Below are 144,179 nucleotides of genomic sequence, written 5' to 3' on the forward strand. Positions count from 1 at the left end.
TAAAAACATTGCCCATACCTGCGTTTTCGCTAGCGAATGTAAATTTATCATCATGTAAGCTGATTAGAAATGTGTGTAATCTTCAGTTTCAGATTTAAGTGACATATGTCTGTAAGTAATTCATTATATATCAATTGCATACAGCCCACAGGATTGAGTATAACTAAATTCATATCGATACATATACCTTGACGCTCAGTCAACTTTATGCTAGTGGCGCCCTATACCATCAAGGAACACGCCTCAAATACTTCTGACGTGCTTTTAATCAAATTGGAACATGAAGAAATTTCAGTTTCGTAAAGCTGATGCCTGTTTGGAATCAAAATATGACCGGCGTTACTAAACTAATAAAACCGTATAAGTTACTTTTCACAAAGAATCTCTTTTCAGCTTATTACCTCATTTGAGAGAGAGCTTAGATTTTTAATTTCAAATTCTATTCTATGACAGCATAATATTATGTAACACATTACAAACCAACCATTGGAATTCAGGCTATATTTCTTCTCATAGAAACTGGCATAATAATAACATTTTCAGAACATATAGTGTGCAGTGAAGAAAGTTTACTTTCCCAAGGCTAACACAAATCAGGTCTGGCCTTGCAACATATCTCCATAGTCTCGAGTGCGATGTCAGTGACTGAGATCGCTAGAGGCCAGTAAACATTATTTGTCTTTGGCTTTGCCTATTTAATCTCCGTTGTCTGTTTACAATGTACTTATGTCTCGTGTAAATATGACATATCATTATCTTCGAGCTAAATATTGGTAGACGATTTGAGCTCGATCATTGAAATTTAAAGAATGCATAGCATTTGCAGTACATAGTAATGGACTTTTAGGTGAACAGAGAATAGGGGATGTGTCGATATTAAATACGTAGAGCGTGATTTAGCTCTATGTATTTTCCAGTCTAACTTGCAAACGGTAACAAAGAATATTTTACTGATTAACTTGTGAACTTGCAGAGGTTATCAATGGGTGAGAATTTATGCTTACATTAACATTGTTAAAGAAAATAAAATCAAAGTGGTGTTGGAAGCGAATTAGAATCATACATTAAATGAAAATGGTCAGAGAAAAGCTGATTACGTATGATCACGGTCACACAGTTCGGATAAAATTGGGTCATTTGAAGATCACGACCAGTCCATGTGTTATCATACTACAGCTCAAAACAGGTGTTTTTCAGCTTATTAAATACTATTTTGTGGCTTATATAAACCAGTGTATATGTTGGAAACCCTAGAAATAAATTATGTTTGTCGAATCGTTTATAGTCTAATATATTGCTGATAGGTAAAACTCTTCATCATCAAATTATTCACTCTCCTTGCACAACATCAAAATTTCAGTTTATTCAGGTAGAATCTAGTTGGTGAAAAGTTAAAACCTATATAGACGATTTCATCGATAATTGAATCCATAGTGATATAGTCGTCACGGAAATAATTGCATTTCTGTGTTTATCATTAAATGATTCTGCAAATGTTTGGAAAATAATCTTATAGTAATGTTTTAACAAATCTAGGTCTTAAAGTATGTCCCAAAAAATCGTTCAAAAAAAGAATCGTAACCAAAATGTTTGGTAAAATCCAAGAAATAACTTGTTTCGCTAAAATACAAAACAAAACTTTAAAAGGCACAATATTGTGCATTAAATCCCAAATGATCGTAAATGTTTATCTTTTGTAGCTCCAGTCCGCTGTGGGTTCTAAACAAAAACGACATTGCAATTTTCCAGATAATATGTACATATTTCTTTCACAATGTGGAAATATGAATATTTTACATTAAAGTCATAAACATGAAGTATGAATGTAATTCATTGCCAGAACCTAATTACATATTCCTACCTGCTTGCTTGGATTAAAATTGTGTGTGTACGTAAGTTCTTTTGTCCGTGTAGACCCGACGAGGTGGATGGACCTACTGCACGATTTAGGGAGTGCAGTATATCCATCCGACAAAACGGGTTCATATTTTCCCATACAAATGCAGTAACTTTTTTTGTTATATGTCCATTTTCTTATTCTTCCTAAGGCTTAACTATATAAAAAAAAATACAATACAGGAAGCAAAGTAACTGCAATTATGTTGTATTCCAAAATAAATACACAAACGCAGATTCATCAGTACACAACAATATTAATAATGTGCACATAACTCAGCCCAGAAAAATTTGAACTTAGTCTCGTGCTAGACATCACTTTTGAAAAAAATGGCGCTTTGGTGTACCTATATTTGAAATTTTGAGCCATATTGTGAATGAATGCGCATTGCAACAACTTTTACATTTGGCTGGAATTAATAAAACATTTCCTCAGTCTTGAGATCCAAAGACGTCTAAGGAAAGATAACTCATGTAGCATGACATACACACGATAGGAAGGCTGTTTATGAATCTCTACTTTTGCGCTCATTATGGTCATTTTCAAATTCGTGCAATTTACGCCAGTAATTGCGTGAAAACGAAACGAAGTCTTACGATTAACTCAAATACAGATATACAAATTTTGCATATTTGTATTAATTATTGTAACAAAAGAGTTCATCCTGAAATAAAAGTGAGCATTCGAATGGAGCAGATCTCCAATCAATTAAATTGATTCTTCATTTTGATTTCTGTTTTATTACAAATCAATACTATATAACAGACTATGTTCTAATCATTGTAATAAACACAAATTGTATTCCTTCTTGTACACCATGGAGCACAATGCTGTTTTTTAAATTGCTGTGCTAAAGTAGGGCTTTCATCGCTTTAGAATAACATCTTTGAACTCTTTGAGTTATCGTTTCCTTTTGGTGATGAATTATATATTGTCTCTTCAGCCTCCTGGCCAACCAAACCCAAGGAACAAGGAATATATCCGATATGATACAGCAATGCAACCTCTAATGGATCCAATAGATATGAATACGAGGCCTCAGAGAAATGCAAATGTATTTACATATACTGTATTTATCACAATCCAGCACCTTAATATTATTAAGTTTTCTTACTTAGAATTTGCAGTAATAGCCCCCATTCATCTGTTTCGAAGTGTGTCTTTTCCGTAGGTTGCAGCACATTAAGGTCATGATTTAGTTAATTGTAATGACATACATTTTCTATATCAGTTTAATATATATGCAAACGAAACTTTGACATAATATCGTTATTATAAATCTAAAATGTGTAATTGTACAGTTTCTTGTTTCCCGTTTCACCTCCTTGAGAAGAAAAGTGCAGTATTGATATACAATTATCAGAACCCTGCACGCTGTGGTATTTAGATAAGCTGAGAGAGCACATCAAATTAAAGCATAGCAGGCTGTAGGCAAAGCTTGTCGAATTTAAGACCATGACCTTGCAAGATGTTATCATCTTACACCTCAAATCAATCCATATGCAACGGTTGTCAGTGTGTCACCAACAGTCTACCTAAAACAACTTTATCATTTTGTTGCTTGCATCTGATTTTATGTTTAAATGGAACGACAAAAAGAAATTACGCTGTGCAGTAAATATGTTTTTCCTTAGGACTATGTACCAGTCACAAAGTTTTTTTATTGTATGTTCCATGGTATGTACTTGTCAGAAATGTGCCTTTTGATGAGCTTTTGAACTATTTTTCTGCTTGTGATTATTTTATATATTATGAATTATGTATTTCTGCATAAATATGGAAACAACAAAAGCAGGAACATGCACAAGAGTAACTTTTAAATTTAATTAAAAGCTACGACAAAGCATGCAGTTTAGGCTGTGGTGCTTTATCAATTTGGTACTAGTTTCATAGTGTGTCATGGGAATATATATTTTAAGACGAGCTGAACGAGCAAAAAGATCATGAAGGCGGATTTAATAATCAGCCACTTAACAGCTCCAATAGTGCTAGGCTGTATCTCAACCTCTTTCCCTGCTACTGCCGGGTTTACTTTAGATTCCGTGCATTAGTTTTGTTTTCACATCAGACTCATTTTGTATTTATAATTTCCACTTTCAATTTTCTGATTTTATTAATTATTTTAATAATTATTACATCTATTTCCACGTTCAAATAGTCTTATATTTTTCCATATTTTTATTTATTTTGATCTTAAGTGCGTCACATACATCTCATGATACTGACGTTCTTTAATTATTTGATCTAATTCGTCATTGTCACCTGGTATCATGCCGATGTTGTTAACAGCATATCGAACAAAATATCCTTTCATTTATGGCTTGAATTGCTGAACCTAAACACGTAACATCCTGAAACATTTGGTGAATGTAACATATGTTATCGTTCTGATATCTTGTACTGAAATCAGTAAGATAGTGTTCCTAAGTTCTTTCATATATATGATTGTAGTTTCATTAGGATTTATTATATTTTTATTTAGCTCTAATTTTTGTATTTTTCGCTTTCAATCATTCGTTTCTTGCAACTCGAACAGGGTATTAGTGCCAACAGTTACCTTGACGCTACAGTCAATATTTTGGGTTTCTATATTTCATTTCCTTTATAATCTCGCAAACAAATGGTTCTAGCACAATAAACTTATATATCCTTATCCGATGGCGTAAAGATTGTACAATGTAATTATTGTCCAGAATTTGAATTTTTTCCATAGTGTTTTCAAAAGAATCTGTAGATTTTTAGTATCTGCTTGATTGGTTGCAAATATTGTTTAATGTCAGTTATCTTACTATCACATTCTCGTATATTGTCCTGGGTTCGATAACAGGTGACATTGTGTTAAATTGTTGATAAACTCGTCCTGAACATCGAAAATATTTATTTCCATTCTCATCATTGTGTTATTTTGTGATGCATCTGAGATTGTTTTAGATCATTCCGTGCCCAGTTGATTAATTATCGAATAATTAATTTTCTAATTTTTCTCTCCTGATATCTATGTTTTGCAAATTATTATCCTCAAACGTTTTGTGCATTAAAGGAAAAAATGAGATTTTACAGGGTTCGGTAAATCTGTTTTAATATTATTGCTGAAATGTAAGCCACGTGTAACGATCTCATATGTTGAAACAGTATTATTTAATGTTTTAGTCTTATTGTACAAAGGTAAAACTAATTATGTCTTCATAAAATATCTCTTTCATTATTTTATCATTCACTCAATAATGACGACATACTTGCCAATAATGCTTCAATTTACATCTTCTATGCTGATATTCAACCTGTTTTTCGTCCAGTCTGTATTTATTGTAATTGCCACTAGCACTGCATGAACTAATGTCTTTACCACCCCTCACCAATAACATGGAATAACCAGAGACTGTGACAGAGTAGAATCTATATGTATAATTATTATGGCTCATAATGATTTGGTCTTGAAAAAATATAAAACTTTAGGATTCGTATATCGGCAAACATTATCAGATTAAGCAGAGGTCCATATAATTAACGGGTTATTTGATCCTAACAATTGTAATTGGTGATATACTCTGTGTAATTGTTTGTTTTGTTTATCTTAACTTTTGAGTTGAGTTTAAAGGAGTTAATATAAATACTTTATTCGTTCTCCCCAGCTGGTTTAATTCTCTCCTTGACTTTATTTATATGCAATTCAAGGATGCAAATTCCATCAGTTTAGTAACACATCGGGTGTAGTTTATGTGATAGCTGATACTGCATTTACTGCTTACCGAAAATAGCATAATACCCAACAATAAAATACAAAATCTGTAATGAAATGAAATTAATTATTGTTATTGCTCTTACCAGTTGGATTGATAACATAGATTCTACTCAAACGAATGTCGTACAGACTTAGTTTGCTTTCACATACGTATTTTATTGTAGCTTTTCATGTATTAAATACCTTTTTCTAATTAATCAAGCTTGGAATTGTAAGTACTAACTTTAAGTTTGTGTTTCCAGCTGTCATGTTACAATAAGATTGTCTCGTATAATATAACCTTCCTTTTTAATTACTTTCCTTCGTGAAAACTGATTTGTTATAATTTATAATTGAACGGAATTGCAGTCGTCGATGTTTAACTCCAGCTCTGCTCTTTATTAATTTATTTATATCAAGTATATGCGATCATGATTTAGAGAACTCTCGAGTGACTGGCTTCATTATCTCTGATAGCCTTGGATGCCAAATAATATGATCAACATTGTTTAACTTGATGGCAAATATTTCACCATGTTTTAATACTTTATCGCAATTAAAAGGTTCCCTAATTGCTTTTGAGATAATGTTTACATATGTTGAATTTCAACCAGCAAATACAAAAGCAGTAACTTTTCTTGTAACTATTCATATTAATTCAACTGGAGAAACATCTACAACCACTGAAACTATTTCTGTCCCTATCTAGCATTTACTTACATTTATACAAAGTATGATTTGAAATCCGTTCCTACCGATGATTCGTCACCACGGTAAGCATGGTACTAACATGCGATTGTAACGTCAAGATGGTTTATGCACATGTCAAGTATATAGTAATCATGTAATTTGCGCCTTGTTTATTATCATTTTATAAACCGACTTCAAACTTCAAATCATTCAAAACAAAAAGTACATTTTAAATCTAGAATACTGATAAACTCACTTCACCTCCGCAAAGGAAGGGTAGGACAATCACGTTGAATATCTTTAAACATTGTGCAAAGGAAATGATACAATAGTAGACTCAAATGATAAGGTTTTGATCAAGTTTCCCTGGTGTCAAAACCTCTTCTCAAAAGCAGTTAAACATACTTTTGCTAGACTTGTCTGAACGAATACTGGCATAATGATTCTTTTGCTTTCGCAAATGATGCTAATCCGCCTTAAAATACTTAAAACATCTATAGAAAGTATATTTATTGGCCAATTACTTTAGTATTTGGCGGATGTTAACCATTCGAGAGATCTTGGTCTCACGTAGGCCTCTTCTCGTACTGAGAATTAAAACTTTTGAAAAGTGAAATAAAATCCAGCGAGAACGTTTTGTTTACCGTGTGTCCAGAATCAGATTGTATGCAGATTAAAAACAAAGTTTCGTTGGCAAGAAAGCAATTCAATAAAACATTGTTGGAAAAGAAGGAATTCACAACGACAAGTGGTATTCTGATGCTATTCTCTTGTATTATATTAATTATTTTCGCTGTCAAAATACGAAATAATGTGATTCAGTGGTTAGAGCTTCATGACTATTGTGAAAAGGACATATTTTAAAGCAGAATCATATCTTTTATTTCCTCAGGAATATGAAGAAACGAAAGTTGTCAACATTAATAAGCACATCCAGAAACATATTACTTGTGCTGAACGGAGAAATGAAATTCAGGATAAATTTAACAAGGTACAGATCACATTCCCTGAGGAAGGAAAGAAGAATAAAGTCATAACCTTAAGAGGACCTAAGAATGATGTTGATCAGTGTACTGCATATCTAGACAATTTGGCTAAAAATCTAGTGAATCATCGTTTTGATGCTGAGGTTAACCTTCTGTGCAATCTGGTTGTAATGCCTCAAAGTAGAAAATAATTTTGTTTGTTTAGAAAACATTTGGATTTGTTGAAAAGAAAGGAACGTTAAAAGATTATTAAATGAAATATATAAATGTGGTATGGAATATTATATTAAGTTCAAACGGAATTCTTCTTTGTATTTTATTTATTTGAGATGTTCTGTTGAACAGTTAAGTAATCATCTTCAAGATTTATCTTTGGCTGAGTCTGTACATAAATTAAACACAACAAAAATGTTTGTAATTTTGTGAAAACGTCCTGTGGTGTAATTTTCATAGATTGTTTCACTTTTCAGGCTGCCAGCAGTTATAGAACCCAAGTGCAATTTTTCAAAGTATTGCAAGAAAACATCATTGGAAAAAATGGCGCAGCAATTAAACGTGTGAGTTATATAATAATGTAATATTTAGTGAAACTGCTCTGCATAGTTTGAAATTCACTCTTAGCCCATTGACAAGAATATGGCATTATCGCATCTCATTTGGCTTGTCTTTCTGCCTCCCCCTGCGCATATGTATGTATCAACTGATGTATATTTATATAGATTTTAAAGGTACACCATCGCAATCCCAATGTAATGTATGTATCCCCAAAAGACACGCAGATACATTATTCAAACCTCAAAGTACAGATTACAAAATCTCCATATAAACTGCATTCTTTAAAAAGACTAAGACCTTATCAGCTATAGCATTATAACGGGAAGCATCCCACTACGCCCCACAATTCATGTGTTCGTAACTACTGCTGTTAATTTGTACGGATTGTTGTAAAGGTCAGCGTGCGCATATCAGTCTGTCATCATGATTTGATACGCCTCCATTTGGCGTTAATAGCATGCATCATACATAAAGATAATTACTGTTTGTACAATTAGTCCATCTTTTTAGATACATTACGCCTGTTCAGATTTATTATCAATTTTAAATGTTTCTCTGCATGTTGATAAATACATAAAATATATCAGACATTATGTACATAAAGTCAACAGTGACATTTAGTTCTAATATTGTTCTCTGATACATATTCTCAGAGTTGGATTGAATGAGTTCCACAGACTTTGACGAATTGCCTTTTAACCTGCCAGATATAATTGGCATAAGTCCAACATACGCATCTGGTTCCATCTACACTCTGTGATGAATGGTTATACCCGTGAATTTGTGTCTGTGTTTGTGTGTGCAATTAGTTACACATCTTGTGAGGAACTGTGATGAAATGTGATGAGACTTGCCAAACAATACGTCTGGCAAATATAACTTGTTATACCATTACGAAGATTTACTAGAATTATGCTTGTTTCTTTGATCTATTTTAAATGTCATTTTGCTTATTGATACATACATGTATACATTATTAAATCATTATTGTTCTCAAGTATAGACGCCTCTTTCGAGCGAGGGAATGTTGGTATATGTTTTTTCTGTGGATTCATTTCTGGTTTTATCCAAATGCACATGCATGCTTGCTTTAACTACCCTTGTGCCTTTTGGTTTGGTACATAGATTCCAGTACGTGTCTTTTGGAAAGGCATTTTTGTTTCCATTTCCTTCGCATGATATACGTTCAATAAGTTTTGTTCGCTTGGCTAACATTGCTATATAGTTTTGCATTCGAGCGAAGCAGGAACGTATAGATGTGACGTGTGGAAACAGAAAGTACCAATTCAGTTTTGACTGTTAGCTGTATGTTTTGTGTAACAAGGACCGAATTATCAAGCAATGCTAGTTGAATACAGCATAAAAGCAATGTTGTTGGTTTAATTCAATATAACATGTATGTTCATTATTAAAATGCGATTTAGCTTTCCACATCTCGTTCGAACATCCAAATCATTATTTGGATTGAGTCAGTTATATCTTAAGATCATAAAAGTACTCAACAGAGCAATTTAATTCGTGATATCTCTTCATGTTACACCGCTACAATGATAATTTGACAAGTTTTATTTCCAAGTTTGTAAAATTGCTCCTTTCATAGATCCGCGAGGAGACGGGTACATGGATAGAGTTTCCAAGTGAAAACAGCGATTCTGATGTGATCATTATCACTGGGATAAAAGATAACGTGGAGGCAGCTAGAGGCAAAATCGAGGCCATTCAAGAAGAACTGGTAATCTGTTCTGGATATTTCGTTTCTTTAAATATCAATAAAGTTTAATTGTCTAAGTTATCAGCGTTGGTTTCATTCTATTAAACCTTTCTCTTTTCTCAATTATTTCATCCAACATCTTGTTTTATGTAAGTAAACTGTACTTGCATCATCAGAGATCATTAGTCGTCTTTGAGAAAATGAATGAACATAATATTTTGCAGCCTTGAGTCATTAATTAATCAATTCGATGCCAACTGTCTAAGCTTCACAAATCGTCAGTATTAAATGATTTAAATAACATGAGATTAATTTTGAAGTATTAATTTCAATACATGCGGTATAAAAGGGATATTTGACAGAAGTCTGGATCATTAAACTAAAATTACTGACAATAAAAGGGATATCTGACTAAAATCTGGATCATCAAACTAAAATTACTGACAATAAAAGGGATATCTGACATAAGTCTGAATCATTAAACTCGAATTACTGACATTGATGACCAAATGGGACCACATTTTTTTGAAAATATGGATGTTTCATAGATAAAGTTGCCGACTATGAATCATATGCATGCATTCTTGACAAACTAATTAAAGTATAGTGTGCCCTCCACACTAATGAGGCACGTTATTCTACAGTGAACAGGTTTTCGTGTTGCGTCAACTGTGCAAGCATAGCGAAACATAGATATTCGATTTTACATCAGGTAATATGATAACGTCATCCATGTTAACAAGTTATGCAGAAGTGTTTGATATATGGGCAAAAAGAGATAGAGGGTATATATCAGGGTAAGACACCGAGTTGTATGGAACATTATAAAAATGGTTTAGGTTCAATAACGGGGAAAATAGCGCAAATATTTGACTATCAATTATTTTATTGTGTGCATGTATATATTTGTGTGGCTTAGCAACTAGTGACATGTTCTTCTTTTTGTGAAGCTGGCAAGGGGCACAATTTTTTCGACATTATAATCATTGTTGCTTGAGTACTTAAATTCGTGGTCTGTACCGAACAGGAAATTCAAGAAAATTTGGTACCGACGAGAAAAAAAAAAGATATTCACATTCTTTATTTTACTCTTGGGACTCTAATTCGAAGATATTTATAATTATACATCATAAGCATTTATTTAGTAAACAGGAAAATGCATACATATATTCTCATACCTGATTTTTAAAAGCCATTATTCATGAAACTGAGATGTTTGTCAAGCTGCATAACTGAATTATCTGGTGAAAGGGACGCTTGATACTTACAATCATATGCAAGTGTACACAAGTTAAAACGTGACAGAAGGTGCTGGGTAAAATAACGATATTGAAGCCACTCTGTATATTCATCTGTTCATATGCAGAGAGTTTTCTGCAACATAGCTTAGTTTGTTGTGGTATTTATTTTCGAACCTCATATGTGGTTAACCCATGTGTAGATGTAAAGGATTATCGATTTTGGCGCTGTTAGGCTGAAATTCAAAGTCATTGGAACTTAAAGACTGAATTTTATTTTTCGCATGATACATTTCTTGGGGCTAATTTTTTTCTCCATTTCAACGGTAGTTTACAATTGGGCATCTACATACTTAATACAGGAAGGATAACTGAAAGGTTAACGAAAATGTAGAGAAAATTGTACCTTTTGATTTTCACTTAATATATTACGTTCCTGGGGTCCAATTTAGATCATATTCAAAGGCGGGCTATGTTTGTGGATATTTACTTTTCTTTTGAAGCCGATAGATCTAATGTGAAGATCTCTGGTGCTGAACTTGTAATTTGGGTTCCACGTTTTAAGTCTTTATTTCTACACTTTCACGCTTTCAAATCTTTTTAAATCAACTAATCAATTTATGGTAGGAATATGCATTGCTTAAGTCATTTTGCATTGTATGTTTTGGGCTGCTGTGTAGGGGTCGGGATTTGCGGTGGTGGATGTGGTTACAAGTGTGTGTGATATGGGGGTCTGGGTGTTGAAATATGCTATAAATTGAATTGGTGATATGCGGTGGTTAGTCATTTTAGAAACTCTTGTTGATTCGAATGATAATTCAACGAACTAACTTGTTATTGGTTGCTTTAAAACTGTTTCCGCATCTAATACTTTTAAAAATATCGTAGCAGGAACACATTTTTCACAGGTGTGATAACATGTTCTTTTTTCTTTTCTGCACCAATTACAGAAAGTATCCAACTACACTGCCGAGATAAGGGCCAAACCAGAGTATCACAAGCTGCTTAGAAAAAGAGGAGGCTATAATATCAGAAATGTGAGTCTATTTTATTTTGGCGTTTTAAATTGTTTCTTAGTTTCAACATTGTTCCAAAACAAATAACGCCGTATCTCAATTGTGTCATTTTAGGAAACCCTATGAAATTCAACAAAATTAGAATATGTGTATTTTAGACTTTATTTGGATGTCCTAGTTTCTTAAACATTATGATGTTTGAAAAAACAAAAGAAATGTAGATGCTGTTCATCTAAAAAGGAGTGATTATATCCTGACATTTACCTCAAGAAGTACCCTTTAACTATTACCATTATCGAATAAGTTAACTTTCATGTTGGACCTTTTTCTATCTCTGTGAACTGTTTGTTATAGTGAGATATTTTGTATAATGAGGTGTTTTAAAATGTGTCTTGGGTCTTAGGAAATGTTAGTTTTAAGTAGCGCTTTGCATCATTCAGTATGTAGCTAAGAATTTACTTATCATGATTTCTAAATAATGTCCTATTGTAGGAATGTATAATTTCCACGTTATAGAATTATACAATAACAGCCATATAATGACATACATACAAGCCCATATTTTAAAATCTCAGAGTGTGTTTTTATTGTGAGATAATTGTTTAAACCCATATAACTTGCAAATAACATCCACCCATCCATCCATATATATTTAACTATGTTACATTTCGAAGGTGAATGAGAAGACAGGCGCCTGTGTGATGTTCCCCAACCTCCAAGCTACTGACCGGAACCTGATCTCTCTCATAGGAAACAAGGATTCTGTGGAGAGGGCAAAGGCAGAACTGGAATCTCTGATAAAAGCCCTGGTTATATATATTTATTAGGTTTTATAGTGTGCTTGTTTGAACAAAATATTTTTTCTTATGCTACATAGGTTTTAATTTTATTGATAGCACAGCAGAAAAATAATCTTCACCAACACTTTAATGATTTTAATTATTGATTGGGAAATATAATTTAGAATATAGTTTGAAAATGTTTTATATCTTCATAATGAGAAAGAGTTCTTTAAATGAAAATTTTCAGATCTGTGAATACTGAGTAGTTTTCTTGGTTTATGTTAGAATAACCTGCAATATCCAAACACATGACTGCCCATCGCTCGTTAGTTGTTTAAGTGGTTTAATTCCTCTCTAACAACGTCCAACCCCCCCAGAGACAACCTTATGCCAATAGTTGAGCAGTAAACAACAAAGTCGTAACCTGTGTAGTAGAATGAACCTAAACCATGCATCTGGAAATATATTTAATATATTTGCATGTTATGTATTGTACCTTGATAGGATAACATTGCTGAGGATGAGGTCAATATTGATCCCAAGCACCAACGCTACTTCATAGCCGGGAAGAACAAAGTATTGCGCCAAATAGAAGATGAATACGATCTCGTTTCTATCAGCTTCCCAAACAAGGAGGTCATGAATGGCCGTGTTGTACTCCAAGGAGAGCGCGATTGCGTCGAAGGAGCAAAGAAGAGAATTTTAGAGATTGTGGCAGACATAGTAGGTTTTAAGCATTTCTATATGTTCCCGCCTGATATACTCTGGTCATAAACAGTTATGGTTTCCCAATCTGTTTTGGTTATTCCATTCAGATGCATTTTCGCGTTGATGGATACTATGTATTTTGTGTAGCCCAATAAGTACTCCATACATAACATACATGGCATCACTGTAGCCTCATTCCACAGATTGTTACCTTGATTGCATTATATAATACCCCCGTTGTTTTAATTGTCGGTGTTGGCCTTAGCAAATGTACACCTTTGTGCTTAAGTCAGTATCAGAGGTACACTCTACGTTTAAATACATGAAGAATTAAAATTAATTGTGATTCATTAAAGTTTAGTTCTATGTCTTATTTGTTTAAATATCATTATAACAAACACAAATATGATGCTCAATTACTTACTGTATGAATCTTGACAGGTTTACCACCATGAAAGGCAGAAAATATTTGCATCACGCAGCAACCATGTGCTTTCCAATTGGAACACATTACATCTGTTTGCTTCCGTCAACAAATATAATTATGGTTTCACAGTCCTAAATGGGCAGCTGTGGTAATCGATCACTGGTGAAGATTCTCCGTCAGATACTTCACTCAGCCGTACTAACGTCATGCATTAACTCCCCCCCCCCCCAAGTTCTGGCTATCTTGAAACGACGCCCTTCCCGTCTATATACACATCATAAACGTTTCAATAGTCTGTGTGGCAAATAACTATTGCATGAATCAAGTATAATTACAACATATTTTCAGTAATATTTCGCTATTTACAAGTAATATAACACCATTGTACTTCACGAAAGCCGTTGAAGTTTCTCAGGGATTTTCAGCCATCCGTCTACAAAGTCAGTAATGTTTGTTTTATTTTTTCTTCGGTAAATGTTCGTTTTGAACAATATATTGTGTATATTTTGCCACCATTTATAACTTGGTCATTAACCATGCCGTCTTTGCATTTGACATATTTCGCTGCTGTAGTGAGCGTTGTCATATTCAGGACAAAGGTAGATTTCATTACCTTTTCTTAAGTTTTAGTTTAGGTGATAAAAATGTCCGCATATTTTGCAACCTTTTTTCGTTCACTTTCGTTCCAGGTTATAGATGACAAAAGATAGAAGTGCACGGTCTTTTAAAACATTGTCTGTGCGTACCTATGGTGTACTAAATGTCCTTCGTCTTTTCCTTGTAGTGCCTGCACTGGTTGGTCAGATGGAACACGGCGCACTTCAATGGAAGTATATGATAGGCCAGAAAAAAAACGCTTGTCAGCCATTCTACTAACATGGCTATAACAAGCGCAATTTCTCCTTTGTTTCAGCGGCCCTCTGGTCTCATTTACCCCTAATCCCACTATCCAATGCAAGACCAGATTGCACTATCTATCTTTGATGCCCGCCGCCGCCACAGCTCCTGAATATAACTAGCTGTCCGACGTTCGTGGCTATATTGGATCTCCCTTTCTTGGAAGCCAAATGTGAGTATGAGGTAAGCAAATTACATCGACTGCCTGAGCATTACCATAGTGCCAGAATGTCCGAAAGCATGGCGTTTAGTGTTGTACCACTGACCGCAGTAGCATAGATTGCTGTCTGCTGCGTTCCAAGCGTCCAATCAACCCTTTAGTCGTCCAGCAAGTTCCATCGCTGACAATGAGGAGAGGATGTCGTTGAACGCAGTCCGTGTATAAAACTGCTCATCATCTCTATTTGCACAGCATATTACAAGGACCTAACCAACCAGTGCAGGCTGCCAAGCCGTATTCGAAGACCGTGCAGTCGAAGGGCTTTGTTTTCATTCCAAAATTTGGTCAGGTACCATGATACGCCCTTGTTTATAAACCAATTCGAAGAGGGCAATCCTAGCTAGTGAGTGCTTGGAAAATCTCCAATGGCTTGTTCCCTCAAATTCCGCAACACACATAATGAATTCCGTTTAAAAGCGGAAATTAAGACAATATGTGGTCTTTTGTTGCTTGCAGGCCTATTGTAATCAAAGCCGTTGGCAATTCAGGCATACATTGTCAATGCTTAGGAAACACAGATGATGAGGACAAATATGTTTAATTCCGTCTGCTTCCATAATTGATTAAAATCAAAGAGGTGTCCGACGGTCTGTTTTACATGATCATAGATTCAAGTAAGTCTTACGACTTTTCTGCTGCAGGCATCTATTTCCTCTTGTTGCGATTTTATTCACGCGGTAGCCTACAACGTAGAAGTTACTAGTGCAGATAAGTATGTTGCGAGCTTAAACTCATACATCCTTCTGTTTATAAGATCATGATGATCACGTTTCCAGGCTACTTCCATCCTAGTGTGGAATTTAGTACCAATATCGACTATTACTGAATATGGCATAGACAGCGATATTTAACTTTGATACAAAATCTGTTAATCATTATGCCCGGGAATCAAGATGATGGTATCACTAAGGCGTTTGAGTGAGCAGCTCACTATACCATGGCCAACATTCTAGGGGCATCATGTGACATCTGTCTAGCGAAACGATATGTTTTTCTTTGATCATCAGCATGTAAACAATATTATTTTGAACTTGTACAATCATCAGCCGTCAGCTTTCATTTTTTGTTCGGTGGTAACTGCTCAGAAAGTTCAACTCACTCTTCTAGTTTTCGCACACGTCTGTCTTAGCCTCACCTGAGACAGTCATTGGCAGGAGTAGAAGATATAGAAGTCTGTTTAACAGGAGTAGTTTTTCTCACAGTCGACCTTTGGGCTGAAACAAATACCCCATTTCCGGAAAAGCCCAATAAAGAGTAGAGGGAACGAGGCCTCAAACTCCAGAGCCATTAAATCTCTTCCATGACTCCTGCAGATAATCCGTCTTCACTTTCGCCAGTTCACTTTGGTAAACTGTAAGCGGTTATTAATTTGTATGTAAGGATTTCGGTAATGAAGAACACTTGTATGTGTTGATCAACGCCTACTGTATATCCATATTAACGTGGCTTCTCTCGTGTTCCATATTGTTGTGCTCTGAGGCACATTGTACCAGATTCATTTCGACTCAGTCACACTCACTAGCCTTCAAGGGTACCATCAATGGTGTTGCCATTTTTCTTTACAGATCCTCCACATCAATTGATGGTGGGTGTTTATATGCAACATCCTGCAGAAACTTATGATATGATATGTTTTCGAAGCGTCAAATGTCTCTACTTAATAGCAGTTCCACAAGAAGGAGTGATTGACTGAACTCAGTCTTGTTACTTCCAATCCATGAGCATCGGACGAATATTGGGAACCTTAGAGTCAATTTACAACAGTTTGTGGATTTATGCGGCAGCGTTTTTCTAACTCCTGCGCCTACTCATCTGCCTCACAACGGTCTTAATGTCATGCGCCAATTCAGATAATTGGTCCTTGGGTGCCTAGCTTTTGGTCCCTGAGACCAACCGATTTTCGTATTCCTACCAATATGTAGTATTTTCTGTATAATTGACGGAAGAGTGAATGTCTCAAGGCAAGAATCCCTATGCTGGAGATTATGATATGCATGTACGCCAGCTGACATGGATGCGGTGGCAAACTGTTACCGAGCTTCACCTCCGTTGAACGAAGGAGAAGCACTATTCCTGCCATGTATACAAGAATTTGCTTCTTAGGAAGACGACTAATTATATCCTACAACTTGGTGTAATTAGCACATCAAACAATGGCATGCAGCTGTGGATAGACAATGCTACCAGACCTTTGATCTGATATTTTTGCACTGGTGATCCTGGTACCCCATTACTGCCGATGCAATTGTTATCCTTGGCAGGCTCAATGTCTAGGCCTAATCGTGTTCGAGATTTAGGAGCCTGGGGAGCGAACGTTTTGTAGTTCCGCTAGGAAAGGGTTTATGGATATCATTTAATTTCATTTCATTCCGAGGGAAACTGAGAGATAAAGCGTCAGCCTTGCAAACGTGGTTCTGATACCCAGTCTCAATGGAATAATTCCTGTGTCAGGATAAATGATATACCCTATTTGCAGAAAGAAAAGAAAACAGGCGATTCCGAAGCTGTTTAAGCAGCTGCGCTTGCACATCTACACACATTCCTCCTGCACGACTGAGCTTGTCATGATTGCACGAGCTTGAAAGAGATATCGTCGCTCTGCAAGTCTCAGTTCCAAAGCTATCAAGCTGGGTTTCTGATGAGATGGTGTTTGCTCCCGTCTCATAAGCAAGCTTTACCGCTCCATCATTTCAGACACATTAAGATATCATGGGAAAGAGCATATAAGCCAGGACAACGACATTTCGGGCTTGTTCGTCAACTTAGATTAGGATCTGCACCCGTCATTCATTTTCTTACCAATATGAAAACTTGGTTTTCAGTATGGTCTGACTTCATTATGTAAATTGCACGTCCTTTCAATGGATTTTAACTATCTCCATTTCGTTTGGACCGTTTGATTGCACCGATAATGCAACCGCCCTTATATATCTCTCTTTCTGTCTGTTTGCCCCTCTGATCTGCATACACATACACACATATTTTCTTCTCTAGATCAATTGAAAGACGTGGCTCAGAAAGGAATACGTCGCACTCACGTGTGCCACTAAACATGTATGGGAAACATTTGTTGGGCACGACATCTTATTCAGGTTGTAAATGAGAGAATACAAGTCTTTGCGTCTTAGCTAAAACAGCTGCTCTGTTTTGCCAACGGTAACATCTCGAACGATCAGGCATGTATCACGAGGTTGTAAAATGATACGAATGTAACTATTTTGAACCTCTCGTTCAAATGCACAGTTGATAATTTTAAACCTTTACTGTTGACATCTAGCGGCACAGTGAAGGGAATTAAACCTCGTGGGTGCACTTGTAGCTTCTCAAGCAATTACCACACCTCTTTAATGGAAGCACAACGTCACAATGTGCGTTGGGTTTATATATATTACTACATTCCTAGACAATTATTTTCTTGTATAATTAAAATGCCATTTTTTTATTTTAATCTGTGTAAGACCTCAGTTTATACCATACTGGTCATGCCTCTCGTTAGGAGTGTTGTTTTCTCATTCACATGGAATACTATAATTAGTGTCTATATTGTTTATAGATGTGAAAGTCGAATAATTTCATTTTTGGAAGGCTGGATTCAAGACGTAGCGGAAGATAATTCCAAACATTACTTTGATTTGGTAAGTATTCGAAAACCAACATACATCACAATGAAAGTTCCTTTCTTCCAAATAGCAAATATGCCAGAAAAGAGTTTCTGAAATGAACATTACAGAAGAATTTTCAGAAATTTCAGAGGAACCTACATCAGCTGACGATGCAATTAAAACGTTACTCCTTTTGGCTAAACCTCTGACATGCATGTTTATTCGAAGACTAAATGACCATAAAGAAAGCTTTGCACAGAAGTAATGCCAGTGTTGATATGTGGGGGGTCTTGTAATATTATAACAAAGGTCATTGGCTGATATGTCGTTGTGAATTGGCCGAACTGGTAAATGTATTAAACACTTTGAAATTAGGAAAACAAAATAAATGTTGCAAATTGAAAACCAAATTAAGGTTGCTATGAATCTTTCAAACTAAGAAGGGAACAAACATTAGTAAGATTTTTCGGGGGAAGAAAGGGACAAAAAGAGGCTACATCTTTTTGATGATGAAACTGAAGAATAAATAAATTTTAAACGGAGTCGAATATGTCGAACAAAATGCATAAAGTTAATAGAATCGTCAATGTCATGAGTCTCAGAATGGGATGTCAAGTACAAATAATTTGCACTGTGTATAAGTGATAGAAATAAATCAAAGACACTGACCCTGTCAAGGGATAGACTATGTCTTGGAAGAATTACATTCTTGTAACTCACATGCTCAGTCCAAGAACTATATATTTTGAAAGAATGGATACGACTCACTCTTGATCAATATCTAAACTATGGTAGACGTCTTAAAAGAAGCGCTAATAGGATTCAGTGGGAACGGAGACCCAAACGTATCCATATCATAATCCGGGGGTCATCATGTACGTATTCTCATGGTGTGGAATCTCATTGAAATAACTTACTCACCAAAACTGCAATCTTGAAATTTGTAGAGATCCCTCAGTAAACTGATCTTTCCTCACGCCGAGGGTCACCATGGCCCAGCTAAAAATACTTGACTCATTCAAGATACATCAGATAGAGCAAAGTAGAGTTGAAAAATAAGAGCAAATTAAATTTAGAATAAAACAGACAATCTTCCTTTGAAACGTTGTTAAAATGTGAAATGATTCCTCCAGAAGTCCCACAACAAGCAAACAGAAAACAAAGATCTGTATGGGACTATGAGTGATAAGATCAAAAAGAAACGTACCTAAGTAAACGTTATTCTGCTTAAACTGTAAATTTGCGTCACTACAGAATAAGTTATAAAATAAGGTACAATTGATGAAACCAGATCCCAGGTAGCTGTCAATGAATCGTTTAGTTTTAAATTGCAAGGTTCCCCAAGAGAAACACATGCAGTTCGACTGAGCTTAACTCCTACAAAGTCACCAAACCATCTAAGAATGAAATGCAGAGGATATCAGATCGAATAGTCCAGAAAGCATGGAATTTGAAATCACAAACATTAGGTACTTACTTGAATACTACTAAAGAAGTCAATTTGCAAAGGGTCCATAGTAAGGATGAACCAATAAATATCAAGTTCGATGCGCAATAGAATTCAGTTTCAACAGCAAATAGAAAAATTAGCAAATAACGCCTCTCAAACTAATGCTATTACTTGTTCTGAATAAATTCAACGCAATGAAAGTTATGTAGAGTACGTAGAAAAGAAATTGTATTCGAGGAACACAACTAAGAGACAATGAAATAAATTACGGTGACCTGTACGGCCATAAATATTATACATCTGCACATCCCCTGCAAGTATTCACGAACGGAGAAAATCTCAGCAAGTAAATATCAAACCAGAATGTAAATATCAAACATGCCTGAACAGATGAGGTTGATAGAATGGCTGAGGACCTAAGAAAGATATTTAGACGTTAGACCCATAACATTCAAGTTATTCGCTTGCGGATAGAATTTAGTTAGGACATTCGCATTTGTGGTTAAGGGTTCGTGATGAAGAAAATTCCCTAATGGCTGAGACATGAAAGATGAATTGACATGTGTCTTAAGAGACATTTCCAAATTTATGAGGGAAACCTGAAAAGTCAAAAGCTGTCAAGATTTCTCGAGGTATCTACCAAATGTTTCAGTGATGATTGCAACATATTCAGGCATTCATTTGTGTGTATTGGAGATCGAAGAACAAACTAGTCTTGATAAGGACAATATCCTAAAGGAAAGTGGCTGTGTTCAATTTGAATCATAGAACTAAGTACGCCAGTTCTCAATAAATCAAATATATGCCCAGTGCACAACCAGTTAAAATAATAGACGCCGCATTAAGTGCATAGTTATCTTCAACACATTTTTGTTGCCAGAAATGCTTTAGCTATGGTAAACATATCTCCTCGTTATGTTACACTTACTTCTTCACGTAGCCCATCAGCGACTCGAAAAAAGATTCACCACGAAGATAAGTATAAAAACAGTATCAAAAAATAAATGAAAACTAGAAGATACAAATACATATTATTTACTTTAGAAACATTGTAAAACCTAGAACTCAATATTTTACCCACAAACAGGACCTACTGAGTCCCACAAAAAAGTGGATACAGATATGAAGTTAATTGGACTTTGTAGACAGAGGTATTTTTGTTTTACATAGATTGCGAATTGTAAAGTCCTGTCATAAAATAAAAATGTTACTAAGGCAATCTTTCTCATCTTTCCACAGTGATAGTTTAAATTAAGAGAGTGCACACTCGGTTGCTTAATTAAAACTCACAAATTCTGTCTTTAAACAATTTGGTCAAATTGTACTATAGGACAAAACATACTGGATAGACATAATTAATTAGAAGCATTTTCGCACAGGCTAGTTGCACTAAATAATGCTTTTATTATTGCAAACTTGACAAATACAGTCAATCAGAATTATTTCCAAATAATGTGGTCTGGATTATTTCATTCGGAATCAACGAACAATTATTATGAATCAATCAATTTTAGTCTTCATTGTATTCTGGCGAAGCATGTATACTAATCTGTGCACCTGTTCATACGTTCGGCTATTAGTTTCAGAAAGATGTACATTTATGTAATTCTTTCATTTGTAAGTTTTGTTTCATCTAAGTCTGCAAAATGAAAAATGTATTATTGCTAGATAGATTTGACTTATGCATACCAAAGCATGAAAGTTTTCCAAATAGTGGCGTCCTTAATATCCTGGTCTATGTATAGATTTCACTGACATATGTGACTGTGCAAGATGGTATGGCTACCTACGCAATGACGATTTAAGTGGAATTTGTCCTATTATCTAAAATCAGCATCACATATATAGTACTGGTATAGAGTCAGACCTTAAATACAGCCGTTCCAAATACAAGGGGAATTGTTGTTATTTGATACAAATACATAAAATTACTTCTACACTTTCTTGATAAAAGGTCTACTAAGAGCTTATTATAATTGTATTTGTACAGTGTAAATCTTGACAGAGGATGACCGCCATATGGCAACATGAAAAATTACAAAACACAGCAGTGTGTACTTTTCCACAACAACATACCATTCAGTTTGTGATTATACATAAATTTAGTGATATACTGTACATCACCAACTGGTCATCTGAGGTCAATCGCCATGGATGATATTTGTTTTAAAATAGAAAAATTTGTCACTATAGCGTTGCAGATCTAAACGCATCACAAACTTCTCTACAATGGACAATGCAGATATGTTGTATTTCGGTAGTAACCGTTTTTGTAGCCGACGAGCTAAGGTATATTTATAATTTTACTATCTGTGCACATAACAGTCACGATAAAGTTAATTGTCCATGGAAGCTTCAATTTCACTTTCCAGTCTACTTGGGGCTGTGTTTGCTAGCTTGTTTTATTTAACTAAAGTTCAATGTGTGAAGTGAATGTTACCAATGTGTTTGTATTATAATCTTTGTTTTAACCGTATGTTGCTGTTGTAATCGCAGGATGCCCAAGTGACCACTGAATGTGTGATACCCCTGGAACACCATCAGACAGTGATAGGAGCTAAAGGTGCTAATGTGCAAGAGATTTCAAGGTTGTATGAAGTCGAAGTCAAGTTCCCAAAGAGACCAGTAAATGGAGGTACAACACATTTCTTCAGATACAATGAAATCGTTCAGCCCTCAAATATATCCGTTAAAATTTTTAATCAGATAGGAAGGAAACTTTTGGTCCCTAAATCCGACTGTGGCACTGTTGTTTTGGATGCATTACGCATTGTATGCATTGGCATATCTGGGTCTATTCAAACCAATGTTTAGGTTGTGTCGTAAACCAAAGAAAACAGAAGCATAAGTGGAAACTTTGATATAAAACAGGTTTTCCTGAAAAGTAAGAAAATCTTTCTAGAATAAATAATTAATGGTTGTATAAATCATCCAAAAATGGAGAAGACATATAACTGTAATGTGTCTTTCCTTCTTTAGACTATTGGTTACATTTTGAAGATCACCTATGTTGAATGTTAGTAAAAATGAACATAATTTTGGTAACTTAGTTGTCTAGCTAATTTGTTCACAAAAATCGTCCTATTGAACATAATGATATAAGTACCTGAAAAGATTATTGGAGATCTTTGACATAAAAAGGTACACGAGTGTCCCTAGGTTTTTCAGTGGTACTGTATTAATGTCGTTTTACTTGGTATGTTACAGATAACAATATTCCTATTGAAGTAATTGGAGGAAGAGAAGACGATGTAATGTCTCCCAAAACGAGTGATGTCATTAAAATTACTGGCAAGCCAGAAAATTGTGAGAGAGCTAAAACTGCGCTCTTGGTAAGCAATTGAAAGCTTTAATTCAAGGTTTTACAAATATAAAAATGTAAGACATGTAGTCCTAGTATATTTGATATGGATTTGCCAAACACACACAGACTCACACACAGTCACTTTTTTACACTTTTTAACCTATTGGGAGTTAGACTGCACACAGATAGCCAGAGTTGCAAACCATTCCATATATTGCATAATTGCTACAAAATTAATACATGTTTGATGACAATTCTGAAGCTAAAATTGTAAGACAAAATTCATAAATGTCAGTCAGTTTGACTTATTGATTGTTACAAAATGTGTATATTTTTAACAATTATGTGAACAGAATTGCTATATGTTTAAGCATTCGACCGGTAAATGAGGCATACCGCCATTTCGATGGCAAATCTCCAGTACCATTTCAAATAGCTCCAAGAAATATGGCTTGCATAATTAGATCAAGATGCTGATGTATGTACTTTTTGTTGTTGTAGTAGCTTCCTCTGAGGATTTTTGTCCGTCCGTCCATTACCCGTACTTTAATTACTGCTGCAGAACTTAAAAATCATTTAACTGATATGGATGTTTGGTGTAGATGATCATTGTTGGAAATTTCTGATGAGCATACTAGATATACTTGTTAATTCATTTATTTTGCAAGTATTGTTTCCTCAACATGATTCAAGCTTGTTTATTTACCCAAAAAAGTACCATTAGGGTTTAATTAAATGCAATGGTATGTTAGCCTTCATTTGTCTATCATGCAGACTCCGTCCTCTAGTGCAACTTTGTTCTCACTACGCTCCCAGAAGGATTGCAATGAAACTTGGTATGCACATCCATTCCAAGGGCTAGTTGATCCTAAACAAAATTAGTGCCCATCGTACATCCATTGTGGGCATCACAACGGTTATCGTGAAAATGTTATACTTCCTCATTCTGAACGGATACACCTATCGATATCATTTCACTAAAACGCTATATTTTGATATTTATTTGATTCGATATGGCATTGTATATGGCTGCCACTGAAACCTATTTACGGTCTTAATATCGATATTGCTTCTGGACAAAGGGGCGTTATCAACATAGAAATCTCACTGAAAACATTTTATTATCTCAAGCTGGTTCTGAATGAACACGGTACCGAGCAAACATCCGATACGGCGTACAATGCGGATCTTGTTAGTCGTAACGATATTGGGTTTTCACTAAAAGAGTTTTTGTTATGCTTCGTTCTTTGAAATGAAAGTGGTGCCGATCTAAACTCTAACATGGCAGCAATGTTGAGAGTCATACAAATTATGCTATTGATACAATTCCTGAATGGCTGTTGACATGGATTTACGGTTGGCTTTCAAGACTTCTTAGCTTCTTATAGGTCTAGTTATTAATAGACTAAAATTGTCTAAATCTCACCTGCTAAGTGTCCAAAACGGCATCCATTTTTGAATATCTTATCTAGCTCTTCTGCTAAAAGGATGACTGTAGCGACATAAGGTTTTTACTGTAAGACTTTTATGATGTATAGTTGGTCCAAAATGAAACTGTTGCCAAATCTGATATTCAATATTCCTACCATCGGGACAAGATTTAAAATCTTATCACGTCTACTACTGAACACATCAAAACTTGTCCATCCTAGAGAAAAATAATTTCCATCACACCTCCAGAATCTTCTTATTGCTACTTTCCATGACTGGATGATCGTTTTACGACCCTATGGTCTCAAACTAAGAAACAGAAAAAGCAGCAAGGTCTCCAAATTCAAGAAATAATTTAATTATCTACGTTATAAATGAAACTTTAAGATGACCTTATAGTATTATGACTTAAATCCCAAATAATTCTAAACGTTATATCACAAGTCCTGAAGTATACAATGATCCAAATCAATCCTAATCTTGCTGGTGATATACAAATAACCTTATATAGCTGGATTTACATGTATTACATTGATGAAATAAAAGATGTCTTTAAATGAATTCATAAAAATTCCTTAGTAATTTTTCAGTCCAAAATGTCAATGAACCGAATGAAAAATTTTTTAAAAAAATGATTCCTCTCAAATTATATCTGAACACAGCTAAAAGTCATTACGTGATTTTACAACGACTGATTGTTGTTCCAACATTAACACATTTATCATCTATCATCTCTCTGTCTGTCTGTCTGTCTGTGTCTGTCTGTCTCTCTCTCTTTCTCTCTCTCTCTCTCTCTCTCTCTCTCTCTCTCTCTCTCTCTCTCTCTCTCTCTCTCTCTCTCTCTCTATATATATATATATATATATATATATATATATATATATATATATATATATATATATATATATATATATGCATGGTTAATGTGAATCTACGCGTGGTTATATCAATATGGAGTTTCATAAAAACGTTATACCAATATCCAATTGGTTCTGAATAATCCATTTATTTGACCTCCAGCCTCACGCAAATAGCAGCAATCTCAAAAGTCTTGTAATCTATATTCCGACATATTTCCACTGAAAGGCTTCCTGTAATACATTATTGGTTAAGAGTGAGAAAGGTCCACATCGTAAGAGCGTAATGCCCTTGCTGTTGTGAACGAATGTTAAAAATCTATTTGATTTTTGGGTCAAGTCACTGTCTATATTTTTGTATTTAACTGAGTTTACGAAAGCAGTTACTTATTCATTAACAAATAAATTTTACCAGACCTGTATTAAGCTGCATTAGAGTAAATAAGTTGGTATACAGCTATAAGTGATTTTAAGGAATTTGACTCGGTTCATCAGCTGTATTCCTTTCCTAGCATAATAACATGGGAAAGTATAAATATATTTTTTATCAATTGCAATTGGTGGATAGATTTGAAGTAATCATGAATGATGCAATTTCAATAATTTTGTATGTCTCCGACCATCCCCTAGTCCGTGTCACCGAACCCGTCTAAAAACATAACGTATTTTTTATTTAAGCAAATTTAACATGTGGTATATATTAACATTGATTAAGGCAATTAGGTCTAGAAATTTTCTATCCATAATACCAGATTCAATATTGATGGCAATAAGAAATATTTCTGAGTTCTGTACTGCAATTAAAGTTATCTTGTACGTACGTGAGTTTGAATATGAAACAGAACAGTTTAGCGCAGTAAAGCGTTTGTCCTTTTAATGGACGATTTATATTTACGAAATTTTTGTAATTTACACTATATGTGAACTTTTACCTGTATTTGAGTTGAGACAGTACTTTATTGTTTGTCTTATTTTAAACGACAGGCTCTTGTACCAGTTACTGAGGAAGTTAGAGTTCCATTTAAGTTCCACGGTCACATTATTGGTCACAAGGGTGGCAATATACGCAAAATGACGGAAGAATTCAACGTAACTATTTCCATTCCACCTTCTGACGAGTCGAGTGACTTTATCAAAGTCACTGGATTATCAACCAATGTGCAACGGGCCACAACTGCTCTGGAGAAGAAAGTAGTTTCACTTGAGAAGATGGAAAAGGATAGGGTATATACCTCAGGATAATAGGGTTGGAAGAGAAAAAAATGTTTTTGAACTAGAACGTAAAGTTTGTTTTGAAAATATGTATATGAAGTTGAATATGCAGATACGTAAATTGAAGAAAGGTATGAAAAAAGAAAATGAAGCATTGTTTAATTAAAGTTTGTGTTTTAAGTTCATTTATCGTGTGATGTTTAGGTTACAATAATGAAAACTGATAATTAAATTCATCTGTGTTAATATATTCCCTAACGTAAAAAGAAAGCCACTGCTGTCATTATCTGTTGCTTTTCTTGCAACGGTACAGTTGGAAGCTAGACTAAATATGTTCATTAATTGGTCAACATTCCATAGGAATGGCGTACATTGTGACAGTTCAACTGTGTACTATACAAATGAATGAGTACAAAACATAGATGGGTGAACTGGATCAACTTTATGTGAATCCTCGGCTGTAATGACTATTCAAGGTAATGACTGATGCGTAAACTATGCTTAAAATAGTTCCATACTCTCTGTCGGCTTTTACGGTTACTGAAGGAATGCACATTTCACCGTGTAATGTTTTCTTCTCGATGCAGGCAATGACAATTATACCTGAAGAACAATGCTTGCTTAAAAATATACTCTTTGGTTTTATCAACTTTTTATGGTACCTCCATTTTGAAATGATCAAAGAGAATGTTACTTTTAAATTCTTTGAGGGTTCCATTCCTTCTGAAGAACGCCAGTATTTTAATTTCAAGATCTCTCTCTCTCTCTGTCTCTCTCTGTCTCTCTCTCTCTCTGTCTCTCTCTCTCTCTCTCTCTCTCTCTCTCTCTCTGAGATCTGTTTCATCATATCTCTGGCCGTCTTATTGAACAGCCATGTGGTACAGGATACACTCGAGAATCATAGCAGCCATTCCAGAATATTTGTAAGTATTACGAGCTTTGTGTGAATTCCGCATTCCACAATTCCGTACAATGGAAATTTATGAGGATCCAATTTTTTTTCAACTTAAGTTTTATATGAGGGATACATTCACCATGAAAATGCCTTATGACTAGTATGGTAAGATGGCTGATATAATATAGTTTATCAGTTTAAATTTGTGGTAAGTACTTGATAAGAATCTAGTAGCTTAGACCATACATAGGTGAAAATGGGGGCAGATATGAATGGAAAGGAACATGTAAAGGATTTTTGAGGAGCACTGTTTTATCGAAAATGATAAAGCAATTTAAGTTTCTGAAATTAGAGGTATGGATTCGCCATTTATTCTTCTAGGATCTCAATTGTTATTGACTTTGTACAAAGTAGTATAGGCTTATAGGAAGGTTTAGTATGATTTTATATAAATATGCTACTTTAAGAAACTTGTTATCTATGCATACGTGTTCTTAGAGTCTATATTTGACGCTTGAATTATTTCTAAGAATTCTCGTTCGTTTTCATGTGAAAGTGATAAAACAACGGTTTATGTACTTGCCTCATCATCATCATCATGAGTCTGATGACCTAGTGTGGTCGTTGAGGCACTGTGCTGCTGAACATCTGACCAGTTCCCTCCACTTGTCTCGATCATGTGCCAATGCCTGTGTCTCCGCAAAACTTTTCCTGGTCCATTCTGTGATGTTGTCAGTCCACTTTTTTCTCTGTCTACCTCTCCTTCTGCCACCCTGGACACTGCCTTGCAGGACTGTTGTGGATAGACTGTTGGCTCTAGTGACATGGCGATACCATTTCAGCTTTCTCTTTTTGACGGTGGTGAGGAGGTCCTCATATTGGCCTACTTCGCGCCTGATGGTGTTACGCACTTCTTCATTTGTGATGTGGTCCATGTAAGAGATGCCAAGGATGGTTCTGTAGCATCTCATTTCAAGTGACTGGATTCTTCGTTGTAATTCTGCTCTCAGGGTCCATGCCTCACATGAGTACAAAAAGACTGAGATGACTAGAGCTCGCAATAGTCTCATTTTAGTTTTCAGACAGATATTCTTGTCTCTCCAGATGGGTCTTAGCTTTGACAAAGCTGCCATTGTTTGTGCTGCTCTTGACAAAATTTCTGCTCTTGATCCCTCTTCAGTGATTATGGAACCAAGATATTTGAACTGGCGCACTGTTTCCAGTTCATGTCCTCTGACTTTAATCTTGGCTGAAAATTGTTTGCCACTATTTGTTATCAGTTTTGTCTTCTCAGCGCTTATCTCCATGTCAAATCTGGAAGATGTTTCATTCAGGTTCTTCACTAAGGTGGCTAGCTCGTCTTCACTGACTGCCAGCCCATCAATGTCGTCTGCAAAGCGGAGGTTGGTGATGTTACGCCCTCCAATGCTGACTGTCCCACAGTGGTTTTCCATGGCTTCGCTCATGATGCGCTCTAAGTAGATGTTGAAAAGCGTGTGTGACAGGAGACAGCCTTGACGCACTCCCACTGTTGTCTGGAACCAGTCCCCAACAGCACCGTGGGCAATTACTGCACTGGTAGCCTTGGCGTACAGCTGCTTGATGGTGTTGGTTAGCTTTTGACCCATGTTATAATTCTTCATTGTGGCCCACAATGCCTCATGCCACACTCTGTCAAAGGCCTTTTTGAAATCTATGAACACATGATAGATGTCTTGTTGATGTTGCGAGTACTTTTCGCACAGAACCCTGAGATTTAATATTTGTTCTGTTATGCTTCTTCCACTCAGGTACCCGGCCTGTTCTTCAGCGATTATTTCTTCTGCTTGTGGTTTCAGTCTGTTCAAGATAATCTTCAGCATTACCTTACTAGCATGGCTGATCAAACTGATAGTTCTGTAATTTTGGCACAGCTGGAGATTGCCTTTTTGGGGAAGTGTTATAATCAGTGACTGGGTCCATTGTGTTGGCCATTCACCTGTCTGCCAGATCTTATTGCAGATTTTTGTTAGTAGCTCTTTCACTGAGTCTCCCCCATTCTTGATAAGTTCAGCTGGGATGTTGTCTACTCCAGCTGCCTTACCATTCTTCAGTGCTCTTATTCCTGACTCCATCTCTTCTTTGAGAATGGGGAAGTCATCATCATTTGAGGAGTTTGGAACTTCAAGCACCTCTGGGTCTCCAGTGGACTGATGGTTGTAGAGTTCTTTGCAATACTCAGTCCATCTTTCTGCAATGTCACTCGCTTCTGTGAGGCATTTTCCATTTTTATATTGAAGGGTTACTGACTCCTGGTTGTTTCTGTCTGGTGAGGTCGTTCACAATTTGGAATGCCTTTTTGCTGTTATTCTTTATCAGACTGTTCTCCATTTCTGTGCACTTTTGTCCAATCCAATTTTCTTTTGCTTTGCTCAAGTTTTTTCTGATATTCTTGTTTATTTCTCGGTACTTCAATGCCCCTATTGTGTGTCTGGTGTTTTTTAGTTCTCTTCGGGCATCACACAACTTGAGAATCTCTTCTGTAACCCAGGGTTTTTTCTTCGGGCGATGGAGGCCAATGATGTCCTTGGCAGTTGCTGTCATGACTGTGTTGAAGGTGTCTGTCTTCTCATCGACATCACCATCCATCACAAGGAGTGGAGCAAATTTTCCTCCAATTGTGGCTTGGAATGACTTGCAGATGTTAGGGTCCTTCAGTTGTTCAAGGTTGAATTTGAGCCTGATGTTCTTTGGCTTGTTAATTTTCTTCAGCCTCACTCGGAAGTTCATAATCACGAGGTCATGATCACTCCCAACATCAGCACCTGGGAATGTCCTTGTTTTTGCTCTATTGATGCCAGGTCGGTAACGGTTTTGAACCAGTATGTAGTCAATCTGGTTGTGATGGATTCCATTTGGTGAGTGCCATGTCCAGCATTGTGAAGCTTTATGTTGTCCCAGGGTGTTGGCTAGTACCAAGTTGTTGTAGCTTGCGAACTCGAGCAGCCGTCTCCAAAATTTCATTGGTAAGCTCACTGCAAGAAGGTCCACAATTTACCTCCCAGTCTTTTAGAGCATCTTTGCCAACTTTGGCATTCCAGTCTCCTTGGACAATGGGGATATCTTTCTTACTGACCGTGTTTAGAATATCCTGTAGTTTGTTGTAAAACTCCTCTATTTCTTCATCATTATGATCGGTAGTTGGAACATAGACTTGGATAATTGTGATGTTAAAGGGAGATGCTTTCAGACGAATGGAAATGATTCTGCTAGATATGGGGCAGCATTCCAGCACAGATCCCTTGATGGCTTTGTTTACAAGGAAGCCTACTCCATGTATGGACTTGTCACACTCTCCACTATAGTATAAGATATGTCCTCTTCGGTTTGGTGCTCTCCTAGGGATTTCCATCTAACTTCACAGAGTCCCAAATGTGCCATGTGTAGTGTTCCAGCTCATGTGTCAACTCTTGGAGTCTTCCTTTTTGCGCCAGAGTTCTAATGTTCCAGGTGGCGATGGCAATGTTGTCTCTCGCTCTGATTGTATGCATAGTACCAGTAGCACACTTGTCACCTCCGTCCTGGTGGACAACGGCAGGCGAGGTCCTTGTTGACCCGGGCGACGACCGATCCGGTATTGTAAGCTCAGATTTGTCCAGCATTATCACAGTGTCTTGGGCAAAAGTCGTCTGGCGGAGCCCATCCCTCTCCAAACCAAGGAGTTACCAGAAGGGGATGTAGTACATCGTCCAGCTGCCTTAGGGTCTCCACTCCGGATTGTCTTTTAGGGTTTACTCTCTTAGCCTTTGGCTAACCAAAGCCGACCTTCAAGGCAGCAAGAGACTCGTGGATGGGCGGGTGAGTCCATTTCCCGAGCAGATAACCACCTGCCACTGTCGTTCTATAAATTAAAGCGTCTAGGAAACTAGGAAACCTTCCTTTAGCTTTGCCTGGCTTCACTGGTAATATTCATCTGCAGAGAAAATCGGTAAATCTCTTGCTTGGGAATTAATATATTGCATTGCAGAAGTCGCCGACAGAACAGCTGATTATATTATGGCATTGCATTGCTTTGTACACCTGCATTTGGGCAAACGTGACCTATTTCTTGGGCTCAGTATGTTTTTCTAACCCTATTTATCATTGAATCTGCGATCATTTACTGTCAGCTATCGGTTAAAGGTAGTACAGGGAATACAAGGAAACAGGCTCCAAAATAATTGCCTCTTCAGCTCGACTTGCTCACTTCTTCTCATTCAGTCTCAGCCTCAACGGCAATGAGACAGTTGCCGTAAATGCAAACAAAGCATTCATCTGAATAGTCTTTTCAGCACAACGGTACACCCTCCTCATTCTCATTCAAGGACGTAAATGTTGCAAAACGTGATCCAGACATTGCTTATTGTTGAGATAGTTCGCAAAATCAACTCCCCAGCTTTATTAACTTCGTTTTCTGATGCCAAAAGGAAAGAGAAAGCTAATACTAAACATATATATGAGTTACACGTATATAAATGCAACATAGATCACGATGAATACGGCACGATTAGAAAGGCCTTACGTAAAGATCGACCAGTAAGCAATATGTCTCTGGGTGATGCATGGCTACTTTCATATGTTGATGTACCGGTCTTCACAATATCTTAGTCGGTTCTAGTTTCAAGAAACTGTCTGTCAGATTGAGGCACTTCCGCCAAATTTCAACCTTAGTACATGGGCCTAAATGAAAGTATTATAAAGGTTGATAACCCACTTTAGCTCTGCTTCATCAATAGCAATCTTGTATTACCGGGACGACATCTGGCAGAAATACAAAACAAATTTATTTCGGATTCAAGGTATCGCTCGTTTACCCTTTCTTTACATTTTTTTATTTGTGTTTTCATGTGAACGCGTAAATGTCAGTTGCTCTACATCTGGCTGATCATGGTATGGGGATCTTAACTGATCTCAGTTTTGTTCCCTATCTTCTAAAACGCATTGCATAGATTGTAGAACTCAGTGAATCGATCAGGATAATGACGTATATTTCATCTTATCCGCGGCTGTATCTTCTCCACTGTCTGTGATTTTAAGGATAGGCCAGATTATGCATATTGATTGGTCGGTCCTTCCCTCAATATCATATTAGATTTATGATATATTCTGTTGTATCCTGGTGTGTCCAATAGGTACCAGGTGGAACCACACACTGCCTCGTGTGCAACCTAGGAAGTGGATGCTGTATATCTCAGTTGTGGCTGTACCTAGGGATGCAACCTCACTCCACCTGCAATGACTCGGCTAGTAATTTAAAAAATGAGCTCTGACCAGCAGGATGGTTGTGTTTTCTTGTATTGTACGGGATGTGTGTCTTGATCATAAGATGATATATCGATAGGGTTGTTCGCATGAGGTACAGACTATTCACAAACTTTTAAAGCAGTCACTAACGCAGATCTTCCACTCTTGTACGGACATGCTTGTTCAGATCAGGTTTTTAACAGGAAAGCACTGCATGGTAAGGGGATATTATCTCGTCAATCCTAGACAATATAGCGTACACTAGCGGTCCATCTGAATTGAAATCTTGTAAAACTGTGGCTTCTTTCATACGCCGATGTTTTGAAAAGGTCCCGTTAACTCTATGTTCCCAACTCGAATTTATCTGAGTTCTCACATAACTCAGTTCAAATTGTTTAGAACTTCTGACTATAACTTTGATGAAGATGATATCTTTGAAGATGTGGTTTTTGATAGGTATACCTTCAGCTTGAAAGGTGAGGAAAAGTATTCGCTTGTTTGGTGGACACAAACTATTCTCAATTCGTCTCTAATGGTTTGGTGGCTCTAATGATACAACCAATATTCGTGAGAAAGAACTGGTTGCAGTTAACATGTACTGAGGAGTTGATTATTATCTTATCTACACTCATATAAAAGGGTACGATTCCATGACCCGACTCGTGCTCTAATAATCTGTTCAAAACGCTCAAGGCACTCGTCGCGGCAGACAGAGACTTTTCCAAGTGATTATAGTGATATCACTTGATTTGGCCTTCTCTCGCTAGTAGGTGATCCACACAGGGTATACTGAGATCTCACAGGATCAGACACGCCTCATGAATATTTCGGCTGGCGAGATTAGAGCCATTTCTACCAGCCTCGCATTCGAATGCAACTAGTCGATCTGAGACATTATCGAGACTGTTGCCTTGCAAATACAGTCTGATTGCTTTTACGTTTAAAGTTGTTTAGCTTTGTAGAGAAATGAACTGAATGTCAGCGCTCCTTTTAGAATTTCTCATACATGCACTAAACCGTGTTAAGGCTGGTACATTATCGTAGCAGCAATTGTTTTAGGCATTCGCTTGATTGTCTACGCATGTTTCTCGTTCCTCTTTGTCGAAACGTCACAATTCACTCTAGCAAATTATTATCATTTGTTAGCTTAGTGCAAGTACCCTTTACATTAAGACTCATACCATAACATCTGCTTATGCTCATGTATGTCCTCCTCCTCTTACATATTTTCCTAACGCTAATATGAGTGGTTAATGTATTCCACGAATAAAAACAGTTTTTAATATAAATGACGAAATGCTTTACACTTAAAAAGTATAATATCTCGATCGATGAGGAGTAGCCACCCACTAGTGACAAGGACAGACAGTAATAATATTATCATCAAAGCGTTCCTTCCCATAGAGACATGTTTTGGCGTCTTTCTCTGTATACAGATTAGAAGCTAAAGCTGTCATTTATAATGCTAATGTGGTCAGGTAAGTATTATTGCATATGTTTAAAAGACATGGTTCGTAGCAAACATAACATGCATGACAACTTGTTCACCACAGGTAAGGTATTTTTCACATTCTTCATTAGGAGAGCAACAAATACATCAGCTGCAATTATTTGAATTAATCATTATTTGCAAATATGAACATAGTTTTCAATATGAATTAATATTTTCTTCATCACATCAAGTATAACTAATTTAAAAGAAACAGAGTAGCATGCATACCTTTCAGTCCTGACTTTTGTGAATTTACTAACGTTGTCAAAATTGCAGTATACAAATGTTTCTGTACATTTGTACAGTTTACTTATGGATATAACGGTATGATTCTTATGTTTTATATTAAATTAATTTTGCAACTATAGTTTCTTCATCATATTTCAACATCGTTTCTATTTTATAATTGACAACATGATGTCATTAACAGTATTTTGGACTTCATATTGCCTAAATTATTTTAACTTTCTTAATTTCGTTTCCTACTGCAGGCTTGTGAGAAAGTTACAGAGGAAGTTAAAGTTCCGTTCAAGTTCCACTGTTACATTATTGGCCAGAAGGGCGGCAATCTACGCAAACTGATGGAAGAATTCAGCGTGACGATTTCCATTCCACCTCGTAAAGAGTCGAGTGATTTGATCAAAGTCACTGGGATACCAACCAATGTTCTGAGGGCCAAAGCTGCCCTGGAGCAAAAAGTCTCTCTTCTTGAGGAGAAAGATAAAAAGGTAGGATAGGATGTTAGCCTGAGTTTTGGAGTATAAAAATGTCACAATGTTCAGTACAAAATGTTTGCTTTGTTTTCAGAAAAGCGTATAAATACTTTTTAGATAAGTAAGTTAAAGAAAAGGGTAAGATTCCATAACCCCAATCCTGCTCTAATGATCTATTCAAAACGCTAATTTCTGTTTGTGTTTATAAATTTCGAAACCATGGAAATATTTTGATACATATACGTGTTCCTTAAGATACTACAGGCAGATCATTCATTAGGATTATCAGGCAGGTCATGGAAATCATCTAAATGCTATCCATCTCATATTTTTCTTGAGTCGGGTATAATTTTTTATACTGTGGATTTATTACACCGTCAGGAGAAGGAAAACTCCGATTCCAAACCTCTGTTGCCTTGTGGCTATACCCACTCATGGGAAAGGCTAAGGGAGTAAACCCCGACAGAAAATCCGGAGATGGAGTCCCTAAGGCGGTATGACATTGACTTCAACGTCATTCCGGCAACTCCTGCGAGCCGTTGGTGCCAAGCTGTATCGGCATTCGTCGTTCCCTTGGGCACACCAGCTGCGTGGAGAGGGGGGATCTGCTGCATGGGCAACAGCTGATTCTCCATACCACCCTGCCCAGGCTTCATAGCTCCACTGGAGAGGACACTCCAGCGTCGTCGTACGGCGTCGGCACAACACGAGAAGTAGCAGTTTACCGGTTCTAAGTCAAAGCTCGATTGGCGTAGAGCTTGGGGCCAGGGGTTACTTCTGACGGTGGGAGAGATCATCAGGTCTCACTGGACAGCTACCGCCCGTCTCAAGCTGGGCAGCCCCCAGTCAGTAAGGTGCTGCCCGCCATGGCCTGCCTGCTTCACTGGGTGCGTGGAGCTTAGAGAACCATCTCGACAAGTGGGCCACAAAACTCTGCACCAGGAAAGACTAAAAGAAGAAATAAAAAGACTCCAACTCTTCGTTTTGCAACCTGGAACATCAGGACCATGTGTCCTGGATTGACCACTGATCTACAGCAGATCGACGATGCACGGAAGACTGCCGTCATTGACAGAGAACTCTCCCGACTGAACATCGACATTGCCTGCCTCCAGGAGACCCGACTGGCTGACAGCGGCACCATCAGGGAAGCCAATTACACATTCTTTTGGCAGGGGAAGCCCTTGGATGAACCTAGGCAGCATGGTGTAGGCTTTGCTGTCAAGAACAATCGCCTTCATTGAACCTCCATCATCAGGTACTGAGAGAATCCTTGCCCTCCGGCTGTCAACATCCTTAGGCCCGGTCAACATCTTCAGTGTGTACGCTCCAACCCTCTACTCCACCTACGAGGAGAAAGACAAGTTTTATGAGGCTCTGGATCAGGCAATATCCAGTATCCCCAGCAATGAAAGCCTTTACTTACTAGGAGACTTCAATGCTAGAGTGGGAGCTGACCATGAGGCCTGGTCCACCTGTCTCGGCTTTTACGGAAGGGGCAAGATCAACGAGAATGGTCAGCGACTGCTGGAGATGTGCTGCTCCCACAGCCTATGTGTGACAAACACTTTCTTCAAATGCAAGGAGATCCACCAGGTGTCGTGGAGACACCCACGTTCACGCCACTGGCACCAGCTAGACCTCGTCATCACCAGGCGTGCAGAACTGGCCAGTGTCCTCCTCACCCGCAGCTACCACAGTGCCAATTGTGACGCGGACCATTCCCTCGTGGCCAGCAAGGTGCGAATATTACCCAAGAAGCTGCACCACGCCAAGAAGAAGGGTCACCCACGTATCAACACCTGCTGTGCAAGCAACCCAGAGAAAACACAGCAGTTCATCAGCAAACTGAAGGAAGCCCTCACCAAAGTGACACCTGATGACACCATTGATTCCAAGTGGTCCCATATCCGTGACTCTGTGTACAATTCAGCTACCACAGCTTACGGGAAGAGGGAGCGAAAGAATGTCGACTGGTATGAGGCAAACTGGGAGGAGATGGAGAGCGTGACTGAGGCAAAGAGGAAAGCCCTCCTGGCATACAAGGCTGCACCTAGCCCCAGAACACTACAAGCCCTCAGGATTGCAAGGAATAGCGCCCAGAAGACCGCCCGCCGCTGTGCCAACACCTACTGGCTGAACCTTTGCAACAGTATACAGACAGCTGCTGACACCGGAGATACAAGAGGAATGTATGAGGGTATCAAACAAGCGACAGGCCCCCTCAGCTACAAGACCGCCCCCCTCAAGTCCAAGACGGGCGAAGTCATCACAGACCAGGGGAAACAACTGCAGCGATGGGTTGAGCACTATCTCGAGCTATATGCAACCCAAAACAATGTCACTGGAACTGCCCTGGACGCCATTCCAGACCTGCCTGTCATGGAGGAGCCAGACACACAGCCCACCCTGGAAGAGCTCGGAAAAGCCATCGATTGCCTTGCCTGTGGGAAGGCTCCCGGAAGCGACGGCATTCCGCCTGAAGTCCTCAAGAGCGGAAAACCAGCACTGCTCCAGCCCCTACACACACTCCTCTGCCTTTGATGGGAACAGGGATACATCCCACAGGACATGCGTGATGCCAACATCGTCACTTTGTACAAAAACAAAGGAGACCGTAGCGACTGCAACAACTATCGGGGCATCTCCCTCCTCAGCATCGACGGAAAGGCCTTCGCCCGTGTTGCCTTGGCGCGCTTGCAGATCCTAGCCTCCCGCGTCTACCCAGAATCCCAGTGTGGATTTCGAGCCGGCAGGTCAACTGTAGACATGATCTTCTCACTACGTCAGCTGCAGGAGAAGTGTCGCGAGCAGCGGATGCCCCTCTACGTTGCCTTCATAGACCTGACGAAGGCGTTTGACCTGGTTAGTCGGAGTGGACTCTTCAGACTTCTTCAGAAGATCGGCTGCCCCCACGTCTGCTTGCTGTCATTATGTCATTCCACGAGAACATGCACAGCACAGTGTGCTTCAATGGCGCAACATCTGAAGCATTCCCAGTCGTTAGCGGAGTCAAACAAGGTTGTGTCCTTACACCGACGCTCTTTGCCATCTTCTTCTCCATGCTTCTCCAGTACGCATTCAAGGACTGCAGCGAGGGAGTGTACATCCATACCAGGGCTGACGGCAAGCTGTTCAACATCGCCCGTCTCCGTGCTAAGACTAAAGTCACAGAGGTACTCATCCGTGAATTGCTCTTTGCCGACGATGCAGCCTTGACATCACACACGGAAGATGGACTTCAGCAGCTGGTATGCTGCCTCTCCCATGCATGTAAGGAATTTGGACTGACCATCAGTTTGAAGAAAACGAACGTCATGGCGCAAGACGCAGACTCCCCTCCCTCTGTCACCATCGATGGGTACAATTTGGAAGTTGTCGAGAACTTCACATACCTCGGGTCTAACATCTCCAGCTCACTCTCCATTGATTCTGAGGTGGGCGGCAGGATTGCCAAGGCAGCAGCAGTGATGGCCAGACTTAACCAGAGAGTCTGGAACAACCCCAACCTCACAGAGAAGACCAAACTGCGTGTCTACCAAGCCTGCGTACTCAGCTCACTTCTCTACATCAGCGAAACATGGACCACCTATGCAAGACACGAGAGGAAACTCAACAGCTTCCACCTGAGATGTCTGCGGCGCATTCTGCACATCCAGTGGCAGGACAAAGTACCCAACACAGAGATTCTAGAACGCGCCAACATGAACAGCATGTTCTCCATACTCAGCGAGAGGCGCCTTCGCTGGCTCGGCCATGTCAAGAGAATGGACCCAGGTCGCATTCCCAAGGACCTGTTATATGGGGAGTTAGCAGAAGGTGCACGACCAACTGGACGACCACATCTGCGCTACAAAGATGTTTGCAAGAAGGATATGAAGACAGCAAACATCAATGTCAACGACTGGGAGAGCTGTGCAAACAACCGTTCCAGCTGGCGTCTAGCTGTCAGGCAGGGAGTTCAAAACGCAGAGGAAAAGAGAAGAATAAAGCAAGCTGAAAAGAGAGCTAAAAAGAAGGATAAGCAAAAGCGTACTTTGGAGCTATGCCATGGTCTCTCGTAGACGGACGGATGCCAAGATTACACCGTCACGTTTTTGCTTGCCTCCAGGAAGTAGTGGGGGATATAATAACAACAGTTTCGAGTGGGATTCATACACCTGCCTTTGGGGAAGGGGTTAAGCGGTATAGCTTTGTACATACCAAGTAGATCATTTCTACATTCTGGGTTAAGATTTTACTGTTCGCTTTTACACACATAATAAATAACTGAGAACCGTTAAACTTGGTCAGTGAGCTTGATAAGTGCTACTCATTCATTATTGAAGGAGAGTGCTAAAACCAGTATACATATTTGTATACCCAGACTAGTTCGATTTGGTCAGAAGTTGCATATAGATAAATATGGCATCCACATTATGAATGGAGGTCACTTTGACCCACATTTCATACTTGATAGTGTTTAGGTCATTGTCTTGATTTAATTGTATACAGCCATACAACACAAAAGGTTACTGTGACTTATAGTTTATATTGTACTGTCTTAAGTGTGTTGCGATCAGGTCATCATCTTATAGCTCTTTTGCATGTTATGTACATACTATCAATTCTAGAATGTTGAAACAGGGTAAAGAACTACATAATTATAAGTCCATCCCACTAACTGCAGATGGTGGGTAATATGATCCATATTATATGCTTCACTAACTTATGTTAACATTTGTTTTACATGTTCATTTTTCAGAAACTGTTCATGCTAGAATAGTGAAATTGATGAGGAAACGTTTTTCTTGAAATTAGATTAGATCAACTACTATTTATCAATGCCATCCTTCTCAAACTCGTTTTATGCAACAAAAGTGTCTAAGTTGTATACCCACTTACATAAAAGTCACAAACTAGTTATTTTTGTTGTATAGACTGTTGTAATTGCATAGCGCATTTAAAATATCAGGAAGTTAAGGTTGATCTAAGCCCAAAGCCGCTAGATAAAATAAAAAGCGCAATACGAAACGATTGAGGGGGTCATATTGAAACTATAAAGTAAACTGCAATTATCCCAGAGTGGATAACCCAAATACAACTTGAACAGCTTAGTGAGGCTAAATAAAAGAAAAATTCGATGATATTAATGTTAGCCATCTCTGAGGTGACATATATGAAAGAAAAAGCCGGTAGAATATTTAAATTTTTCAAGGTCATTCCAGCGTTGTCTTCAATTATCAGAATACTTTTAGCAGAGGTCTTCCCTACCCAAAAGAACTCACAAAAGGTCTCGTCGCTGATGAAAGCAAAGCTTTTTGCGCGCCCATTGATTCTTTATGCAGAATTAACTTGCATCAATGATTCCTCGCAGGTTGTTAACTGGTATCATCAACATGGATTCGTCAACAGGACTTGAGACTCATCGGGTTGTATACTTGATAGCATCTTGACATCTTTTGCATTTCGGGCTTGAACCACCCCTTGACGTTGTTGATTATTTAACCCAGAGCGCTTATGGATGACCCAATATGTGGACATGTTGTTGAAGCACAGATTGCACTCAAGCATTTACCAACCACGCACACAATTATTGAGACTCCGCATTAGCGGAGACGAAACTCTAGTCGGTGTAAGTTGATTCCTGAATTAATGTGATCGGCCAATATATTTGACGGAGAATCAGGCACCTCACATACTTCCACGGTTTTAAGTAGCCATGACAAGGTTAGCATTTACAAAACTATGAAAATTGATACCCAAAATCAAAGTGGTTCGACATCGCAAATTGCTCATGCTGTTTACTGCTTCTACATTATTCCGGCCCCGGATCAGTCCGTCCATCCGTTTGATCTAATGCCCATCGATACTATTCGCCAAACAACAAATCAACCGTCAGTTCCTTCTTGATATGCTTCCTACTTGTCGACCGTCCATCATTTGCCACTTTTAATCAAAGGTCCAACCGCAAACGGCACCGGCACCCTCGACAATCCAGGCTCCGCCGGCTACACGTTCGTGAGTTCAGACAGCAGGTTCACAATCTATTATGTATTATGAGGGCAAAGAAGCAGAATATGACCGTTGTTTATATTTTAATATAGCTAAGATTTGTGTGAACGTGAAAGGCCTCCTCGACGAGAACAATTATTGTAGTGATTGTGCTGAGTCTAACATTTGTGCAGCCCGCTATCTCTGATGATGAGGACATACATCAACCGTCAATCCCTGCAATGTCCAAACGTCATGTTTGAGGCGTCATTCTCTGTATTCGGCAAGGATGCTAACTGTTCCTTGGTTTGCGGAATTATTGAGACAAGTGTGTACCACTTAATCATTCCCAATTCCGAATTATCTAAACTTTGGGTGACATGGTTTAATACAGTTTTTTTTTGTAGATACAAATATGCAAAACTTGCTTCAGCAACAATATCATAGATTGTTGAAAATAATTTCTCACTTTTAGAACCAAATGCTGATCACAAGACTCCAGTCAGTTAACTGTGAATACTTGACAAATCGCAACAGAAATGTAGAGAGGAGAAAGCTGCAAATATTGCCTCCTTTTTATAGATTCATGGTTCTGGACTGTTACTGACTGTATACAGCCATCTATAGGCTTATAGGAAAGTGCAATATAGATGTGTAGTAGTTTCTTACCTTAATAAACGTGTTATAAATTCCTGAAGTGTTGCCAAGATTCCCTAAAACTTACACTTGGATTCCCGTCAAACGCTATTTTTAAGTAAGCATCTGTATCTCTGACATCTTCCAATTGTACGTTCAAGGTGTGGGGAATTTATTCCGGTACTAAATGTTTACATCCTGTTTTTCTATAAAATAAACAGTCTAATGTTGCAGCAACATCGAAGATGTTGCCCGGTGCACGATAGATATTCGAGGTCTTTTGACTGGGCAGCCATTACTACCAACAATCAAAAGAGTGTTGGGAAGATTTATACTATGACACGAACACCCTGCATGTCCGCCAGCTTACATCTCTCCAGTTTCTCCAATACATTCGATCAATGTGAGGAAATTTTTGACGGCGTATTTTCCGAAACTCCAAACATGCCATATGGCTTTGATTGAAGTCAAGAAGAATTTTGTTTCATTTCTTAACTAACAACTTTATGTTACAAGTAACTTAGGTTATATCCAGCTAGTCCAAGTGTTCTTAATCCATAGATTACTTTGTCATAGTTTGCACGTTCTGTGATGAATCCTAACTTGATCATTTACACAATCATCAATTATAAACGTTCTAAACGGAAGTCTGTTTTGCGATATCCCAGAAACGTAGTGCTTTCACTTCCATCACATCACGGTTAACATCTATGTCAGACTGATCTGAATGAATACTTTTCTCACATTCAACGTCATCCGGAGGTCAATGTATCACGCACATATTAAGACAGGCTTCTGTAACTTTCCGCTTCTCTTCATAAAACTCTCTTTACTTGATAAGTCTAAGACTGCAGAGAACTCTAATCTTGTCCAGCGGAAATGAGATGCCATAGCAACTAGTTTAAGCCACTTAGTCAAGAGCTGTCAAATAAAAACAATAGTGCAAGGTCTACAGATGCATAAAATAGAGGTAATAGTTATGGAAATATACAAATAATATTAAATTACAATAACTGAGTACATTGAATTAAAGCACTGATTTCATAGGTGGTAGAAACCAAACAGTATCTACTGTTGAAGCATTTAACACGTTACTAAAAAAACCAATGAAATTGAGAAATCTGTGGAGAAAATATTATTTTATCAATTGATTGAAATATAATCTCCTCACTCTGCAAAGTACAAAATATGAAAAAGATATTTAACTGTAGATTTGTACATTCTTAATGCAAGGCAACATGATACAGCACATCGTAATAGTTTTTAATCCAAGTCTAAGCTTGTACCTCTTCCCGAATATTTAAGATACATTCAACGATGTACAAAGTGGATTCGTATATCTGGGTTTCTTCAGGAGGGAATATATGTTGGTTTGGATACATACTGTCACATATATAGCCGTACGCGACTATTGTTCCAGCACATACGATCGTCGGACCGATACTATCTCCGTTTATCAGATTTATGACATTGATCTCATGGGTCTAATTTCTATCCCACTAGCCTGACGTGCGTAGATTGACATAATAGTATGCGAATCGATACAGACAACTGTATACAAATTTTCAGCGAGATGTCCTACAACAATCAACACTTTGCTAATAATATGATTAATTTGTTGAGTACAGCCTCTACGACAACAATGCGAGCAGCAAATGAGACCCTTATAGGTGGACTAACATTTGTCTCACTTGGTAGCTATTCATTACTGGGGAACGTATATCCTCCTCTGTTTGTGCACAATAGCATTACAGATTCCATAATAAAGGAATGTTATGCAGCCATTTTGAACTCATTCAAGCATGGGCGGAAATACAGACCGAAGTAATGCAAATGAACTTAGACTGCATTTGCATGTGAAATATTTGATAGGAGGAAGCCCGTCAAGTTTGATCTATTCATCGAATCGATAACTAAGAAGATTCCATTTTCATAGATAATTCTTTTGCAAGTCTCACGACTCTTCCTTGCGGCCCGCAGACATTCTTCTCGTCAGTCCTATGCGTAAGTCTATGGTCCGTGTTGCCACAATTCTGATCGCCTAGATCACCATATATTGATTTATTTCGTGTCTAGCCTAGAAGATAAAGGCCATAATCAAAACTTTGCATTTTTGTTGTATATGCCTCTCTCAGATGTTTCACACGGCTGACATGTTCACTTTATGTAAGAGATCTAATTTCATCATTCTTTGTCATCATGGAAGGTTCTTTTTCTAAACAAATTAGAACTTTCTGATAGACTGCCAAATAGATTCGTTGAGGGCTTTATGAGAGGCTTGCATTGTGATAGAACCAAGCTAGTTAAATAAATAAATAAATAAACAAATAAGCAAGCTCACCATTGCTAAATTTTAGGAAAGGAACTTTGGATAACTACTTTCAAAACCACTAGATTTATATAACGAATCCGAATATGATGCCTTTTTTCAATCATATAGACGATTCTGATATGTCATCCAATAAGGCTGTCATCTCCAAGACAGTTAGACATATATAAACGGAACAAAACCCATTAAACATAATTTGAGTGCTGCATTTCCTTCGTAAACCCAGGTGGCCATACAATATGATTGAAGATTCTATAGAGAAACCTTTCAACTTGTTTTCCGTTGCAATCATCAGAATCATAGCAACTGTTCATAACATCCACTTACTCAAATTGTTCTTCCAAATGGATATAAGGCTCATGTCAGCTAGATTAACAATCTTAGCCAAATTTTTTCTTTGTGTTTTTGTTTATTTGTACCAAGCTGATTAATACGTGTTTATCAATTGAAAATAATTACATTTTAGCCCAAAGAAACAATATCAAAGGCAAAATGTAAATTTTGTCTTGATTTGTTTCCTGAATTCAATATTATATTTATTTGTTGTATGCAAACAAATTATATAGGATGACACAATCAAATGTTCCGTTCTCCATGACATATTATAACACGTATCGAAGTCTTATATTTACACAGTTAGTGTTTCTCTTTGGTCAAATTTAAGTTTAACTTCTTAACAAGTAAATGGAATGGCTGGATAACAATGTATGCACAAATTGCAAGGTACATGTTATAGATCCATTACTTAGAATACTATATACCGTTTTACCAAAACCTGAAACCTCTTTTGTCTTAGTTTTCAAGACAACTTTGTTGCTCTGTGCTTTAGGATGTGGAAATGCGGAAATATGTGTATGTTCTAATGATATTACACCAAATTAATAACAAAATGCTCAAACATAGAACCTCACATTTTCATGCTCTGCATCTATTCTTCAATTATTATGTCATATGTATGTACAAGTTCCTCTTTTACAGCTAAAATATGGGATATTCCTACTAAATCTTAACATAGACCCTGCTGAAACCTGTTTTATATCTACTTAAAATAACGTCCCTTTTACCTAACACAGTTCGCTTCCTTTTTTACTTCAGCCTGTGAAACAATTCCAGTCCAGAGCACAGCGTCCAGGGACAGGTCAAGACATTTACCTTATTTCTTCTAAGGCTACTAGATTTATGCTAGTTACTAAACAGTGAACTATTGGCTTGCACAGAACATTTAGCAATGGCTTACACAATGACATGAACAAAAAGTGGACGATACTACTGATGCTGACATCAGCATCACATTATCTCGCCTTTCGCTTAGAATACGGAGGAACGAAATAAGTAGGGACGAAATATATATTGCGACAAACTCACGTACAATTGTTTCTTTTTCGCAGTGGTAGAGGTATATAGTTGTAAGCTTGTGCGACCGTACATATGCCTATCGAACTTTGTTTACGTATTGCGGCTGTGTTTATATTTGTTCATATCCTAAACCACTTTATACAGTTTCCTCATGTTTGTGTGAATCATCAACAAGCTTATATAATTCATCCTGATACACAATCGCTCCCCTTTAAATTCTGGGTCAAGTCACTGATTGCAAAGTTGCATTATAATTGTAGTTAAACCATTTTTATTCGTTTGTATTTACTGGCCCTGTTTGGGGAGTTTCTTCATACTTGAGATGGATCATTTAAAGGTTTATAGATGTCATTCTGCATTTCCACCGTTTGACCACTTTGAACATTTTGGCCTTAAGGTCAAGGTCACAGATATAATTACAGTTGCCTTCTTTTTTGCATAAACTGCGTTATGTATTAAGCACATGGTTACTGCGAATTATCTTGAGGCTAAGATAATGTATTTTGCGACATGCTTTTGACATTTGGGTCACAAATATTATTGCAATAATCGGATATTAGTCTTAATATGCAAGCTCTGGCATTGTTGCTATCCTGCACGAATTGGGAAAAGTCTTGTTTTGAATGTGAATGGGTCTTTAGGCTTCAATCATTTTTAAAAACAATTCATTAAAAACATTCTTTTGCAATTTATCAGTTAAATTTGCTTCTTAGCTTTCTTCTTAAACATTATAATATTAAATACATTGTTAGTATTGGTAAGGCAAATTGAGGACAGGTGGCTAAAATATAGATTCGGAAACGTTGAGAAACTATTTAAGGACACCAGTCAGTTCAACAGGTAAATGCTCTAGCTACTTATTTGTGCTATATGTTTTAGTTATTTCTTTGCATAAACAGTAATACATGATACAGTTTACGTTTCTCAAATTCGCTATTTTTATAGCGCAATTATCTTTTCCTTCTTTAAATCTGTTCTTTGTTACCAATTCATTTTAGCACATAGCTTTTACTCGACACTATACTGACAGGATTCTGTTTACGTGCCTTTACACCTTTTACATGTTTGTATACATAAAGACCGTGGCATGCGCTCTATTTTATAATTTCCTTCAAATCTACTTACATAACATTTGCCCGTTTATAAAGACCTCTTGTGTATCAAGGCGCCTTTTTTGTTTCTTTCTGCAGTAGTAAAATACGTCTAATTATAATTGCAGTAATGACAGCAACAACAAGAAAATTAATGGTGTCTAATTTACCAAAAGGAATCACTGCTGATGCCCTTCAGATGCTTTTTGAAAACGAGAAAAAGTCTGGAGGTGGAGATGTAAAAGATCTAGATTTTGATCCAGATTCATCTACAGCAGTCATCGAATTTGAAGATTCTTCAGGTAGGAATGTAGATGAGAAAATATACCAAAATGTTACGCTCAATATGACGTAAACCTGATTTTCTTAGCAAATTTATTGTCATGACTGTTTCGTTGCGTGTGACTGCTGAAGAATTGTATGTAATTTTACATTTTCTGGTGAATCAATCCCTCACACTACATGAGTACCTACTAGAGAATCGACTACAAGAAATTACTTTCCTTTTGCTCTTTACATTCCAATAAATCATCTCCTTAGGGTCAAAATAACCAGACACACCTTGTAAGCATGTCGATGCTTTAGTGATTTGTTACCTATTCGTGTTTTATACACATCTGCTTTCATTTGTGTTTATCTCTACTGGTCAACGACCAAGCAGCGAGCTCATGTAATGACATGTGATATGTCGTTTCGTGTCCAGTGTCTCCTACGTGTCCCTCTGTTAGCACAACGTTTTTTATTGCCCTTCCTTCTAAATTCCCTGGAGAAAAGGTATGGATATTAAGACACAGTTTCAAGTCCGAATACAGCTGGACGTACGTGACAATTGTGTCTTTCAGACGTCAAGCATGGAACACAAAATGAACAACTTGAAAATATTGTCATCACTATATCGCCTGAATGAATGTTCATGTCGACATGAGTTTTCGTTTACAAAAATCGCTATTATTTTCCTAAATGGAAACAAGCTGTCGATCAGTCCTCCATTATGGCTACATTGCTGTTATCTTGGCAATCTTGTTATATCCTTCTTCTGACTGAATGATTATAACTAAATTGGGTTTCTAGACATATATTGCTTATAGTGTCCAGTTGATGGCTTTGAACACAACCATGAACGAATTTTCACTAGAATGCCTCATGTAACATGCAGCCGTTCGAAACAAAAATGGTGCTGACTAGACATTGCAGCCGTACCAGCCATTTTACAAACCTTGCTATAACTACGCACCCTGAAGATGTGGTTGTATCTACATGGAATGGTACTAAAAGGCATTTTGATAATACTGTGGCTGGTTCTAAATCACAATGGTGCAGGCCTGATCACCAACAAGGCCACCATAGTATACGACCATTTATTGAAGCTATCTTTTACATCACTGTGTCTTTGTGTCCAGCTGGTGGCCCTGGACTAACCGCGAACACAGCCACAAAGGAATTTTGACTAGAAAGCCCCTTACTAATATTACTCATGTAAAGTTAGTTGAAAACTCTGCCATAACATATCCAATAAATTTGCATGCTCTCAACTGATGGCCGTTGGATATTCTATTAAGTTATGATGCAGACATGCTTTGAACCTCCCTTCCACTACGACTTTCACAGATAATATATGGTAGTCACGATGATGCCTGCAGTACAGTTTGACACATTGTCCAGTGGATGCAATATATCGTTAATATGAACTGCATTAATTCGTTCCATTTCAGCATTCAACTTTAGTGCGCTCGTGAATTTACTGATTCTGATGAATTATGATAGTAGTATTAAGTCCTTGTGTTTTCACCTGTAATAAAAGGTCGAAAACATTATACAGAAATACAGTGTTATGATAATCTGAAACCGAAGCTCAATTTTTGTCACAGAAATGGATCACGTAGTGTTAATATGGTATTCGACATTTTGAAGACCAACCGGCACAATAACTTTCACTCCATTTGAAGACATTCCAGTGTAGAGATTGATTAAAGAGTCTTACGACTTTACTTTCAATATTCTCTTTCTCTATGCTCGCAAAGTATTTATTGTTTATTTTCCATCTTTTAATCGTTTTGCTTTCACTCTTGGAGTAGCCTCCTTAATTTGTTTGTTCTATATATTATACAGCTTACCTGTGAAATTATCTAGCTTTCTTTTAATTTATGTTTGTTTCATAACCCACCGTTCAAATTGCTTTTCTCTCTCCAATTATTTTGCATTTTCCATATGAAGTTTCCTTTTCTAGATGCAAATGTACCATTTTACCTTCCAGATGATGCCATCCCTTTAATATCAGGATCCATTGCGAGGTTTCTTCCTAAAGTTTTCTTAACATTATCTTGTATAATACGCTCGTATACTTCATCCCAAAGCAGACTGTTGTTCAATATAAAGTGTCGGAGACTACTTTTATCTTTCAAAAGCTCTAAGTCGAATGCCAAGTGATGTGAAAAATAAAAGGTATAATTTTGCTTTCGAAAACACTACTTTATTAGCCTGTCAGAATGTAAAAAATAATAAAGTATAGACAACATATGATAACTATGTAAATGTTTTCCTCTAAATTATGGAATACGTCGACAAGACTCATCTGCAAATTTACATAAATATCTCGTGTTTTGGCTTTGATTTCAGCAAGTGTCCCTTCCCCGCCGCTCCCCTTACTCATACACACAACTATCTACATTAGGATCGAATACTATGCAGAAATCACCATTAATAATAATTATTCCAGCAAGATTTTCCTCCATTCTTGGTTTAACCCAGGACCATACGTATGTGGACCTTAGACGTTATAAAAGTTATATTTAAATCTTTAATATACTCTTACATTGTATTAATTCTTCATCTCAACAAAAGAAATATTCATCTTTAGCTGAAAATTTCGAATCAAAGAAAATATTGTTACGGCTGAATTATGCTTCGTAACTGCATTCGTATTTCTAGAGTATCGATGCATATTTCCTAGTTGCATATTTACAGAAAGAATTCTATACTTTTGTTACAAGCCCGTTTGAACATCAAGCGCTTCTTTTTAGTTTCTCTATTTAAGGTTGATAATTCTATTTGGATTCATTATTGTTCGACAACTTATTTGTCACTTGGGAATGAGTATAATGACAATTGAGCAGAAAGCATACAACAGAACGTGGAGGGAGGGGAAAATAAGCGGTTGGGAGACGAAACTGCATCACCCAATAAACACAAAATATTTCGGAGGAAAGCACATATATATTGGGTAAATAGGAAACATCTTTCAAAGGGTAATCTTTATATGGCCAGTTCGGAGGGTTTTCACACAAATACTACATTAGTGCGTAACTATATCGGAATGCAATTGGAGCTTATCTGATATTCAACATGTCATTGCAATGTCCACCTCGAACACGCCTTGTCACTAGTACTGTTCAACAAATAGTGGCATTAATATGGAGTTTTCACCCTTCTTACAAAATGTGCTCGGGATTTCTTATGAAACTGAATTGTTCCGATCTAACCCAAATTCTATACAACTATGCTAGGAAGTTCAAAGACCAGACTTACGTAGCCTTTGGGCAAGTCAGAGATCGTTGTTTGAATTTGTTGTACTTTAATAATCTTTTGAAAACATTAACTCATACATATACAACATCTTTTTACTAGACCTTAGTAGCAAGTTGATAGAACTTTGACGTATATTTAAAGGTCAAAATTCTGAATTCCTTTAAGCTGTACTGAGTTGTTACTGTGATACCATAAACAAATATGATTCTATGTTTGATAGAAGCAGTTTGTGGACTCATCTGAAGAACTGACCAGTTTTATTATAACTTATACAATGACAATTGCAGAACTCCATAGCTAAAAGCGAAGACATTTGTTAAAAACAATATTGTTTCCTTACTCAGATCCTGTTATTTGGACTTTACTCCGCTCCTTTTGATCAACAAATTTATTTAAAAATGCATTTGACTTTGTACATTTTACAATATATGCATTTGCATTATTCTGTTTATGTATAACAAGTTTATGTATAACAAAACTTTATGCTCTTGTTCTAATAGGTTCTTAATCCCTAAAGTTTCAGAGGAATTAGTATACTACAACCGAGTTACCTTTTTGAAATAATAATAATAATAATAATAATAATAATAATAATAATAATAATAATAATAATAATAATTGTTATTATTATTAATATTATTATTATTATTATTATTATTATTATTATTATTATTATTATTATTATTATTATAATCAGTAGTAGTAGCTCTTGTGGTTGTTGCAGTTGTTGTAGAAGTAGTAGCTGTAATAGTTGTAGTATACTGAAATAAAGTTCATTTACAGGAGAAAGGGTGTATTTCATATTACGTCTCTGGAGAATGTAAAACAGAGAAATGCCCATGTTCATTAGTTACATAAATATATCTCTGAAAGATATAAAATACAGAGTTGCCAATGTTCGTCAGTCACATCACCACGTCTCTGAAAAACAATATTAAATATAGAATTGCCCATGTTCGTCAGTTATATCTCGACGTCTATGAAGAATATAAAACATATAATTGGCCATTTCGTCAGTTACATTATGATTGCTCACGTTGGTCAGTTACATTACTACGTCTCTGAAAAAATATAAAATATAGAATTGTCAATGTTCATCAGTTACATCTCGACATCTCTGAAAAATATAAAACATAATTGCCACGTTCATCAGTTACATCACTACGTCTCTAAAACAAATATAACATATAGAATTGTCCATGTTCGTCAGATAGATCACTGTGTCTCTGACAAAATATATAAAATTGTCCATTTTCTTCAATTACATCATTAGATCTCTTAAAAATCAAAATAAATAATTACCCATGTTCTTCAGTTATTTCTCTACGTAACTTAAAAATATAAATATAGAATTGACCATGTTCATTAGTTACATCACTATGTCTCTTAAAAATATAAAATATACAATTGTCCATGTTCGTAGGATACATAACTCTCTTAAAGATATAAAATAAAGAATTGCCAATGTTCGTCAGTCACATTACCACGTATCTGAAAACAAATATAAAATATAGAATTACCCATGTTCGTCAGTTACATCTCGACGTCTATGAAGAATATAAAACATATAATTGGCCATTTCGTCAGTTACATCACTACGTATCTGAAAAATATAAAACATATGATTGCCCACGTTCGTCAGTTACATTACCACGTCTCTGAAAAAAATTTAAGATATATAATTATACATGTTCGTTAGTTATATCACTGCGTCTTTAAAAAATATAAAATATAGACTTCTCAATGTTCATCAGTTACATCTCGAAGTCTCTGAAAAAAATAAAATATAGAACTGCCGATGTTCGTCAGTTACATCACTAAGTCTCTGAAAAATATAAAACATATGATTGCCACGTTCGTCAGTTACATCACTACGTCTGTAAAACAAATATAAAATATAGAATTGTCCATGTTCGTCAGTTACATCACCAGGTCTCTGAAAAATATAAAATATAGAATTGTCCATATTAATCAGTTATAATACTACGTCTCTGAAAAATACAGTTATAGAGTTGCCCAAGTTCGTCAGTTACATGACTATGTCTCTGAGAAATATGCTACATAAAATTGCCCATGTTCTTCAATTACATCACTAGGTTTCTTACAAAATCTAAAATATAGAATTGCCCATGTTCTTCAGTTATTTCTCTACGTAACTTAAAAATATAAATATAGAATTGACCATGTTCGTCAGTTAGATCACTAAGTCTCTTAAAAATCTAAAATATATAATTGCCCATGTTCATCATTTACATCACGTTACGTATGTTACTAATTGTGTTTCTACACAATACGTTTAGAATTCAGTGGTTGAAATCAAGACAGAAAAGCAAGTTGAATTTAAAACATTTCTGATACTATTTGACCGGCTTAAGGTTTTGTTTAACTTAATGCATTACTATTGCATATTGAACCAAACTTTTACTTCTTTTAGTTACTGCACCATATGGCAGAGACCTTGTTCAACACAATTTTCTTTTCTTTTCAATCATGTTTTGTCACACCTGTGCAAGATAGCTATTATATTTATATGAAACCTTTATCCTTAGTCTTCGACTATTCTGACCTACTTCGAGCATAGTTTACACAAATGTAGCAAACGATTCCCGATTTCCATCATAATTTTGAACATTCTTAAGCAATAATCAAGAGCAATATTAAGTGCAACTCATTTACTTAATAAACGAGCAATCCTTGATGGCAAGTGTCCTGCAAGCAGGTCGTTATGCATTGGTCGAACTAGCTACATGAATGCTTTATCCATTTTCGAGTCCTGAAAGCTATTGTTATAATTGGTATGTTTTAAAATTCATGGTCTCATTATTATTTCAGATGTGTAAATTAATTATAAATTAAAATTTCAAAACAAGCCGCGTCATTACTTTTGTCTGTCTTGAACATTCTTATGGATTAGCGTGGACTTTATTTTCTGACGTATTCATCTTGGTATCATTGTTATAGCTATATGCAGTACACAACCAAAGTCCTTTGAATGCTAAAACGTTTATGACATCATTATATAGTTACATCAAGTTTTTCAGTGTAAACCCTATATTTATGTTCTGTCTTAGATAGAGATTCTGTTCGTTGGCGTTTTGCTGTTTGAAACTACTTCATTTTTCAAAATACGTTATTTGAATATTGCGCCTCATTGTTCGTTTATAAATGTGAGAAGAAAAGAATGCATCATTGCGTGTCAATGTAGTATATAATACTTCCATCCTCAGGACCAAATGTTGCATCAGAGACTCGTTAAGATTTTGTATGTGACGCAGATTTCTGACCCTTGTGTGGAATGTTCAATATCATATACTCTCAGAAGTAATATATTAATCTGTTACATCGTGTGATAGTCGGGACCTACATATAACAATTGCTAGATTGCAAACCTTATTGCCAGCCTTGCTAATTATTTGATTATATTGAGTTTCCATGTCTTTATTTCACACAGTATTTTAATGTTTTTTGTTGACATTGTCTTTATACAATGTCATAGTTATCGACAGAGTGCTTCGGATCCTGCCTATCGAAATTCAAGGAATGCAGTTGAAAGTTGAAGCTTCCAAAGAGCGTGATGAATCTGAACATGTAATTGATGATGAAACTGAGAACAATGGTCCACCAAAAACAACCATTGAAATTAGAGGAATTTCTAAAGATACATCAACAGAGATGTTAGAACTGTATTTTGAAAACAAGAAACGGTCTGGTGGAGGTCCTGTCAGTAAGATTGAATGGAAGGACAAAGTAGCTCTGATTACATTTGAAAGTGAGGAAGGTATGTCACTCCATTTTTCATGATAATTTACGAGTCCAATTGTCCCATCTCATCTCTTAGTTTATATGCAACTAACGGAGAGAAAAGAATTTTCATTCACACAAGTGTCATGCTGACCTTATAAATTATGATTCACAACAACCTCCACAATATTTAAGATACTGATTTAGCATAACAAAATACTTGTTTCTGTACTGAAATTCAAGGTTAATTCAATGTAAATTACACCAGTATGGAAAGAACCACAAGAAAAATATAATTGTCCCATTAGGATGAAGACGAATATTTGGTTCCAAAAATATTTATAATTATTATATTTTCTCATCAGTGTCGAAATTTAAAATGAAATAGTGGATCATCAGGGCAATTTAGTCAGAATAATAACATTCTTATTCTCTCTCCATCTCTCTATACACACACACACACACACACTATATATATATATATATATATATATATATATATATATATATATATATATATATATATATATATATATATATATATATATATATATATATATATATATATATATATATAGGTATTTTCTTCAAATTAAGGATTGGTTATGGCAGGCAGTATTTAATGTGGAGGAAAAACCCAGAAAAAAACCGGAAAGAACCACAGACACACGATAAGCTAATTGCAAGCTTTCTCACATACCCACATAGGCGGAATCCGAGACTCGAACCCACGCAGACAGTGGTGAGATGGCAGCGATCCGTAACGGTGAGCGCTTTTGACCACTCGGCCACTCGGGGCCCCTTAAGGAATGGTACTTGTGTGAAACAATATATTTTGTTTCTCTGATGGTTCTCACTGCATGTCAAAATGACGAATTTTTAATGCAGGTGCCTTGTTTATAGTTTGTCCCTGTATAAAAAATTGCCGTCTTGCATATTTACACCACTGTGTATAGTGTGCTTATGGGTCTATTCCTTACATCATTCTGCATCACACGAGGTGACATTTTGTCACATTGATCTATTTTTTGCACTACAGTTTTTTTATGAAATGTTTTTTAAATGTTCCTTAGCTGAAGACAGGTAATCTACTTATAACTATCTACACGTGTTCCTTGGTTGTTTTGGAACCTCTCACAAAATTAAAATTAAGTAACAGCGACTTATTTTAATACACAAACGAGACCGCTCCTGTGGCGTAGTGGTTAGAGCGTTTGCCTCGGATGCGGGAGGTCGTGGGTTCGATCCTCGGCCGAGTCATACCAAAGACATAAAAATGGTACTAACAGCTGCCTTGCCTAGCGCTCAGCATTAAAAGGTTAATGTTAGGACTGGTCGGCCTGGTGTCAGGATAATGTGACTGGGTGGGACATCATACTACATGTCAGCGGCATGATGCCCCAGTGCTAGACATCATGTTAAACTGCCACACTGCAAACATCGTCTCTTTAATACTCTTGTTAGAATTCTAGATGTGGTCAATCGGACATATCCTCAATATCAAGATCATAATGAAAATTGTAGCTGTGGAAATATGTAGCCATACATTAAATTGTTAAACAAAATATGCTAATTTCCCTCATATTAAAAACCTCTATGTTTTTGCAGTTAATTCAATTTCAGTTTTCTTAGTTCAAAAATTATTTGAATAATGTTTTAAAACCTAATTTCCTTTCAAAGACACCAATACAGTCTTGCTTAGAAGTCATAGGCTGAATGAAATGGACTTGGATGTTAAGCTCTATACACCTCCGGAACCAGGTCTCATGTACCGAAATAAATTACTAATAGCTGGACTCAATGAGAAGATTACAGAGGATTGTTTAACCAACTTCTTAGAAGCAAAGGGTGGTGTCTCACTAATAGAGATTTTGTATGCAGAAGAAGACGAGCAAAAAGCTTTGGTTACCTTCAAAAGTCCACCTGGTAAGACTTTTAAGAAAGCGTAACAAAATTTAGCACAAGACAGACTAATTATGCTCATATTTTAGATTATATGCCATTCTGAAATTTAATTGTGATGTCCACCCGTCCATATATCCATCAATTTGTCCTATCCGCTGACGTCATTGACCCATGAAAGAGCTTGTTTCACTTTGTTTCATTTAGCATTAATATGCAGCCCCATTTAGTGATAATGTTATAGTACAAGATGTAAGTAAATCTCTGGCACCGATTAACTATGCCAATCCAAAAAAGTATGGCTTCTATCTCGGAAATGCAGCCTCCTGAGTCTCGTAGATGATGTGAGGTTGAAGACATAGTTCCAGTGTACACACCTTGGTTGCCTAAGGACTAGGATCAAACTCTCTAAGCTGGTAGAGTGTAAAGGAAATTCGGAACCAGCATAGAATCAGTTGAAAAGCATCTTTTTTGCCGCAAGTTATACTGTTGAGAATTTGTGCATCTACAATGAGAAAAATATTCTTCAGGTCAGTATGTTAAACAATCCGACAGCCTCACTACATATAACCCGCCAGCTGACACGATTTTGTAGACTATGGCTGTCTCCATGTACAAGCCACTGCTTTGAAGCAGGTTAGAATACTGAGTGTTGACCATTGCTTCCTTTCAGAGCCCAATGTTCTACATCTACACAACCACCACAAACTGCCATCCTAAACCCTGAAATACCAAGGACCTTTGTTTACCTACATTTATAAAACCTGGCATGATTAAGCTTTTCAAGGGGGGTAACTTTGCGTTGCTAAAGCTAGGTCAGTGTATCTAAGTGTAATCAAAATTTAGTAGCTTTTCTATTTTCAGCTACTGATTCGCTACATCCTGAATATATTAGACCCTATTTCAAATAAACTCCTTAAAATTATTACGTGAATGCGCGTTAAGAAGAGTAACTCAACAATACTAACCTAATGTCAGTCTGACCTAATGTGTAATCTTGTGTATCTCCTGTAGTTTCCTCTTCACCAGTTGGTATATTGTCGTAGCTCGATAAGTGCCGCTGATGGCTAAAGATGTAATGTTTATGACTACAGAACTGGTTAACTCGCTTGAATAGTGCTTCTATAACGAACAATTAAATTATAAGCTATGCTATAAATTATATATGGCAATAAATGAAAACATCTATATTTAATCGACTTAAATTTATCTTGCCTGCAAAACCCATGCAAAATACATATATCCCGTTTATAGGGGCTAGGGCGTTTTGAAAATATCTATAATTTTCTGTGAACGATTCTCCAAATGCCTCCATTTCTAATAGAAATATATTGTATATGCAGCCCTCAGACACAATTCATGTACTCGTTTTGTAGTGTTCCATAGACCAAGATTAAAATATCGTTACTGCGACTTGTTGGCTACGTATGATTACTGGTACATGCACTGGTGGACTAGAAAAAGCACAAGTCTATTACCTTTTACATCTATTGAGGTACTTTGATCTGTGTTAATTTTAAAATCATGAAGCATCCCGAATAAATTGTATATTTTGAGAGACTTGGAAAGCAAAATATAAAAGCTATTTAGGGAGTTTCTAAAATTGATTTTGGAAAAATCATAAGTTCATTAGTGTCGAAGAATTTCAAGAATATTACTGATGTTTGTCTCCTTGTCAGATTCTTTAATCCTACTTTCGTATAATTCAATATTAGTGTAAATAAGCTTTTTATTTCATGACAAATCTTTTGCGATTGATAACTATTTATTGTTATGCTGTATGTAGGTGCTCTATTGTCACACACACACACACACACACACACACATATATATATATATATATATATATATATATATATATATATATATATATATATATATATATATATATATATATATATATATATATATATATATATATATATATATATATATATATATATATATATATATATATATATATATATATATATATAGTTTTGTCTATGAAATATGCCTTAGTTCGGATAATTAAACATCTTTAGAGTGTACAAGTGTCTTATGTCCCGTTTGTTTAAATATAGATTTTAAAAAGATCCAATATGCATGCCAGAGAAAGAAATTGGAAGGAGCTGAACTTGAGGTTTTACAAGTGCCAATATCACGATGTGTCTTTGTAACCAACGTTACTTCGAATACCTCCAAAGACATGGTCGAGATGTATTTCAAAAATACTGATCGTAAAGGCGGAGGTCATGTGCAAAAAGTGGAAGAAATGGAAGAAGGAACATTTCTTGTTCATTTTGATAATGTCCATGGTGTGTATTTGCTTTGCATTCTTTTTCCATTTATTCACTCATTTCAATATATTTCAGCATAACGTTTCAGAATTTATACAAAGATTATGTGACATATTTTCAAATTTTAATAATATTCTGTTTCATAATGAATGAACACCAGCTAAATGTTATTATTCTTTCTCGTCATTAACCACATTCTCAATACATACAAATGTTGCAATAACAATATTATTAATATTAACCTATTATTTATATTTAATGTCAGCGGCTGACGGTACCTAGTCCACAATTAATTACCTGCTGATATTAGACCGATTTCAACTTCATTTTATTCCAAACCGTGTACAAAAGATGCTGACCACAGTTACTTAAAACAGAAAAACTCTCAAATGACTACATTTCAACTCTTTATCAAGGACACTTAAGTAAATTAGACCAAGTTTGACCGCAATTACCGTTATGAATACAACTAAATATTTTAACAACTTCATCTAAATATTGTTTTATAAAGTTAGATAATCTTTGACGAAAAGCACCATGTCATGAGAACCTTTATATATTTTGAAAATAATGTTTATATACCATCAAATATATATGAAGGCATACAAAACAGGGAAACTGTGAAACAATTACTTGAAGAGAATGATTTCTTGAGATAACTTCCTACCAGTTCTTTACAGACACCTCCTGGACAGGTAAGTGATCTCAGTCCTCCATTGTATTCTTGTTTTCTTCTTCAGCCACTGAATCTGTTCTTGAGCGAAAGCATGTGATTGACAACTACCAGATACAGCTGCAGCTATTCCATCCATGTATTGGGAAGACCATTAGTGATAGAAAAAATAGATTTAAACAGACAATATGTAATAAAAAGAAGCTATCAAAACTTGAAGTTTGCTTCTTATCCGCTGTTAACTTTCCAGAGATAGTTCGTAAGAAATACAGCAAAGTGAAATGTACAATATTTCAAGAAGATGACACAATTGTTTATGAAGGAAAAATCAAATATATCAAACAAGCCGAGGAATTCATGCATGAGTCTATACAGGCAATAAAGAAATCTGCCCTGCCAAACAACTCAAGAAGTAAACTAAAACTGATGGCCATGAAAGAAACACGAGATTACTTAAAACAGAAATTTGAAGAAAGTGGATGCTTGGGTGTATGGGAAATTGACAAAGATTGTGTAACTGTATGCGATATATCTGACCAGAAAGCCATTGAAGGTATACAAATTATCAAGAAATGCCTGGTGGAAAACAGCATCAAGATGACTCCTGAGGAAAGAATCATCACAAACTCAAATGCATGGACAGCAATGCTTGCAGCCATCGACAAACAACACCAAGGATATAAAATTATAGACGTTCATATGCAAAATGAAACTATTGAAATAACCTCAACAGATCAATATGCTGGTGAAATTGATAGGATTGTCCGTGACTTTCTACATGCAAATGCATTATACAAGCAGACAATTACTGTGGAACGTCGTAAAGTAAGATACATTGAGCGATGGCAGAGAGACATGATTGATGACATTAGCAAGAGTAGAGAAGAAAGCAGGGTGAAGATTGAAGTTAATCAGGATGTTATTACACTAGAGGGAAGGCAACAAGATCTACCTGAGGCAAATAACAAGATATCTGCTTTTTTAAAGAAAATATGTTGTAAACAGAAGTCACTCGAAAAACCTGGCATACGCAAGTATCTATATTCTGAGAAAGGGGAAGAATTAATCAAACAGATAGAAAATATGAACAAATGCACTATTCATTTAACAAATCAAGAAGACGACACAGATAAAACATATGTATACGACCCTGAACTGGAACATCAAAAGCATCAGCAGCAACCTGTTGAATGTCTGAATTGCAGAGTGCCTGGCGGAAGGTTTATATTTGTTTTTTATGGTGACATCACTGACGTTGACATCCACATGTTGATCAGCACCTGTAACACAACTCTGGATCAGACATCTGGACTTGCAAAAGCAGTTGTCGAAAAAGGTAATGTATTATTTATTACACTACCATTAATATATTGTGGAGTGTGGGTAACTGTAGATAACAAATTTTGTGTATGCTTGCTTAATATGGAGGAGTTCTTGGATTTTACACCATATTCAGTACGAAACTTACTATGAAGTAGATCTTTCAAATCTGATTGTTATCGTTCTGTATTAGGATTCCACCAAGTTATTGCGCTGAATATAAGCCAGCTATGATATGAGGCTTAATATAAGGATGTATGGATCAAGAGTGATTTTCAAATTCACTATCAACATTTTCCTATGTTATTTCCTCTATTGTTTGACTTTAACATTTGCCATTGCATCTAGAAAATGCTCAGTCAGCTTTAGCATATTGTACATGAATTAAACATAAACCAACATTAATTAAAAAAATTATATTATATATAATACCCATAAAAGTTCAAAACCTCATCAAATCATTATATTTTTGACAAGAGATATTTTTATTCTAGGAGGAGATGTGATTCTCACAGAATGCTCACAACACAAACGCCAAAAAATGCTGGAAGGAGATGTATTTTTTACCAGTGGAGGTATGTGTTTTGTAATATAAATGTCAATCTTTGGTAATGATGGAAGTTTTGGTCAGTATTGTTTACAAAATATCTTCTCGACTTAACCTAGTGTCATATATTCATTAGTTAGTCATTTCTAATAACAAGAAAGAGACATTCCACAATCCTCTACAAATAAGCCATCTTGATTAATCGACCCACTTCTCTTAAAAAAGTATGGGGATTTGTCTAGATACAAATCTTCTATAAATCATGAGCTCATTATTTATTGTCCCTGTTACAACAATTTTTTTAAATGATAAGGCAAATTGATCACATTAGTTATATAACATCGCCAGCAAGTTTTTCGGTTAGAGGTCCTTTCTTAAAGATCAAGGTCGTACTTCGAATTGAAAGTTTTCATCACACTTTCCTTTTTGTTTTAAAACAGTAAACTGACTCCATTGGATGAACATTGTATATTTACGTATAGTCACTATAAAGAACATCATACGACTTAAAGGATTCTGTCTGTACAATGACTATCATTGGTTAATTGTTCAAAATTTGTCTAAAATTTCATTGCGGCCTAATAGATTTAAAAACATTTGAGATTTAACTCGGATAAACGCGATAAACTTTTATATTATTACAGAAATAAGCATAGCATTCCACATATAGGTAATGTTTTCAGGGTCAAAGTCAAATCTTTCTCTTTCTGAGATACTACTTTACCGCTATTTGAGATAATTGGTGAAAACTGTATATTAATACATCATTTCTGAAAAGATTGTACTTCATTCATGGTCCAATCTTCAACATCAATGTCAAACAACAATATTTAAAGATGTTTGTCATTCCTTTGCTTTCCAATAAACATAGTGTTTTGAGAGAAATTTATTTTGAAAATATGTTGTTATGGAGATATATCCCATACCACATTTCGTTCCTCTTTTCACGGTGAAGGACATTATTTATTGTTTTGTATCAATCTGCTTTATATGAAATAAGAAATTGCAACTTGATGTGGTTGTGTTATATCTAGATTTGGATATTGCACTATAGGTCATGGTAACCAGTAGGATATAATTTTTCTATCACCCTTTCCAGTCATTTATATAATTTAAAGCTGATTTGCTGATGTTCAGAATATTTGATACACTGTTTTCCATTTTCCCAATATCACTGTTGTCCTTGTCTCATTGACTCAAAAGTTGCTGTGCTTGGTTGATTACGCGGTGTAACAATTGTTTTTTTCCTGGGTAGTATGTTCTGTTCTATTTCCTAATTGCGTATGCAACAAAAGTATAGAAAATGGCTATTATTCCCCACCAACTTTGCTTTGGTGAACAGGATAGTGATATTTTGAAATTTACCTATTTTCCTTAACATTCCAGATATATGCAGTGCTGTGTAAACTTTGAGTAACTTCTATAACTTTCTTGAACTTTCCAGTAATATAAATAGTAATATAAATACAGGAGCATTAAGCCCACAAGTTCAGTTTAGTTTCAGCTGCATAAGTGGATACATATTTGCATGTTTCTGTGATGACATGAGCTGATGAGAGCAACCCATACGATCTCAACCAACGAATTGATCAGACATCTTGCTCTCACCAAGTCCAATGACGAGTTTTGACGTTTAGACTCAAACAGTGGAACTTGCTGGATGAAAGTGTGCAAGTCGCAGATCAGAGGAAGCGTCTCCAAGATTTTTCCAGCTTCTTCACACTTCAAGATGTCCTCTGCATCTGCCACAATGTGACCTGTCTGTTCGAGGCAATCGGAATCGCCTGTAACCAGAATGAGTAGCGCCTCTTCACTGATAGCTCATCCAGGAGCCTCAAAGCCATGATGCTCCATATTGATAACAAGTACCGCTCTCTTTCCCTGGATCACACAGTGCATCACAAAGATGGTTGCAACAGTATCAAGACCTTCCTGGAAACCCTGAAGTATGATGAGTACGGCTAGGAGGTCATTGGAGACTTCAAAATGGAGATATTCCTGATGGGTCTCCAAGGCGGTTTAACCACGTATCCCTGCTATCTTGGCCTTTGGGACAGCATGGACATCAAGGCGCACTACCACAGGTGGAACTGGCCAAAGCGGACCGAGTTGTCTGTGTGGAGGAACAACGTCAGGTAGGAGCCACTGGTGGACCCCAGGAAGCTGCTGATACGACCACTGCACATCAAACTGGACCTTATGAAACAATTTGTCAGCTCTAGGTAAGGAGTCGGCAGCCTTCAAGCACCTTCAAGACTTCTTCCCTAGCTGTTTGTGGCAAAGGTCAAAGCAAGTGTCTTAGTCGGACCACAGATGAAGCTCCTGTGCAATGAATTCCCCAGAAGGGTCACTAGTAAGAGAAAGCGGCTTGGAACAGCTTTGTCGCAGTGGTTCGAGGCTTCCTGGGCAATCAAAACTATATGGAACTGGTTGAGACTCTGGTATTGAACTACGGCACAATGGGGTGCATGATGTCCCTCATAGTCCATATCCTTGATGCTCATATTGATATATTAAAGGAAAACATGGGAGCGTACGTTGAGGAACAAGTTGAACGTTTCCACAAGGATATGTTGGACTTTGAACGCCGCTACCAAGGACAGTATAAGGAGAACATGACGGGAGACTACATTTGGGGGCTGATATATGAAAGTGATTTACAGCATAAACGTAATCTTGAAAAACTACTCACATCTCAATCTTCTGTGGTCATTTTTTTATTACTTTATTATAAATACATGTTAAGTTTGATTCATATGTATTTTGCTGGTTTAATTTTTACTTTACGTAAACGAAAGGACAAATTCGCCCGTTTGCTCATTGAAAATAGGTAAATTTTCAAATATCACTCTTCTTTTGACAAAAGCAAAGTTTGTGAGGAATAATAGCCATTTGTTATACGTTTTAGGCATAAGCAATTACGAAATAACACTTACTACCTAGAAACAAAACATGTGATGCTTAGTGTTACGTTAAATCAATGAACTCTAACAGTTCATTTCATATTTGGAATAGAAGATTATTACATATGTGCATCATTCACCTGACTGTACCACATTATGTACCTAGATGGGGCCGTTGTATTAAGGGATAGGACACGTTTCATTAAAGTTATGTGTTGTAACCTTATTTCGGCTGGTGATAATCAAAGAGTTTTTGTTAATACTATAACAATACTTCATTTTTTCCCCAATGTGAATTCCAGCATCATGGACGTGCCCTTGGACATGGATATGCGTTCAAATGGTTGCACTTCTTGATACATTGACAGCTTGTTACTGGGATATGTTATGTATTTCTATAAATGCAGTTATTGTTTAATGTCATTATTACCAATTCATACTATATGGAAAGGATTTACGTGTATATTAGTATTACTTTCCTTTAAACGCTCAATTAGCTGCTTAAATTATCCAAATAATAACCTGACAAAATGTACCTTAAACAGGTGGTCCCACGTTCCAAAAATAAAAAATTGCTCAAATTAAAACAACAATATCATCTGACAAGTTAATAGTATTACCTCAACCTGCAATCTTTTCCAGGAAATTTGAAATGCGAAATAATTGCCCATGGTGTAAGCCCAATGTGGCAAGAAGGGAACAATAATGAAGAAGAATATTTGAAAGAAATTGTTTTAAAGAGTCTGGAGGAGGCAGACAAGAGGAAACTGATAAGTATTGGAATTCCTGCAATTGGGACAGGGATATTTGGTTTCCCTGTGTCACTGGTAACAAATGTGATTGTGAGAGCAGTACAAGAACATTTCCAGGTACAAACCTCAATTCTATCTAGTCAGAATATATAGAGCAATAATGAGTCATTTTGTATTGATTTCATCTTTTTGCCCACATATACTGTTATCCTGCCTATTATTGCAATTATTAGTATATAGCATAACATAGTCATTAGCCATGTTGTAATATGCCGTGTTAACTCTATGCCACGGTTGGTTTGTAGATGTTGAATAGACCTGATGCGCCCACCTGCGTGTACAAAGCGGCGAAATAATGGAGAACAATGTGGGTAGCATTACATCCTTACTTTCTTCATTGATTTTAAAACATAAAAGTTTTAACAAATTATAATATGTTTATAGAGTTCATCATCTATCCTCTGGTACTATGACAAATTAAACATGTGTGATTTGTCTATTTACTTAGGCAACATGAATGAATTTCCAAAACATTTGAAAGTTTAAAATCACGAGAGCGGGAAGCATTAGAATTGTGCTTGATTTCTTGCTACGAATACACCTACTATATACAACAATACATTTCGTGATTGAGCTCTAACTGTCTCTTCCTTTTTCAAGAACTTCATTTAAATGTAAATAAAACTTGATTGCTTAGTTGTTAATTCAACGTCCGTTCGTCAGTTTTGGGGCAGTGCTAAAGTTTGATTAGGGCGTATATGGGTTTTTCGGCTTTCCTGTTTAATGGGACCATGGTCGTTGCTTATTTTTAAGGCACTGACACCATAACTAGAACAGTATTTAGCTCATCTTAAGTATTAACACATACACCTGGTTGCCGTACATTTTATAGAAAAGGATTGATCTTGTCCAATCAAGATTGAATAAAGCGGTATAGTAACGCACACATTAGGGCCCTTGATCTACACAATCACGAGGATTAAGCTAACTATTTGGTTCTGAAGGCATTAACTTCTAAATGGCACCGTTCTCAATACCTTCTAGCAACTGGAAATGACCTTAAATATTATATGACCCTCTTTATGATCCTAAATAATGTATGGCAATGTTTAAGCATTCAATGTATATTCAGTTTTATATATCTTAAAATTGCCCATAAATCTAAAATGCTTCATATGTACCTCATATTGTGAAACATATCAAACTTTACGAAAACGGCCTTCAGATATGAAATAATTTTTTGGGTATATATGTATTTTAACTAGCTCAAACATTTCATATAGTTTCTTATTTTATGACTATACGAAGCTAGTCCATATGTTTGTACCTTATATTTCTCAAAGACATTACCTAAGTTTCCATTTAGACCGTGTCTTGCAAACAAAACTGCATTATGGAACAAAAACACTGGATGAAAACAGTAACCAAACTTTGCAGTTATGTTTCAGTTTTCTCACATACGTGAACAATTAAATGTATTAAGTGAATAAATTATTTTTGCATCTCTTGATCATATCAGAACACTAATTAATCAAATGAGCAGTTACTGCATCCTATTGTAGACCCTATGAAAATCATTAATAATTTTCCCTGATTGGTCCAGTGAAGAAACGAATGTTCATTGCATTCAGTGGAAAAAAAATACTAAAGCCTAAGCGTAATCAAACTGAAAAAAATATAAAAGGATAATTACTATAGTACTGTAATAAATAATAACGTGATTGACGCAAATTACCGAATTGCATCTGATTGTATCAGGTAGTCAACACTTTAGCTACCCTTGTTTGATTAGAGTTTTATAAAACTTGTAAATAGGCAAATATCATCAAAATATCCAAACAGTTGTATTTATTGATTTCGTCTTTGCTGCAATGGGTGAATTTAAAGACCTAGTGACCAGTTAACATTATATGAAGAGAATAAGATTTTTTACCCAATCGACGAATTTAAGTAGCAACACAAATATAATTCTTGATGAAACTACGGAAACATGCATAAACAAAAAATAAAAATTACATTATAATAATATACATGCTCTGTGTTTAAAAATAAGTCCGGAAGATAGTGAATATGCTAAACTGATGAATAAGTGTAAATATATAAGATTAAGTAGCAGAAACTACTCTTTAAACATTACGCACCGTAACAGGATTAAACCTGAATGGATGCCTGGATTAAATGACAACACAAACACAATGTGATGAAAGATGGAGGTTAATGAAATGAATTAATATATGAACATTATCTACAACATATACAGCGTGATTCTTACAAGCTCCATACATAAGACTCATTGAATTACTTCACACAAACATTTGTTATATACGAATTAATTTGTGACTTTATGAAATCTTATGACATGAAAGAAAAAACTAATTCATACAATCATTCAAAATTGTGAAAAAAGATGATTCATATAATCTCGTGTAATAAATGTAAGAATTTTATAATCTCGTGCAAATATGTGTAATTCAATTGTACTCAATTGAAACAACATATGTTCCGTGTACTCACTTGAAACAACAATCAATTGAAACAGACATGATAAATTGCAATAAAAATACTAATTGTATCAAACATATAACTCAAATAGTCAATTGTACAGCACTTACGATTCCTAACAATGAACAACTAATTTAAATACTTGTAAAACTTGTAAACGAGAAATTATGACCTGGTTCACATGTCCATTATCATACCTCACTTCTCCTGAATTCTTGGGTTAGCCCACACTTGTATTGGCCACACACACACACACACACCTTCATGGATCCAACATGCGCACAAGTTTACAGATCAGCACTTCAGTCCTTGTATAGCCTTGATGGTAGCACATGCTTCCATCCCCATATAGACAGACATACAAACAGCCAGACCAACAGCCGGATACACCCGCACACAGCTAAAATAAAACCATACTGGTCGTAATAACAGGTACAGAATTATAATCTATACACACATGCTACTAAATTAAATTCTTAATAGCAACTTGTAACAGTTCAAAAATTCATAACGTTTCGAATGCGCGTAGTGGTAAAGGCAACATTTCATTAAAACTGAACATACCTCGCATATTTGCAAATAAAATAAAATGTAACACTTACCCCTAAGGCTGTAGAATGAAATGGAGAGTATACACACCTTGACAAGATTCCAAAAGATCAATGTGTCGATTAGAACATAAACTTGCCTTAGATCTACAGGAAAATGAACAAGGATCAAATCCCCTTGCATACCGTACTTTTTGTGTCTCTCGCCGCAAGTGATCTGAGACAAGACGCATGCTAGCTAGTCACTTAACTAGAAAAACAATTATCCACCCTAGGTAACGTGGTACGCATGTACGACGAAAATTATCAAATCGTTCTAAGGCAAAACCAAGTTATTTCTTGCCTTATTCTGTGACACGCACAAATTCTTCTTTTAATATTATGGCAAACAATGTGTTGGCATAAATTTTTTTCTGGAAATTAATATTTTTTCTTTCGGAAACTAATTAATTGTAATGCATTTATTTTTGTTATAGTGCAAGTATTATCTTACATATTCTAATGTTAAACGTTTCTGATTTTTCATAACATAGTATCGTTTCGCAAATGTCCTGGAATAATTTAGGAAAGGCATACTATTTATATGGCGTGTCATTTTCTCCGCATGTATTTATGCTGCTGGGTTAAACTTTGTTAATATCATTCACGAAATCATCTGTTCTGAAAAACGAAATGATTGGTCTTGTAGAAGAAAATCCCAGACTAATCAACAGCTACCCACTCAACAAGAAATGATTCCGAACATGCAAACTTTACGCCCATTTTTAAACGTACTAAGGTATATAACGAAAATTAATTTTACATTGCAACGCTAGAAAGTATTCTACTGAGTGTATTGCGGTTACACCCGATGATTTAGGAGAGGAATACAAACACGTGTATCAAAAACCAGGCAGATGGTCGGATGAACAAAGAAATTCATTAAATAATGATAATGATAAACAATGTGTTATGCAGTCCATTGCTTATATTCTGAAGAGTGTCCGATTCTAAAACGTTTTTGATGCCAGGAATAAAAGGTATCAAAGGAAACAAGCAAACATATCAGATGAATCCTTTTCATAGGACATTATTGTTCATTCTGGAGGAGAACTGACAGATTTAATGAATAGAAGTATATACCGTCTAATATTTGGAAAAGAATTGACTCTCTGAAGAATACCAGTCAAAATTGGCTTGAACTCTGTATGAGCAACCATCAGTTAATTTTCAATGCAGCCCGATTTATTATCACCATAAGTTCGTATCTAAATCTCGCTGCTAGTGACTTTCCTTTCAAAGAGCGTCTGGTATGTACTACTAATATGGGTCATGGCAATATTGTCAAGTGTATTAGAAGTAGATAAGAATAAGTGAGTCTAGCGCGCAGGTTCAGCCTTTGCGACATACACAATACAATACATTATTATGAGTGATTCTGGCACGTGACGTGCAGGCACATTTCGAGGAAATATTGTAAAGGTAAAAGTTCTAAAGTTTGTTACACGGTAGTAAGATATCTTGCACTTAAACACGAAACTGAGGTATTTAAAGGCAAAATTCCATTAACATCCATTACTTAGTGGATTCTTCAAAACATGGATGCAGATAAGATCTTGGTTGAAACTTTAATAACGCACAAGATATTTTAATGAAAACTTTCCCCACAAATAAGCCATGACCAGGTGGTATTTCAAATACCACAGTCACTTCCAGTACCTCATATTCAAGGTTTTCGTGGGATACATTTTAGAACCAACAATTCATGCTCTTTATCACATATTTTGCTTGCTAATCCATAACTATGTAACAACCGCATGCATCGAAAGAAAATATTTTATGCAGCAAAGATAATTTTCACCTATTTTTATTCTTATTTCTCGATTCCAAATACATTCAAATACTACAGTCTGTATACGTCCACCATAATGTGAAAAGTCTGTTTCCAAACAATGACTCAAATTATCCATCATCTACATTCTCAAAATTCGTAAGCACATTGCAATTCCATGTAAGAAGATACATGTCGAGTTTAGACTAAAAGAGTTCATAACACAGGATCTAAAATAATGAAAACTGTTTTCAGAAATTAATTATATCATATATGTTAACTAAACGCTGCAAATGACTTGTGTTTCAAAACGTAAAAACACTATTGATTTTAAAATCGAATGACTAAAGGTTAAGATTACCGTCATTGCAAGAAGAAAAAATAGGTTCCGCCTATAGCATTACTTCAGCATAGAAAATCAAGAAAACATTTTACGGAAAGCTTGTACATAGAGTGAGGAAGAAGTCTATTGATTTGTGATCAATAGTCAAAGGTCTCTTTTGCTTCAAAAATGATCGTTTTTGCACACCAATTTCAGTTATCGACCTTATTTCTATACGTAAATTGGCAAAATATGGAAGGAAGACTGGTAATTATGAGATACACAAGTCATAGCGAAGGACTAAAAGAAAAATGACTTTTGTAAAAGGAATCTAGTCATAAAACCTATATACTTACCGATGTTAGTGGAGGGTGTGTTTAAAGGTAAGGAAGAGATCTACCTAATTTTGGTTTAGAAAAGAAGTAATTTGCATTCTACAGGAAGGACCTTGATCAAACTTTACAGAGGGCTTGCATTTATGGTTCCAAAGAAACTTATGTGGGAGGGGGGCTTAAAGTCAAAACAGAAAGTCATTCTAAGTTTATAAGAAACTAAGGTTACGGGTTTCTCTAATCAAACATGAACATCTAGTCCCACATACAATCATCTTAATGTATTATGTATATTAGTGTGGTTTAAATCAATTGCATATAAAGACCCACATAAGTGATATGAAAGGTATGGCATGAACTACATACGATGTATATTGTGTCTTTTATGATGTGAGGGATCTTTTCATCACATACGCAAAACTGCAGATCTATGTGTATAATTTCAGGTGCACAATAACAGTTTTGTCAAGACTGTTTACTTCTGTGATTTCAATGCCAGGCATGTGACATCCTTTATAGAAGCAGTTAAGAAGGTTTTTCCTGCGAAGGATTGGACTTGTTTTCAGGATCCCAGTCAGACTACAGGAAAACTGCCATTGCCATCTTTGGGAGAAAGCACAGGTGAAATGGCGTTAATAAGAAATAATTTTAACAACTCAGTATACCTTAAACCTTGAAGTGTTTATAAAATTAAACTGTTGGTGTTCTTATCCTTCCTGCAGTGTATACGAAATTTCTTTTTTTACTCATGTTGTTCTCAGTGTCTCAAGAAACGTTACAACTGTGAAATAAAGTTTAATTTCTGCTTCTAATTTGACGACATCTTTTATGACAGGTGGATCACTCCATACTACGTTGTCTGACTCCAGCGGCTACTGTTCATTTTCGAGGATGCATGTAATTAAGGGAGAATTAGCTTGTCAGCAGGTACCTGTTCTATTTTATTGAATTAGTGAAACTAGCCTAGTAAAAAGGATTTAATTATTTATTTGAATAAATATCAGTACCTTACTACAGGTAAATATAGTGAAATCCGAGTTCTCAGATAACCCAATATAAACTGCATCAATTTGCAAATGACAGCATCTGAGAATCGACTTGTCAATAGGTACTTGTATTATTTTATTCAATTCGTGGAATGACCCCAATAAAATGATTTAATTCATTATTAGAGTAAATACAAGTACTTCACTACAGGTAAATTAAATGAAACCCGAGTCATAAGTTAACTATATATAAGCTGCATCAGCTGGCAAATGAGAAAAACAGTGAACCCTTTATTTTATGATATTAAACCTTTTTGCATAACATTTTTGCATGACAGCTACACTTTTGAGTAGCACAGAACAACATATTTTGCTTGTTCTTAAATATTTTGATGAATGATGAATTCATTTTTATGGGCTCCAAAAGTTTTGCATTTTTGGGGACTAAATACACGTTGGACAATTATTAAAGTTTGGACTTGGTGTTTATTGTATTCCTATGGTCTTTACAGATGGAGTTTATTGTTTAGTGGTTGATACATTCATAACGCGTTAGATGACCGAATCCAAACAAAAATAGGTAATCCATATATCAAGATGGAATTCAAAGAACAGTAGAATGTGAATTATCCAGATATTGATGATTGGGACTGTTTACTAATACAGAAACCTGCCTTATTCCTCGAAACTATAAATTACCAATTTACTAATAACCGATAATAAGGACGTTGTGTTTCCCAGGCAAAATCATTATCTCCAAACTAGTCTTCATAATCACGTTTTACATTATTTGAAAATTTCAGAGTTCGGATTGCGGCGTTATTTAAACTTTTACAAACTGCCAGATCTGTTCATAAAACTTCAGCATTACTGCCATTCCGAGGTTACTGCCTCTTTTACAATGAAATAAAGGAATACAATTATCAAATGCACAATCATGGTTCAGAAGCCTCTTATTAACGGTGACATCTTCTAGGCGAGGGGGTCTCTAATACGAAAGGAATCATTATACCACAATCAACTATCCAAAATATAGCAATGTAGAATCATCCAACCATAACCCCTTCTTCTAGTTCCAGTTCAGCACGACAACAATACTGATAAACTGAGAAATGATGTCTACTCTTAGTGTTTCTTCTGGTGAGACATTTCCATAGCCATGAATAGAAAATTCAGACCAAGTAGAACAGCATATAGAGGCCTGTTAGGGCCTTTAATCGAGATGCATTATGGAATTTGTCTCGTTAACCCCATTTTATAGTTTTGGCCCTTGTCAGTTAATTTCTCAACTGTCCGTGGGATACTGCTTGTAAGACCATTACCTCAACAACCATTCCTAACATTCTGCTTATAGACTTTGCTCTTGTTTACAACAGTTTTGACTTAAGTTTCCGGAAGATTACCTCACCACAATGTGCTGAAGTTCAGTCACATTCTGCATTCGTTAATGATATTGGTGAATCCTTGAAAGCGGTAGATTTCCAGCGTCGCATATCATCATTTGCAAAACTCAAGCCACATGGTTATCTTATTTTGATATCCACAGCATTATATTTTTTATTTTTTATGTTGATCTAATTTGATATTCTGCTTTATATAGATCACACATTGAATGAGTTTGATTTCAGAGTTTCAAAACATCATTTACACGAGATATGTCTACTGATGATTTTCGTTTAAATTTGGATGCAGCATAATGTGTATAAGAATTTAAAGGATTTTGATTTCCTGCATTCTGCAACATCCTTTACTTATCGTGACTTTTTAAGGATGTTAGATTCAAATTGTCAACAGAGTGGTCAAATCAACAATCATTTTATTGCTACAAAGCCCAAACGGATGGTTGAATCAAGGTTTTCATTTCTGTTCATTACTAGATCCAATTGGTGCCATCCTGACTGCCAACAAGACTAGTAAATATTGTTATCACTAGATCCTAAACTGGTAGCAGTAGTGATATGGGGTTTTAACCAATATAATTTGCATGATATCTGATAGGTCTTAAATAAAACTGGTTCCAATTTGGCATTCAATGTGACTGGCATGGTAGACATTTTCAAACTCGTCTTGTCTCTAATAGTGACTTTTCCTAAAGTGATTGTCGTAGCGACATGGGTTAGTCACGAAAACACATAACATGATATATGTTTGGTCCTCAATGAACAGGGTGTTGATATTAAATATATTATAATCACTATGTTTGTCATCTTGCAAATGTTATTGCAACTATTTCTGACTGGATGGTCATATGAAAAAAGATAATTTCACATAAACCTTTGTTACGTTATGTGGTTGATCAATAATGAACATGATGCCAATTAGGCCTGATCATAGCTACCATATTCCCTCTATAAAGTGTAGCAAATTAGGATATGATTTTGTCCTCCTGACCTTCTGTAAGTCATTATCATCTTCATTTCCGCACAATGACTAGTGTTCTTTGTGAATTGCATATACTTATAGTAAGAAGAAGTCGAGGTTAATTTATCACGCACATTTTAAGACTGTCTAGAATAAATATCTGGCTTTGTTCCTAGTTTACTTTTGCGTAACAGTTAGTTAGTCAACCAGAATGAAAGATTACTGTCTAAAACTAAAACCATCATCGCATACAGAAGCATCGATGTATTACTCTTTTATCAACAGTTATTCTAATTACTATAACAATGATTGCAATTTACTCATGAATATGTTCTTATGAAGGACATATATTTACTTCTTTAGATACTTTTATAAGAAAAAAGTTTTTAAAGGTATGAAAATCAACACCAATTGTTTCAGTTTTAATACCCAAGAATTGTGCAAGGATAAAAGTAGGTCAATATCTATTTCAAATAATATAGATATAAAAGCATTACATTTAGAATATGTGTATCGATAGAGTCATGTATTTTCTCTTTGAACTTGAATTTGAGTTTCTTGCTTGCTCAGTCTGTTTTGATACAAACTACCAGCACGTTAAAGTATTTAAGCTTCTACATTATAATCTTTGCACAATATTTTCGAAGTTTCTTCCAGATATAAGTAATTTCTGGGAAATACTATCTATTTTGATCTAATACATAAGAAAAGACTATTATTTCCCTTCCAAATTAATATAGGTGACTGTGTTTGTGTGTACTTGTGAAAAATGGTAAGCAAAATGGACATTTACACTCTTTATTAATGATACTTTTCCTTAATTGTAAGGCTGATGTTTTGGTAAATACAACATCTCAAGGTTTGGACATGCGTAAAGGTACAGTTTCAGCTTCTTTGCTGACTGTTGGAGGACAGAAACTTCAGGATGAATGCACTAATAAATATCCAGATGGTATAAAATATGGAGATATTGCTATCACTGGTCCAGGAGGGCTTCGCTGTACAAGCGTTTTCCATGGTTGTCTTCCTGCATGGGATAATTATGGTTCTGCTGTTACGGTAAGCATTTTCAATTTTAAAACTTTCTTTATGTTCCTGGGTCCAGAATCATAGAATGTTACCTGAAATGAATATAATGCCCTTAAATACTTCATGGTGGAATTATTACAAATAATTTGTGAAAATTCTGCATTTTGCATCAAATGAGTAAACTTCTAAAAAATCTTGATTTAATTGGTTAAATATCGAGTGCCTTTCTTTTGTTGCAACATGTATGAAAACTTTACGTTAGAACTGATATGACATACTAAACGTAGAGAAATGTTCCTTAATTTAAATAAACACACAATGCACTATATAAACAGGCAGTCTATAAGACAGTATGTAAGATACAAGCGGTGGTAGTAATGACAAAAATAGAAAGATGCCGAACACGTTGTGAGAAAAACTCATTTTCACTAACATTCTTGAAGACATTCATGCTTCTGAAACTGGAGGAACGAATAAACCATTTATTCTCATTTGTGGCGTACGTGCATGCATATTATTGTAATTAATGTGTGTTAATGAATATGTAATCCATTTAACATGGTTTGAAATGTGTTAGAAGATGCATAAATATTCATTCAAAGGTTTATGAGTTCCGACTGTTTCCGAAATTCCCCGTGTACCTCTGATCTCAAATATTGTTTGGAAGAATTTTAGATGATAAGGCAATACAAAATACGATAAATGAGAATAGTTAAACAACAAGAGGAGCTAAATATTTGGTCTCAAACAGTGGGATCATAAGCCCATGTTACCTAAAGCTGAATACCGGAATACATGTCTGATGCACCTTAGAACAATTGTAGATCCAAATTAAATAAGATATGCTTGCAGAAGTCCAGGATAAATAGAAACAATGAATTTGTGAAGTACTTTCCGTTCTGATTGATCCGATAATTTCGGTTATTCATCTGTAATGTGGACATAAATAGTCTTTCCAAGGCGCATATAGTTGAAGAAATTAGAAACTAATGGCTGAACAGCTATATAATCATAATCCTTCTCAGACGTTCCATGGTAAAATATCAAACTTTAATACCAGAACATTCTCCACCACAGAAAAATAAAATGACTTCCAACGAAAACCAGAACTAAACGCCTAAATTAGCACAGTGTCACCCTTACCTTGATGTGATATCAACGAAAAATTGTGATAGACATAGAATGAGACAGATAGTAGAAGACAGAAGAAAGATGTCCTTGATAGGATACGTGAATCAAATTTCAAACCACATCTAATTCTCTAAAACCAATTCTTTGCCAATTAACTCAAAAGAAATATAAATGCTGCAAATATCAAGTAAATTAAAGTGCTTTTTTGTTTCAGTCTACAGGACTTCTTATATGAACCTAAAATGTTTTTTTAATGATACTTAGATGGTCCTAAAGAGTATGGTGACAATGTATTACCCATAATGACAAAAAGGATGTCATATTCAATATCATAATATGCCAAGTCTTTGCGTGTGGTAAGTCGTATCGACAATGGGTTTCCACTTAAAGAGTGATGGTATGTACATGATAATAAATGAAATTTCGGCCAGTCTGACCTCCAACATAGCCACCAAATGTTTGTTGTCGCTTCATCTCATAAATGGATGACCGTTGGTAAATGGGTTTTGAACAAAATGTCTTTTGTAATCTCCCCTTTATTTTCAATGATGATGGTGCCAATCTGGCAACCACTATGGCCGGCCTGATGGAAACCTCGAAAATCTTCTTATGGCTCCTAGTCATGACAGATCATATCTAGCTGGTCCTAAATGATAATGGAACAAGTATTTCATCCAATCTGAATTCATGATGATCAGCTCTAAAACAAATGTTTTACCACTAATCTTTCTAAATGGATAACCAAGACAAAATGGGTTTTTCCATAAAAGCAAATTATTATGTCTATTTGATTCTAAAATAAATGGTGCCCAATATGGGCACCACAATGATATTCTTGACACAATTGTATTAATACTCCTCGCGAGTGGTTTGTCATTGAAACAAGAAGGGATTGGATATAACGATGACGCTAAAAGGATTTTCGTGATTGATCTATTTATTTATAATGTGTTTGGACGATGAATAAATCTGACACCATATTGTGCGCATAAAAGTCTAACAATGTACTTACCAGAATGATGTCCACCAAGTTCAAAAACTGATATAAGGAAATTGCACCATTCCAGAATGTAACTGACTGATCTAAACAATAATTTCATCGAGTTATCAAACAAATATCAACGTATGGAACTTATCAACAAATATGAGTGATATATGCATCCATCACCATGGATAATCAGTGCATACAATTTATACACAAATATTACCAATGGTAGCAAACCATAGAAGTTGTCCACAAACAAGAACAATTTGTGATTCTTTCACCAAAGGTGATCAAAGTAAAGAATTTGCACAAAGATATGATAATGTATATTTCATCCGCCCTTCCTTGTCTGCGGAATTTTCTCTCGTGAACCTCCTTATTCCTACAGACCTGGTAGTCCCGAGATTTGGGTAAGCCAATACCGTCCTCGGATCAAACGACACCATCCACTACAGCTCACAAGTTGCACGAAACCGAACCGGGTTCTACGACTCCCCGTCACCAAAAACATCTCTACAGTCCACGATTGCTCCGAAACGTGGACAGCTTCCTGATAAAACTCGTTGTATTGTATACATAACATAGACAAATTACTCTATAAGTATCATGGCAATGGCGAAAATCAATAACCGGAGAACTCGATGTAAGCGGGTTTCTCATTCAAGGTACTTTGTATGTGTAGTAATGGGCAACCGAAGTAATGTTTTGAAATAATCACGGCTAGAAAACTACCCTCGGGTAGCGTTAGACCAGGCAACGAACCCCAGGGTACATTTTGTTCATTGTGCTTTCACTTACGACATTTTATGATTTCAGTTGAAACGTATTTGAAAATAGTGCCCGTTCATTGTCCCTTTTGACATCCAAATAGTAACCATGTCTTTCACTGTATAAAGCGTGCTATTGTTCTCCCGAACGGATGGTCGTATCGAATGTAATTTTCATTATAAAACTTGTGACCTCCCGAAGACGCTGATAAAAATGGTACCGATCTGTCATCTAATATTATTAAATGTTGTTATTGCTACTCCAACTACGAATATAAAGTATTTCTTGACATACATATACAAAACTATTTCAAAGCAACTGCTGAAATTTTAAATTTTATCAAAGAGTAAATATCAAGAGGGAACTGTTAATGAAATGATTGACATACATAGAACCAGTGAAATCTAACTTTGTTTTGCATTTGATGTTCCAAAAATACAAAAATGAACTTTTTTATTTCAAAATGAAAGTAAACATTTACCTAGTGCCTACAGTAACGAATAATCATTAAGGTTCGACATATTATAAATTTCTGCACTTCAACGAAGCTTCTGTTCCATAATCAAATCTGCGCTGAATGTCTCTAAGTCATACTTTTACGTAAGTAGCCTGTTATATAATTATGTCTGTAATTGAGATTGTGTGGAATTATTTCAACAAGAGAGACCACTTATGGATTACTGCAGATTTCCGCAGAAAGTCTTTCTTCGTCTGTTGAGCATTAAAATGCACGATTCAGAAAAAGCTGGCACCACAAATATTCAGTTTGAACCATGAATATGGAATACGTATTTTTTTTTTAAATAGTCACAAAGCCAGCAAGAGTGTCTTTTTCAACGTGTTACTGTAAAACAACCTTTAAGTCCAAAAGACCAATATGACCATGCAAATGTTGTAAACTTACCATACAACTAAATTAGGACGATGGCTGTATGAAGTGAACAATAAGTAGTCCACCCATTTACTAAATAAAGTGTAGACTCTTCTATGTGCAGGATTCAGTAGGGAATGGTCTAAGTGGATCAATCTAGTTCCCATGATTTCTCAATCGTAAGACAAAAGAGAGAGTAAGTTAATTATCATCGGTGGCTTTGATCGGCGTTATATAATTATCTTACCTATGCTAATTTTGTCAAAGTGAAATAAAATACCTTTCATTTACCCTATGTGGCGCAGAGATAAGCCGATGACATAGACAATCGTCTGTACTCTTTGCGTCAAAATTGTCTAGACAAGTTTCTGGGAACTATCTACCTTGGAAAAAAGAACACTAACTCTTGCATCAATTGAGAGTTCAAAATCTAGAGCAAGATTAACAGTCGATTCACGAAAAAGTACATTTCATTCCAGTGATCCAGAAAGTTTGCGTGATTATGTAATTACGTGACTATTTTTGACAGTAATTGCTGAAACGAAATGCTAAGCTAAAACGAAATGCTAAGCTAAAACAAAATGCTAATCGCTCTGATTTACATGGTAAGAGTAGCCTTTTGAAAGTGGGTGAAGCAACGGATTCCTTATTGCTGGGCTGTTATAACTGGGAGGGAATCATAATCCTTGGTGCTTGGAGTGAGGATATTAGTTCTGAAAAACATTATTCCAGGAATCATCATATTATAATTGTAATGTTACCAACGAACACCATTGATCATGTTTAAAAATGAGTGTACTCCTACCCTCACGGTAGTGCAATAATTCAACTCGATATAGGGACTGGTGCGGGCGGTGAACGGCTAGCGCATATTGTGCGTGATATATCTTAATGTTCGATAGGCAGTACTACATGGTTAAACATCTACTGTGTTTGTAGGCGTGTCTATGGATATTAAACTCATCTACGGCTGATTACGAAACTCGCATGTGCAGTATAATCGTATGTGCTTCGCTCTTTGATTTGCACTCTGTGCTATTTATCGTATGCATACCCTGCCAGGTCTGACTGCTCAGTATCTGGGAGCAGAAAGGATTGTGCCCAAACTCCATATCGATTTCGGTTCATGTTTACTTTCATAAGTTTGGATTAGCTGATCCATTTAAGTGACGAAAGCACAATAATATTATTTTCTATTATCTTTTCTACCACTTACCGAGAGATCAGTCTTGAGGAGAATCAAAATGCCATCAATTGGTGTTCGTTACAGGCCGATCTTTGACCGCGATGACTACAAGAATGCAGCCGAAGTTTACCTATCAAGCCAAAAATGATAGACTCAGAGACACTGATTACAACTTAGAAATCATAATTAGTAAAGAAATTCAAAATAACGACTTGAAATCCACTTGGAGAATCAGATAAGTACATCCATGTTCCTGTACAGTAATCTATATGAATCAGGGATACCATAGATAGCTCGAAAAAGCGGATTGGTCAAATTATACCAATTTGTTTAAAGTTTATATCTGTACACGTCACATTGAATTTACCGACAAGTTTGAAGAAAACAGAAATGTAGAACAAATGATGGCAGGATAACAAGCGAATAAAAATAAGTCCACTCCCAACACTGGTCACTTGAAATATAATTTTACTTACAAGGATGCCCGTCTCCGCTAATTTTGATTGGCAATTGGTTTATACACACATTACATTATCGTTGTAAGTAGTGACATAGCAGGGGCCAAACTATCTAGAAAACACCTCGCGCAATATATTGAATACTTTTTTGGCTTAAAAGTTATTTGACTACATTACCTTTCTTGTTGTGTAATACACCCTACCAGCAGTAAGTACTTCAGATATGTAAAGTCAAAAACAATTGTTACGTGTTGTATTTGCATGTAATTTTGAACATTTAATGTAAGATTAAGACCAAACGTTTACTTGCAGCAGAACCTTTCGCTCCAAAACGATAAGATAATAATATATTTTCACCAAATATATTGCAATTACCTCAAAATTGGCCTTAACTTTTCCAAATTATCCAAATTGTAGATTTTCTTAATCAATGATAAAGTTGCTGATTATTTTGACTATTCAAGTTGCGATGAATTCTTCTGTAATATTTGACTTTACAAAGTCGTTGGGTAGGGCAATATTTTCCTATAGGTTTCAAATAGATTTTAAGTTATATTACCATATGTTAAAAGAATTAATTACCAAAAGTCAAATACGTGTACAAATTTCTCCGATTTTCTCAGTATACCAAAACTGATATCAAAGCTCAGATATTGGCTTTGAGATTATTTCTGTCGAAATCAGTATAATCTGTTTTCATGGTTTCCAACATTCCATTTTGTACACTTTTAAGTTGTCTCTTTGTACCTTCTTGTGCATCACATGCATTTCAGACAATATAAACACCTATTAATGTTGGTTAATAAGTCGAATGTCAAGGTCTCCAATACTGAAAAAGGAGCAAAATTGTTTTTGCCAATTAGATAACTTAAGTCATAAAACTCAAAGTTACAGATAACCGTAGAGATAAGGCAAATTATTACACTAATGCAATGACATCCTTAAGTCTAGAGCATGATATGACGTAACCTTCAAAATGCCCACTAACAAATCAAACAGCTTATTTCATTTACGTTTGCTAGGCGATGTCACTTGGCAATAGTGGCAAAACACAATAGTTAAACAGATAATATATCTTCTAGTACCTACGTATCCATTTCTCGATGTTAGATGATTTATACCTCAACAACTTGGCCATCTTATGCATAGTTAGTTACACAGAGTCGTGTTACTTGGCATGTGGATACATTTTGACGTGTACTACACCATTTACCAAAAGACTAAAGGTGAGCTTAATATGTGTGTTATATGCAGCTTCTGTGTGATTCAAATGTTAACATGACAACGTTTTGATGTTTGATTTCTGTTGTTTGAGAAGGACATACATGCATCACATGAAAGGTTTAACCCAATAGAAATACGTTCCATTAATCATTATGTTTATGAACGAGTCACATAAGAAACCAACGCTCTTTTACAGGTTCTGAACACTTTCATGAAAAACTGCCTTAGTGAAGCAAACAGAATGAAGATGACTTCCATTAGTTTCCCAGCTCTAGGAACAGGATCTCTCAAATATCCAAAGGATGTGGTTGCAAGGGAAATGTTTAATTCAGCATCAGACTTCCTTAAAGAAAATCCTGGAACATCCCTGGTTACTGTCGATTTTGTGATATATGAAAAGGATTCACAAACATTGAAGGTAGATTTTCTTTGATATTTCCTTAAATGTTTCTCTTATTCTTATTGTATGTAAGTTCATCCGTCTTTCCCCTGGTTCATTTCCGCAGAATAGAACGAGTTATCGAATGTCTACCATATCAAACATTTAAATAGCTGTCAGATCCAATAAGTAACAATTTTATTAGTATCGGGGTCAAAAGTTGGGTTGTTTGAGTTTGGGTGTGTTTGTGAACTACTTTCCTGAAATTGCATTATCAGGATCCCCTATTCCATTATGTTCATGTGTAAAATATAATTTCATAATAATATTATTATATACTTATCTTCTCTCAGAACGAACGATGCCCCTGGATTCTGAGTTTGGATTGGACCACAAGGACAAGAATAACATAGACAGCATTAAAAATCCGGATCATGACTCGACGTTTTGCGTCTCGTATAGAACCGGATTTTCTTATGCTCATCATTTATACAAGCTATATTCAGCAATATCTGGACTATTGTAAAGTAATTTGGGATAATACCTCTAATTCAAACATAACAACACTGTTAAGACTCCAAGAGAGGGCTTGTCATTTAATTATAGATCTATGTATAAACAATTTCCAGGATGCAATGAATAAGATAAATGTTTTAACAACACGTGAAAGAATATTTCTTAGAAAGGCCAAACAGATGTGCAAAGTATCCATAAACGAAAATCCTGTCTCTCTAAGCAACATCTTTCACCAAAAAGATGCTGATTTGTACTCAGAAACGTTAAGGTCCATACAAATTTAAAATTACATCATAGCAAGGTCAAAGAAGAAACTAATTTAAAAATGTTTTCAATGTACTGGTCTACAGGTATGGAACAACATTCCCAGTGACATAAGGCGGACTCCTAGCATTTCTTCTATTCATAATCAATGTCTCAAATGGAGAAAATCTTTAGACAATTGATTATTTCTAGTATAATTGATACTGCCTACTTTTCTGTAATTTTGTATCATTTTAACAGTTAAATGTTTCAATGCATGTTGATATTTTATATTTTATATATGTGTATGTGTTCACAGATGTCATGTGTTACAGCCTCATACTTTGACTTTTAAAGTCACTTAAATTTGTGTGTGTGTGTGTGTGTGTGTGTGTGATTTTGATTTTTTCCATAGCTTTAACAATTTTTCAGTCATATCGCTACGATGTCTGCAGTGTGACAGTTCATAGTGATATCTAGCATTGGGACATCATGCCGCAGACATGTAGTATGATGTCCCACCCAGTCACATTATCCTGACACCAGGCCGACCAGTCCTAACACTAACCTCTTAATGCGGAGCGCCAAGCGAGGCAGCTGTTAGTACCATTTTTGTTAGTCTTTGGTATGACTCGGCCGAGGATCGAACCCACGACCTCCCTCATCCGAGGCGGACGCTCTAACCACTAGGCCACCAGAGCGATCACTTAATTATTTAGTGTCAAGCCAGATCATTCACATCATTTTGCATATACTGTACATATTATACATAACAGATAGAAGACCTTAAGGTAGATTAGTTCTGTAACTAATTGAGTTACCTCTCTAAATAAAGTGTTTATTAGTATCATTATTATTATTATTATTATTATTATTATTATTATTATTATTATTATTATTATCTGTTGTGGGGTTTAACGCCATTTTTCAGCACATGATAGACTATGCATGGCGGTCAGTATTAATGGTGGAGGAAGAACCCGGGAAAACCCCGGGAAGAACCACTGACCCACGAGATGATGATTAGAAATTATTAAGCCATCTTCCAAAAATAGGAAACTTAAATATAATAAAGTACATAAGATCGCTGATCATTTTATGCACATGTATTATTAAAAATGTTCTTCCAGGAATTTGAAAAGGAACAAAAGAAAGTTTTGAAATTAACCTCTTCTCACCGAGAACCGGATGGAACAGCTAAATCACAGGAGAAACGAGAACCTGGTAAGACATCTTGACACTAGCTGGATATAATGCATTAAACATTCCACACCACTTAGCAGCTTTTGACCAAATTGCGTAGGCATCATCTAGATGTGCCTGCCTCTAGAAGGTGTAAACCTTATGCTAATCAACAATCAAGTACAGTACTCTTCTTCATAAGGACCTTTAAGTTTGTTTATCTGCAGGGTCATGGATGTTGTTTAATTTTTCTGATTTATATTTAGTTTATTATATAAGGCGGTATACGATACGGCTCCCATATATTATACTGAGGCAGTACTGGATATACACTACTACTATTAATACCACTATTACTGTTACTACTACTACTTATAACAGTAATAATAACAACTACCGTTTTTTAAGGGTGACGCAAATAACTTCAGGTAATAACTAATCTATAGCGATGAACCTATTATGTACATATGTACAGATTTAACATACAAATATGTTCAAAACACAAACATTCAATAGTCCATGTGCACCATACACGCAAGCAATTTTAAAAAATACTATATTGTTTCATACATTAAAACCATGAGGTGTGTCTTAATAATAAATACCCCATATTGTATAATATTTCATGCTTCCGCACACCTACAGTGGAAGGAATTTATACATTACAATGATTTTTTACCATAAAGAATATTGTTCCAAATAAGTACACCAAAATATTGAAAACTATTTGTTTGCCTAGGGTACATTAAATATATCTGGTAATATGTATTTTCTGTGTTGAGCACTTTCAAAGTTTTAGTAAGTGTTAAAGCACGCCAATTCACACATTGAGATCTATGAGTGATATGAAAAATATATCACATCAATTCTACCCACTATTTTACAATTAATTGGAAAACATGTGCACAACTGTATAAAGGATATCTTCTTGGTCTTGTGTCCCAAAAATCAATTAGGATTCAAGACTAATCACTCGAATGAATTGCTTAAGAGATGTGGCTCAAGCCCTAGATGTACGTAAGCTTGTATTTGCTGTTGTGTACATTTTAGAAAACTATTTGACTTTATTGATCACAAAATGACAATATATAAACTCAAAATATGTAGGTGTGAATAGATAAATATGAGGTGGTTTCCATCCTTTTTCACTCAGCGATATCATATGGGCAAACGTAAGTGAAGTGTTTTCAAATGACCAGCGTGTATAATTCTATATCCTCTTCTAATTATTACTTGAATAAATTATCTACCTTTTTTATTCCAAATATGTTTACGTGACAGATCTTTATTGTGATGAAATCACCTCCTCAAATTCACAATTTCACCTAGCTCTAATGCTGTGCGGCATGTCCTTAATCATGGGAGAATTTCGAGCAAAAATACTGGAATGAATCTAAACATATGAAAAATACAACTATTCTAACTGTAATGTCCGTAAAAGGATAAACATTACTCCAAGCAGCACTGGAATGCATCTCTGCGAGTTTTTATACAGGACAAGATCCCATATGTCTATGCTGATAACAGTATCACGTTTACAAACATGTTAGGCACCTTATAGAAGTGGTTGCCATCCAGAATGAAATACTTTATTTCAATTTTCAATTTAGTTAGTTTTACATATGCTGCGTTCAACACTATATTTATTACTGTAACATTGTACAGGAAAACTTTGGTACCAGTCCTGCTAACCAAACTATTCAGACTCTGGAAACCAACATTTAGAATCATACTTCATGAAATTATTCAGATGCTAGTAAAGCGATGAAACACAACTAAGAAGGATCTCATTTATCAAACAATATTTATGGAACATTCAAACTTATGTTCAAGATTTCGAATTTTAAAAAAATCTCAAGTTCTTATCAATTTACAGCAAGCAAACTCAAATTGACCTTACTGTGGTCTGTTGAAACTTAGAATGATAGACATTCAAATTCCGAAAAGAATTATCACACGTTTGTTTGAATATGGTCTCTTGATATTGAATAGCTTACTAAAATCACTACATATAGCAACACCCTTGAACACCTTTAATTAAATGGAACAAAATTGCTTAAAATGATTCTATATTATATCTTCTTATTGGTCAATGGATTCATTTCATTTGGTCAAAATTGTATGTGTAAAATAAAACTTTATTTTAGATGCATACAGGTATTGAGCATCTCTGAACAACTACATACACATACTTGTATATAATAGAAGGTTTCAAAGGAGGTCATTTTTAAAACTAATGGATTCACCCTATGTAAACAAAAACTTTAAGGTACAGTTATAGCATTAACGGTTGTCGTGTTGATGGTAGTAGTAATGGTTGTTGTAGTAGTAGTTTGTTTTGTATTACTCTGATTGTCAAATCGGGAAATGTGACCAGGATACATATGCTACAAAGATTATCATTTTACAGGTATAGGTCATTCTTGTAACATACTAAATAACAAGGGGCCACATGAAGGAACCGAATGTACTTAACATCTTAAGAATTCTGTAGTATTTTACGATAGGTGTGCTGTTGATTAAGTTGGTTGTAAACTATTTAGCTGTATTTTCTAAGCACTAATAGATTTGTTCATCTTGTCATGAATATTTATATGATATGCTAGGTCCAAGCCTTGTCGTAATGGGTGATTATAATATCTACTGTCTTTCATCTAAGGCTTTCTATGATTTTTCTACTGTAGATGTGGGTGCGTTTTTGCATATGTGACCTTTTCATATAAACAGAGGGATTGATGCTAGTATGAAGTTGTTTTTATCATCTTTTGATACACCCTTGTGTTACAGTTTTAATATGACAGTTTCCGCAAAAAGGGATATTGATATGTATTCAAACAGAAGACGTTTAGTTAAAAATAGTTATTCATTCATGATATCTCCGTTTGAAGTTTGAATTTCATTGCTTCATGCATGTTAAACATCTCCAAATTAAATCTGTGATTACTTTTTATTATTATTATGAATACGAAATTATTTTACCTATCTTGTTTTAAGACGGATGTCACACTACCACATGAATGGTGTTTACCCTTTCCTTGAGTCTCAGTTTGGTCATCTGCGAGAAGACATCTCCTTGTCGTAATCAGATTAGCAGTATAAAAACTTAAAACTTACTGCCATATTAATTGACATGAATCTTGATACCGAACTGACTATCGACGCTTATTGTCTATGGAGGGAGGTTATTTAGCATGATGGCAGTAATCATGAAACTGACTAATGTATTATCATAGCACCTTATTTTCATACGTAACCAGCTTCGGCATATTGTACCAGTCATAGCTCATAGGTAGCATATGCTAAGTACCAACTACAACCGATCGACACGTTTTGAATTTTGAACTTTATTCAAATTTTGTATTGATCTCCATTTCCTGCATATTCCACGTGGTGTCATCTTTTTAAAGCATCTAAAATGTATGTTTGGGTAGAGCCAGGTTGATGATCATACTTCACAATGTATGTCTTCAAAGTTGAAAGTTTTTGACAACGTTCATATATATCAAATGCTTGAAACATGACAGCATCATAACAAATTAGGTACTATCCTAAGTGATGCGCTCTAAATCCTGTAAGAAATTAAAATTATTTCAATTTTTCGAAGACATATTCTCTTCTCTAATATATTTATTGAGTATTCATGTGAGAAAAATGCCTAATGATAACTCAAATTTCTTGGGCCGCCATTGCAGCTAAATACAGAAAACACTTGTAACAGAAACTTGCCCGAACTCAGACTACTATATTCAACTAAATTTTGCAGATACTAAAGTTTTTTAAGAGTCGGAAGTTTATGTAATTTTTTTCATCACCTATGGCTGTCATTACTAAACAAAGAAAAATCTTTAAACAGCTCTATAAAAACCTGCTCACCATCGTTTTATCAAATCTATTTAGTAATGATAGATATATCAAATCTGATATAAAGAATCTTGTGCTATAGGCATTTCAAAACTATAAAAGAACTTTACATTTTTTTTATCTACTACTGCTCAGCAGACTTTGGTCCAGTTTGATAGAAATCATCCTGGCATTAGTCCATTTCAATGTTATAGTAATAATGCCTATACTCATTCAAATCTGACTACTGTTGCTTTTAAACTGGAGCAACCGTTAACGACTTTTTCACAACCATGTCCTGAAAAATTTAGCTTAATGCATCGTGGCATAAAGGGTCTGACAGATATATACAAATAAAGTACAACTACTGTCAAATTTGGCGGGAAATGCAAAATAAAAATAAACTCCCAGATAGCTTTTTCCATATTCAAGCGACAAATTTTAGGCAATTACTATAGTAGGCATCATACTAACTCGGATATCTTTCCCAACTGCTCTTGCTTTGATTCTTATGTCGATGTCTTTTGGAGAGCAATCCCAGTCCCTATTGGGTATCTTTTTTGTGTACGTATTGTCAGTGAGATGTGCCATGATGCAACTATAGTTTCAATATTTACGTTCATCGAACAGATGGCTAATTCAGAAACGGAAATAAAGCAAATGGGATAAGGCATAAACGTAACAAGGCAAGTAGACTTCATGACGGTTACTTAATTAGTAGCAGAACACTACCCTGTAGGAAATGTTCAAACCTTAGAATTTGTTTTTCCTTAAAATATATACTATGTGCACTTATGCTTACCTCAGAAAATATCATACTGCAAGTTAATATTTAGTATTCACAAAGAATTAGCAATCGCAGTAACAGCCAAGTTATTCCCACAAATTCTTGCGTAGTGACGTTCCATTGCACAACTTCGCCTGCACTTGAAATCCCTTGATATCTCAACTGTCAGAATATAACCACCATAAACATTTATGCAAAAGAAAGTCAGTCTGACTCAGAGAAAGGTGACGAATTAGTATGCCATAAAAAATCCCGTGCAAATTGATACTGATTCCACAGATCTTGCTCTTGGAGGGTACATTAAAATGAACTAGGGACGAACATCCAACGTGTGAAACAAGATAAAGGACTGACCTTACCCAAGAGTAGAAAATTGGCGGAAACTATAATGCTTCTAAACATAGCCTGAAATATATACGCCAGCGCAGCTATGGTGAAGAAAGCTTTCACAAATTGAGATTTAACCCACCAGAAAAAAGACCCACCAGAAACATATTCATTAAAATGTTCTCAAAAACGAATACAGAGCGGCTAAATATTCTATAACATTCCAAATGATCAGATTATTTTACTATGCAACAAGTTTCACGGTCTAGAAAGTATGAACGCTGTAGAGTCACTAATACTGCTCCTGGGAAATTCTCTTACATCCAGTACGTCCAACACTTTCTAAGTAATATCCGACACAATGATATAATAACATTGCCAAAGTTTAAAGGCAAATATTGATGAAACGAGTATTTTTAAGAATATATCTGCTTTCGACTGACCATTTAAAAGGAACCTATTCGAGATACCTAACTAATTTCGTAACTATCAACACCATCAAAACCAAAACTCCTCTCAAGCACATCAATATCAATGTTTAAAATTATAGTATATAGACTTTCATTTCTCCGTGCCTAGAACTCTTACAGTTTTTGCTGTATATCTTATTTTAAGTACACCAGTCAACTAATCTCATTGTGACCATATAATCGAACATCTACCTTCATCTTTTGTTTGTACTTGGCGACACTAACAGCCACCATACACGTTTGGACTGAAAAAATATCAACGAGAAGACAGAAAATAGAAAACTTTTTTCCGAAAGACAATCATTCAAACTTTAACCATTACTATCCAGTTTATCACACGCACAAGCACCACAGATTGCCCCAAGATCAAGTTCACGGCAAGGGAAAATATAAATCAGTAGACCTCTATCTTTGTCGAGGCGTACATAGTGAACTAATGAAAATATTTTAAGGAAATTTTAGTCACTTAATAATTTTGATGTAACATTTCCCACCGCATTCGCCTCAAACATTCCTCTTCAAGATCAAAGTCATAACAATGGATAATGCGAGCCAGTAATACATGTCCTAGTCTAGGCTGTCACATATTAATCATATTAATTATATACTTTCATGAAACTTTATCCAGGTCCAACCTTTGTTATACAATACTCAGCTCAAGGGTCATTGCCAATAGTAAGGAAAACTTCGCAAGAGTGGTATATCCTAAGGTGTTTTATGTACTGTATTCAGTTTTAACATGGATAGTGTTATTCAAGATCACAGCAAGGACCTTGAAGTCTTCTAAGTGGAACCATACATCATCTGGTCACTTAAGAGAGGGTAGTGTGGTTTTACTCAGGTTATCTTAATAAACCTCTTGTTAATATTCTTCCTCTGCATTGAGTCTGAATATTAAGATATACGGTACAGGTAACGGTTAATAATAGAAAGCACAATTTCTGCTAATCCATTTAGGAAATCTAGGCCTCGGAAAAGATGTGTCTTCAACTCGAACTCACGTTCTTCATGATGACAGAATGAAAGTCATTATCGACATCTGTGCTGAGTCAGAGAGTGCCATACAAAATGCACTGGATTATGTAGAGGAAAAGTGCATTAAAGAATTGGACCTTGATTTTATCACAGATGAAGTCATAAAACGATTGTCAGACGACCAGGTATATATATATATATATATATATATATATATATATATATATATATATATATATATATATATATATATATATATATATATATATATATATATATATATATATATATATATATATATATATATATATATATATATATAAGGGGGGTGCGTGTGGGGGTGGGGGGTGGGGGTGTTTATACAGTGTTTGTGTGTGGATGGGTGCTGCAAATTCACTATTTTTATATGATCCCATTTTTAGGGAAGTATTCGCTTGCTACAAGCCATGATTTTACAAATCAAACGAACAAAGGTTATTCTGTTTAAAATGTAACTAAATCACTAATCAATCCAAAACGTAAGCACCAATGAATATATAATATTTGGCAAAACTACGAAACTTGATACAAAGAAAATTTACGAATCCAAAGTGTTTGTTTTGGACACACGTTTAACAAGGTGTTTAGAGTAAATCAGATTCGGGATAATATACCATAGATTAATCAGCAAGACAAGGAATCAATCCAGGATGTTTCGTTGCAGAGAATGTTCATACAGTTTTTAAAATAGTCATAATCTGCTCTGACATCCGAACGACAGAGCTAAAGAAAGTACACATTATGAAAAATTAGTCCCAAGTTAGACACAGCTGTCACGTATCATAAATAAGAGAAATTTGGTCGTTAGCCCCACCTTTTTATTCATTTTTTTCTGGGTCAAATAGCCCTGCTACCTATATTTAAAATAATCTTTGAAGCTAGCTATTTTAGGTTAAATTAAAATAGAATTATGATAACGTTCCTTTTCGAACTATATTCTCGTATGCTATATATTATAATATTATATTGCTGTATTCTTAGATCTTGTATAAATTCATGAATTTTCTTGGTTCCATATTCTACACATGAATATATATTACTAAATTTTCTTTGAGCTTGCTGTATTGCACAGAGTGTGGCTTTGAAATAAATGAAAACACTTTTTCCAAATCTATGACTGTTGTAACTTTATATGCAGTACAGTTACATCTAGTGAGATCCAAATATGTATTTCACTGTGTGTGTGTATATATATATATATATATATATATATATATATATATATATATATATATATATATATATATATATATATATATATATATATATATATATATATATATATATATACATATTATTACTGTGCAAATCGGGTATGAGGTTAAATACGAGACAGACAAAAGATAAATGTTCGGATGTTCGGCATGACTCTAGAAGAATGGTATGATCTGGACAACGGATGACAATGAAGAAATGTTGGTTGAGTTTATCAATGTGGCTGGTACTATTCATATTTTAAAAGCTTCCTTTAAATACGTCTAATTGTTGTTGAAAATATGCCAGCAATTATTGCACATTATTAACGAGGTGGTGAATGCAAGAAAGTTGCCAAAATCATTTTGCTATGTATATTTTTTGGTGGAGGGTGGATAATAATAATAATAATAATAATAATAATAATAATAACAATAATAATACTTTTTGGGAGTGATTTTAAAGCTTAATTCATTCCTATGTGTTTAAAATGGTGCCTACTATTTCAGCACATTTTCATAACGGTTCATTTACTTTGTAAACACTCTTCATTTTGAAGAGCAATGCTACGCCTACTTGAACTTAAGCAAATTTTGAGAAAAGGTATGGAAGAAATGTATACACATACTTTCAGCAAGTAAATTTGGTTTAATTAAAATTTGAACCATATTCAGCAAGTATTCAGCAAAGTTTAGAAAAGAGAGCAAGTAAATTTTTTTAGGTTAATATATCTACTAAAAGGCATTAGAGTTTACTTTTGGTGCAGGTAAGACATTACATTTGTATATCATTACGGTAGTCAATAAAATTATCATTGAAGTAGTTAAATTAGTGTAATTTAATCAACCATAATCATGATTGATGACTTGAAGATTTCAGAAATAGAGAAGATTGGACAAAAGCACAATGTGAAGGTAACACTACAAAAACGCCTTGGTCGCATGAGAATAGAAGGTATTGCCACTGATGTTGCAAGGGGAAAAACTGAAGTACTCAGTCTGATGAGGGAAATTGAAAGGACCATTTACAAAGAAAAACAAGCTGCAATGCTTTTCCAGTTGGTCCAGTGGCGTTATCTTAAAGGCACCGATGAAAGTCAGGAATGGTTAGACTTTGATAAGAACAGCAATGTCAAAATAGAAGAAGCCTATCAACGCAAAGATAATGTATTGAAATTACCTGGTGGAATCATTATTGACTTCGAAGCTCTTGAACAATACTCAGAAATAGACCCATATGTCAAAGTAAAAGTGCTGAGAAAGGACAAAATTAAAGGTTTGGTGACATTTATTCAGAGTTATATATGATTGACGCAACAGTGTTGTAATTAGTGTTGATAAATTTAAATTGTATAGATATTATATGTGCTCGAAGCCACAAATTTAAAGACGTAACGAACAATTATCCATTTGTTATAATAATATAACACCCCAGCGCCGGCTACTACTGTTATAATAATATAACACCCCAAATCCGGCTACTACTGTTATAATATTATAACACCCCAGCCCCGGCTACTACTGTTATAATAATATAACACCCCAAATCCGGCTACTACTGTTATAATATTATAACACCCCAGCCCCGGCTACTACTGCAAATCAAGTTCTTGCGAAAATATACCGTGTTATTTCTCCGCTATATGCAATGGAAAGTGTCACCCATATTGTATAGTAGATCATCCCCATCTATTACAAATTTTCGCTCGGTAACTTGTGGAGGACTTCATGCGAAAAATGGGTTTCGAGCTTACTCTTATGTAAATATCGCTGAAAGTTGGTTTTTACCCATTTCGACTTGGAATTATACTCATGTATTATGAGTTTTATTGACACTAAATAGCTATTCACGGACCTAATCAATTTTCCTACGTTACATTTTCTTTTTGAAATACTGTTCTTATTGGCAATATTGAATTAATGTTCGTATTAACATGCACTATGTCACAAATATCTAGCAGATTTCGACTAAAAATTGTATATTTAAGACAATTAACTTGATGTTGGGGCAAGGAAAACGTCAATTCTTGCATTCATGTTATTCATTGTGTTTAGAAACACAGTCCTATGCCAAAAAAATTACCAGAAAAAGTACTTATTTGCATTTCGATAAACAAGTTGATATTCAGCTATCGGAAATTGATTTCAAGGTCAAAGGCCTTTAATAGTGTTGATTTTTTAAATCAAAAACCATGTATGAAATTACCCTGTAATTCCATGTATGCTTTATTTTGTGGACGTGCTGTTTTAAAACTTATGCCATTATTTCTACCAAGTTAACTACACTGGCGTTTCTAAAAACATTGGTGATCATTCCAAAACCCAATATTTAAAACCATCCAGAAATAAAATTCATTTTTCACGGAATCTAACAAATTTCTTTTCCGCCAGTTTATTGGTATTTCCTTCGAAACGTCGATTTTATACTGCAATTATTTGATAACCTATCGCTGTAACAAAACTAATCGGCCTTTCTCTAACCCAGCCACCTTCTGCAGAGCGGCCCTGTATTTTGGCAGATACTGACCGTACATTCTGCTCAAAATAAATGCATATCAATACTAATCTATTCCTTCTATACTTGCCATAATCATAAATCGATCAAACGTTTAATCCAACAATGTCGCATATATCGATGTTTTCTTTTATATTGCCCATATTTGTACAGTAATCATTTTAACCAGAAACACAGACTAGTAAATATAATATATTCTCCTTTGTCCAGCAGATCCATTTTGACATTGAACATGTCAGATAAAAATAGTTGTAAAACAGATTTACTTTTAATAACTTTCAACACATGTTTACCCTTTTATTGTGTATTAATAATAATAAAGAATGAAAGTTGATTAATGAAAAGTAGAATCTAAATCGAGTTATTCATGACATGAAATATCGTTATATCATTTATACATTATTTTACCGCAGATTTTGTCTCTGAAATACCCTCACTGTGGGTTCCTATGGACAAGGATAATTTAAGGCTCATACAGCTGCAACCAACATTAAGGGAGTATTCAGGCGTTGCGCAACGTTTCATGACAAGTGTTCAGATGGGAAATGAGCATACAAATGTTCAAGTACTGAAGGTATGATTAACTGGCTTTAATTACCATATCGCCCATACACACACACATACGCACACAGATATATATATATATATATATATATATATATATATATATATATATATATATATATAGATAGATAGATAGATAGATAGATAGATAGATAGATAGATAGATAGATCTGTGTGTGTGTGTGTGTGTGTGTGTGTGTGCCATTAGACAGGATAACAATTTAAAGATTGAGAGTATATTATATCTATCCAGACATGGAGGCAAAAACAAAAGATTCAGTCGTCAGTAAAATTACCGTTAAACCACCATTATCACGGGTATGGCTATCATTAAATGTAAGGCCAGATTCCCTACTCCATGTATTTCTAATCTGAGTGTTTAAGGTAAGTAACTATTGGCTCCTGACAACTTAAACTGTCCAATGGCTAATAAAATAGTCAAGTAGATAGCCACATGTCTAATAATGTTTGGGAGGTTCTAGGAATACTGTAAAAATTATAATGTTTATAATTTTTAAGTTTCTATAATTCAGAAGTTCATTGAGTATTGTCCGATTCAGAGATCAACAAAAGTGTTAATATAATCCTTCTTTCTTGGTGTTAAGAATGTTTGATGTACAGCTTTCTGTCATTTAAGGCCACAAACTAGGTATCAATGACCAGTTGTTTTCAACTTTTCATCTAAAACACATTGCATATAAATATTGTATTTTAGATTGAACGAATTCAGAACAAGACTTTGTATGCGCAGTACCAGAGCAAGAAAAAACTTATAGTTGAGATGAACCCTGGACAGATAAATGAAATGGACCTTTGGCATGGAACTGCAGGACAGGCTGTTAATAGTATCAATGTGCATGGATTTAATCGAAGCTTCTGTGGCAAAAATGGTAATGCTGCAAATTATGATTGTGAAAATTACCCTGTGTTAAAAGTCTAAACTCGAAAAAAAGAAAATGAAAATAGTGAAAAACAACAAGATTTATGAATTTCAACAAATAATTTATTTCCATAGAAAAAATGTGAAACTGAAAAAGGAAGAACTTACAGTATTCAAATTAAATCCCAAAATCATTATAGAATTACAGACACAAGTCCTAATAAGTCCGAATAAACTTTAATATATCCAGACCAAATAAACATATTTGCTTCAATTAATAATAATATTAATTTAAAACCCATTCTCAAAGAGATTATTTGAGCTATGTAATAGTTGTTTACAAAACAAATCAATTATTTAGGCCAAGTAGAAAATAAACTTAATTTTGTACACAGGCAAGTCCAGCATACAATGTTACATTATCAATATCACATAATGAAACAATAAAAGAAAAAAATAAAAACCTAACGAAGAAACAATGTAAACTAAATATGCATAACACCGACCCTCATAACGAAAACGAATGTTTCAAGCAGTAAACTTTCTTTTATCCAATAGTCGTTTGAACATGTGCCAAACATTTCATAAGATTAAATCTTTTGAATGGCATAAAGTACACAGGAAACAAGATAATATTTCTATACTCTAGTAAGTGCGCCTGCTATTAAATTGTTCTTTATCTTTGATGAGCTTGGGGTAAATATTGTTTTCCATAATCTCTGGCTTTTTTTCTATCTTGACAGTGAAAGTAAGGTGACTCTTATAATGAAACACAATAACGTGAGAAAGAACTAAACTAATATACACTTTAAAATGTTACAATCCCATTATCGAAGCCAAACATTCCTGCTCGATTGTGGAATAATTTCTCTGGTACTTATTTAATTTTAATCTCTTAGAAAAATCGCAACCTGGATGGTCTGCACCATCTTTTTTTTGCTTAATCAATACTGCTCTAACCACAACATCACTTGCATCAACAGATATTTTAAATGAATGACTGAAATTTAGAGCTGAAAATTTGTTGAACAATGATCTTTCACTTATCAAAATCCTCCTGACATTTTTATACCAGTGAAGCTCGGTTTTGCTGTTCAACACATTTGTCATGGATTCAGCAATTATGGAAAAATTGCAAAAGAAAATTCCAATAGTATCCAGCTGTACGCAAAAAATCTCATCACTTGCTTTTTATGGATGGGCACAGGAAATTCAGAGATATAATTGATAATACCATCTATAGATTTAACTTGTCCATGCCCTACGATATGTCCTAGAAATTCTACACAAGCACGGCAAAACGCACGCTTTGATAAATTAATTGTCAAACTTGCGTCTATGAATCTATCAAAAAATTTCCGAATTGTCTCTCAATGATCATTCTTGGCGTCATTATAAATGATGACATCATCGATGTAAGCGTCACCTTTATTTAGACAATATCTAAACATGTTCATTAAACTTTGAAAATTAGAAGGCGAACCTTTCATTCCATTTGACCTCACTTTATATTGATATTGTCTATTTGGATTCATGAATGCTGAAATTAATTTGCCCTTACCGTCAGTGTTATTCGCTAGAATCCTCTCAGAAGGTCAAATCTGGTGACATATGTTTCCAATTTTATCAACGCAATCACGTAGTCTTTGTAATGCAAATGAATATGTTTTACTCACACTTTTCACCTTTTAATAATCAATGCACATGCAGAAAGTATTATCTGGTTTCGGTACAAGTATATATGGTGAACTCCACTTACTTTTATTCGGTTCTATGAAATCATTCCCCAGCATATACGGAATTTCTCTTTTCAAACATTCCACCTTGGAAGGGTTCATCCTTTATGGATGCTGTTTCACATTCGTGGAATCTACAATTTGAACATCATGGTCGATTGTATTTTCTCTTGTAGGAACATCTGGAAACAAGAGCTCATGTTCAACTAACAGCTGTTTTAGTTCATTCTTATCGTGTTGCTGCACATGAGCAAGTTTTTGGTTCAGATTCTTGAAAATTTCTGAATTCCGAAGACTGGTTACTCAGAAGTCACTATAATCCGATTGCATTTCATCGTTTAAATCCTCACTAAATTCAATCTCTATCGACATACTTATTTAACTTATTCATATGATAAAAAAAATTGTTTTGTTTTCGCCTCCCAGTAGTATTGATGATATAACTTAAATCACTTACTTTCTTTTCAACTGCGAAAGGACAATAAAACGTAGCCTGAAGAGGATTTTGTGGTATAGGCAAGAGAGTCAGAACTCTATTACCAATCTCAAAACTCCTTTCCTTTGTATTTTTATCATACCACATTTTCATTCTAAACTGAGTAGAGTGTCGATTAGTTCTTGCGACCTCACAAGCTTTTGACAACTTGTACTTGAAACGAAAAACGTAATCAAGAAGATTGATTTCTGTATCTTGAATCAAAAGAAGTTTCTCTTTTCTTACCAAATTCAACGGTCCATGCGCAGTATATAAAAAACCTGTTCAAATGAACAAAATAAACTAATTCATCCCATTCATTTGCAGTATCACAAACTATAACGGAATCATATTTTTCAAAGTATGATATCTTTCTAAAGCACCTTGGCTTTTGGGATGATAGGCAGAAGACTTGATAAACAACCTTATCAAATAATTTGCTATTGTTTTAGTTTTGTTGGGGGTAGTTTCTCAACCCGAGGAAAACAAGTTGTGCGATCTCATTGACGGTGGACGCGCATGTGGCTCGGGAGTCCAAATTCAGATGCACACAGGCGGTTGCCGGTGGGGCATTGGACACGGGTGGTTGGGGTGGCTTGGATACAGCTCTGTAACGTCTCTCACAAGCTTCAGCAAGATGCTGGCGGCAGTCAACCTCGAAGGTGGGAATGGCTTTTCTGGTCAGGCTAGCCAGTGGCTTCTGTCTGAGACAGAGTGCTCTAGCTGGTAGGGTTGAAGGTCGGTCTATTTGATATTAGTCTTGAGACTGTCTTTGTACCTCTTGCCAGGGCGGCCTTGGTTTGGGTTCCCCTGAGCTAGCTCTCCAAAGAACGCAATGCCGACACTAACAACTCCAAAGAGTTCTACTTACGCCACCAGGTCATTCTTCAGCCCTTCAAAGTCTGGCTCTGCCCCTTTACTTACAGCACATAGCAGTACAATAATAAAGGACAAAACTGGCATTAAGGACATATAGAAAACAACAATTTATTAAGCTCCTAAAACTGCCCTCATCGGTCAGTCAATCTGTTCTTGTCCAAATACTACAGAAGCAGATACACGACCAACTGAATGTACGATAGAGGAGTTGAGGACGGCCATTAAACAAATGAACTGTGGCAGGGCACCTGGAAAGGATGGTACCCCAGCGGAGGTGTACAAGGCTATCAGTGCACAGACTCCACGGTGTGCTAATCATCATCTGGAGATGCCAGACGACCTCCATGACGCATCAATTGTGACCATCTATACGAATAAAAGCATGCATGCGCACTGCAGTAACCACAGCCACCTTGCTCTACATATCTGGCAAAATACTTGCTCGCATTATTCTTAACAGGCTTAATGCGGCAGTGTCATATTATAACCTCTCCCTGTCTCGGTGTGGTTTTCGCCCAGACCGTAGCACCTTTGACATGATCTTCGTAGCGAGACAATTTCATGAGAAGTGACTTGAGTAGAACATGAATCTGTATGCCGTTTTCGTGAACCTGACAAGGGCTTCCGGCACAGTCAACAGAGATGCACTATGGGTAGTACAAAGAAGATTGGGTGTCCTCAGTAGTTTACCAACCTTATTTGGCTTTTCCACGATCACATGACTGGAGAGATTATCTCAGACGGTGAACCCTCTGAGAAATTCCCCATATCTAACGGTGTCAACAGGGTTGTTTACTCGCTCCGGTACTCTTCAACCTCTTCTTCACACAGGTACTGCTCCATGCCATTCTTGACCTTGACTTTGGTATCTATATTAAATATCATCTGAATGGATCAGTGTTTGATCTCCGTAGCCTATCTACAAAAACCAAGACGCAATAAAAACCTCATCACTGAAGCACTCCTTGCAGATGGCTGTGCCCTCATGGCCCATGAAGAGACTCTCCAACAGGTAACCCTTGACATGTTCTATGAAGCCTCCAACCTTTTTGGACTCTCACTTAGCCTGCGAAAGGCAGAAGTCCTCTTCCAGCCCTCCCCAGACACTGTCCCTTCACAACCATGCATCACCATTGGCGAAATGCAGCTGAAGAATGTGGACAGTTTTAAATACCTTGGCAGCACAATATCCAGTGATGGCTCCCTGGACAAAGAGATTACTGCGAGAATCCAAACAGCCAGTCAAGCAACCGGACGAACCCGATCCAAGGTCTTGCAGCTCAAAAACATACGCCTGTCAACTAAGATGAAATTATACAATGCAGTTGTCTTCACGCGTCTCTTGTATGGCTGTGAAACGTGGACTGCCTACTCCTTCTTGCTCCTTCGGGAGTAGCTCGTTCACCTTTGGTCTCCACCAGGTGCTCAGCTGTCACCTGTGGCTCCAATCAGCTATAGCATTCTCAGCGGCCACACCACGGGCAACGGTTTCGACTGGCCAGCTAAACCAGGTTGAGGGTAGTCGCCGGACCTCACACCCTCTGTGACTTAGGAGCTTGCCTATCCTTGCATGCAAAGCCGGCTTCGTCAGACTGGGTGGAATAGATCAAATGAGTGATCCAACAGCCCCAAATGCGAATCTGCAAACGCTAAGTGGAAAGCGTAGGGCATAACAGGGCACTGAAATCGTCATGGCCATCCAATGCGGCCAACGTAGTCCCCAGCCGTAATGAATCTATGTACCAATGAGTTCCCACTACCAAGGCCGAGAGAGTGAGGTTGTCTCTGTGCAAAGACTCCTTCACTTTAATCTCCTTCACGCACAAGTTATGTTGTGTACCTATCATTCATTAGCTTTAATATTTTTTCAAAGGAATAGCCTCTGGGAATCTTGTGGGCGCAGATATTATGGTCAGCAAATATGCTTTGCAAGACTTAGATTTAGGTAGGGGACCGACACAATCTACCATTATTCTGCTAATGGTACGTCAAATGCAGGAATAGGTTTTAGATTAGCCTTGGTTATCTTCTTATGGGGTTTTCCTACCATTTGACAAGAGTGACAAGATCTACAGTATTTACAAAAATCACTTTTAATGTTTGGCCAATAAAGGTGTCTTGTGATACTTCTTATGATCTCGAACTGACCAGCCAAAGGAATTTCATGCGCTAGACTAATATATCTTGTATGTACGATGGTGGAACTATTATTTGATAGCCCATTTACCACTCGTCACCTGCAGGTACATTAGGTGGTCTCTATTTTCTGATAAGGACCTTATTTTGTAACAAAATAACAAACATGTACATTTATGCCTTCAGTTCTACTGATAGCCCTCTGAAACAAACAGGAAATTTCGTGATCTTTTTCTGTCTGACGAGAAGTGATTGTCGTTTGTCACTGTGATTAGAATAAAGAGAATGAGTTATTAAAAGATGATCACTGTGACAAATACCTTTTGAGTTATCCAAATGGAGAGCAATAACCTCATTAAATGCCTGGTGAATACATGTCTCAGCTAAAAAAATACTTTCCTGATCAACATCATTATTAAGAGCTTTCTCAGCCATATTTCTAGTAACTGCACAAGCTGGATATAAATCAGGAATTCTTTTTCAATACGATCGACTTTCTGATCAAAACAAGGCTTATGAGTTACAGGTGGATTAATCACAGCATTATCTTCAGCTAATCCATCGCCTAGTAATATATGAATAGCCTCGATGGATAAAGATGGCACTGTCTCGAATGTCACAGGTCCTTAGACTCAGTCTGATGACACATTTATAAAATGAGAGAATAATTAAGAACCCTCACCCTACTCCCTAAATGACAATATTCTCATTATAAGAAAACTACTCAGAAACGGCCAAGTACCGGATATTAAAATCTCTGAGAAGCTCCTGTATCCCTTAAATTGTTAATAGGATAGGATTAGCAGAATCGGGAATGAGTGATATAAACCCTTCGACCTGAATGGTTCATGATTCTCCATAAGAAAACCAGACTTAGATTTGTTTCTCAAAAAAAAATTTATTGCTTTCAATACATGACGTGACCTTGACCTCCTAAAATTAAGAGCATTAGGAATATGTCTGTCTTGATTCCGCTGCTGATTTTTCAGTTTGCAGCATTCAGAAATAAAGACATCTGATGAGTCTGGAAATTTGGAAGGCACGTATTAGGATGAAATATTTTTTACCACAAGACAACTGACTTACGAAAAAATAATCACTATGAGGTAAGGAATACTCGTAGGCTGTACGAGCAGCATTTTCCAAAGTTTTGACCCTATGTTCATCAAGGCAAGTCTCAACGTCACAATGGATGCAATTCTTTAACTCATCAAGTAATATGAGTTCTCCGAGACTTTTGTTATCTTGGCAAGCTGTCTTGGCTATGCACCACCTATCGAATAATTGTTCTTTTTCTCTTGCAAATTCGACATGAATTTGTCCATTTTCTTTTCTATAATTTCTAATTTTTTGTCGATACGTATCAGGTACCAACTCATAACCCTTCAACATGTATTCATACACTATGCTGTACTGACATATAAGTGTAGATGTCACGAGCGCTGCCACGAAGTGCACTTTGTAATAACAGAGTACAATGCTCTTCTGGCCATTTCAAAGTTTCAGCAATCTTTTCAAACTGAGGAAGACATTTATCTACCACTTTTTCTTTAAAAAGGGTTACTAATCTAATATTCTTAGATACATGAAAACCTGATTTTGTGAGTAAAGTTCATATGTGTTTTTCACATTCCAGAACTATTTTTTAAAATCTAAATTGAAATTTCCTTTCTTCCTATTCTCGTTCTCCCTCCTTAATCTTCTCTCTCCTTTTTCATATGTCATTGTTATTTGTATGAACTTTTTATTCTCTTTCTGTCTCTTTTTCCTCCTTCTGTGTCTGTCATTATCTGTTTCTCTCTACCTTTCCTTAAATTGCATTGGTTTTTCTTCTTTCTGTAACTGCGATTATCTTTGTCACCTCTTTCTCCAAATGCATTTGTTTTCTGCTTTTTCTTTCTACATTTCAAGCTTAATTGATTCCATCTTATATTTTTAATTTTGATTCCATACTTTGTATGTTAAAGCCAAATGGGGACCTGCGGATCGAACCCAAAGCACTTTAATCGAAAATTTTTTCCACTAATTATTGCACCAATTTTTGTATTTCTTGCTACGTTAGAGAAGCCTTTGCTCCAGAAAGTTCATATGTTCTGGCAAGCTGAATTAATTCATCCTTTGTCCAGGAGTATAACTGTTCCATGGTAGGAATTGAAATAAAGTTCTCACCTTTAGATTACACTGAAAGATATTGATGGCTTCACTAAAGATTTATAAAAGATGACATTATATCGATTACTTGAACAATTCCAAAATAAGCTGAATTTAAATTTCAAAAACAAAGTTTTCGGAAATATTTTAGATACATTCGTATCCCAGACGAGCCCCTAATTTTATGTTACGATCGTATGCTCTTAAAATAAGTAACAGAAAAGAGTGAAAACTTAGCCAGCTTTATAAAATTCAACAAATAGTTTATTTTCTTAGAATACAAAGTGAAAATGAAAACAATGAACTGACGGTAATGCTAATAAAATCCACATATGATCATATAATTAAATACAAAAGTCATAAACATAAAAATGCCATATAAACTTTAGTAGAAATCCAAATTAAATCCAATGCTGAGAGTACTGATGTGCCTATGGAGACCCACTTCGTGTTAATCTACCAACATTCTTTAGTTGAATTACAATAAGATTACTCCAGGTGTTAAATTCACTATAGTAATATTAATTCCCATTTTACCTAACCCTATATACACCTTGGCACATCGAGCAGATATTTCTGCGCTTCGGTTCTGTTAATTTCATTGGATGCGGCCGCAATTAATCTGTTAAACTTTGAACACTGTTCCTACGTGATCGAGACAATTGGAGCACACAACTTGAATTGACTGATAAACAAGCACTTTTCCGGTGCCTTTCCGTCTTTGCACAAATGCCTTTCATTCAAATAGACATGTAGCCGCTTCCTTCTGGTACATAGTCATAATTTCGATGTTAAACTTCCAAAGTAGCCTTTTTAGGTCGATTGCCACCACCGTATTTGGCAGATGAACAATGCACCACGCTACTGGTTACATGGCATATACTAAGGAAGGCAACACATTAAATCCATACACATAGAGAATATTGTAGCTACGTAATAGTTGTTTACATATTTAAAATATCTTATAATTCAGGTCAAGTAGAAAAAAACTTTTTTGACAATGACCAGTCCATCATATAATGATACATTATCAATAGCAGATAACGAAATAAAATTAAAAAATAAATAATTAAAAATTAACTAACAAAGTAAATTAAACATGCATACCACTTGTAAATACATGTGCACTTGTTTCAATCTGCATTAAATGAAATACAGAATACAGGGTTAATTTAGAACTAAATGCTGGTACATTTACTTAATGTGTCCTTTCAGTATAGTTTTCAGTACCTCATGCATCATTTTCAAATCAGCGTTATGTGAAGACCGTTTACAGATTTTCACTATTTCTTAGCAAAATAAATATTTCACATTGTTAATCACAAATCTAATCTGGTTTATAATTTGTTGTAAATATAAGAAATACTAATGTCTTTTGCAATGTATAGTCTGAAATTCATGGTACATGTGTATATTGTCGTTTCTCCTGTTCAGCCACACTTTATGGAGATGGTGTTTACTTTGCAAAGGAGGCATACTATTCAGCCAGAGAAGTGTATAGTCCACCTGATGCTGCAGGCAACAAAAGGATGTATCTCACCAAAGTCCTCACCGGAAAATATGCCCAAGGAGCCCAAGGAATGCGTGTTCCACCACTCCTTGTCAGCGGTCAGCCAGAGTTGTATGACAGTGTTGCTGATGATGTGAACAAACCTTTCATCTTTGTCATCTTTCATGACACTCAGGTCTATCCAGAATTTTTGATAACATTCAAATGTAACAAAAAACTACGATAGAGTCAGCAAAGACAGAATAATGCCATTCACTGTCACTGTAAGGTTTTATTGTCCTTGCATAAGATACATTTCCCTGTGGGGATTTCCATGGTTTAAATCCTATTGTATGTAGATAACATTGAAACTTAATTGGTAAAGAAATCAATTTGATTATTTCTATCCTTCAATTTTTATGTCAAGCATTAGACATAACTTCAGTTTAAAATCCTAAACACTGAGAGACGAAATGAACTTACTCATAAGCTTAGACATATACAAAAACATCTACTAATAGTGTTTGCATGGATCAATATCTATATTTTGATAAATATGCACTAAAAGCAAGAAAGTAACAGAATATACAATTATATGATTGTCCGAAAATTGTCCAATTATTTATGACCAATTTTGGATTTAAACTACCAGCACAAATCGCTATGCAGCTTCTCATGATCTAGTTACTTATGTCATTTAGAGAATACTCTTTGTAGTAGTACGATGCCTTTGGCTAACAACTTTACATATTGGGTATATAATTTTCACTTCGAAAGATAAACATGTAAATGTATTTACATGTAAGTGCGGTGGAGCGATTTAAGATGCTAATATTGCATCTGATGGATATCAGTTAGACATTTCCATTTATCTTTAATAGTTTATATTGGGAAGAGAAAGGGATGTCAATCAGCTGAATAGAATATAACGATAGATTGTCGATTACTAACTATACTGCATGTACGACTGGAAGTTGTTTACTGGGCATACTTTCAGTGAACAAGAATGCGACAATTATCAGATTAAAAAGATACTTTTAATTTATGGATCATATGAAAGCTAATTAGAGAACTTATTCTGTTGGCATTTGCTATTTTCCAATTGTGATTCGAATTTATAGAAAAACATGTTTTATCATTGACAGTTTAGAGCCATATTCTGCTCTTTTGCAGATTTTTGTATTTATGTATATGACCTCAATAAATTAAGTCCATTTGTGCAGTTGTATAAATAATTTATTAACTGAGATTTATTTTTCAAACAAGATTTAGAGCTACTTAATATAGCAAGAATTAATTTTTTTCCTACTTGGGACATAACAAATTAAATTTGAAAGAATATCATGGAGGAAAATAGTATTTATCAATGGACAATGACTAACGATGACTGAGAGCCGGATCCGTAATGGAAAATTACTTAGTGGAGCCCTTTTCTGGTACACGAAATTATAAATCATCTCAACATAGTTTTAGCAATATCTTCACATCTTGAAAAAGTCTAGCTCCGACCTGTGTGATTATTATTATTATTATTTGCTTTCTTAGTGAGTTTACTTTGTATATATATATATATATATATATATATATATATATATATATATATATATATAGCGACAATATTGTCGTGAACATCACATCATTTTCATGCAATTACATTTGTATAAAGGGAATCAAAGTACATTTTATGATGAAAATAAATGCGTAGAGATCTTTGGTTATAAATATCATTTGGAACTAAATTGAGCTAAAGTAAGAAAACTAATGACCAGCAGGAAGGAATTAATACATGATAATACAATTTGTAGAGTGCAACAAAATTCAAATCAATAAAAACAGTAAATATATATCTGTACTAGGTAATCCGTGTTCCGTACATTTTCATCACTATGGGAGACAAATGGTGGTACTTGTATCCAACAATTATTGATCATAAATAATGCTGACAACAAATAAGTAGTTTACACTTTAAGAATGAAAATTTCAAAATGAACACGCAAAGGTCTTATTTATGATAAAACTCATGCAAGCTTTAAAAGGCTTTAGATTTATTTAGATGTTCTCTAATGACATTTCGTAACTTATCTGGTGATTTTAGTGCAGATGAAGTGTAATGGAAGAGTATTGTGTTGTTTGTTGAAAGCATCATTGGAACATCGTTAGCCTTGATGGTGTTTTGATTATATTATTTATATGAGGAGTATATGATATTGCTTTCTCAAACAATTTGGCTAAGCTCAAAGACGTGATAGTGACTTGGTCAATGTGGTAACCATTCGAATGTGTCTGGCTGGGGAAGATGGAGGTTAAAGTACTATAGGGATATTTTCAAATACTTCATTTTTATTAAGATGTATATAATATAGAAGGACGACACACATAATACCTATTTTGTGACAAATACGTCACCAATGCAAGGTAATGGATGGCTGAAGTCGTATCAGTAAATATGGAGGGTTGCAATACAGATCCCCCCCCCCAAGTTGTTATATCGTTACTGTGTTTGTTTAGGAAGAAACTAGAATGATATATAGTATATATAGAATCGTCATAATATTCAGCTTCTTGGCACTGCTGCACGCATCACTCTTTATTTGTGGATCTAACCTAGGATGAATAATACGTTACTTGTAATTTAAAACGTCACAGTGAATAACCTTTGAAATCGGTTTATTGAGATGCATTATGTGGATAGCATAAAGAACGTTTACCTTTCATATTACTTGCATATATGGAATGAACTTGCTACTCATGCAAATGACAAAGTTAACTAAACGTAGTCAGGTTTTTGGTAAATAACTGCAACATTAACCTTCAAATGGAGGTACAAGAAATCCGGTGCAAAAAAGAACATACTCAAACATGTAAGAAAACATATAGTCATGATTAGGCCAAACACAAATTTATGTTCTTATTGCGTTCGATTGCAATTTTGACAACAGCTTCGTCATTATGAGAAATTACAAACATTACCCATACTCTGTAATGTTTTTCTTTGCTTTTCATTTCTTATAATCTTTAAAATAAAACCTTTATATAGCAATATTTGTGTTTTAATCTGTACTTACCCACTTTTAGGCATAGTGTATAGTTCCATGGTGGATATGAATTTATTTGTTTTGGGGTTTGATGCATTAACATACATTCAGAAAACTCTGTGCATGACTTGTACATGGGATGAGAAATAAACTTTTCTATTTTGAATAAGAATGTCGAAGGTCAAAGGCATGAAGATATAAAATTGTTTCTACAAAATAACTTAATATTTTGACCATCAATTCATATCTTAACCAAAGATTGTAAATGGCATCTAATTGTGGTGAGGGAATAACTTACTATATTCGGGCTCAAAATTGTAGCGGTAACGGTCATTAAAGGTCAAGGTCATTAAAACTGAAAGAACAACAGTTTATTCACAATAACTTAAGTTTTATACAAGATATCTTGAATAATCCGTGTTTATATCATGTATTATTACGTACAGAGAGCACTTTTGATTGGGGTCAGAAGGTGTATTGTCACGATCACAGAAAGCAGTAGAAAACAAAATGCTTTCCTCACGATATCGTAGGTCCTAGACCACAGACTTCCACTTAACTGTTCGGGTTGGCTTGGTAACCTTTTGAATTTCAGAAAATAATTGTAAAAGTTCAAAGCGACTGTGATACAAAGAAGTGATAACATTTCGGCAATTTTTCTTAAACACCACATATTTGCACAAAACATTGACTTACTGATAAAGGAAGAGAATAAGCTGAAGACGATGAAATATAAAGCTTAAAGGTCAGGGTCATATGAATCTAATATATACAAAGGGTTACTTTCTCAAAGTTGTTTTAAATTAGCGCTACTCTTTCAGTGTCTACATACTGAATTACTACGAACAGAGATGAACACGTGCCATTCATGGTATTCATATTTCGCAATAAAATGTTCTTTCCTAGGAAAACGCACAAACACACACATAAAAACACACAAACTTTTGAATGTGCCTAAGTGGTACATAGTATCCGGTGTTTATCGTTTTACTATTCCCTACAATGTCTGGTGGAGATGTAGTTTCCGGATGTGATTAACGCGGAGAATGCTTTTGTTTATATACGCATTCGTTTAGTCAAATATAACCATTTGAGGGCTAGAATGATGTTAAATGCACACTTTCATCATGCCAATTCAACCGCTGAAGCGTGACTTTAAGCAAGACACTTCACTTCGTCTCGACGACATATTATAACATTCCTTTTTTTAATATGGCATAACAAAACCATATTCCATAGATATTTGTAAGCTCCCTTTAGTTGTTTTGATTCAATTTGCGTCAGTTTAGGAACCTCAAATATCCCCAGTATGTCATATAGTTTATTTTGTAATTATATGTCTACTAAAAAAATATATTATAGAAACTTTTTCGCCTCATTCAAAATTTTGAACTGAACAGTGATTTTTTGCCCTTATTCCCTATTAACTTGTATTATTGTTTTGTTTATATAATGTCTTTTATCCAAGCTAGAAAACTATTGTGTCGTTTTTTATTCTTATTTTCCCCTTTACTATTTGTCAAAACAATCATCTATTTTACTTTTTCTTCTCTTATTGCTTCAAACCGAATTTTCAAATGTTCGAGTACATCTGAATTCAATATATTGAAATACGTTTTAACACTTTTTCCAAATGTTCAGTTTCTTCCAACAATTTCTTTTCTTCTTTTCTTTTTCCTTTATCATTGGTCTATAAGAATAGTATTCTACTGTGACGGTGTGGATTTCTAATAAAAAGAAATCAAAGAATAATTGATCATCATCATTATTACTATAATTAGTAGTAGTGGCAGTAGTTTTTACTTTTTCTACATATACTTTGTCTTTCAGCAACGAGATATTGAATTTCCAGAAACTTGGTCCCTTTTAAAAAAATTTAAATTGAAAGGTGAAATCATCGGGGAGTTGTAACAGGCTACCATTTGATCTCTCTTTAATTACATAACAGAGTGAATGGGAGGTGGATATCGGCAGTCTGATATGGATTCGACTATACGACTAAACCTTTCCATCTTTCCAAATTAAATTATTCATAGACATGACTTGTATGTCACTAGCTAATAGTACCCTGCCGCGTGGCCAAGACAGCTATGACTCAACACTTCCTCGACCTGCTAGGAGACTCCCACAGGAAATGACCGGTGAGAGGGATACACTGTCACAGAGACCTCATACACGAGAATCCACAGATGTTGAAATATAACAAGTGACTCATATCAAGCAATCTGTCAAAATCTGAAAGAGATGGATTAAATTCCAGCATTATGAGAGGAAGAATGTCGCCGTTGTTGTAATCGCAATTGCAAGTCAGTCTATTTTCTTTGCCAACCTGGATATCTGACCGGAAAACATTTCCATTTTGGTAGATTACTCTGAATATAAAAATACTTATCAATATCTCACTGAAAGAGTGCACGATGTTACATATTTATTTTGCATCTCGGGCATTGAGTACTAGGATCCTGATGCGATCCTAAATTGTAGGCAATGACGAGTCTGTTATAATCTGCGAAGTCTTGATTTCTCAACAGTCTCTTGTTGAATCACATAAACATTATTCCTGGTTTCAATTCAGTATAAATTCCAATGAATGTCTTTATCCAAGAATGTTTTTAGAGCACTTTTGTATTTCCAGAGAAAATAATCACTTAAGTCAATAATTGTAAGAAAATATAAATTCGTCCCAAACTGGTCACAACATAACACAACTTAAAGTGCTAGGTGTTAAAACACGACTGAAATAATTCGGACTGTCACAAGATAATATAGTTCTCTGTTTCACCTAGGTCACAAATTAGCAGTTTCTAAAAATAACCATTACCAAAAGAAAACAAACTTTCAGCATGATATAATGAGATTTGTTTTTAAAACATAATAGCCTATAAAATTCACTTTGGTTTCTCCAAAACCCTCTCCGACATCAACACGTTTACATAAAAGCAATTTAAAAAAATAAAAGTCAATTAGTTCAAACAGAAATGAGCTCGCTTTTGGACAAGGTCAAGTTCAGTAAACAATGTTACATTACAATAGCATGTAATAGAACAAAAAATTAAAACAAACAGGCAAATAATTATATTAAATATACATAACATTTCCCTTCAATAGGAAAAAAAGATTATACAATAAAGCTTTCATTTTACTAAAAAAACAAATCTCCAAGCAGTATAAAAATCATAAGGTGAAATAATTAAAATGATAAAAAGTATACATGCAACAATACATTTCTAAACACATAAAAGTGCATCTGCTATTAAATAGTATTTTCCCTTGATGTTCCTGATGTCAGTATTATATTCCTGTAACGACAAACTCGATCTTAATAATCTCTGGTTTTTGTTTTTCATCTTGCCGATCAAAGTAAGGGGATTGTGATCACTAAACACAATAATCGGAGAAGGAGCTGAACTAATGTAAACTTCAAAGGGTTGTAATGCCAGTATCAAAACCAAGCATTCCTTCTCCATTGTGGAATAATTTCTCTGGTTATTATTTAATTTCTTAGAAAAATAGTACACTGGATGATCAACGCCATTTTTATGTTCTTGAATCAATACTGCTCCAAACCCAACATCACTTGCATCAACATACAAGTTAAATGATTGACTGAAATTTGAAGTTATAAGAACTGGTTCCCTCTTCAGTATGGCATTTAGCTTATCAAAAGCCTCCAGACATTTTTCAGACCAATGACACTCGGCTTTCTTGCTTTAATAATTGTCAAGAATTCAGTAATTATGGAACCATTGGAACAAAATGTCCGATAGTATCCAGCCATACTGAGAGGCACAGGAAATTTAGAGATAGCCTTGACTTTAGCATATACAGGTTTAATTTGTCCATGTCAAACGATATGTCCAAGAAATATTAAACAAGCACGGCAAAATTCACTTTTGGATAAATTAATTGTCAAACTTTCATCAGTGAGTCTATCAAAGAATTCCTGAGCTGTCGCTAAATCTTCGTTCCAGATGTCGTTGTAGATGATGACATCATCAATGTAAGCATCAACATTATCTAGACCAGGTGTAATCATATTCATTAAACGTTGAAAAGTACTTCGTGAACCCCTCATTCCAAACGGCATCACTTTATATTGATAAAATCCATATGGAGTCACGAATGCAGAAATTTCCTTTTCCCATTCCGTCAATGGAATTTGCCAAAAGCCTTTCAGAAGGTCCAAATTGGCGACATACTTTGCATTTCTAATTTTGTCAATGCAATCATCGATTCTTGGTAATGGAAATAAATCTTTTTTAGTCACACTGTTCACCATTCTATAATCAGTGCACATACAGAAAGGTTTATCTGGTTTTGGAACAACTACACATGGTGAACTCCGGTCACTTTTACTGGGCTCTATGAAATAATTCTCAAGCAAATACTGAGTTCCTTTTTTCAACTATTCCTGTTTGAGAGGGTTATTCTCTATGGGTATTGTTTCACATGTGTAGAATTTACAATTTCAGCGTCATGATAAATTATGCTTGTTCTTGTAGGAACATCTGGAAAAAAATTCTTCATATTCAAGTAATAACTGTTTAAGTTCATTCCTTTGTTGCTGTTGCAAATGTAAAATATTCTGGTACAGATCTTTCATAATGTCTGAATTCAGAAGATTTTTTATTCCAAAATCAATAGTATCCGACTGCATTCCTTCGCGTAAATCCTCACTGAGTAGGACAGGAACCTAAATTAACACCTAAATTAATTGCATGATAAACCTATCTCTCTCAACATACTCCTTTAAATGTATTTGCATCCCAGGAGTACTGTTCTTATAATTTAACTCACTCATTTTCTTCTTAACTTTGTAAGTATCGTAATACCCAATCTGAAGAAAATTCCAAACAATGAGTAAGCGAGACAGAACTAAGGAATATATTTGTTTACTTCTTTTTCTTTCAAATGGGTAACTAACCCAATATTCTTAGTAACATCAAAACTTCAATTTGTATGTGAAGTGGGAATGTGCTTTTCATTTGACAACTCTAATTCTCGTAATCTAAGTTGTTATTCCTTTTCTTCCTTCTCTCTTTCTCTCTGCAATTCTGGTTCCATTTGCATTTATTTGTCTTCTTCCTGTGACTGCATTTGCTTCTCTCCCTCTCTCTCTCTCTCTTCTTTCTCCAATGACATTTGTTTTTCTTCTTTCTCATTACTGCATTTGTTTTTCTTTCTCCTTTTTCTCCAACAGCATTTTTCCCTCTTTTTCCTCCGTATATAATTGCATTTGTTTCTCTTCTTTCTCCAGTAGCTTCTCGTGGGTCGGTGGTTCTTTCCGGGGTTTTCCCGGGTTCTTCCTCCACCATTAATACTGGCCGCCATATATGGCCTATCGTGTGCTGAAAAATGGCGTTAAACCCACAACAACAACAACAACAACAACAAAAATCTTCTTTCTCCAATTGCTTTTGCAATTGTTTCTCCTCTTTCTGAAGTTCAAGCTTTCTTAACTCCTATTTAGTCTTGTCTTTTAATTTTAATTCTTTCACTTTTATGTTAGAGTCTGATAAAGACTCACTGATCAAAACCAGAGCACTGTTGTCCAAAACATTCTTTTCCACCAAGTGTTTAACCAAAATGTTTTTATTTCTTGCTTGGTTGAAGACGCTTTTCCCTCAGAAAGATCATATTTTCTGGCACCTTGAAGCAATTCATTTTTCAAGAAGTCTAACAGCTCCTGGGTAGGATTTGAAATAAAGATCTTCACATTAGATGACATTCTAAAAAGCTAGCTGAAATCACTAAAGATTTCTAAAATGTGAAATAATATTTGGGATTTAACATTTCAAAACTAAGTGAATTTAGATATCACAAACTTTTCTGAAATAGTTTAGCAAACTTTGTATCCCAATGACGAGCGCCCAATTTTTGTTACGTGTCTATGATTTTAAAATAAGAAACAGAAAAGAGTGAAGACAACAAGCATTGTAAAATTTAACAAATAATTTCCCTAGAATACAACGTGACAAATGAGAAAAAGGACTTACCGTTTATACGAATTATATCCAAAAATAATTCAATAATTAAAACGCTAGTCGTAGTAATAAAATTTCCTGAATGAAACTGAGTTCAAGTCCCGACGAGATTTAAAAATGAAGGCAATGACGAGTCTGGTATAGTCTGCGAAGTCTTGATGTGTCGACTCTCTCTTGTTGAATCACAAAAACATTATTTCAGGTTTGAATTCAGTATAAATTCCAAGAATTGTTTTAGGGCACTTTTGTATTTCCAGAGAAAATAATGAACTGAACTCGATAAATTGAAGATTTTTTATATATAGCCCAAACTGGTAACAACATAATACAAATTAAAGTGCTAGGTGTTAAAGTACAACTGATAAAATTATGACAGTCACAAGATAATATAATTCTCTGTTTGACCTCAGGTCACAAATTAGCATTTTCTGAAAACAACCATTACCTAATAGAAAAGAACTCGCTCATGATTTAATGAGACTTGTCCCTTAAGACCATAGATGAGGCTCCAGCTACAAGAAAACTGGAGAAAACAGAACAATTCTCTTGTTGGTGTGCAATAAACCAGATTGGGTTGATCTTTATCTACTGGATATTGGCAGATGGTAAGGGAGATGAGAATAAATAAGAGGACGATAACGAGGTAATAGGTCTACCGGAGGGTCTTGGACCACTCATCGCCCATTCCCGTAAATCCGGCCATGGTTCCGAGACCTGAATAAAGTGACGCAATCATTAAGAAGGTTGGAATCTCTACCACCAGTCCTATCATGAATAGTCATCGGCAGTCAATAGGAGTGGACCGTGAAATCCAAACATAAAGCAGCCAAATCCCAGACAATAACACCGCACTTGCTCGAACATGCAAAGGCGAGAGAGTGGGCCGATTCCCACTTATCTATTAATCAGGTGCTTCGAGGAACGCGCATGCACGGAACTGAGGTGACGCCACAAGCGTACTGTCCAATCACACCCGACATCTCTTACTGCATTATGGATACAGAATTAAAGCGAGTGCGTGCCGGTCTGATTCCTACTCGTTTCGTTAATAAACAAGTCGCCGCGAAGTATGACCTAATTAAGTAGCATATGTTGTATGCATAAACGTGTACAGCAGTGTGGATCGAATTCCCTCCGATCAATTAACCATTACACGGTGTGGGAATAAATCCGTCCCACATGCCTAGCTGGCGAAAGCGACGTTAATCAAAATTCTGGCTAGTCATTCATTCGTTTTATCATTCATCACGCATACGTATCAATCACAGATCTCCAAAGACTCACATGCTTCAAAGTAAAAATGACCTGGGTCACAACATTCATAAAGCCAAACCAGAGCAGCCCTCTAAGCAGTTGGCTATCAGAAGTGGTTCTGCAGCCTGCTAAGTAATTAAACAACTAAACATCCTTGCAGCTCGACAAGCCGCCCGTGCAGCAGTATGGACCTGCAAAAGCAGCAGCCTGGCAGTCCGCTCATTAGAGTGCCGACCAGTTTGTCCTGTAGCGGTGGATGCGCAGCCCACCCAGCATTAATTAATCGTGACACCACCTATTTAAAATCAACTTCTGGGAAGGGAGAAAGAAATTGAACTATTTTTAAGGTAGGTTTGTTTGACTTAAATCTACATATACTAGATTCTCTATGCACATGCCATTGACCTCCTTACTCAGCTCTAATGTAACTGATCTACTGACTCAAATCTCTCTTCTTATGTTCTGTCCATTTTTGTCTCACCTTCAGGCAACATACATAAATAAAAACAATATCCCCCTCTAACTGGGCGTTGTTATCAGTGCGATATATAGGAATCTGAATCTTGTTGGTACATTTAACTTTTCATTTTCACCTATTCGAGCTATTTTGGGAGCCATTATCAAATATGACTTTTTTGCCCTTGACCCTTTTCGGAAAATCAACTTGCTCTGTCTGCTTTCTCACTCTTTACTTTCATAAAATTAATTTAATGCGAACTTCAGTTAATATTTTCTAAATTTAACCGGAACTTGTTGAAGGAGTGAGAATTCGGCCCACCAAAATAAAGGTGCTAGGAAAAATACTATCTCGGGCCTAGGTGGAATCCTTGCATATTGCCAAGTCAGTGGAATCACTCCAAAACTCACCATCAGTTGGGTTTAGACTTCTGCTCAGTCACTAGTACGGGATAACATTTTGGAAGATTCAAGCGAAGATATCAAAATTAAATGTTCTCTGTCGATAACTAGCAGCACCATGTATAAAGCGGCCAACGCATTAACCCTGAATAAATAAAATGCATTTTTATAGCTCGAATAGGTGAAAATGAAAAGTTAAATGTACCAACAAGATTCAGATTCCTATATATCGCACTGATAACAATGCCCAGTTAGAGGGGGATATTGTTTTTATTTATGCATGTTGCCCGAAGGTGAGACAAAAATGGACAGAACATAAGAAGAGAGTTAGATTTGAGTGTATGGGCATAGAGCGGTGATTAGGCGAACTAACAAACTTAGAAACATTCTGTGAATTATTAATAATTACAAAGCACCTTTCGTGCCCCACTAAACAACTGCATCCAACCCCTCAGCATCCTCCCACATTGGATATTATAGCTCTAGTCCCACCAGCAGGGCAACTTTTGTTAAGACCCTCCAACAAAGCGCAAAGTTTCCATCACCCTCGCAATCACCCCATGATCATTAGGCAAAGGGACCGAACATCATCGCCACTGATAGCTGATCAGAACATCACTATATACCGGGACCACTACTCCATTCAAATTCTGGATGACACTATTCCGATGTCGTCGATCCCTAGATATTATTTGGAGAAGAATATTGACCTCCTACTCCGAACCAAGAAAAAGGAAGAACAGGATGTAAGTTAAATATCCCGAATATGGCACCTCGCCATGCAAAAGAGGATTCCAATCAAGCTGAATATCGATCTTTCAAATAAAACCCTAACTCCTCAAGCTACGGACAAAATTACCAGAAACACCATCAACTCTAACAAGGAGACCAGACATCACGAAACTATGAAATTACTAAACAGAAGGCTGACGAGTAAAAGCTCAACAGGAAACCCAATTACCACAAAAGAACAACGAAAACAACATATGGAACCACCGATTACAACTTCCAACATCAAGGACACCATAGTACAAGAGGAATCGGAAGATCGATACCAGCAAGAGACTACAGTAGGATCAAATCTGGAAGACAATATACTCCTAGCATAAAGGGACTGCACCCCATCACAGGCACAATAACAGTCAACAATACAAACAATAGCAAGAGTGCCAACATCATGCAGACATAACCTCAGGGATAAAAGGTCTTAATTCCCACTCTTTAGAGAAAGACCTGCAATCCCAAAAGAAGAGAATAAAAAACAAAATGATAACCACAAGAACAGGATCCAAACAAAACGGAACAAGCCCAAAATTTCCATAACAGCAAAATCCCTAGACCATCTAAGCCAACGTCAAATATCCCTATGAAGATTGAGGAATTCCTGGGCTTATCTACGGAGAAATACATTGAACTCCTATCTTCTCCATCGAAAGTAATACACCCAATCTTCAATGGGACAGATGAACAATGAAGCGGGAATCAAACATTCATAGGTAAGAAAAAAGTTAACTCGCCAATAGATCAGTCACGAGAAAACACTGGCAAAGTACTCTGAGAGAAGAGAAGCATAAAACAACAGGCATATTCCTAAATGTCAAAGAGAGCACAAACCAAATAGAAAAGAGAGCATTAAAAAATGGAAACGTCCAAAGGCCACAAACTAAGAGGAGACGCAAAGGAAAAACGCCCAGATGAAGCAGCAAGTAACAAGAAGAAAACAATCAACATTACAGAAACAAACCACACACATCGGCATTGCTCTAAGCAAACCTCAACTTCACTGACCTAACACCATGACATAGACATCAGCATTACCCGAAGGAACGGACGATATTTATTGAAAGCAGAAACCCTCGACCAATGTCAGTGACGTAAGGATAATGACAACGTTAGCCAGAATGCATGGAGGCGAGTTCATAATTGTAATACCAAAAGCAGCACCAGCCAGCAGGTGGCCAAATGGATGGAAATAATGAAGATAGGAGCAGTGGAAGTCAGCAGGCATAAGACTACCAATTCAGCAAATAAGAATACGACCTACAAAGCCACCTGCACCTGAAACATCTCATCTTCAAATGACATAGAGATCACCAAATGAAAAGGAATACACCAGAAGATGGACTACACTCAGTTAATAGCTGAACTTAAGTATAATGGAACCAAGATAGCCAAAGACCATCGTTTAATTAATTAACAAGGTTACGAATCCAAAGTTGCACTGCTGGAGTTTAGCTCGACCCCACCCGTCCTAGCTAGGCTAGGCCCAGAAGCGAATTCATTTCTTTCGGTTGAAGAGTACAAGAGTAAACCCAAGTTCTGAAGCAGATGTAAGGAGTGGCGGCACTTCACAAATATAATCATCGGTAAGCCGAGATGCGAAAAATGCAGAGGAAAGCACATACTCAAACGCAACTACAAAGGACAAAAATGATCGAACTGTTTAGTCCCTCATCACACAAATTATGGGACTTCCCAATTACTATTAAACAAAAAGATATTATCAATATCATGACCTGCACTTACTTTTCCTACCGCAAAGCCAAGGAAGTAACAAGAATGATAAAGTCGGCAGAAAAGAGAACCAATAACAGGGATACCCTCCTCAGTCGTCCTAACGACAAACGATGAAACAAATACCAAACAATGAAGCAACACCGCATAATAGAAAAAGTAGAGAACAAAAGAAGCATAAAAAGCAACACTAACACAAGCCAAAATAATAAAACAACAGCAAATGATATAGTGCAACGAGGAACAGCAATAATAACAATGTAGATAGAAACCTACAGTGTACAAAAGACAGACAACAAGAAGAGCAAAGTCTAAAGATCAATGATAAACAACAGGAAACAATACGATCAATATCAACTGTTCTCACGAAAAACAACCAGTAGAATATACAAAGTAAGAATGCCGCCAGGAACCTAGCACGGACAGATATAGGAATAAGCTTAGGTAAAACCATAGATGCATGTACTCAAACTACGAACTCCACCAACTCTCACTTAGCTTCCTTTATCCCAATAATTAACTTTGTCCCCATATTAAGGACTTACTGGATGGAGTTTAACAATGAATACAAGACAGCATTCCCACCCAAAAGACTTGCCAAATTTTGGCCAAGATGCTAGACAAATACTTCATAGCCACTGAATAGCACTATACATACCTGATTTCGAAATGTAAACCCTGGGAATAGGAACTTATACTGAAAATCATAAACGATTTCACATTTGGCAGTGGAACTGCAGGGGACTAATAATGAATGTCCCAGAACTAACAATTAAACTAAATAGGAAAGTATACAAACCAGACATCATATGTCTTCAAAACCACACAATACTCCGTGATATTCCATGATATTCAAAACTATTCCCTAAATACCTATTAAATGGTAAAATGGCAGGGGACTGGCGATCTTCGCCAGCGACTCACTATCAAATGTAGCTCGAAGAAATGCCCAAACACCAAACGAACCAAAAGAAACATTGGAGTACCAATCAGTCAAGGTCAGATTAGGATCTTAACTTTGCGATTGGTCTCGGGCCGCATTCGCTAATGGATAGCCAACTGACCAATCGCAATATTAAGACCAGAATTGGCAATGATTGCTCACAAACTATTTAGTACAGAAAAATCGTACACGGCAAGAAAACGTAGAGAGCCCAACGTTATTCAGTATTATGAATAGTGATCTGGATCAATCGACCATGCTAAAATAGATCTATCCCAGTTCGCAGAACTAGGGAGCAGCCTTTAAAAAATTATATCAGAAATAGACAGTAAATATATTGGCTTCACTAAAATATTCACAGATGGATCCGAATCAACATATTCTAATAGAACTTCAGGCGCCAATTTCATTCAAGGAGAGAACACTCTTCTAGGATAAAGACTACACGACGACTGAGCCATATATTTTGTAGAATTTTGTGCAATCATCGAAGCCCTCAATTAGATACTTAACACTAAAAAAGAAACAAAAAGGACCAACAAGAAATAAGGTAATACTCAGCGATTCCCTTGGTGTATTAAGATAATTGGAATCAAACTACACAAATAGTGGAACCAATTTTCTATTAAAAACCATCTTACATTGACAAAATTGGAAAATAATCAACAAATAGTAGAACTCATGTGGATCCCATCACATAGATATCCCAGAAAGATATAGAGGCTAAGTTAAAACAACAGGAATCCACCATTGCGGACATAAATTATAACAATCAAGAGATTTAAAGTATTATCAGAAGGAAAATCGACGCAAATGGCAAAAAAAGTTGGAAAAAAGCACAAAAGGAAGAAACTTATACTCAGCTCACAAAATTATTAATCGAAATGTCGTTAGCCCGAAACAAACAAACCCGCAGGACACAAGAATCATTAACCGAATTAAAACAAGAAACTCTATTGCTATGCAGCTTAGACAAATATCTACCCATCAATATATATTGAGGAATTAACTGTCCAGATTGACCAAAAGTAAAAAATATACAACACTTATTCAACGAATGTGACAACACTCAGCCCAGAGAAGGAAACTCCAAGGAGCGCAGAAGAGGGTGAATGCACCCAGTACATGCCGGGAATGTTTTATGTCAGTCTCTACTAACAAGGATTTGACCTATCTCAACATTCTGAATTTTATTTCCGACTTAGTTAAAAATGGGAAAGTATATCCAATAATCTCCTTCTATTACCAATACCCATCCTTAGAGGTAGCCAATAACAACCCCAACAAAAAATTTCGAAACACTTATGTGACACGCCAAGATTAATAACTGTAGGTGATGTTAGATCTTGTGCGCAGAGCAGGGAAGACAGTTTAGCTAATTAAGGGCAGATAATTCAGACCTTTCGGGCCTGATTATGCCAGTGAGCGTACTCGGATATGGCATCGGATGAGACTGAATTCCCTGCTACATGTATGTCTGCAGCTGAAATTGTTAATATACTCTAAAGACAATACAATTAATGACTGGTCCAAAACATATATAAACAATATAAAAACAACAAAACCCTATATACCACGAGGAGAGCATTGTATAAAGGCAATGTAAGTAATAGCAGAAGAGAGAGAGTACTGTTCCAGCAGTACAACAACCTGTGCGATGCTGTGTGGCAGGGCAATAGGATTAGAAACGTTAAAGAACATCTGACAGGCGTACACAGCAATCTTTAAAATGATTACAATATTGTTGGAATCTGGAGAGTTTAAGACCACATGCAGGCATTTTTTAAATGTTATAGGTAATAAAGGTATAGAAGGCACTCCATTATGGCTTATGAGCCTTTCATGACCATTGGTCGAAATTTGGCTGGAAGAAATAAAATGGTTTAATTGTTACTGTATTGTGTGTTTTATGATGAATGTTTACAGAGATTTCTACTATTTTATGTTTAATTCGAAATCCCAAAACGAATGATTTCTAATAATGCTAGGAAACCACTAAGAAATATTACAGCAAGTTTAACACTGCTTGGTTGTCAGAGTTTATGTGTGGGCAGATAAGTAGCAAAGATCCCAAGTTTTCAATGTGTGTTTCAAAGGTATTCATATTTTGTATTTCATAAACTAATTTCTCAGGAAGTATTAGTTACACATGTGGTACCGTTTGGTTGATATGTCCTAAAGTATTTGTTTCTTTATTTTTCAATTAGCAGGGCCAGTCTATTTAAACATGTATGGTACCCAAGGAAGGCAGCTTTTAAAAATATTTACCAGGGTTCTGATTACTCTAACAGCTAATATGAAAATGCTATAAAATTCAAAATTGCGTTTATGGATTTTTACATTGAAAACACCATCCATAAGTCCCATGTATGGTTTGCTGAAACAGTCCTTAGTACCTTTACAGCTTTCTGAATTTGGTCTCGGTCCTAAATAATGTTTATTTGTGGCAGCTTGAACTTCAATTTTTTGTGCCTTAATCAGCTAAACTTTACACCATGTCGTTTCGAATAACTTGATCATTTTTCATTGTGTTATTGTAGGTACATAATGTACGTTCAGTGCTATTGTAAGATAGGTCCACGAAATAGGTGCATGAAATGTAACAGTTTAATGTGTCTGAGATGAGGCTGTCATGGGTGTATGAAGCCTTTTTCTACTAATCCTTCTAGCACCTGTTCTGGCTAGTCAGAGGAGACGTGGTCTATAGTCATTCAGAAAGAAACACAAAAAAGATCTGTTTTCTGATGCAGACATTTTGAAACTTCATTCCAGTACTAAGAGTATGTTGCTAGTTTAGTGTATGATATCACTATAGTGAGTTGAAAATAATTACCCAAGAAACTGCATCACAAATGAGTATCATGGTGGATTTCTTACCTTCCCTGCCCTCATGCCTCCTTGCGATTTGACTGCAACTTTGGAAGAACTTATTTTCCTGTGACAGCCCAGGAGGTGTAAGGCAAACGCCCTCCCCATAACACTTTTGAGAGCATATAGTGTTGAGAGATTTGGTACATGGTGCTATTGACTGATCGTTCTGGTTTTTTCCCTCAACTAGACTCTCCATATTTGTCTTCTTCTTCAGTCCCAATTCATGAATGTGGTGATGTCCAATTCAGACGTTATGGGAGAGTCTCAAAATTAGAACAGCTTTTTGATTTTCAAAAGACACACTTTACATGCCAGAATGTTTTTAATTGCATTCAGTAAGGGTCTTAATGAATCTTCATTATATCAATTTCTGGCAGGAAAAAACTCAAAAAGACCTGGAAATTTCTTTTTCAAAAAGCATGTAACCCCGGCTGAGCAGTCTGTCCTTTCTGTCCACCAGCTATTCTTTATTATGAGTGATCGGAGGATTGCAATGAACCAGGTTACATATCAACTGGTTGTTCCATCTTCTTTGGTCTATTATACGGATCAAGTTGGTCATTCTATTTGCATAGCCATAGGCTACACTACTTTGTAGTTCATTGCCATTCTGCTTTCTCATCTCTGCATTGTGTCAGCATCAGTCTCATTCCCAATGTTGAGACGAGCATTGCCAGAAAGAGAAAGGAACATACTCTGGTAAACAACAGCCATTTCTAACACAACAGCAGTATTGACAGCAGCAGTCTTCCAAGTACAGAAAACAATCTAATAAAGATCAAAGGAAGCCTTGTTTCCTGAAAACCTTTGCACGGATGATAATTACACTTAGCAACTGCTGCGCATGATGTCCCAATTAGCCACCAAGCTGCATCATTTCTTGACAGATTTGGATCAGCCAGTTTTTAGACAATAGATTGATTATCCAAAGTTCAGAGAGGTTAAGAAGATCCTTCATTCATTCCACCCCCAACTCCCAAGTTCATGATGGAGAGAAACTGTACACTGAAACTTTATTTACGAAAGGACAAGCTTGTTGTCAGTCTCAATTCGCCGTTCATCAAGCAAGTTTAATCAGTTCACTTTCCAAAGAACAATGTAATAGTTACGCGTGCTTCCTTCAGACTTGACCTCAGTCTATTGACATTCCAATAAGACAGTCAGTTATATCATAGCCAAATTCATATTACGTACTGGCAATGGAGTTCGTGATACACCTCAATTATATTGTACAAAAACACATAATAGGTTCAGTTCTGGTCCAATATATGAAGAATTGCTTTCTCGTTTTCAACTGAATGTGGAAAAATAAGCTCGGTCTCCTTTCCATGATTTCGTACATTTAGGCATGGTGTTTCTGACTTGTATCAATTTAGTACATCTATCTTCCAGACACATTGCTTGGACTACTGAACGCATCATTTTGATTTCCAGCAAGACATACACTTTTACATGTGGGTTCTTTCAGATTTTCAATACAGCCACAGACTTCATCTCGGCCAGCTGTTTTTACTTTGCAATTTTACTTGTCATTTATTTCCTATTACATGTTCTTATATCATTATATTTAGGCCGCAACTGAGGTAAGATTCTTCATTTTGTTAATGGCAGAATCAAAATGGTTATTAGTAGGAGTTCCTATTAGAAACCACTCAGATAGAAGCTATGATCTGTACAAACAATAGCAAACAGCATTGGGGTGGTTTTCTTTTGCTTCACTTCCATACAGTTAGCAGCAACTTGAGACAAGAAGGCTTTTCACATAAATATCTTGGAAATAGAACAGCGCTAAATATGGCTGGTATGTGTTAGTTTGAAAAACATCCATTAGACATAGTTGATACCTATCAGCTTCATAATTGGTGTTGATATACTGATTCATATAAATAGATTCACTTGGACAAATTACAATGAGAAGAAAACCACATATGCTTTTCCATGCTCTTTGGTTAAAGCTTAACATTATATGTTGCTCAATATCAAAACTATACCCAAGTTGTGCAGCTGCATTGTTAGAAGACTGGTCTCATACTTCATTTGAGGGTTTGTACCATCATATCCACTGATGGGTTACCAAGGTAGAGGCTACCTTTTCACCTCCTCTTATCTATTCTCCAAATGTTAACATTCTGATCCAGTAATGTATTGCATGGGAAAATGTAATTTTTGTCAGACATTATGTTTCTTTAAGAATATTTACTCACTCACATATAAACCCCAATATACCTATCTGAATAGGTGCGCATCCTTGGTGATTTATTGTTGAAGTTCAAATGATGAACATCGCATATACAGAGAGACTTTCTTCTCTGTGGCTATCTTCCAAGAGATGGAACGTAGATTATCTTCTTATACCTCGGAATACCTCAAGTCATGCATGGGAGTCGGTCCAACAAATAGCTCAAATGCTGATCAGAACCACTCAACACACTTTGGCCAATGCTGTAACCACAGCTACAAATTTACAGTTGACGGAAAAAAATCAGTGTTCTCAGTCTGCGCTTTCCTTAAGTATGACCATAAGACCAAGCAGAGGGCACAGCTTTTATCCTCGAACATTCAGTTTCACAGCCAGATTGAAAAAGCTGTGAACAAACCACAAATGAGACCAATTGCCCACCCTCCCTTAAGGTGTCAATACAGGGAAATCAACAAAAGGAGCCAAAGGCCACTCATAGGACACGAACCTGTGAATCCATCCTATCAACTCTCCATCCAGTGAAAGCCACAGTTCTAACATACCAAAGAGAATATAGCACCGAGAAGATCCTATCGTTTGTTCCAGATTTTTTCTTGGTCCCTAAGACAATGGGCACTCAGCGTCTGGTCATCAGGCTAAGCACCCTCAAGCAATTCATTCATTCCCTTCCGTTCTCAACGGATTCACCACAGCCCATTTTGAATGCCATTCATGAGGGAGACTTTGCCATCAGAGTGGACTTAAATGGCACATATCGTCATGCATTAGTCACAAGGCTTCCAAGAAGTTCCTACGATTTACCTACATAATCATCCACAAATTCAGGGCACTAGCATTGTAACTCTACATCAGTCCCTGGGTCTTCACTCGTTAGATGAATTTATTAATGATACATGTACCGACAATTTATATCGCGGCTACATCAGGTTACCTGGATGACATCCTGCAGAAACATCAATGAATTAGATTTAACATGACACGATAACCCTTGTTAGCAACCTGGGCTTCAAATCACCAAGGATGAATCTGACCGAGTACCATCTCAACAATTTGTTCGTTTAGATATGGAGTTCAATACACAGGCAATATATTTCATTCTCTCAGGATTGTGCATTGAAATGCAAACCGTGGCAGCACCTTACTTGCAAGGAATTCTGTCCGCATGGGAATCCCTTCACCTACTAAGTTTACTGACTTCATGGTCCTATGCCGCCTTTTTATGCGACCATTGAAAGTTATCCTTCTCCCTGAAAGAAGTCCTGAAGTTTGTCAACTCTAGTGCCATCTTTCCTTCATCTGCACACCACTGAGGTATCATATGTGGCATTACGGCAAACTATCTTGGCTCATGGTGGGTATACATCTACCAGAACAACCGCCTGAGATTACAGTCTGTACCAATGCAAGTACAGAAGGCTATGGAGCCCATCAAATACCTTCCTTTTGGGAAACCAGTGTCTCCAGGAACGACATCTTTATATCAATAAATTCTGAAAATGACGGCCATCGTGAAAGACATTCACTGGTGACAGAAACATTTGCATGGCAAAGGAGTTCTCATTCTCATAACACTACAGTGGTGACTTATCTCATATGACAAGTGGGAAGCAAGTCCCAAGACCTTTGCATCCAGTTGTGGAACTTTCTAAAATTTTGTAGACAAAAAAGCCATGTACAAGTTTTCCATTTAGCAGGACTCCTAACATACTAGCTGAAGCTTTGTCCCAGAACAATCAACGAATACAGATGGAATGGTTTCTACCTCTCTCTGTTTTCATCGAGATATTTACCAGATGGAACCGACCATTTGTGGACCTCTTCGCGACAAGGTGGAATATCAACTTCCAACCTTCGTATCTCCAGTCTCGGACTCAAACTCTCAGCAGTCGACATTATATTGATAGATAGGGAACGAGCTGGATGCATGCACCTTCTCTCCAACACCTCTGCTTTCAAAAGGGATACAGAATGCAAGAGAATCGAAGTGTTGCCGTATCCTCATTGCACCGTATGGATGGAAGAAATCGAGGATCAATGACTTTGCAACGGCAAATCCTTGGAGACTTCGGATTTACCCTCATCGATCTACTCAAATAAACACAACAGCAGTTGCTTCATTCCTACTCAGAGCTACGGAAACTGCACGTCTGGATCATATAAAACAGGCCCTCAGAAATAAACAATTCTCACAACCAGTCATATAGAGAATCGCTCTAGCAAGAAGATAGTCCACTCTGAAAGCATACAAAGGCAAATGGTATTTTTGCACCCAGTGGTGCACACATAAAAACATTATATCTCTCCAGGGATCTATACCACAAACAAATAACTTCCTCTGGCTCTTCAAAGACAGAAAGTTAGGGCTTGGTATGATAAAATGTTACCACTCAACGATCGCTCATTTATCATCATCACGGAAAGAGGATGTTGGACAAAACAAGGACTTATCCGACCGACGCTCTAAATTTGAGTACACACAAACGTTAGCATTACACCCAATGTGGAACCTATCTTTCGTAATGACTGGCTGAACATGGTATATTTGAATCACTTTCAGGGGCATCTCCATAACACCTTTCATACAAGACCTGCTCTCTCATACCGTTAGTGACTGAATCAAAATTAATCAAATATGTGCCCTATCAGAAGACCCCAATTACATGCAGTTCCGACCAAAATGGTCAGCCTTACTCACTTCCAAAGGTAACCAGACTTTTGTCATGAAACCCATGTCTAATCTGGACACATCAGCTAAAGTTCACCTGCAATATCGAGTTCAGGTTTTCACATGGTACCTTAATAGAACAAACCCTTTGCATGGAGAGAGATCATACCCCTTTCTGCTTCTCAATAAAGGATAGGAGAATATATCAAAACAGACTATCTCGTCCTGGATTAAGTGGGTTATTAGCTCAGCAGACGTAACCCAGCTCAAATGAATTCATTATGCATTCGGCTCACAAGATTAGAGCAGTTGCCACCAGCCTAGATTTGATCGGAACTTCTTAGTATTCTCTAGTTAGCATTCTCTAACCGACTTCATTCAGGTTATGGGATGGAGATCGGATTCCATATTCTCTCGCTTTAATCTCTGAGATCTGTCATCCCCAAGGGCCCAATTCGATCTGGTAGGCCCTATATATGCAGCTTAACAGGTAACCCTTCCAGGTCGCTTGACAGCTTTGAAAGACGTGACTTCACGACTTCCGCTGGAATGCGCGGGTGTGTGTGGGATCTTTACCATTTGAATCCGCGTCTCAACAGATGGAGTTTACATAGAAGTTGTCTTGTGTACCTTAACAGACTGGATATGGTATCTCTTGGTTAAGGAGATGTATCGCCATTAACATTTTACCTATATTCCTATAGTATTAATGATTAATTAATGTATTTAAAGAAGAAAAATGTTTTCCTTGTAAACTATATTTCTTCGAGAATAATTACCCACTCATGATACACATAAACCATCCACAACCTCCCTGCAGTTACATACAGAGAGAGAGCATGCCTTCCCTCCACAAGTTACAGACACATTCTTTGACGTTGCCTCCAATCATTATGCCTAAGGGGAGATCACTTTGCCCTACCATAACATAGGTCGGCAGACATCTTTTAGCTCTCTTTTGCTAAACGTAGTATCTTGGAGGGCTGGATTTGTGAGGTAGTTGTAGTTCTGCTAAGGAATTATGATTGGGTAAGTATCCTAGAAGGAACATATTTTACTAGGACAAATTGGTATCTACTGAAGATTAAAATATGTATACGCTCGCTGGCAGTACACACACACACACACACACACACACACACACATATATATATATATATATATATATATATATATATATATATATATATATATATATATATATATATATATATATATATATATATATATATATATATATATATATATATATATATATATATATATATATATATATATATAACTCTTTAAAATTGTACATGTACATTGATGGCGCACATCTGAGATATATATTCAGGTGCTTTTATTGAATTGGAAGTTTGTTGAATTCATACATTATGCACATTCTGATATAAGCGACACTAAGTTTAGCAATGCAATATAGTTTGATGAAATAGCCTTGCATCAAGCAACAACCAGTGTTGCATATATGTTACATGAAAAAAAGCATGCAACACGTATCTTGCATCAATTTAATTTAAAATAAAGGAAGTTATTCTTTTTTTATTTATTTTCAGCCTTTATTAATGTATGACATTTTAGCTTCACTTCATTTCATGTTTAAATTTACAAACTTGCAGTGTTCAAGAGCATAATATCTTTAAGCCTTTTTCAAATACTGTATATACTTGCTTTTACGTTGATTTGGGTATATCCAGTTTGTTAGGAGTAATCTGTAAAACAAACAACATAGACTCAGATATGCTGGTACATTATGTGATGACTTGCGGTCGGACTTGATTTATAAACTAGTGTATATGGTATAAAGTGCTTTAATATGACAATTGATGTAAATTTAATTAGCATATCTTTTTTCCCTAAAATTGTACAGGAGTTGAAAGAGTCTGGTGAACTGGAGAAAGTAATAAAAGAAGGCAAATTCTGTGAGAAGGAATCTTTACAAAATTCATGTTCACTTTTAAGATTGACTGTGACATTACAAGTTACGTAAGGCACAATGCGAGGGTGCAGAAGAAGAGGCAGAAAAAGGGGAGGAGACAACATTAAGGAGTGGACGGGCATGGGATTTGGAGATTACCAAAGGGCAGTAGAGAACAGGGAAAGATGAAGAGAATTGGTCGTAAAGTCAACTGTGGTACCTCAAGGACCTCTTGAGTTAAGGGATGATGATGATGATGATGATGATGATGATGATGATGATGATGATGATGATGATGATGATGATGATGAAAAATGAATCCACAACTGTAATGAATGTACAACAAAGATGTCGAGTATTTGTTACCAACTTTGATTTGTTCCTTTTTGCACAAAAAAATGATGCAGATACATCCACCATTGATGATATCTCCAGACCAGTAATGATATCTCCACACTAGTGATGATATCTTGACATCAGTGGTGGTTATGTTTGCCTTGACAGGAACAAGATCATTGTTTATTGGGAGTTATAATATGTTTTCATTGTATACAATCTGATCCCAGATTATCTTATGAAATGGATACTAGTAATATAAATTTAGCAGCAGCACTATAATCAGTTTTCCAATACATTCAAGAGGTGTATTTTCGTTTTGTCTCTCCATTTTCTTCCATCTTTTGTTTGTATCCATTCTTTTTGTTCATTCTGCATTCTGTTTTTGTTTCACTGGTAAAATTATTCATTTCATGGATTGTAACTTAAAGATCGGAAATGGACCTAGTAGCCAATTAGTGTCATTGTGACCTTTTTAATTCTTTGACTCAGAATCAGAAGAATAAGAATGAATGCAACAGTGGAAACACTCGAGTTACAACTAAAGTCACATGATATGTCTCTTTTATTTAATTTGCCTGTTCCATTCCCAAATCTGTGAAACATTTGCTTGAAGACCAGAATTATTGCTCTATTCAGAAAATGTCCTGGTTATTGTATCCTTCCATTCTTGAGGTCAGTATACAGTTGGAGAAGAAGCATTGACAAATACTGTCAGCTTTAAGAACTGAATAACATGTGTGAACTAATTGTCTTGCAATTATAATCTCATATAATGTTTCCTAACCTCTCTTAAAGGTGACTATTGTCTTTCAAATGTATAGACTTAAGATGTGATTCCTTTTCCAAGGTGAAAAGTATATTAATATTCTATTGAAGCTCCTGGCACATTCATATGTTATTTAAAGAACAAAATAAATGTACATTTATATACAGTTCATTGCTTTTGTGGATGTTTTGCTACATAATTTAGCATCAGTGGTACTTTTCTGTCTCCAGCGTTGAAGCAGTTTCTCTTTATCATGTGATGATGTAATATTGCAAAACTTTAATTGTAAACAGTAGCATGATATATTAAATGCCCTCATTTCAATACAGCAGGTGGAGCATGTAGTTTTCCGGTTTCGTACAACCATGTACACAATTACAACCTTAAATCTTAGTAAGACATTTCATTAAGTTCTGCTGCGGATCAAACCAGTTGTAAATTTCACTACAGGGAATTACTCATTCTTACAACATCTATGCCCTCAACTACATTCCAGCTTTTAGTATTATATTTTTGTTCACACCTTGTATACCAAATTGCTACTAGTGATCAAACTTGAGAAAGCCTGCGTTAGTCAGTAACATAAAAATTATGAAAATTATAATAGAGGATATAAAAAAAACTTTGTATCAGAGCCTAAAATCTCCATCTCAAACTGCACTTTTATATTCTCCATAATTGTTTTTATACACTGAATTAGATGGGCTTCTTCTAGTATTGACTTAGCATTCAGTGTCGACATTATTAGCAATTTGGCAGGGTGTGCATTTTTACACCTCCTATGTTAAGTTCACATGTCCATTACTGAACCTATGTACCATTTGAAACATTCTTCTATGATAAAATATATCTGGGTTTAAAGATAAAACCCAAAATTTACACTGAAAGTTTTTTTAAAGATTCAGCAAAGTCAGCAAATTATATTGTGCACATTTTTCTTTAACTCCATTATGGTGAGGCATAATTGCTTATAGGATGCATTACACACCAAATAATCTGTAGTTAATAGTGTTCATAATTATAAACAAAAATATATAGGTGACATTTCAATGTTTCATAATTTTAATTGGTTTCATATTTTATTACACCACTTTTCCTTGGAAAATATGTCAATACTTTATAACAGGTATTCTGCAGAACAGGGTGTCTTGGGTGCAAATGTGCAAATATGCATCGTCCCACAATCCAGACACTTAACTTGCAACATATTTAACATGAAACTTTTTGCATTGAAATGTTGTTACTACTTCTGCCATTGTCATAGTTATGACATTTTTTCACTTTTAGACTGATTCAGGGGCCTAAGTGGTTCAAGCATCCGCCTCGGATGCAGGAGATAGTGGGTTTTAACTCCGACCGAGTCAAACCAAAAAATGGTACTAACAGATGCCTCGCCATGCGCTCATCATTAAGAGATTACTGTTCGACTGGTCGGTTTGGCCTCAGGGTAATGTGACTGGGTGGGACATCATGCTACATGTCCGGGGCATGATGCCCCTGTGATAGATATAATTATAAACTGTCACACTGCAGACATCATAGAATTGTGACCGAAACATTTTTAAACCCATTGACGTTTGATACAGATCCAAACGTATTTACGATGTGGTGGACATCGAACCTTTAATTCCATGCGACAGTGTCTTTAGAGGACGAAAGACTGATGCATGCTTGTTGAACGTATAAAACGATTGTCAATGGGAGTAAATTGAATGTATTGTGTGTTCATTAAATTTTGACAGAATACATCGATGCGGAACACATTTGCCAATACAAAGGTTTATCAGTTACTGAGTTTTGCCACTGACGACACGTCCTGTCTTTTTATCTTTGTCACGGAAATGTGGTCCTTCCGATATATCGTAAGTGTTCTGATACGTGTATTCAACATCCAGTCCTGTCGCCACGACAGTCATGAACGAGGCGTCATAGGAAAATGTGTTGTTGACAAATTGCTCTCGATCGCAAAAACCGAAAGTACGAAATTTGTCCCTTTTTCCATAACAGAGCAAAACAAACAAACATATTGAATCAAGGAATTTTTCAAGCTACGTCAACCAATTTCTGAAACTAAAGCAAGAAGTTAGTGTCTATTCTTCTGGGCGTCAAACTAGAAAAGACAAAGAGAAATTCAAAACAGTGAACCGATCCTATAAACGTACCACCTTGGATAACGCGAAAACAAAGGTAGACTATCGTTTGAAAAAGTCAAACTGTATTGTTGCAAGAAGAATTCATTCAACGTCCAATATTGCCAAAAACCGAATAGGATGTAGATCAAAATAGATACTTTCAACATACTGACGATAAAGAGAAACTCATTATACACGTGGAAACTTAATCTTGGTGAATTACAAAGAATAAAGTCGCATATGTTGCACCATCAAACTATTTTGGTAATGTCATCATCGCTGCTTAATTGTCAGCCAATGCTCGTTTAAAATTGTGTTACTTTTAGAGGATGGAGACCTTTTACTTTGATTGTAGTGTGTACGCCGATCGTCCTGGAAACTATCATCCACACATAGAAGATTTATAAACGTGTAGGAGCCTTGACAGATGAACATCCAGATGACACTATTTTGAATGCTGGCAGTGATGGACCGAAAAGTATGGCTACCAATACCGAGACAAAAATGACAATTTTATACTTTATTGTTCCAGTCAAATGGTCTTAAAAGAAGCCTTAAAGGTAAGTCAAGATCAATACGTCGGAACCTCACAAAACTGTATGTTTGTCAAATTACGAAATCATCAGTCGACCCTTGTAAAAAGTTAATCAAATTATCAACTTACAATGAGTGCATAGTCCCAATTAAAACACGGCACTGTACGCGTGTTGATCTTAAGTGTAAAAAGCTTTAGAAAGCAAATAAGGATCGTGACCAGAGACTTCCACTGCAAATGATGAATTTTACACAGCACTAGTGAGATACATAAACGTCCATTGACATGACATCGTGAAGATCTTTGACAGATAGGAAAAAGGAAACGCCAACCAGTCAAGCCAATAAAGCGTACATTCAATGAGAAGTATTTATCACCATGTTGATATGACCTTGGCAAAATATGGCTGCTACTTTGTTAGTATTCATTTCTGGACTTCATAGAAAAGGTATGCCCCTTCTCTCTGCATTTTCTCAGTCTCTCTCCAATCAAGTTTCATTATTGGTCACTGTTGTTGTGTTGAAATGCGTTGTAATAGTTTGTTTTATGTAGCGAGAGGGCTAAATAAAGATTTTTGAACTTGTGCCCGATCCCATTGGATAATATTTTGGCAATAAAATATGTTTAAACTGAGTAATGAGACGAATAAGAAAGAGACCAATGGTGCTAATTCTTCTGGAAAGACATGACACAATTTACCCTTGGACCTCATTGGAAAAGCGAAACTTAACTTTATTTCCTTAGAAAAGATTGATCACACTCCATCGTTGATACGATGAACGAGTACCACATTTTGCCTCCTAATCATAATCTCACCGACAGGTCACACCTACAATAAGAAACTCAGTCAGTGATGGATCGAATAGATTGGTTGGAAACGGATAAATTGCAATAATACTTTTGCATCCTCTTCAGCTTTTTAATCAACAAATGTTACACTATACGACTTTGACAGAAAACCAAAAAGTAGCAATAGCTCCAAAGAGAACGAGAGACGTCAACCACGTAATCAGGAAAGCATTGAATGTTTACATACCCTTTCACATTCTCTCTGTCGTGTTTGACTTCTTCTTTTTAGAAGAGAAGCTTTTGTTCACGTACGTGCCACCGTTGCTGAGTTCTCGTCAGCTGGTAGGTGTGGTATGTTGGTTACTCAAAAGGAGTGAAATATTTATTTTTTATCAATATTTCAACAGTTTGTAAAAAAAGTATTTAAATTTTAGACTTCCTTTTACGGATATTTAAAGGTTTGTTTCATACTTTGTAGCTGTCTCGAGATTCTTTATTCTTCCCTAAATTTCGATATAATACTATTTTCTTATTGGAAAAAAATGGAAATTTAAACTTTTTCACATTTTTATAATTTGTAAACATTCTTTACAGTTTGGGTGACATTTGTTACATATTTCCTAAATTCAGTTTTAGTTTAGTAATTTTAGCATTACTTTTATTTTCGAATATATTTAGCATGTCTTCAGACATATTATTAGTTTGTTCGCAAGTCCGTTTGCATTTGGAAATTTTATAATTAATTTTAGTCTAAGCCAAGCTGTGTCACATTTTTTTCTTCTGGACTTTCTTTTGTCCATGATAGTTTCGAAGTTTATGACTACTTTTAGTTATTACCAATTTTTTTACATTCTTCCCAACTTATTTAAGTTTCCGCATATGTTAGTGACCGTTTCGGAATTTTAGTAGAATTCAGGTCAATTATGTTATTTTAATGGGTTGAATCCTTAATTAAAGTGTAAAATATAAGCAACTTTACTGATAACTCCAACGTGAGGTATAGATAATATTTTACATATAAATTTTGGATATATGCAAAAAAAATGTTAGCCATCAGGCCCACTACACAGGGGTGTTGATGTCATAATGTGGGGTGCTGGACAGTAGATTATTGAATTTTAGTCACACACAAAAATCATGTTGGATAGTAGATGCTGGATATTGGTCACTACACAATGTTGATGGTATTTTTGGGGTTTTTGATAGCAAAAGGCAGTGTTGGTGTTTAAACACGTTGGATAGTAGAGGACTGGTTGTTGGACACTACACACGGCAAGTTGATATTTAAGTTTGAGTATTGGTTATAACACACGTCCTTTTGGGCGGTAATTGTGGAGTATTGGTTACCACACACTTCATGTTGATGTCATTATGCTTTGTATTGGTTACCATACATGGAGTGTTGATGACATAATGTGGGATGTTGAATAATAAATAACTTAGCTTATGTCACTACACACGGGTTGTTGATGGCATATTAATGGATATTGGTCTCCTCTAAACAATTACAGTTGGCTGGTAATTTTGGGGTATTTGTCACTAGACACGTCGTGATTGGCAGTAATTGCTTGTATATTAATCACTACACAGGTCCTGTTTGATAGTAATGTTGGAGATCGAGTCCTTACACTCACTGTTTTGGGTAGTAAGTTTGGGGAATTAGCTATTAATTACAGTGTGTTGTAGGTATAGTATGGGGTATTGGTAGCTACATATGCTGGATAGTAAATATCGGCGTGTAAATGTAGGGTAATAGTCATTATATGCCTTGTGTTGATGGTACAATGTGGGATGTTGAATAGTGTATGGTTGCTATTCGGTCTCTACCTACGTCTTGTTGAATAGTAAGTATGGCTATGTAGTCATTACACGCGGCATGATCATCATAAATTTCGGGCTGTTGGATAGTAAGTATTGATAATCGCACACACGACGTATTGATATAATAGTGAGTGGTATGGGTCACTACATGCTTCATCTTGAGAGGATCGTATTAGGTAATGCGCACATAGTGTTCATGGTATAATATGGGGTGATGGATAATAGATATAGCACTTGGATTAAAACACAAAGAAATATGCTCTGTTTTCAGTAAACTGTATTTCAGTTCCTAAATTAATACTCAAGGCCCAGCTATAAAAGATATTTGGTTACTTCTCTTTCTTGCAGCTGAATATACCCATTGTCGCATTATACCGCTGTAATGTATTTTGTACCGAAGACAGTAGTATTGTGTTATAGCCTTACTGACCACTGAACACTCTTATTGGACATCAATATTCACAGCTTATGAGAAGGACTTTAAAATCGAAAGCTAAAGAAAATTAATGAAAAGGGTCTCAGAATCAATACATTCAAATTGCTACATATTAGGTCTTTGACCCATCTCTGAGGCAAACATCGCAAGCGAGTGGGACTAGAATCATCAAAAAAACAACCAAGCGATTTTGGAATACAAAACTAAATCACCCGTAACGTCCTTTCAAGCTGAATAAAAAACTTACCGTAAATTAATATCTGCCCTCCAGATCCGCTTAATTCTGGAGCCTCTTCCAAATAATAAAAAGAACTTAAATTCTGAGCCGACACTAGTCTGCACACACACACACACACACACACCCCACACACACACACACTGAAGAGGACATGGGAGTAAGGTTAAAGAAAAAGCAAATGGTTTTTGCTGCGATAAACTGTAATTTTCCATCAATTCTTAAGGAAGAATACCCATTTGCTACTGTGGAATAAAGAAGAGCCAAGTAAATAATTTCGCTTCAAAAGACAAATGGTTGCCTGAGGAAAATATGAGCAATACAGAGCAAGCTTCGTCTTCATGACTGGTAATAGTTTGTTTGACTCTGGGGGTGAAGATAATCCCTTCTTAATTGTCTGTATTACTAAGTAATGATAAACATATTAAAAAACGAAGTACATCATACAATGTAGGTACTAACTGCAGATCCCTAATCTCAATGAAATCTCATGCAGAATAAATAAGCAACAAATACTTATTTTGTATGGAACATGTTGATCAACAAACGCATTCACAACAAACAAAGAAAGGAAAAGCGAAAACTGCAAAATAAAGATGTGGACACTAACTACACTTCTCATTATGCACATTCCTGACACGCTCATAGCCACGTCTAACAGAACGGAGGCAAACGTGGGTTGTTCACATATATATGCAATAATTACACCATATAGGCTGGTTTCAGTTTAATATCAGAAAACGAATGTTTTTTTAAGTGACATTATTAGCACGAGTTAGGAGAATGTTTCCCTAAATAATTTGAGATGAATTTTCCAACATAGAGACAAGTTGCAGACAAGAGAGCTTGACTCCCACTACAAGTTTCCATATGCACATTCCTCGCACGATCAATGATACATCTAGTACAGAGGAGACAAGAGTAGGTTTTTCACATATGTATCCTGCAGAAGGAATTTACACAATATAAATTTGACAATACCATATTTGGGGAAACGCATTTTTATGGCATGACAAACACGTTGATGCAGTACTATTAAACACTACGATTATACTTCATTTATATTTATGTATTTATACATCAAATATTTAAAGACGAGAAAATTAAAAAAGTTTAAAAATACTTTGGTTCGTTTTTGGATCAAAATTCAAAATTACTAGAACACTGATAGTTTTATGCTTTACCATTTCATAGGGATATTATAGCAATAGAAAGTAAAGATGAATAAACAATACTGGAACAGCAACACGCGGGATATCATTTTACAAATTAAACATAATTACTAGACCTGTAAATATAAGTTATGATACTTGGCACTAATTGTAACAGACACCAAGGATGATAGTATATATAAGAATTTACAGTGTTAATAACAGTTTGTTGGTCAATAGCATTGGATTTTAAAGCATAGGATTTGCGGTTCTGATCTTGCCAAGGATGAGAGTTATTCTCCCTTATATATAATGAGAACATACCATTTCTCGCGTCAATTCATCATCGACTATTACATCGTAAATATCATCAATTGTTAAAGTCAGTAGGAAACTGACATGAAATCGGTGCCAAAGGACTTGAGTTGTCATTTCTTTATTTAGATGGCATTAGGAAACAGTTTCACATGAATTGTACCTGAAGTGATTCGGAGAAATCGCAGTTGCTTTGACAGAATAAACCTGCTGTATAAACCTTCTCAATTATGTGTCTGTTGTTGGCCATGCACACGTAAAAGTCAAAAGATGACCCTCACCTGTTAGTAACTGACCAGAGAGAGAGAGAGAGATAGATAGATAGATAGATAGATAGATAGACAGACAGACAGACAGAGACAGACATACAGACAAAGACAGACAGAGATACAGAGACAGAGACAGAGATAGAGAGACGAGAGAGACAGAGGGAGAGAGAGAGAGATCTCAAATGATCTTGAGCTAAACTTTATGCTGAAAATGAATGTATTAAAGACTTTTCACATATCTAAAGTGTTGAAATCTTGCTAGTTAAATAAATTATAATGATCACTTATATACTTGGTGCACCAATACTAAAATCTAGTGATAAAGGTTGCATCCCGTTTAAATTACATCCACCATGGAAATAACTGAGGAGTAGGTACATTAAACTTTTCTTATTGCTAACATACTTAGAAATTCGTTTCTTAAATCGTTGAACAAGGATGGTTATTGCGGAAGCAGCAATCACGAGTTGTATGACCTTTTCAATGAAATTGTGCCATATATAATTAAGATTATCAGTATAAAAATTCAAGAATTCATTTCTGTGCAATATAATTAAACGCCATGTTCTGACTTATGAAACGACAAATGGACATGGAACACTGCCGAGTATAAACCATTTTTACAACCGATCAGTGCCTAGATGCATAAGGACCATGGAAGAAATCGATGTTATTTGACGTTTAGTGGAAATTTTAAATACAAAGATTTGGCAGCAAATAGTCAATGGCACAAGACGGCTGTACGACCTACAAAATAATCGAGGAAGATGAACATAGAACGTTTAAAAAATGTTACTAAAATACATAGAAATGTGTTTCCTAAATCGTCGAAAAAGAAGATTTGTATCAACTTTTCAGTGAAATCAAGCTATATATAATGATGATCATCAGTAGGAAAATTCAGCGATTCCGTTCAGTAAAATATCAATTAATCGTCATGTTTTGCGACAAGTTCGGAAACAAGTTGAGACAATGGTAATTTTAAAAAAGTGTTCTATCCACAAAACCAACCAATCTCATTAAATAAGATAACCATAGTCATGCGTTGACGTCTATGGACAGACAACAACAAAAGTCAATGTTTTGATGACCTTTTGAATTCCTAGTCCGCTTATGTTCAGCAACCTCTCAAAGAAAGCTCAAATTTCGTGTTAGAGAGAGTTATTGTTAGTAAAAATTTGAAATTTTAAAGCTCTGATTTAATTAGTGGACCACAAGGTCAAAATAAGATGACAATTTTCGGCGGTCGAGGTCTATCATATCTCCAAGGAGGACTGTGTAGACGTGACTTTAATCAGATTTAGAAACCAACTGTATATTGTAATATACGTCATTCACGAGGGAAATACACTTTTATGCAATTGGTTTTAAAATCTAAAATAACAGGTTCCATTTTGTTTGATCAAAAACCTTAATTTAAATCCTACAATGAATGAACGCTAATTTCAGACATAAAGTAACAAATAATTTTCAGAAACTCTTTTTGAAATCCATGAAAAATGCATTGCTTGCTAAACACAGTTTGAATCTTAAAAGAAGCTAGCACTGTTAAAATTCATGTAGATGAAATAATGATGAAATGACCGAACAGATCGATCATTTATGAGTGAAATAATTATTGATGATGACAATGAGTTACCCGAAAACCATGAAAATGAATTTAATGAACCAATTCACGGAAACATTCCAGAGAAAGAGTTATTAAAATGATTGATGTATGAAGTTTACTATGCTCAATTACGAATATTACGTTTAGTGCAACATTAATATGATATACGTCATACTATGTTATCACAGGTGAGAGAATTAGAATTAGAACTAGATGTGCTGTTGAAAGCAGGTTAGTATCGACACCAATATTTACCATTTCCAGAAACGTCTTATTATCATAATAATCCATGCCTAGCACAGGAAATACTCGACGTTTAGCACATGTGTCTTTGAGCTTATGATTTTTGTTTAGAACCTGTGTTTTCTTGTTTCAGCTAGTTTGTCAAGTTCAAGATGAACCTTTTTTAGTCGCTCTTGCACTGGTTTCTTATCACCATGATAACTCGTTTTTGCAAGGTTAGATTTATCGATCGTCAAAACATTTTCTTCATTTCGCTCAAGCAACATATTTATCAACAACTTTTCAACTTTTAATCGATGTTCCTCACGGTCACTCACAGTACAGGATTTACTAATTATATCAAATTCTCTGATTGCGTATTTCAGGGCCTCTCATTCCTGCAAGTCTGACAAAAGTTGTCACTGTTTTTCTCATTTAAACCGGGTGAATTTAAAGTTGATTGTTTTCATTCAAGCAATTATCTTTATCGCTCTTGCTTCCTCAACACAACACTTTATTGGTTTAGCGAATCAACATCATCTTGTTCGATCTAGTTTTCGGGTATAGTATAAAATTTTAAAACTCTTTTACGACTCTGATCGATGGATGATCAACAGACATTATCTATTACAATCACATCAAATTAAAAGCTTTAGGTATCTGAAACGTTGTCAAACCTGGGTAAATATCCTTCTCATGGACAGAATAATTCCGGAAATACGAGTACTTGTTTGTGGTTACTGCATGATCAAGTGTAACTTGCCAAAAAAATAGGATACAGCGTAGTCCATTCTGAATTATCATTTTCTCGACTTCTACTCTCCAGCTATTAATACTTCCGAGAAGAACATTTGATTTACCTCACAGTTAAAATTTCCATATCGCACAACAGCTTCTGGACACCGTATTTTAATCCAAAAGTCACACACTTCTCCGTCTGTTGTCTACTCTGAACCTTCAGATGCATCACTGTTAAAGGCAAGCGCATAATTAGAATCATTTCCCGGAAAATAACTTGACTCAATTACATCAAAACTCAATCGATTTTCTATAGCACGAACGAGATGTATAATATAAACGACATTGTTTTTAACCAGTTTTGTGCTTCCACCAATCGCAAGCAATTAGGCAACACTATCGACATACTGTTTATGATAAAATCATTTGCAGAAACATGCACATATGTAGAAGTTATCTTATCTTATTCTCAACCATATCTATCTCACCTGTAATTGTGCCTCCTGTTTTTTTTAGGATAAGCGGCATCTGCAGCAGTAATTGAACATGCCGATGCTGCATTTATCTCAGCTTCAACATAAGATTTATTTGTTGTATCAAATGGGACGAATGGATTATAAGTTGTTGTTATTTTATTAGCGCCCATATCTAACGTACCTTTTCTTGTTGATTTTAGTATGGCCAACAGCATCGCGTCGTTGTGAGGTTTTGCCCGACAACAATACGGTTCTAGATCGCAAAGTGATTAAATTTCATACCAGGGCGAGTTACCAAGCGAACAGTCACCAAGCCACGTATTTGTTGTATTGCAACAAGCTCAACGTAATAATCAACTTTAAAACAATTAAGTTTTCGACAATGCAAATGTCAGACGAATATTTGTCGGATAAATTCTAAGCTGTATCACGAACGAGCAATCAAATGTAATTTCATAGCTGGCGCTGATAGAAACGTTTCTAGAGCTTACATTTATCTGATGGAAGCTGTGCAAAAATATTATAATGCTGAAAGTGGATCTCAAATTTCAATCGATAAATTTACTAAACTTATCCGATATTCCACTTTGACGGATCAAAACACTCCGAACGAGCTATTGGATCAACATCATATACTGACGTCATACGGACACTAAATATTCTACCTTCTCCAGCAAATCCAGCTGTGTATTATGCATAAGCGCTGATTGTATCTTATAAATTCTGAACAATAGATTCTACAAAATGAAGAATGACTGCAAACGTGTGAGGTACTTTGCACTTTACACTTCGTGTGAGCGGTACAGTTTTATCACACAAGAGGTGGAATGTATTGATTTTCTATCAGAAATGACTACCACGTGTTAAGTGATTTTCACTTGAAGTGCTCTGCACTTTACAGCAGTGGTGCATTGATTCTTTAGCAGGCCGCGGAATGTATTTATTCCCTAATAAAAGGAAGACTGCCTGCAATATAATTTTATCAAACAAAAGGAAAATAAAAGAGGATGAAATATATTATACACGAGATAAGAATATCGCCGGGACATTATAACAAGTTAACACAAGGTATTATTAAACGACAGTCTGTTTTGCGGAAGATAGATTTCGAACCAAGAAGGCATATCGATCCACCGCCAGCAAAACTGAAACTCAATAAAATCCGACTGCAAAAAACTTTTTATCTTAAGTTTATAAGCAAAACAGGTAACTACAATGACCAGATCGAAAGCGATCCGGGGAGAATTTCTGGTACCTGAACTAGCAACTATAGCAAAATTATTGTCAGTACTATTCACGTTGGGAATAGCTGCGGATTCAGGAGCTATATCCGCAGCGACAAAAAGGGCTGTTTCCGGTGACAGAGTCACTGGCGATGGAATCAAACAAATTGTGTATATTTTGAAGGTTTTCAGTTTTATTTAACAACAGTAATAAAAATAATGCATGAAACACAACGTGCTCGGAAACGTAAAACAACTATAAAAAAGGAATCAAAGCGGCCAAAAAATGAACCGCAAAGCGGTCCAATGTGGATTCATAGGGTCGTTGCTAGCCGGAATAGAGGGAAGTATTCTTCAAACTCTGCTGAGGATAAGGCGTGGGAGAGGAGGTAACTCCACTAAACAACTTTGAAATTAAAAATAAGATTAAAGATGTCAAAGATGAGTCATCACCAACAGCTGCTAAAAAGCTCTGATATAAATATTCAGACATTCAACGAAGAATCTGGTACACATTGCGTAGAACTTTACAACAACATTGTTTTTGATTCATTTGGTCTGCCTCCGAGTGATGTTATCAAGCAGTACGTGCTATCATCGAAACAATATACAAAGCAATACGCATCCAATCATCATCTTCAGCCAGTTCCAGGTACGGCTTGTGTATATTACTGTGTTATGTTTATCAAATTTATATTGCAGTTTACACCTAAACTAAGCTTGTGAAACGACAAAATTGCAATTTTATCTAACAAGTAAATATAAAAATGATTACGTATTGCCACAAGTACATAAGTTAAATGACCTATACAAACAAAACAATAGAAAGAAGTAAAATCAATATACTAATTCTGAAAAGCCTCTGTGCTACCTGTGGCAGGAATAATAGTCTGTTTCTTAAACGTGGCTCACTACCTGGCTATCACGGAATGCAAAGAATTCCTTGTTATTTTAGTCGATGATTAAGTTATAATAAAAATGGAGAGCCAATTTGCAAGCAAATCATGTAAATGTAAAGCTTGACTACGATCTGTGCATACAGCAGGATAAAATATATAACGTTCTGTCATTGTTGTAATCAGCGAGCTATAATCGGATCCGGCTAAGATGTTCACCGGTTAAATGGGAAATGCCTAAACCCAGCAATGGATGGACATTTCCACATGTTAAAATGACAACGAAAACGATAAACCTTGTTTGATCGTGTTATGCTTGACGAGCTAAGATATATGAAACCTAGTGGAATACGAGAGCTTGTGTGTAAGTGGGGGGAGATTTGGAGTTTTAACATAGCTTTAACAATTTTGCAGTCATATCGCTACGATGTCTGCAGTGTGGCAGTTTCAGGTGATGTCTAGCACTGGGTCATCATGTAGCATTATGACCACCCAGTCATATTATCCTGGCACTAGGCCGACCAGTCCTAACACTGACCACTTAATGCTGATCGCCTAGAGACGCAAATGTTAGTAACATGTTTATGAAAGCGGATCGATCGTTAGCTAGTACATGGTATCATTGGAGTAAAATATAAACTCAGGCTATGACAGTCTCGGCTTGGTAAAAATGTACTTTATGAATCTTTAGTGCAAAGCACTCTTGCACATGAACTGCAAAGATATTAAAAAATGTTTTCTCGACGAAAGGTCATTGCAAATCCAGTAGATGACATATAGGCGATCTACCTTGTTGATATGTATAACATTACACTGTACAACGACAACAAAAGGTACCGTATGAACGCAGTTTATATTTTTAGTAAATACGCGTTAAGTGTACCTGTTGCAAATAAAACAGGAAAAACTATAACGAACGCGTTGCGTTATAGAATAATCAACACGGCGTCTGGCAATACGCCAAGAAAACCGAATGAAGTATGACCCGATGACAGAGCGGACTTTTTTAATAAGCAATTCGAGCATTTTCTGGAACAAAATAACATCATCAAGTATGTCACCGGAAATGAATGGAAAATCATCACCATCGAGAGATTTATTCGAACGCTAAAATAAAAGGTATATAAGCAACTCACTGCTAAAACACTAACAGATACGTTGATGATGTATCGGACTACAATAACGTTAAACATAAAACACTTGGAATGTCACTCAAAGAAGCTGTTAATAATCTGGTATTGTCGAACGAGAATATCTACCGGAGACATAAATTTGAAGTTGCTGATCGTGTTATAATTTTACTAGTGAAGAAAATGTTCTTAAAAGGATTTACCCAAATTGATCTGTGGAAGTATGTATTGTGGATAAAATTGTAACAATAATACTATTAACTTACAAACTAAAAGATTTATCAGGAGAAGAAATTATAGGAATCTTCTACGAACAGGAGCTGCAGCGGACAGAGCAGGATGTATTCGTCATCGAGCGAGTGATAGCAACAAAAGAAAAACGAAGTTTGGTCAAATGGAGACGTTATAGTGATAGTTTTAAAAGCTGGTTACTAACTAGTGAAATCAAAAATCTTTAATCGATCCAGTCAGAGTAATTCAAAAGGACAGACTTATATCTCACAGGCCTGCACAATGATATTAAATGTACTCTTCGCGTTGTTGTTAGTGCGGAGTGCTCACACTCTCCCATCAGGTCAAAAATCTTAACACACACATAATCAAATTATATATTTTTTCGACGGCCATAAACGTTTGGTTGTCCACGATTCATGAACGGAAATAACATCTCCCAGAATATCTGATGTTCAGAGATTGTAAAAAAAACTTTATTATTTTATTTAGCAAGATCATGTTTTTACATTGTATCGTGATTTTGCTGAGATATAAACTTGCTTGTCTCGAGCTACTATATCTGGTTCATCAGCAAATTTATCCTCGATGACACGAAATAGATATGGGTAGAGATCGAACTTGGGATTCTTGGAATCCTGATGCTTTGTTCTTAAGTCTTAGAATCCTGATGATTTAATTCACACTAGGAGTGCTTGCACTTTACAGTATTAATATACTTTGCATGCTTATGCGATGCATCATGACGGAGAATGGAGTAAAGATCTGATAGTCTTTTCGTGAACAAAAAAGTTGTTTGAGGCATCTTATGCAAAATAAATTTTATCTAATTACTGTAATAAAATGTCAGATGAAACAAGAAGATATTTTTCAGCAATGAAATCACAGAAAAAAATTATGTTAACTACTAGTTGAACATGATACTTATTCGGCGTTTAGCGTGTTACGGACATATTCTGAGGTAACAGAACTCGAGAAATACCAACAAATAGTTGTTAGATATGACAGGGATACTGTTATGAAGTGGGTCCACTGTTTTTGACAAGGGATGATCTCAGAGAGTGCACGCGGTACTCTGCATCCTAAACTTTAATTTTGTGTTAATTATCAGAAATGGATAGATCTGTTACTCGAGCTAATGTGGTAAATCCTTATCAACTAGAAGAGGATGTAAGAAAAATATTCCGCGATAACAACAACGTGGTAACTAGCTTTTGAAGTTGAACGACAAACATATAATTT

General features: G+C 35.8%; 1 protein-coding gene across 1 annotated transcript; it reads left to right on the top strand.

Moving 5' to 3' along the window:
* Window positions 1–2,840: 2,840 nt before the first annotated feature.
* Window positions 2,841–106,422, top strand: LOC149771511 (protein mono-ADP-ribosyltransferase PARP14-like; the record flags this gene model as incomplete). The annotated part of the gene is made up of 29 exons (XM_089948366.1): window positions 2,841–2,951; window positions 7,201–7,299; window positions 7,765–7,851; window positions 9,450–9,581; window positions 11,749–11,835; window positions 12,489–12,623; window positions 13,101–13,319; window positions 22,397–22,535; window positions 23,108–23,232; window positions 26,477–26,716; window positions 34,845–35,081; window positions 45,100–45,142; window positions 46,580–46,753; window positions 53,473–53,754; window positions 55,398–55,643; window positions 57,683–57,916; window positions 58,639–59,907; window positions 60,386–60,466; window positions 63,984–64,210; window positions 70,054–70,228; window positions 70,443–70,534; window positions 73,783–74,013; window positions 80,803–81,024; window positions 82,875–82,968; window positions 89,308–89,510; window positions 91,431–91,833; window positions 93,486–93,646; window positions 94,352–94,526; window positions 103,328–106,422. Coding segments are annotated over 29 exons (6,225 nt in total), but the record flags the coding sequence as incomplete, so codon positions are not given.
* Between the last annotated feature and the right edge of the window lie 37,757 nt (window positions 106,423–144,179).

This window comes from Sinohyriopsis cumingii, unplaced genomic scaffold, assembly GCF_028554795.1.
Source record: "Sinohyriopsis cumingii isolate HCF-2022 unplaced genomic scaffold, ASM2855479v2 utg001790l, whole genome shotgun sequence".
NCBI classification, from domain to species: domain Eukaryota; kingdom Metazoa; phylum Mollusca; class Bivalvia; order Unionida; family Unionidae; genus Sinohyriopsis; species Sinohyriopsis cumingii.